The sequence below is a fragment of the Amblyomma maculatum genome, chromosome 11 (genome assembly GCF_055883805.1).
Source record: "Amblyomma maculatum isolate TAMU_Amacu chromosome 11, ASM5588380v1, whole genome shotgun sequence".
Classification (NCBI taxonomy): Eukaryota; Metazoa; Arthropoda; class Arachnida; order Ixodida; family Ixodidae; genus Amblyomma; species Amblyomma maculatum.
The window spans coordinates 74,751,166-74,895,344 of NC_139354.1; the positions used below are offsets into that span (position 1 = coordinate 74,751,166).

At 44.6% G+C, this 144,179-nt stretch overlaps 3 protein-coding genes across 4 annotated transcripts in view; all 3 read left to right on the plus strand.

The window, feature by feature from the left end:
* The first annotated feature begins 45,268 nt into the window (after nt 1–45,268).
* On the plus strand, nt 45,269–92,198 carry LOC146174181 (tenascin-X-like). Of its 2 annotated transcripts, none has more exons than XM_084584284.1 (6): nt 45,269–45,852; nt 75,922–75,937; nt 76,465–76,785; nt 82,479–82,790; nt 88,796–89,086; nt 90,874–92,198. In XM_084584284.1, the coding sequence occupies exons 1-6, from the start codon at nt 45,622–45,624 to the stop codon at nt 91,035–91,037; spliced, it is 1,335 nt and encodes a 444-aa protein (XP_084440410.1). In that variant the 5' UTR covers nt 45,269–45,621; the 3' UTR covers nt 91,038–92,198. The 2 variants fall into 2 exon arrangements, with proteins under 2 accessions (XP_084440410.1, XP_084440409.1); XM_084584283.1 differs by lacking the exon at nt 45,269–45,852 and adding an exon at nt 59,010–59,921.
* A 14,976-nt stretch (nt 92,199–107,174) lies between these two features.
* LOC146174182 (uncharacterized) lies at nt 107,175–115,630 on the plus strand. The gene is made up of 4 exons (XM_084584288.1): nt 107,175–107,472; nt 108,975–108,990; nt 109,868–110,158; nt 114,861–115,630. The coding sequence occupies exons 1-4, from the start codon at nt 107,386–107,388 to the stop codon at nt 115,001–115,003; spliced, it is 537 nt and encodes a 178-aa protein (XP_084440414.1). The 5' UTR covers nt 107,175–107,385; the 3' UTR covers nt 115,004–115,630.
* A 19,386-nt stretch (nt 115,631–135,016) lies between these two features.
* The window catches only part of LOC146174183 (uncharacterized), a 9,562-nt gene continuing 399 nt past the window's right edge, over nt 135,017–144,179 (plus strand). Inside the window, exons 1-4 of the mRNA XM_084584286.1 lie at nt 135,017–135,451; nt 137,602–137,617; nt 139,875–140,198; nt 144,122–144,179. The exon at nt 144,122–144,179 is cut by the window's right edge and continues 399 nt beyond it. Of these exons, the coding sequence (XP_084440412.1) occupies nt 135,323–135,451; nt 137,602–137,617; nt 139,875–140,198; nt 144,122–144,179 (527 nt within the window). The 5' untranslated portion in view covers nt 135,017–135,322. The remainder of the gene's footprint in view (nt 135,452–137,601; nt 137,618–139,874; nt 140,199–144,121) is intronic.

Sequence of the window (144,179 nt, forward strand, 5' to 3'; positions counted from 1 at the left end):
AGAAAAGGATTCGAATTGACGGAGCTGCGAAAACTACAGGATGCTCCGCGTTTTTTAATATTCCAAAAGTGATGACATAAAACACAATGCGTGCCAGATAAGAAATATTCTGGTCTATTTAGGGCAAGTATTTATAAACACTCTTTCATTTATCTTTCATCAAAATTCTTTTCAGCTATGTATCATGAACCACTACGCAGTATGTTTTCTGATGGTTATGGATAAAATATACTTTTAACGTTTCATTGCCTCCATGGCCCCTGGCATTATATCATGCTTCAGTGAACGTTCTACCTCAGTGTCTTCGCACATGGTAACAGTAAGTTCTTTTTGACACGATACAATAACCATCCTGTTTATTTTTAATTCAACTAGCAGCTTTTCTATTTGTGAACAGAATCGACTGGTTTGAACTTCAACTTGTTTGATTTTTTTTAATTGCGGTTAGAGCTGATTCAGTGCCTTCTCCCAGTTAGTTGAATTGCTCGTGCAACCTTATATGTACCCATAGATATTCCATAGTAAACAGAAGAATGGGCAAAGCAGTGCTAGGATACAACCCCAAAAACGACCGAATAATTTCACTTCGGATCCAAGATCACCCTTGAACATAACAGTTATCCAAGTATATGCACCAACCACTACTGCTGAAGAAGCTGACGTTGAGAGCTTTTATGCGGACCTGCAATGCCTTCTAGGCCGCACTCCATCATCAAACGTCGTTTTTCTCATAGGAGACTGGAATGCTAAGGTGGGGGGTGAACAAATATTCGGAATTACAGGCAAGTTCGGTCTTGGTGAGCCAAATGAAGCTGGGCAGAGGCTAGTAGAGTTTTGTCAAGAAAACAACCTAGCCATAGCGAATACTCATTTTCAACAGCACATGAGGCGCCTGTACACACGGACTTCGCCGGACGGTCTGTACATGAATCAGATCGATAATATTCTTTGCCGGCAGAGATGGAGAAGCGCTATACAAGCAATAAAAACAAGGCCTGGGGCCGATTGTGGCACCGATCATCAGCTTCTTGTTGCCAAATTTAAGCTTCGATTGAGGAAAACGCAGAAAACTAGAAGGCCTTTCAGGTATGATCTGGATCAAATTCCACCAGAATATACTGTGGAAGTGAGGAATCGATTTCAAGAATTAGATCTAGAAGACAGAGAGCCTGAAAAGATGTGGACTGATGTTAGTGATGTAATACAAGAAGTTGCTACTAAGGTAGCTCCAAAGCAAAAGAAATGCAAGAAAGCAAACTGGTTATCTGAAGAGGCTTTTCAAATAGCTGAGAAAAGGAGGATGGCAAACGTTATGGGGGAAAGAGAAAGATACAAGGTTCTCAATGCTGATGTTTAGAAAATAGCAAGGAGAGACAAGAATGCCTTCCTGAACATACAGTGCCAAGCAGTGGAGGACAACAGCCAAGTAAGGAAAAAAGAGCTCTGTATAAGACAATCAAAACTATCAAAGGAAGATTCTGTACTAAGCTGGGCGTGATAAAGGACAAACGAGGCAAGGACCTCACTGAAGCCTCAGAGATACAGAAGAGGTGGCAGGAATACAGAGCACTGTACAAGAAGGAGCCGGATGTGGAATCCCAACATAAGACGGTTGTGATTACAGATCTCGAGCAGGGCATCCTGAAGAGTGAAGTTGAATGGGCCTTAGTCAGCCTTGCTAAGAAGAAAGCTAGCGGAATTGATTGCATTCCAGCTGAGTTGCTTCCAAACCTCAACCATGACGCTGTTAACATTCTGCATACATTATGTCAGAAGATTTAGACAACCCTGCAGTGGCCACAGGATTTGAGGAGGTCAGTTTACATCCCCATTCCAAATAAAGCCAGTTTCAAAGATTGTTCCAACTACCGCTCGATCGCGCTTAAAGCCAGTTTCAAAGATTGTTCCAACTACCGCTCCATCGCGCTTATTTCACATGCTAGCAAGGTGATGTTGAAATTCCTCCAAGGTAGGCTGCAGCAGTATGTGGATCGGGAGCTTCCGGACGTGCAAGCTGGGTTTTACAAGGGCAGAGGAACTAGATATCAGATTTCCAACCTTCGCTGGATCATGGAAAAAGCAAGAGAGTTCCAGAAACCCATCTACTTCTGCTTTATTGATTATGCGTAAGCGTTTGACTGCATAGATCACAGCAGATTGTGGCAAGCTCTCAAGAGATGGGACTACCAATTCACCTCATCTGTCTCCTCAGGAACCTGCATGAAAGGCAAGAGGCCACAGTCAGAACAGGGCATGGTCTTACTGATCGCTTTCCGATTGAGAAATGAGTGAGACAAGGCTGCTCACTGTCGCCCTGCCTATTTAACCTATATGCAGAGTGCATCATGAGGAAGGCAGGTCTGGACGAGTCTTCAGCTGGAGTGGAGATTGCTGGAAAACGTATTAGCAACCTTATATATGCGGATGATACCACATCAATGGCAGAAAGTGAAGTGGAACTTAAGAGACTTCTGATGCGCGTACAAGAAGAGAGTGAGAAGTTTGAGCTTAAACTGAACATTAAAAAGACAAAGATCATGGCGCCTTGCCCTATCAAGTCCTGGAGCATCAAGGGACAAGAAGTGGAACCTGTGACAGATTTTCTCTTCTTGGGCTCCAACAGCACCCCGGAAGGAGACTGCGGCCATGAAATTAGGAGACACCTGCTTCTGGGAAAGAGAGACATGGTTAGCCTTGACCGCCTAGCAAAGAGCAGATACATTAGTCTGCCAACCAAGATCCATATAACTTATGCTATGGTCTTTCCAGCTCTGATGTATGGATGCGAGAGTTGGACTGTGAAGAAGGCTGACCGCCGAAGAATTGACGCGTTTGAATTTTGGTGCTGGCGGGGACTCTTGAGAGTTCCTTGGACTGCCAGAAGATCAAATCAGTCAATATGGTCGGCCATAAACCCTGACTGCTCATTGGAGGGTCAAATTCTAATGTTAAACCACAGCTACTTTGGTCATCTGATGAGAAGAGAGGAGTCGCTGGAGAAAGATTTGATGTTGGGAAAGGTTGAGGGTCGCCGGAGAAGGGGTAGGCAGCGAACGCGATGGTTAGATGGCATCCTCGAAGCGCTGCAGATGAAGTTACGTGATGTTAGGAAGATAGTGAGAGACCGGAAAGCGTGGCGTGACATGGTCCATAGGATCACGAAGAGTCGGACATGACTGAACGACTGAACTGAACTGAACTGAATTACGCTAGCTTAGAGAATAAATTCCTATATACCTCTGCCCCGCAAGCCAGCAGGTGTTTAACTGTGACCCTTGCACAGGAGCGGACCTGCGTATAGCTCATGTTTCAAAGGTCTCGTCATCATCGGGTAGTTTAGCATTTGCATCCAGTAACTTGCAGCTGCGCCGTCTGTGCCGGATACACTGCTAAACCTCCTCTCCCTCTTCGTCACTCTCTCACAGACGAAGTTTGTGCCACGTGAACAACTTTTATTGCAGCACTTACCTTCCAGTTAATGCAGCTAGTTCTGGACTATTCGAAAACATGTGTATTCAATTCAATTTCATTTTTTTGTGTGTGTGGTTGGCTTGAGCAGAGCTTCCGCTCCACGCGAGGTTCGCTGAGACTACTTATACTGCACTGACACTTGAGCGCGGAGGCACAACTCGCGAGGTGCCATCTGACAAGCGTGGTCTTTTATTCCATATGGGAGTAGGGCCTTGAGTGTTGTGCCCCAGCTGTGCAAATTCACCGGCGCTGGCGTTCGTTTGAAAACAAGGAAATTTCTTAATAAGCGTTTCTGTCTCAAAATCCTTGTGCAGTATTTAAAGCAAGTATTGGAAACAGAAAGAATATAAGCAGGTTGCGCATGGTAAAATCCAAAACAATTTGTCTACCGTGGTGCAACATCTAAGGAGAAGGTTTAAATTCGCTGGCATAGGCTTTAATCTTGTTATGAGTGCAGTTGCTTTCTACAGGGTTTGAGTGTTTTACAAGAAAAAATGTTCATTAGTTACATTAATCATTCGGAATGAGAACGTAATTGATTTTCTGCCATACAAACAGTTACACGCACGGAGTCGCGATCAGAATGAAGCTGGCCTTTCACCAGCAATACTCATTTTACCTTCTTGTTTTATTAACCTAACTTCAGAATGCGACAAACCAACTTGATGCGTGAGCTGAGGACTTTCTTCGACAGTTTTAGCAGTACTGACTGCCCAAGAGCGAAGGGCATTCGAGAGCGTTGGATCATCAAATGACTTTTTCGCCTTAGGCTTGTCTTTGCACATTGACATATCGTTGAGTCTATCAAACACAGCGAGATCTGCATCCGAACCGTTCGACAAATGGGCATTGCTGTCCTCAATAGTAAGACCTACGTATGTATTTGCAGGTAGCAAATATAACGCGCGGTCTTTCGTCCAAGCAGTAGTTTTCTGAAGGGGGAGCTTCCTCTCGAGAAGCCGTACCTCGTCACTACATCTACACTATCTTAAGCGTCGCTGCACCTCGGTTCTTTTCGATTTCCCAGAAACATTTTATCTCATAATCAGGAGTTCTAATCTATCTTTTTTTTTAAATATATCCTCTATACCCTCGTCATGTCCCGTCAGCCACCTTGAGCTGCATGTAAGTGGATGGGTTTCGCCGAGTAAAAAAAGCTGAGCAACCAGAAAGTAGGCAAGCAAAAAATGGTGCCGTCCGTAGTCTGCACAGTCAAAACACCACATATGACTCTTTATGATTGCTAAAGCGTTGTCTGGAAACCTGGTCTCGAAGAACCTAGCTGTAGCAATGTGCTTTTTTTTTCGAAAGCAATATTACGCCCATGAACGGCCTTTCGCGTAATCCCAGACCGTGCCACGTTTGACTTTTAAGCGTCAACCGTGGATGACTTAAGACGTCATACCAGCTGCGAGAGATGGACTACCAGGTCTAGCCGTCGGGCGATCCCGGATCGTGCCACGCCGGCTGGCGGTTTTCCCGCTAGAGGCGCTGTACTTCCACAGCTAGATCAGGGTGCCTTAGAACGCGCAGCTACAAAAAGAAATTTAACAATGGAGATGACGCATGTGCTGTATGTGGAAACTCCAGTGAAACAATTGACCATATTATACTCGAATGTAATGGTATCCCTCCGGAAGTTGATGCAGACGCAATCACTGTTCCTGAAGCTCTGGGGTTTAGAGATACCAGTGGCCGGGTGAATAAACCGGGGGTGGAAACTAGCAGAAAACGACTGGACGATTGGTGGCTTAAAAGCAGAGAAGTGACATAATGTTAGTAATGTAGGAACAAAAGTTTAATAAATAGGATGATGATTTAGTTAACCAATCTGAATCAATAATTAAGATATAGAGAGAAAAATGAGCATGATAGCTACTGCTACCACCCCGTTTCAAAGGGGGCGCTCCTATATTCCATCCATCTATCCATCCATCCAGTATACTGAGTGGCGGTATAAACGAGGCGCGCTGCTCCTCGTTAGACATACGTTATGGACAAGGAGAAAGAAATATTGAGCAATGTCGTAGCATCGGTTTCGCAACCTACCAGGCTTAACCAAAGCTACGCCCCAGCTAACTTTCTTATCACGAGAACTGATATCATTGTTCATCGAAATACAAATTATGCTGACATCGTTCTACTTTATTTTTCTTCGGTAGAAATACCGACCAAGACAATGCAATGCTGCGCCTTTTGTAACAGCTGGCAATTGAATAACCCTGGATCGACATGCGTGCAAAAAATTAGGACTAAAAAATTCCTTTTTTATAACACGCGTTCACCGAATGCTGACGACCTTTCCTGCCAAAGGGACTAAAACTTACGCTGGACACCATTTTTACTCTTTCCTTATCGCATATATTGAGTATTTATAATCGCATCGCAGCTGAAATAATCCTTTAAGATCCGTAATATAGATTGAGCAATTACCTTCGGTCAAAAAGCTACTACTTAATTCGATGCTTATTTCCCACTCCTGGAAGTCTAATTCGCATTACACATAGCCTACGCGGTCTTCTGGTCAGAATTCGAAATACAATTTGCTATCTTTCTCGCTTTTTTTAAAGCGCTTTAAAAACGCTACATGTTCATGCACTAACATTACAAATACCAGAATCCGAAGAGCCCTGTAAGTTGTGTTTTACTGCTGAATCAGGTATCCATAAATTTTATACGTCATCTGTGGAAGTAAGAACTTACTGGTTTTGTGGAGTACGTTTACTTCATGAACACCGCTGTTAAGGCACCAAGAATGCAAAACAATGATGTGAAGCGGTGCTGCCAATGCGTCACTAAATGGTAAGGGAAAGTAGATTTGGTAAGCAACAGTAAGAAATCAATCTAACAAGGTGACCTTTCGCTTGACGTTTGTTAGCGGCAAGCGCAGCTCCAATATAGAAGAAAATGATTAAGGTTAAGCAACAAGCAAATATATTTTTTTAAAACCTAGTGTTTGCCTTACTGAGGTCGATTCCTGCATAACGAAATTTTCAATCAGTGATGAATGAGCATATTGTTACGCTGAAAGCCTTCATGGAAACCGGGACGTCGGGAGCATCGTGTCAGCAGTCTCCTTCTTCTTCTTCTGCCTTGATATATGGCACATGCCCACGAAGGGGGATTGGCCAAGGTTCAGTGTGGACTGCCAAATGTCCTACACAAACTGAATTAATGCATTAAAGTAATTGTCAACTAAACAAACACATAAGATTTGCGACTGCGGCGAGGTCCGAGTGGTAGAGCCGTTGCTGACAAGGTCGGCGTACTCAGCAAGCCTTCACCGAAGTTGTTACGTTGAAAGCCTTCGTGGAAAACGGGACTTCGGGAACACCGTGTCATCTGTCGGTCGTCTCGGGCTCAGCGCACGCAGCACTTCCTCTTTTTCCCTAGCGCACCTTCCTCTTCTTTGCGGCCCGTTCCAATATTTAACTCCCATAAAAGGTAAAGCTCAAAGCTATAATGAAACAATTTCACTGCAACAATAGACGGAAACAAATAAGATTGAATACCATCATTATTTTGTCCCACATATTAAACCTGGCAGTTAGCATGGAGTTTTTTCGTTGTTTAATAAACGAACAGATGACAGAGGAAGTGGCAATTTATAGCCCCTTCCCATATTAATAATCGCTGCATGACACAACTGCTGTTAAAAATCACACATGGACATTTTGGATAAACCCCTCGCCTGTCATCCAATGCACCTTGTTTTAGGATCTTTCCAAAATGATTCGCGACATATTTCGCAAACTAAACCAAAGTGACAAGATGCACGATAACGACCTAAAGGAAATAAATTCCTTTGTTATGAGTCTGGCTTGACATAACCTGTTCAGTTCCCCCCAAAATTGCCTCTGCAGTGAGAAGTTTGATTTTCTGTAGAACAATTATGCTGCATATCTTGAGCAGCGGTAAGTTAACAAAATTCACATAAACTGATTCAATCCAGTGTCCAGAATCATTCAACGATGCCTACAGGAATGTAGCGTTGTAAAATTCTACATTTTCTGAGTGGCAAAAAATGTTTCCAGAAGGAGGATAGGACGTCAGCAGGTAAGAAACGCTTGAGAAAAGTTGGTTTATGGGGTTTAAAGTCCTATTATTTTGATTCTTCTTATACGCTGCTTGACGCAACGCCTTCGGAACCTCCATGGAAGCGACCACAGATGAGAAACAACCGTCCGCTACGAGAGAAACGCCGAGTTCAACATTCGGTGGAAGAAGCAGAGACCAATCATTACACAGACATTACAGGGACGCTTCAAGCTTACGTAAACGTAAGCACTGACTATGAGATTTTGCATACTACCCTCATTTGTCCAATTCTTCCTGAAATACGCCAGGTATGTTCATAAAGAACATAAGCAGCGCACCTTCCTTCTCTAATAGCAGAGCTCGTCGCTATTCGGGACGGTTTGTCTACATTAGCAAACAGCCTATATGCTGCACCGCCGACCATTTTGGTCTTACATAAAGAATCCAGCCAAGCAGTCCGAACATCACGGAGTATAGCTAATACCTTTGACATCATCAACGATATCTGCAATATTATGCAAACATTTCCTTGCCCTGTGCGCGTTGTGTGGGCTCGCCACACTACGCTCCGTCTCACAGAAACTGATGATACGTCTTGTTACCAAAGTGACATATCCTTTGCTTATATTAAAGCTGTCCGCAGGAGATGCCGTAGTGCCTGCAAAAGGATTTCGTCACCGCTCCACGCGTGCTTTAAGTCTACCGTGTGGATCAAACCCTTCCGGGGGTTTAACTCGCCGTGACGAGATGGCACTGAGAATAATCCGCGTGGGTGCTGCGTTAACGCCTGCTGTCAAATCTTCCTGGACCACTCAGACTGCTCCCCTGAACTACCCTTTCTGCTGAGCTCCTGATACGGAGGCTACACTAGACGACTTCCTAACAACTTGTCCTCGTATTCGCGTGACCCGCAAGGAACCCCTTAGAAGCCACTCTTACCACCCTACCAGAGCGCCCTATATATTTTTAGACCCTTATGCTGAAGGGTAAACTTGAGCAATAAAAGAAAAATAATAATGAGTCCTAAAGATACTCAGGCTATGACAGACGTCTATTTGAGAAAGCTGAAAAACGTTTTGAATGGGAGAGTGTGGAAGTGAAAATGAAGTTCGAATGATTTAGTTTACACTACTCAGTCTACTCTACCCTCTGTAGTTCTTAGTGCTTACTGCAGTCTTTAGTGCTAAAACAATGAGGTTTATTCACTGATTGAAAGATTTGCAAATACGTACTATCTCTATACATAATTAATAAATATTTTTTTTCAGCCGCAGTTTTATTAAAGACTGCAGGACATATTCGGGTATAAAGGCATTGAGTAGAATTTAAGCAAATTTCATCTTTGTGTATATCGTAGGTAAATGTTAATATCTGAATATTTTGAATAATGAGACGGATAGCTTTTTAATTGATTACAAAAATCATATAAGTTATATTCAATATCATTCGAAGCAAATCAAATATGCACTAAATATTTCTAACTTTTCAGATGTGGCAGAACTTCCAGTGTAGCTGTAACTTTTAGAGGCCTATTTCAAACAAACGGCCAACCCATATGTCACTTACACACCTGTCAAAATGCGTATGCATGGGAAAATACTTTCAGCGCTGATATGCAGACTAATGAAGTGGCAGGGGTCTAAAATACGATACTTCACCTGTGATACTAGACACCTTGGTGGTACTGAATGAATGCTCCTGCAAAGCTTGCTTGCATGATACTCCAGGAGCCCAGGGCACATGCATACAGTGGCTGTCGCTAATCTTACATTCAGAACTATGGCTCTCATTTATTTACATTTGTCAACAGCATGTTCGTAGCTGGATTGTCAATAACCTAATATTCTGCCTTTCGGCCAGGAAAATTAAGACAGCAGAGTGCCTTGGTGCGGAGGTTGTTGTTGTTGTGGCTGTAGGAAGAAGGAAAAGAAAATGCACGGGCCTGCTACTGGCTCTGTAGCTGAGCCACCCCCGCTGCCTCTTGCAGATAGAAGAGAATATACAGAAGATAGAAAAGGCAGAGGGAAAGAAAGACGCGCGCCGCAACAACAGCGTCGTCCACCACCAGCGGTGGCGTGTGCAACGACGGCCTACAACAGAAAAAAAAATTCGGTGCAAGGCTAGCCTCCTGCCGCAAGCGGCGGTGACCCACCTTTACCAGCCCCATCGGTGCGGAGGGCGAAAGGCGAAAACCGGCCAGACTGGACTCTGAGCGCCCCTCGAAAACAACAAGGAGCCTTTACATACGCCTACATAAAAAATATACAAAACACAATGAATATGTTTTGCGTCAGCCAGGTGGCGTCTAACGACCAGGCCACTCACACACTGGGACGCTACAACGCCATCCTCCGCCGACACTTTCCCCAGAGAGAGAAAGAGGAAAGAGAGAGAAAGGAAGAGAGAGGGATTGGAGCAAGAAGAGTGGCGACGGAGAGTCGAATGAGAGACACAGTAGCGAACAGACGCATCGGTGTGCCGAGACGCGTTGCAAGTGTTGCGCTGTTGACTTCAATATCCTTGAGACACTCAATAAATCAGTTTTACCTCGTCAGTAAGTGTCCGCTAACATGGCGCAGCCGACGACAGGATCTTAAGTGCAACATCCAAAGTCGCAATGCCCCACCGGCGCCCGTCGTCAGCGTACTCACTACACGCAACGATCGTCTACACGCTGTGTTTCGTCGACCACAACCTCCTGGACATCGCTACAAAAAAGCAGCTTGTGGATGAGTTGAAACTAAGAGAACCGCGCTCTGGCAGCAAGGGCAAACTGATATAGCGACTCCTCAAGGAGAACATTCTTCGCTTTTCGCTGATGATTGTGTGGTGTACAAAGCAATCAGATCCGCAAGTGACCAAGAAGAACTGAACACTAACCTACAAGAAACTGAAAACTGGTGCGCTAAATGGCAAATGGTACTCAACCCTGATAAATCTGTAATCATGTCTGTTACCAGGAAGAAAAATGTTATGATATTTCCTTACTACATTGCAGGTAAACAAGTTAATAGGGTACAAAAGCAAAAGCATCTTGGTTTGACCTTCAGTTATGACCTACCCTGGAATACGCACATAAATAATGTATGCTCTAAAGCATACAGGGTAATATGGGGGCTAGGTCGTAATATCCGCAGCGCAACTCCCGATATAAAAATAATCACTTATAGTACCCTGATAAGACCAGTACTTGAATACGGGAAAATTGTGTGGGACCCCTACACCGCATCAAACAAAACAAAAATTGAAAAAGTCCAAAGACTTGCTTCCAGTTTTATCTACAATAAATACCGAAGAACCAATTCACCAACCGAATTGTGCAAATCAGCCAACCTCGAAAAACTAGAACGCCGCACTAAGATAGAAAGGCTGAAGTATCTCTTTCTTCTAATCCATGGTCACTTTAAGATTAACACATCACATTATTTTGCAATACACCCCGATGAGTCATCAAGACATCGGCATAGTATGTATATTCCTGTGCCGCTTTCTCATAATGATTGTTTTAAATACAGCTTTTTTTCCTCGTGTGATTAAAGAGTGAAACATGCTGCCTGATTGCATTGTAAAAAGCAATTCTCTAGATGCCTTTCTTGAAAGCCTAAAAACATACTTTGAACAAAACGCGCCTATATAGAAGTTGTCCCTCTGCATAATCTGTTTCCCTTTGTTTCTTTTGCTGTATTATTTGACGTTCTGTTTTACGTCCACTGTATTTGCTTGTATTTTTGTGTCGGACTTTTGTATTTGTTGAAATGTTCTCCTTTTTTTGTGAATTTTGTTTATTTCCACTCCTGTAATAGCCTGCATAGGCTGACAGTATTAATAAATGAAATGAAATGAATGAACATTTGTGAACGTGTTTCCTCGGAAATAAATGCGCCAGCGACAAGCCAGGCTGCCAACGATTACAACAGGAAGGCGTACTTGGATGCGCTGTCTACCATCAATGAGCTCTGTGCCGAATTGAACAACATATGAGTGCACCTCTTCCAGGCGACCATGCATGGGAACGTCAATCCAGCTGTCCCATTATCAGCGAAAAACGCTACGAGCTCCGGATGCAGCCCGCCATCTTTCTCCCTTCCCGCCGAGTACATGAGAGCTGGAACTGCGGAAACATCGCCACAGCAAACGGCAAGTGACAGTCGCGATCTCCCTCGCTACGTCGCCGGGCTGAACGAGAGCTGTAACGTAAAGCCAACTTTCGCCACCAGCTTCGAGACGCCAAATATGGCAGCCACACTGGCCATGATCGCCACAACGCAAGCACAGCTAGCTACTGCATTGACGAGGACTCCGGTAGCGGCACCACCGGTGCAGATCCATTCGATGGTTGACACGTCAGCTGCAGTCCAGCTGTGTGACGGAAACCCTCAGCAAAGTGCAACGTGCTGGATTTCACAGGTGGAACACATTGCGACGTTGGCGCACTGCACAGAGACGCTGACGCTGGCCAGCGCGGTAACGCGTCTGACGGGAGCCGCATAGATTGTCACAGCTCCTACGGAGCAAGGTGTGACACGTGGCACGAGTGGAAGCAAGCCCTCGCCTCCCACTTCAAAATAAAGCTCCCAATGCAAGCGTTTCTCGACCTGCGCATAAAACGACACCTTGAAACATCGGAATTCATCGTCGAGTATATGTACTCGAAGAACGCTATACTCGTCATGGCATCGTACCCACTCGCAACCGAGGAAGTGGGTGAATCCACTCGCAGCACAGTGTTGTGCAACTGTGAACGCTCATTGAGCGCGCAGCTCAACTCTACTCGCGACCCCGCACGACTACCTCGCCCGATCTCGACGGCAAAGACGGATGTTCGAGAAGTCAACGAATCCAAGCCAGGCGTTCAAGCGATACGAGCAACGCTCTCCCGGACGAAGACTGACCGCGCGATATTCGAGTACCTCACCAGTTGAAATACTCTACCCCAAAGTAATGCTTTAACTGCGCGACATCAGCCACCTGTTCCGCGGATGCACCAAACCCAAGCTGAAGCCACCGTCAGGGCGGAGTAGCGACATTCGGGAACGGCACCAACGGGGACGCATCAGCCTCCAGACATGCGAACTGTTTCTTACGTTCAACTGGAGGAACGCTGCTGGTTGTTTCCTGCAACGTTAATGACCGACCGCTGAAGATTTGCATCGACAGTGAAGCAAACGCGGCCATAGTAAGCGAAGGTGCTCTTCGCCCGAACAATCGTACGCCTGCCCAGCAAACTACGGACTCGATTCAGGTGTTGAATCGGAACATCAACCCGTCACGCGCGGAGACAGTGCATGTTGAAGTTGGCCATATGAATGTGTTTTGAGTGACGTTTTGGTGACGCCACTGCCAGAATCCATCGACCTCATTCTTGGTTCGGACTGGCGCCGTGCCGCCAACGTAGACGTGACCTTTCATCCGACCAACGACGTCATCATAATCAGGCTGACTATACACACTGCAGGACGAAGGCATCTCCCATATCTCTCCAATTAACCCGGTTCTGTGCTAGTTGCATCCACTTGACCTTTGCGAACTTCTTAACCTCATCTGCCCACCTAACTTTCTGCCGCTCCCTGCTAGGCGTTCCGATCAATGACGTGACTCTTGTTCAAATGACAGACTTCGCTAATGTGTCGTCGAGTTCAACATGCAGCGCGTCAAAATCCGCAGAACAAACAGGAGAGGCCATGATAGCGATGTTTTGCCGGACGTCGACTGAACCTGAACTCCCCGACAGCGGCTATGTGCGGCTCAAACAAAAAAAACGTCTACCCCGACAAATACCACGAATTAATTGGCGTCTCCCCAAAACGCTTGCACCTGAGCATCTAAGGACAGACATAATATTGAGGAGGACCGTATCAACCAGATGGCGTCGAACGACAGGGCCATTCACACACCCGGCGGCTACAACGCAATCCATGCACCGCCGACACTTTCCCCAGAAAAGGATGGAGAGAGAGGGAGAGAGAGAGTCAATAGAGAGAGAGAAGGAGCAAGGCAAGTGGCTGCGGAGAGCCAGATGAGAGGCACAGTAGCAAAAGGACGCATCGGTGATCTGAGCCGCGTTCCAAGTGTTGTGCTGTTGACTTCAAAACTTTTGCGACCCTCAATAATTTAGTTTTACCTCATCAGTGAGTGTCCGCTGGCATGTTGTACAGAAGTTTTCAATTTAGGCAATTATTTTATCCTTAGTACACGGAAAACGCGCCGAAGACAATCACCAAATAGTGCAGTGCAATACAACATGCATATGAAGTATGTGTACATACACACATTTATAGTAAATATAGAAAAAAAAACGAAGGTTCAATTTCTTGGACGAAATACAAATAAAAGGAACACTTATGTATTCTCTGCAAAGTAACATTTCGCCAGCTTCCGAAAAGCAAAGAAAGAGGGAGATTTCTCCTTTGTGTCCAACTCGCGATGACAGATCAAAAGGTTTGGAATTTGCCAGTTCTTCGACTGCGTACCATAATTTTTCCTCTTTCTTGGTTTCTGTAGATTGGTGTAACTAAACTCATGTCGTGTTTGATAGGTCGTGTATTTAGAGAAAAAAAAAATCTGATTGGCTCTGAAATCAAAGAACGCTACCTTAGCCAATCGTGCGTAATATGTTGCGGTTGTGCCTGAAGTAGGAAGACGTGCCGTCATTTCTTGAAAACTTTCTATAAAGCGAATAGATTTCTTCTGCAATAACAAAAGACTCTTAAGGTTATTTGACCAGTCACTCCCAAGACAAGCATGCGCTACTGTAGCCTAGAATGAACTACACTATAATAAAAGGACGCCTTAGCTGGAGTGGTAAAACAGGTCAAAACCTCTTCAGCATTCCTATACATTGCGTTACGATACGCTTTGTTAGCTGAATATGTCGTGTCCAGCGGAGATTTCCGTGGAATTGAACGCCTAAGAATTTTATTTCCGTAACGCGCTCCAAGGGTCGAGACTGAAAATTTATCGGATTGGAAATATTAGCTGATCTGTTGCTAGAAGAAAATACCATGCATTTCGCTTTATTAATATTTCGAGTATGTTGGTTGGCTGCAAGTCAATGCGCCAGATTTTTCAGTTATTGGTCTATAGCAATGTCTAAAAATAATAAATTGAGAATATACAAGAATACGCTTGTGTAATCTGCATACAGAATGACCTTTGGAGTGTCTGGTATAGATACAAAGTCATTAATATAACGATGTAACAAATGACACAGTATGGAGCCTCGCGGCACGCCATATTTTATCTATTCTAATTCAAATTTAACAATGTTTACAATAACATACTAGGAACGATTCGAGAGATAACTTTCTTGTAGTGTAAGGGAAACAACTCTTATTCCATAGTACGGAGCTTTTCTATAAGCATTTTGTGTTCAATGGAATCAAACGCTTTGCGGAAGTCTTGTTCTGAAGTTTTTCTTCTATAGTAATCGAAGCAGTTTCGATTTGTTACCGAAAACATATTGGCTGCTACATATGAGTTTATGTTTCTGAATATCACTAGTAATACTAGAATTATTGTTTTTAAAATCTTAGATAATAAAGGCAGTACTGATATGGGCTAGTAATTTCCTAAATCCTTCATCGTGCCGTGTTTGTAAAGTGTAACCACTCTCGCTATTTTGATTTTATCTGAAAAACAGAGGTCGTTAATGTAAGATTTACTATGTGATAGAGCCCATCGCATATTAAATCAGAAATCGCTTTAATTGGTAGTGCTCTTATACTATCATAACACAAGGAGCAGTTGCTTTTTCAACTATGTATTAGGTTGCTGATTCCGGTGGGACTTGTTGGACACATGAACATTCAATTTATTAGCCTATTCGCTAGGTATTCCCAAATTGGCGGTGGTCAGCCCCATCACAATATACATGCGTTAAAAGGTTCTTATTGATTTTATTCGCACGAACTTCATCTCTTAGTACCTTTCCCGTGATGTCCATTTCAACCGGCATGTGTATTTGAGGTTTTTGAAGAAGTTCCTTAACAGTACGCCAGGTTTTCTAAGTCATTAAAAATTTCTGCGAACATTCCACTGTAGTAATATATTGCCGTTGTTTTTTTTTAAGTCACAGCTCAATTTAATCAGAACTATTTGTACTGCTGAACATTTTACATATTCTTAGTTTTTATAAATTTGCTGAACCAATGACTTCGGGCTCTTATGTGTTTTAGCAACTTTAAAGTAATCAAAGGTGTTCGATCTTCTTTGCATTTTGTTAAGGTTACTTTGGGGAAAGCACAATTATAAAACTGGATAATAATTTCTCTAAACATAATATATATATATATATATAAGTTTAGGGTTCATGCCGTAAAGACAGTCCTTCCAGCTTACAAATGAGACGATGTTTCGAAAGGGTTCAGTCTTTTTCTGTGTTATGGGTTCGACCGTAGTGTCCGACAATTTAAGTATAAAGACTTCTGCGCACCACTTTGAATGACACAAAAATTTCACAAAGGATCACTAAAATCGTTTAGCAACAGACCTCATATTTGGTACTCTTCGTTGCAATTAGCCAAGCATAAATCAATTAAGGTCTCAGCCGAGCTCGTACCACGTGTGGGTGCATTATTAATGTTAGAGGAGCCATATGAAAATATGGCGTCAAGAAAATCACTTGTTTCTGGTGATAGTTCCAAAAGGTTTATGTTAAAATCGCCCATTAAAATAACTGGTGTGTTATTTGAAGACAGTGTGTCTAATGTATTATCAGGAAAAGAGTGAAACAGACACACAGGGAGGCCGATAAACAACACCGAACACAAAAGCCCTTAATTTGATAAAAGGCGTTTCATAGTGTAGATACGAAAGACTATACGCTGGCATAGTCTGATATGAAAGATTATTTTTAACGTACAGTGTAGCTCCATCACTTTTCGTATTTCTATAGACATTGTTTCGCACATTTGACCATCGAAGTGGAGAGTGTCAGCAGGTCTGCATACCAAGTTTCACTGAATGCCAGTAGGTCGAAACTTTGGTTTGAAGCCAAAAACGAAATGTTCCCTTCCTCATCCTTATTATTTAAGCTACGTACATTCACGTCATATTAGAAAAATTTGGGCTGTATTTTTGCGGCTGATTTCAGAACCCCGAATGAATTAGCATTATGCTAAAACGTTTCCGCTTTTCGAATGCCATTTTTATGGAACCATCTACTCAAAGAGCGATGCAGCAAGGTTACCACTCTATTTTACTGAAATCATTTTCATATGGGATGAGAATGGCAGTCAGGCCCTGTTAACCGCGGCAGGTACCAATCAATTCTGAGCAGAGCTATCCTCTACAGTGATCACTTAGCCACATTCAAATACTTCTGAAACTCTTGCAGAAATAACACGGCCCGAAAGCTTCTTAGATAATTTATCCGTGTCGTCCTTTATCCCTGCCTCTTACTACATTGGTTTCTATGCGTTCATTGGTTTATCCTTACTTTCTGATTTTCTCTTTTATTGCTTAATAATTATTCGTTTCTCCCATTGTATCGTTGGCCCGCGACATTGGTTTTCATTTCCTCCTTTATGCACTGCTCACAACTGGTGTTCTAATTTTTGGTGTTTTATACCCAACACCAATTTGTACCACATAAAAAGTCATGCCGTTCTTTAAACCACCTTCTGGTATTCTTTTCAGGGAAACCGCACTTGAGTTAGAGTTTTACAGACGGCAATCAAGCTCTATTTGAGGAGTAGCCCTGCTGAAAAACCAAAAGTTCTACGAGCCAATAACCTCACACAATCTTATCAAACCCCAGTATAAGGTGCACATCATTATCATAACATATCTCCCATACTTTATCATAATGTGGAAGAAATTATGAGATCAGATGCAATTATATGCGACTTGTATGTGATTTCTTATGTGAATTGAGTGAGATTGTGCGAGAAAATGTGAGATTATTGCCTCATACAATTTTTTCAGTGGGGAGGTTACTCTGCTGCGCTTAAAGCGGCTTAAGATGCTCCCATGTCCGTGGGCACTAATGCGCAGAGGCAGCCAAGTCGACCGGTCTAGCTGGACAGACGGGAAGTACGCCAAACTTCTTAGATAAATACGCTGCACAGATACGCGCCGAAAGACACTATGGCTGCAACGAGTGGTGCCTATGCAGATGTGGGTATCAAACGCTATCTCTCGTGCTTCCTTGTCTGAGCGTCTCGTTACACTCGTGAAGGCCATGGCCACCGTCACGTCACAAATACAGGCAGCGTGGCCCTAGCGGCCCGAAGCGAACTCGCCATACGAGAGGGAACGGGAACTAACTCGCAGGGGAGCTATTTCTAGGCATTATCTTTTCTTGTTGCCCATTCGCACGGGACGCATATGTAGAACCCAGAGCCTAAGGTTGCATAACGCTGTTTCTGCCTCGCAGGCTCCGCAGAACATCAGCGGTGCGCTCTAGGCAGGGCTCCGCACCACTCTATGTTTAGATATCCTTCTAGCTGTGCAAGGTGCTACAAACAGCACCTTGCACAGCTATATATATCATAATATTATATTACAGCATATATTCTTACATTTTATAATAATATATATTATTATGTTGTGTGTGTGCGTGCGTGTGTGCACGGCGACCGGACATAGCGCTCTGTCCTGTCGTCACGTATCTTTCTTCCTAAATCGTTTGCGCAAACTCATTCCTTTTGCTAATATAAACCAACTTGGCTAGAGAAACGTACTTATTTAACTGATTTCTCCTACTATAGGCTCCATTCTATCAACAGAGAAGACCATCTACCCGGCAATTACAAGTGTCCGACTCATTTCCGGCGCCGTCTGCCAAGCAAGGTGCGTCACGTTCTGCCTCAGAAGGAAGCGCCACTGGAGGTTTGGCACTTGTTCGGGCACGTTAAACCTTCGTAGAGTCATTTAAGATGGATCTGCAAAATCCTCAAATTTGAGTATTGGCACCACGTTCGCCTGCTGGAAGAATTTGTAAATTGCGCTCTGTCCTGTCGTCACGTCTCTTCCTTCATCAACCTTTGGGCAAATTCATTCCTTTTACTCTTTTCGTGTTCGTAACTCACAGGCAGCGGTGCAGTACTTCCTAGAGACTAGGCGAGAAGCGTGTTTCGCGCTTAGTATTTATGTTGAGGACTTGCATTAGGGCTTTCCCAATGGACATGCTCTTGAACGCGGTGCAAGAATGTATCACCAAACAGAATGATGAAGCACAGTTCATTTGCAGAAGCGGCATCTCCGCGGTTAATTTTTATTTTTTTTTTTTTTAGAATTCTTATCATTCTATTTGAATGCGACCTTTGTAGAATCGAGTGACCACACCCTCTTTCAAAAGCACGGAGTGTGTATTGGTCCCGCTCACTCTGGTTCTACGCCGTATCTGTTGGGGCTGTTAGCGCTGTTTTTTTTTTCCTTTCGGGGCTGGTTGACGACACATCCGCGTCCCCGATCGCACACGGTTTCCACATGGTACTGCGACAATACAGAGATTTAGTGTACAGGGATCCGTCACCGTGCTCAGCCATCACGCGCTGAACTATACATGCCCAGACTATCTTGATGCCGATAGATGGCCTCAGATTTGGGATGTCTGAGTATGCACATAGACCTGCCACGTCAGGACCAATCAGCGCGTGCACACCACCCGCGCGCGGAAGAGAGTCACGGGGGCGGAGCACGATTTCAATGCCTGTGCGGAGCCGGAGACCTCATCAAGGTTGATGGTGTGCAGTTATGTGTGTTGACGAACAGGGTGTTCGCTATGGACGACGCCCAAATAGAGGACACTTAACTCGTGGCTCTTTCCCTGTCACTCTCTGTGCTCGTTCTCTAAAAAGGTGACACGCCCTTTATCTGCCCCTATGAGTATAAATAAATGCTTTTAAATTTCTTCTAACATTCTAATGAAGACTGGTCCCACAACAAAAAGTCAAAGTCAAGTCAAAGTCAATGTTTATTTCCCATCTAAAACTACAGATGGAGGAATCTTAGAAAAAAGCTTGACGAGTATACAATCCTAATTATTGGCATGGAGGCAACACAAGAGTTTATACAGTTTTAAAGACAAGCTCATCAAGCAAATACCAGAGAATACACGAAACAGCATTATGTATACATAATGAAACTTAAACCATGTTATTCAAAAACAAATTATGCAGTTCACGACGTGGAAAAGAAAACAAATCGAGGTTAATATGGATATACCTTTTTAGAAGAGATGGAAGAGTGTACTGAAGGCATTCCCTACCAAGATTTAGTCGAGGTGTTGGCACTGTCCATTCTTCGCCACGTCTTGTTGGATAGACTGATTCCGTTCCAATCGACCGGAGAGAAACGTGCGCGCGGAGGTGATCTCGGAGGCCATGCCCTACCAGCGGCAGCATGTGCCTAAAGCCCCTGGAAATTTATTCGAGGGGCTTTACATGGATGGATGGATGGATGGATGGATGGATGGATGGATGGATGGATGGATGGATGGATGGATGGATGGATGGATGGATGGATGGATGGATGGGTGGATGGATGGATGGATGGATGGATGGATGGATGGATGGATGGATGGATGGATGGATGGATGGATGGATGGATGGATGGATGGATGGATGGATGGATGGATGGATGGATGGATGGATGGATGGATGGATGGATGGATGGATGGATGGATGGATGGATGGATGGATGGATGGATGGATGGATGGATGGATGGATGGATGGATGGATGGATGGATGGATGGATGGATGGATGGATGGATGGATGGATGGAATATAGGAGCGTCCCCTTTGAAACGGGGTGGTAGCAGTAGCTATTATGCTCATTTTTTTTTCCTATATCTTAATTATTGATTTAGAATGGTTAACTAAACCATCATTCCATTTATTAAATTTTTGTTCCTACATTACTAACATTATGTCACTTCTCTGCTTTTAAGCCACCAATCTTCCAGTCATCTTTTGCTAGTTTCCACCGCCGATTTATTCACCCGGCCACTGTTATCTCTAAACCCCAGAGCTTCAGGAACAGTGATTGCGCCTGCATCAACTTCCGGATGGATACCATTACATTCGAGTATAATATGGTCAATTGTTTAACTGGAGTTTCCACATACAGCACATGCGTCATCTCCATTGTTAAATTTCTTTTTGTAGCTGCGTGTTCTAAGGCAGCCTGATCTAGCTTCAAAACGTAGGGCACTGCCTCTTGAGTTATCAAAGAAATCTTCCTTCCTGATCTGTATTTTCCACTTTCGGTATAATTCCACACTCTGTTTCTTTTCCATCGAATTTATCCAATTTTTACCTTCTGTGTTTTTCACCTGTTGCTTAATGCTCTTTATTTCTAAGTCCTTGTGACTAGCATACTTACTAGTTAGTTTCCTAGTTTTTTCCTCCATTGTGAGTCAACGCTTTTTAAGTACAGGTATTTAAATACCTTAGCTGCCCATCTGTTACTGTCCAATTTCCTCAGGCGTTTCTCATATAATATTGTCACGGACAACAGGGCTTCCCGCTGAGCTGAGCTGGGCTGAGCTTCCCGTACTTCGAAAGATGCCCAGCCCATATCTCCCTGTACCGCCTAATTTGTAGTTTTTGCCTTGGGCACCTAGTGCTAATCGTCCAACGGATCTCTGATTTACTTCTAATGTCGACTGTATCTCTGATTTTAGGCACAAAACCGCATTTCCGAAAGTAAGTACAGGCACTATAATTCCTTTCCAAATACCCCTCATAACCTCATACCTATTGTATCCCCATAATGCCTTATGCTTCATTATCCCGGCATTCCTTCGCCCTTTGGCATAAAGTGATTGCTCATGCTTTCCAATGTATGCCAATCCTTCGTTTACCCATACCCCCATATATTTATATTCTGCTACTCTAGGTATTTCATGGCCTTGTATTTTAAGACCCTGACCAGTTGAGCCGTTGAAAATCATCAGACCCGACTTAAGTGCGCTGCAACTGAAGCCTAGAGCGTCCCCTTCGTCTCCGCAATACTTAACTAGAGTTTGCGATTCTTCCAGACTCTCAGCTAGCAGCACAACATCGTCTGCGTACGTCAAACCGGGGAGCCGCTGCTCTACCACCTTTCCACCTAATCTATATGATAGGTTAAAACCTAGGTTACTGTCTTGTATCTTCCGTTCCAGGTTTATCATATAAAGCATGAACAGCACCGGTGATAGAGGACAGCCTTGTCTTAATCCTTAGTATACTTTGACATCCTCCGTACTTATTATCCCTTCCCACGTAATTTCTACTTTGTTATCCCGGTATATTTTCTGTAGGAACTCTATTATCTCATAACCGATACCTTCTTCTTTTAATATGTTCCACAGGAGTTCCCTGCTTACGTTGTCGTACGCCCCGTTTATGTCCAGGAAGGCCAAATACAAAGGTCTATATTCCACTCTAGATATTTCGATGCATTGGGTAAGCACGAACAAGCTATCATCTAAGCGCCTACCATTTCTAAAGCCGTTCTGAAGTTCTCCGAGTATCTTGTTACTTTCAACCCATGCTTGCACCTTTATTTTCACCGCCTGCATGGCCAACCTGTACATAACAGATGTTATGGTAATCGGCCTGTAGGATTTTATGTGCATCCTGTCTCCTTTCCCTTTATAAATCAAATTCATTTTACTCTGCCGCCAGCTGTCCGGAATTTGCTTATTCGTTATGTCTCTTTCCAGAGCTTTTAACAACGTTTCCTTACTTTTTGGACCGAGTTCATTAATCAGCTTGATCGGAATTCTATCTATTCCTGTAGATGTGTTTCTAGGAGTATTTTTACATGTGCCTCAATACCAGCGCCGCCGTACGGCGGCGCGCTACATCGAGGCACCCTACCAGCGGTGGCATGTTACCGCCATCTACACGACGCGGTCGTAACAAGCATTTAAAAGAAGATTTAGCTGCAAAGAGATGGCGCTTGCAGTAAAAAAACGCCCCCCTGGCCCTGACAGCGTCCCACATTTTAGGACCAAAGTGGAGTGTAGTGTAGCCTATGCCTAAACTACAAGGAACATTCTTCCGCATGGAAGCAAGGGAGATGTGGAAGGCGCTGTCATCTTTCTATAATTCTGAATTATATTCATTTTTTTTTTGTACGCACTACAGGAAAGTTCCACAGTTTGTTCTACCGTCTCAAGTCTCTTTTTAATATCCGAATGAAACGTATTTCTGTATTGCGAGGTATCTTTATATACTACACGCAATGAATAATCTTGCCGCAGATGCCACACAATGAAAGACTTGCCCTCTTGACAGTTCGAAAAAGCGAAAGATATTGACCAAATATTTTCACGTTTTCGCTTTCTTAATTCAAAGAGCCAGAACCGCTAATCGCGAGAACTCGATTTTAATGTAGATTGCCGGCTTTATGTAACAGAAAACTTAGTCCGCTACACTTGGTAAGTACAATAATACACCACCTTTCCAATGTGTCTAAGGTATACTGCTACTGCACAGCTATTTCGATCGAATTAGATGCAACCGAAATCAATTAAACTCAAACGAAATCAAAATTATTTGCTTGCCCTCAATTGTTTAGACCATGATTAATAGCTTTTGGAGATTACTACCCCCTTCTCTCTCACCCTCATACCGCTTTTTATAAGAATGGGGTTCAAAAAAAAAACGAGTTCCGCGGAAGACCTTGATGAAACATGCGTTGTATCTAATAGAAGTGCATAATTTGTTGTAATATATTTTGATTATAGTCGCCAGAATCTCTACAGGTGCCAACGTGAGCCCAGTCGCTGCTCCCGAGACCCTTGGAGTCAGGATAAAATGGCATTTTACATGTATTAAGTCAGGAGACTGAGAGATTGAGAGGTATGAAAAAACAAGCAGCGCCGACCGGAAAGAGAACTGGCATGACATTCAAGCTCCCATACGAAATACTTGTTCACAAGCAAGGCTTCATGATGTATCTGTTATAAAGAATTTGATCAGTTTATTACTTGGTGAGGTAGAAACGTCGGCTGGAAAGTTGAATATCAGGCCAGCTACTAAGCGCTGTCTAAGGCGAAGAGAAGAAAGAGGTTTGAAGTGGGTGACTATGCTGTTACACCACAAGTGAAACATTTCAGATAGTCCACTTGTGCAATTTATCATTGTGAACAAGGCTATGGTGCCTGCATGAGAACGTGTGCCGATCGCCGGGATGCAAAGCATAGTTAACTGTTTCTGCGCTTCATGACAACAAAGTGGCGCTATGGACAGTGCACCCTGTTGTGCCAGTGGGGTTATCACACAGTAGCCCACCGTCAACAGGGTTGTGCCAGTGGATCCTGCAACTGCCACCAATGTTGTGCCGGTGGGGTTATCACACAGTAGCCCACCGTCAACAGGGTTGTGCCAAGGATCCTGCAACTGCCACCAATGTTGTGCCGGTGGGGTTATCACACAGTAGCCCACCGTCAACAGGGTTGTGCCAAGGAGTTGGTAACGCAGCGCTCGTCACCCGTTTCGTGAACGAGGGCTGTCAGCTCCCTGGGCGGTAGCGATGAATCCGAGTCGGCGTTGGTGAGATGAAGAAAAGGCTTTATACACTATTTACATGCATTTACACAACAAGATCGGCTCTGGGGCCGAAAGCTAACATAGCCATACGCGACTGTTCTCGCGCAGCGACGGCCGGGGAGATTCCGCCGCGTCCGCACTGTCAGGGGGCGAACTGCTCCCGATGGACGCTCGTGACGAACTCACACTCGGAGTCTCGAACTGAAGCACTTGAGACTCCGTCGCCGAGAACCGTTGACGCTCAAAATGGTCCAATCCGACGGCAGCACTTTCGCAGGGCCAATGGGAGAGCTTGCTGCGCTCTCGCTTCAAATATGCCGCGGGGCGAGAAGGGGTTCACCGTCAGGGCCACGGCGCGCCGTGTTGTCTGGACGTTCAGCGCGTGTTGAAACACGTCGCTTCTGTCCCTTTGGTACGGCTCGCCTCCAGTGCACTGGTGCTTTGCAGAGAAGTATCCAGAGTTTGTGAAGGAGGCGTTCGCCGAAGAAGTTTGGCGTCCGGCTGAATTTCTGGGCGGCTTTGGCCAGGCACAACAGCACCCCCGCCATCAGACAATGCGCCGGGAAGACGAGCTGCTCGCATGTGGCTCGGATGCCGGGCGCGCTCGTTCGCCAGGTTCCTCCAAGCTCACGTCCAGTGTCCGGGCGCCAGGTAGCCTCACGTGCCTCGGGTTCCACTCGCCAGGTCAGGATCTCTGCCGACAGCCTTGTTGCCGGGGCACGCCGATCAACTTCGCCCGGGTCGCTCCGATGCCCTTGCCACTCGCCACTGGTAACGGTAGACTGTTCTGCGGCTTGCGAAACCGACCGACAACAGGCAACACCCAACACAAGCAAGTACCCTCGGTCACCCGTCAAACACCAGACAGAGTCAAAATTTCAAATTCAGTTAGCTAAATTGTTGTCCCCTTTTTGCTCCCACTACAACAAGAGACAAGTGTATACGATGCAGTACACAAGGTTCAAACAACAATTTTGCATATTAAAGATACATTAAGTAGCAAGGAAGATTAATAATCAGTAATAGAAAAGAGTCTCCTGGAAATCACTTAGACCGTAAACCACAACTGAGGAAGCAAGGAGGTCATTCAATTTTGCCCCGATCTGCCTAGAGCATTACCGTTAGCGGCGAAACGCTCGTCGAAGGTAGCTATGTTTTGAATGCATGACTCAAAGCATCCGAGTTCGCATTGTGCTGCTCTCTTCCGCAAGCGGCAGAACGCGAAGCATTATTCGGGCGGTTTGGCTCTCCTACCTCCGCTACAGCTTCGGCTGTCCATTTCTCTACGAGACCTTTCTTTCCACTTTGTGCGTGAAAGAACAGACGAGCAAAAGTTACTCGCTTTGTTGAACGATCTGTCTCGTTCTTTACGCTTTGAGCACCAATCGCGCATTTTCTCAGCACGGGTGCATTTGTGCCTCTGGGATCGCCGCTTTTCCTTTCGCGATCGTTTGCGTTTTCTCACCTTTCGATGAGAGCATTCTTTTATGCACCTGCCTTTCCGCTCTTTTCGGTGGCGGCACTTGAGTTTTTGCTTACTTTCTTTTTTGTGCCAGCTCTTTCAAGCTGCTGGTAACTGGAGCTAATATGGCGCCGACATCGTCGGAGTGCGGCGCCGCGCCTGCATCGCGGCCAGCAGCGCGTGACTCACTGCCAGTCGCGTCCGAACAAGGACAAGGCTCGCTCACGCCAGCCCCCGAGCTAGGCATATCGTTTGCAGGCTCGCCACTCAAGTTACACTGATCCGCCGGTGTGCCGCATCGCTCAGCGCTAACCGGCGCATGATCAAGGTCGTCTGATAGTTGGGGCGTTTCGAATCGCGTGAGGTCCATGTTCGCACCAGGGTTGTTTTCGCCAATACAATTGAGCGCGTCAGGACAGGAAGATGCCTGGCTCCAGTCTAGTCGCTCGCTGTCGACTTCACAGGTGTGGTTCTCGACAGCGTCCGCGTCATGGGTTTGCCTTCGCTGTTCACCACTCGTGGGCTGCGCAGTTTCCATGAACGGCACGTCTTTCTGTGTGTCATGATCTACGACAACGCTGATTTCGGAAATCATCCATTTGTCGTCTCCTAGCCTGACTACATCTCCGCCATGCTGTACAACTGCTGCTTCTGAGTTGTCAGGCGGTTGATTTACTGCCAATTCCCCACTCTCGATTGGTGCAATCGGATTGCTTACAGCTACGTGAGGCGGCGTGCAGGACGGTGTCACTGCGGATTTCTCGCCGATGGAGTCGGCTCCAACCGTCTCAGCTGCCAGTGGTTCGACCAAGGTAACCCGAGAAACTTCTGTTCGAGACTCGATCAGCTCGCTGCTGCGGTCGCTTTGCTCGGCCGCTTCCCCAAGTTGTGTCTCATTCTCTGGTGCAAGCACAATTTGCTCCGAGACTTCCTGACTTTCTAGCCATTCGTTTACAGCGGCTTTCAACTGATAGGCCAAATCAAAGTATGCCTTGTTACAATGTTTCTCGCTCTCATATCTCTTCCGAAGATCCTGAGGCGTTATCTGATATCGTATCAGCAATGCCTCTTTTAGTTCATCGTAATTTTTCAAGCGGTCGCCTACCAATCGCTTGATTTCTTCCGACGCTTCAGCGGAGAGAAGAGCTACCATATTCTGTGCCCAACTATCTCGCTCGAAACGTTTACTTCTGCAGACATTCTCGAAGTCTGCCAAATACACTGCCATATCCTCGGCGATGAGGAACGGTGGTGGGTCTTGCGGTATTGAACCGTTACAATGAATGGCATTAAAAGCTTTCATCTTTTCCACGCTCATTCTATGTGTTGAAACCTCCAGCTGCATCAGTTGCCATACGCGGGCGTCCTCTTTCTCGTGACGTTCCCTACGTTCACGTATCTCTTTCTCGTGACGTTCCCTGCGTTCACGCATCTCTTTCTCGTGACGTTCTCTACGTTCACGTTGCATTTTTTTGTAACGTTCTCTACGTTCACACATCTCTTTCTCGAAACGTTCCCTACGTTCACGTTGCATTTTCTCGCGACGTTCTTTCTCCTCCTCTTTTCTCTCTTGAATATCATCCCAGGCCTCTGCGGCTTCCTCAACCGTCACTTCTTCTGCCTGCATGATCTCAAGAATTTCCTTTTTTCTTTTCGTTGAGCCCAAATCGATGCCCAACTCATCACAAATTTGGAGAAGTTCTTTGACCTTGTAACTCTCCATCCTTTACACCGGCCTCTTGTTGATTGCCTTTTTAGAATAGTGTACTTTACGTTCGCTATCTCGCTCCTAGCAAGAGATGCGCAAGCCTTTCTCACACTGATTCCCTTCTCAGCATCCCCTGGGTTTCAAAACACTTCCTGTAGGCTTGAAACACGCAAGGTTAACACAATGCTACGCTCAGCCTTTCTCTAAGCTACCCTGTGTGTTAGAGAAGTCTGGCGTTTGAGGGAAACTTCAGGTACTCACCGCGCCGAGGTGCCTGACGCCGGTCAATCCCGCAGCTGCCATCCAATGTTGTGCCAGTGGGGTTATCACACAGTAGCCCACTGTCAACAGGGTTGTGCCAGTGGATCCTGCAACTGCCACCAATGTTGTGCCGGTGGGGTTATCACACAGTAGCCCACCGTCAACAGGGTTGTGCCAAGGATCCTGCAACTGCCACCAATGTTGTGCCGGTGGGGTTATCACACAGTAGCCCACCGTCAACAGGGTTGTGCCAAGGAGTTGGTAACGCAGCGCTCGTCACCCGTTTCGTGAACGAGGGCTGTCAGCTCCCTGGGCGGTAGCGATGAATCCGAGTCGGCGTTGGTGAGATGAAGAAAAGGCTTTATACACTATTTACATGCATTTACACAACAAGATCGGCTCTGGGGCCGAAAGCTAACATAGCCATACGCGACTGTTCTCGCGCAGCGACGGCCGGGGAGATTCCGCCGCGTCCGCACTGTCAGGGGGCGAACTGCTCCCGATGGACGCTCGTGACGAACTCACACTCGGAGTCTCGAACTGAAGCACTTGAGACTCCGTCGCCGAGAACCGTTGACGCTCAAAATGGTCCAACCCGACGGCAGCACTTTCGCAGGGCCAATGGGAGAGCTTGCTGCGCTCTCGCTTCAAATATGCCGCGGGGCGAGAAGGGGTTCACCGTCAGGGCCACGGCGCGCCGTGTTGTCTGGACGTTCAGCGCGTGTTGAAACACGTCGCTTCTGTCCCTTTGGTACGGCTCGCCTCCAGTGCACTGGTGCTTTGCAGAGAAGTATCCAGAGTTTGTGAAGGAGGCGTTCGCCGAAGAAGTTTGGCGTCCGGCTGAATTTCTGGGCGGCTTTGGCCAGGCACAACAACCCCTATCGCAAAACGGTGCGCGTCGTCTACTACTGATAGCAATTAATCCTTCGATGATGGGTCGAGTTTATAAGTACTTAAAATATATAAATCACAAGTAACGCAAAAATAAGCAGCGATAACTATTCCATGTACTATTGCTACTGTTTTTTGAAAGCCACAAATCAAAGGCTTCGTGTTGCCCTGTATCTTCCGGTCTGCAGGCGCCAGGAAAGAAAAAATTAAATACTCACATGTTTCAGGATATTACAGAGCTAAGAAAACATCATCGCGCCGTGAGGATATTAAGAATTCTCTGTCTGTGGAGAATTTCAATTGAAAACAGGTTCAAAGCGCCATTTCGGGGCAGCAATATGAAAGGCAGAGAAGGGCGTTTTTTTTATATTTTATTTTTGAGAACATAAAAACGTTGGCAGACAAACTGCTTTACAAAAGCGTAAAACATGATCACATAAAGCCCGGACTGTGTGCCTGTCAAGCTTTTTGCTTTTATTTATATTGCTGAGTGCTATTACTTAAGAAACAAACCGTAACCTTTAATCTATCTACAAATCAAACTGTTTTCTTTTTTTGGAGGAGTGAAATGTAAAGAAAATTACAGGGAGTGCTTGCATTTTATCACTTAAAGAACGACAGCAAATGGCATGACAAGTAGAAGTCTCTTTGACCGCAAAAACAAAAATTCCCGAATGTGGTATTCGGTACAGAACGTGGCAGAGCACATATGTAGCACATTAAAATAACTATTCGCAAACAAGACGTTATGAAGAGAATAAAACTGCAAATCAGCCACTTCACAGCGCACGCCGTTGCTTGAAGAGCCTTTTCTTTGTTATGTGCGCTTAGAAGGCAAGACTTGTTTTTAGAAGGAAGTGGAGGATTTCGACGGCGTAGACTTTCCCGATGCGGTTGGTAAGCTCGAAAATGTGCATTTTGCATCCCACAAGGCCTGGGGTCTCTTGCAAAAAATGATAAACATCTGCGAGGCTTTATTTTCACACCATGTTCGCACTGATGTAGTGAGTGGATGAGTTTTTGAGCGACGTCACAAGCTTGTTGAGGTCCGTCGCAGGGAAAAGATAACCCTTCCATGTTCACATGAGTTGTCAGTGATGACTCGGGGAGAAGGGGTTAAACCAACGAAGTTAATAAAAAAAAATGTACAGGTTTTCTCAATGCACTTTCTGGTGACGTACCCACATTTCCCACATTTCCCAGCAATCACTCGAACACAATGCCATACCTCATGACTAGAAAGTGGGAAAATTATTCCAGTGCATAAAAAAGGCTCACCATCGTCTCCTAAAAATTACCGCCCTATTTCTTTAACCAGTGTTCCCTCCAAGGTAATAGAGCATGTAATTTACTCACACATAATGAAATTCCGGCAGTCTGTCAATTTCTTCCATCCCAGTCAGCATAAATGTTTAAAAACCCTATCCTGCTCTATCCAACTAGCATTATTCACTAACGACATCAGCTCTAGCTTGGGCATTGACACACCAGTGAATGCGCTGTTTTTAGATTTTGAAAAGGCTTTTGACAAAGTTACCCACCGAAGGCTACTATATAAGCTTTCACGACTAAACTTAAACCCACTAGTGCTTGAATGTCTGCAAAAGTTTTTGACTAATCGCCAACAGTTCGTATGGGCTAATAACCGCGCATCTTCCTTGTCCCCAGTCACTTCTGGCGTACCGCAAGGTACTGTTTTAGGACCCTTACTATTTTTAATATACAATAATGATCTTCCTAATAACCTGTCTTCTACCATTCGTTTGTTCGCCGACGATAGCGTCATTTACAGAAAAATAACAAACAGCATGGACTCCTTTAAACTTCAGTGTGATTTGAAACTTGTTGAAACATGGTGCACTAATTGGTTAATGAAGCTAAACGTAAACAAAACCACTCTAGTCTCATTTCATTATCGTGCATCATATCACACCGAAAACTATACTTTATGTGGTGACAAAATATTGCATGCAACTACATATAAATACCTGGACATCTCACATAAATAACATCGCTAACGAAGCTAACCGTGTTCTAGGTTATCTTAGGCGAACGCTACGACTTGCTCCCACTCACGTAAAACTGTCCGCTTATTTAACCTTAGTCCGCCCCAAACTAGAATATGCTTGCTCGATCTAGTACCCACACCAATCTAACCTTACGAAAACACTCGAATCCGTCCAAAACAGAGCGGTAAGATTTGCCTTTTCAGACTATTCATATCACACAAGTGTTTCATCACTAAAAGACAAAGCTAACCTTGCAAACTTAGAATCCCGCCGTAAAACCACCAGGCTTTGTCTTTGCCACATAATTTATCACTCACCCCTGCGGAATGCCGTTATCACCCCTGCGCATCGCCACTCAGCCCGGATCAACCATCAACAAGTCGTCCAACTCCCTCATGCATCTACGTCATCTCTTCTCAAGTCATTTTTTTTTGTTTTAACAGCAAAAGATTGGAACTGTTTGCCTGCCGAAGCTGTGACTCATCTCGGCAACGCGCGCTTCAAATCATTCATTGCAATTATAACTTGATGAAAACCCTCCCCTCATGTAATGCCTCTCGTGGGCTTTTGAGGTACTAATAAATAAATAAATAAAATAATAAATAAATATGTAGAAGATAAGATTCCTGTCACTCGTTTCTGCTGCCATGGTACTGGGGTCGAATTCATATAGGACTCAACGCTTTGCGTGCTGGTTGTAGTTTCACAACATCCATTGGTTCGTCTGTCTGCTCTGCTGTTCTGAACATCTCTCCTCTACATCGCCAACAGGTTGTAAGGGGCTCAGTACTCCAGCAGGCACGTTGCGAGACCCGGGAGTCTTCCGATGCATGAATTCTATCGTATTGATAGGCAGCAGGAGCTGTAATGGCCTCCGATTATCATTGCTGATAAAAACCTCACGCAAGGCTCGAAGCAATTCCAAAACATCTTGAGGCACTCTCGTCGTCATAAGGAACCTGAATTGCACTTCAACATTCGGGTGGTCCAGGAGGGTTAGTGCACGTATAGCTGGACTTACAGTTTGGTGCGAAGTAAGTGATATTTCTTCCAGGTTTAGCTAGTTTTGGGGAAGTTCCACTTGGTCCAGAATCATCTGAGGCTTTTCGTCACCCTTAACGATCTCTAGAAGCTATTTCAAGCGAGATTCATAGTTATAAAACAAACAAACTAACAAGAAGTACCGCTGTTATGAGCGCAAAAGACCGTCGTGTCGTTCTGCTCGCTCAACAAACATATATAAGTTATAGTGCGTCGATTTCAAGAAAGAGCCGCTAATAAACTTGCTTTGAGCTTGAAGAACCGTCTCTGTAAGTATTTAGTATCATGTTATGACAGCGTCCATGTAGCAGATGACACGCGCCGCAGCAATAGGGGACTGATCACAGCGCCAATTTCGTCGTCATGAGGCGAAGAATCAGTGTACTCCAGTCGGCACATCTACTCGTCTAACCGCCATAACAAGACTCACGTGTAGGCGCCTCAATGTTGCCGTTCTTTCACCCCTCGGCGCAGTCATGCATTTTAACGCTCTATCATTAAAGGTACCGTCAAGCCGAAAATCCATCGTCGGAAGATAAAAGTCGCGGACATAGCGTTGGCAGATGGTATCTGGCAGCTGGCATACCTGCTCACTCAGTGCTCGATGGTTTTTGCGCTTAAAGAGGCCGCGTGGTATCATAACGTTTTGAAGTAATCCCAAATGGGGATGCGCATTTGAGCTGGAAAAGCAGAATAAGAATGAACCCTCCTATCATCTTGGATGTTGACTAAGACACGCCTCACCTAAGCTACGCACATACGTTCGTATCGACTTCGTTAAAGCGGGTTTTTTTATTTCGAGTGGTTGGCTACGCTATCGTGTCATGTGCAATTCTGAGTCAACCATGTTGACCTCCAAATCAGCCGTACGAAAAAAGTATTGGACATATTGTTGCATTCTCAAGTTGCATTCTAGTCCTTCGATGCCAGCGCCTCCTTGATGTTTTTGTAATTCAAAATTTATCACTATTTTATCTAATAATTCTTGCGACAAGAAACTTCTTGTTCTTTTTGCGTGCGTTCTTCTTAGTTTCTTGCAGTCAATAAAGGTTATCTGTTAATTATGTTGCTATTACTGTAAAGTTTTTTAGACAGCTTAAATTTATTCCCATTTTATATTGAATCAATGCGATGGCTTGGAGAGTTCGCAATGTTTTTGTGCTCACTTTTTTCTAGATTGTTCTAAGTTGTTCATGTTGTGTGCCACTTGTTTTTACTTCCTGGTTATTTGTATGCATTCAGATTCTATCAATAAAGGCATATTTAACATAACGGCGTTTCAAGATCAGAAAATAGGGACCGCGCTTTCTATATTTTTTTAATGTATGCTCCTTTTTAAAGTTATTCGAGGGAAGGATATGACGATAATTACTGTCCAGCTGCGAAATAAAAGGTTCTGCGAAATGGGAACATTTGCAATTTGTCCTGTGAACCCAAGTTTTTGCCTGTAGTACTGCCATGTTCTGCCATTGGCGAACTTGAGTTCCTTCTATAAGCGAAAACAATACATTTATTGTTGTCATACGTTAAACTTCAATCTGAACTATCGATTCTGTTTAAAAATCAATTTTTGCTTCATTATATGAGTGGTATTCTGCTACATGAGACTGATCACGTGTACAGTAAAGTGCCTAAACATTTACCCTGAAAATGTTGTTACGTTTTCCAATCTCATGTGAAAAATAAACAGCGAAAAACAACGTAGCCCAGATGTACTCTTATCTCCTACATTTCCACATGCGAAAAAAAAAAAAAACAGTGGGAAATAATTATGGACGAGATATCTTCATACCTCTAGCATGGCACGGAAATGCCTGTAAAGAGGAAAGCATGCAGCGTTGCGACCTACTGAACTGTTTCACTAGATTAATTAAGCATTTATGATGATTTCCAACCAAGTCTAAAAGCTTGTAGTAATGGGAAAGCAACGCTATGCTCTACGCGTACATGGCGGGTCTTTCCTTGTATAATGCTTGATGTTGCCTGGCGTGACGTTTTCATCATCTGAAGTATTTAAATATCTCAACTGCTGGGGAAAGCGTTGGAAAAATTTATAGAGCTATCTCGAGGAAATGCTCCGTAAATACCGTTTTGAATTCTTAAACTGCGTACATAGGGATAAGAAATTAAAACTTCTGTTCAGTGCGTTTCTATCCTTCACAGTAAAATTAGGAAGCATTTTTTTTTTGCAAGATATCTGCCTCTTCTGCTGCATTATTAACGTAAGTAGAGAAGAGTGTGTAGCTAGTCAAGTGGTACGGTGTGCTTCCTCTGCATAATCTCTATATCCTACGATATTTTCTCATTCGTGCATTATACACACAGCAGTCCCTATTTAATTGACATTCAGAATTCAACAAACAAATTCTGTGGAACATATCTACCCAATGGCAGATTACAAACAAATGGGGCTGACGGTGGCCGCAGAGCAGAATGGAGATGAAAAGTAGGCTTGATTAACGCCCATAAGAATGCTTGAAACCAAAAGTTTCCTAAGGAGTTACTGATTTCACAGGACACCTTCCGTACAATATTTTGGTGCCGAGCAACGACAAACTTCGTAATAAATTATGAAATAACTAAGCGTCATTTCAAAAGGGGAGTAATCAGCACCGCGAAAGGTGTCAGGATAGGAGTCGATACCAGTGCACAAAAGTTATAGTAAAACTTATTTATAGTAATATTTTTCTCGTTTTTCAGTGTAACAATGGACATGGCCTGTTTTTAAATGCTGGCCACTGCTATGAACAAACCTGTTCCAATGTATGCTACGTCATTCGGAATAAAATTTGTTGTTAAAATGAAGCAATAAATGTGTGTTGTGACGCACATACCGCCGAAAGGAGGGTGCTTCCAGCTGGGCATTTCTCCAAAACGCACAAGCTTTTCGTGTGACCTCATATCGTGCACAATGCCGTGTATTTGCTTACTAATACTGTCTTTCACTGTGTACACCCTAACTAAACTGTTTTCAAAAAGCAGTTCTGAAATGTCATAACAAGGGAAGGAAAGAATACGGCGCAGTCTAGCAGACGGAAGAACAGACGTAACTCCATTCCAGCGCAGACCTGCACCGGCGACCGCGACCTGTTTGTGCAAACAGGGGCTTTGCACGTCAGCAGCTGCGCGCTCTTTGTGCATCGTGCTGTGAGGAATGTCTTCAGTGTAAACGTTTATATCGCTTGAGGGCAGTGTTTAACAGAGAGTGTAGCTTACGTGACAGCATGCCTGACTGCGCGAGAGCTTGCGCGGCCTACTGGTGTTTCTCTCAGCCTACTGATGCTGACTGACTGTTGTCGGCCTGCCCACTGCTACTCACCCCCAGTGTTGCCAATTAAGCGGTATTGCGGCTAAAATTAGCGGGGTTTTACACTATTTAGGGGGTGAAGATCGTGTATTGCGGGAGGCGGAATTTTTAGCGGTTTTTAAGCCTTTCTGTCGTTTTTTTTTTTGGCGGTTTTTCGTCATTGTATATATTTTATTTCTCAACAGTAAACGTGTCTAAAATTCTAGTCTCTTCTGCGAGAAAACGCTGCCATGTCGCTGTGAGCTCACAGCGACATGACGTCGCTCAGATGCCGCTATGCTACTGTGAGCAAGATCGGAACACGCCTTGAATCGATTTCTGCGGCACGTACTTTTGAACCTAATCCTCGAACCTGCCGAGCGAAATGAGACCTGTGAAGTATGTACAAAAGTTCAGGAAAGAGTGGCTGCAGGACCCTAGGCTTAGAGACTGGTAGTAACCAGTCTCTAAGCCTAGAAGCCTACGCCTAGCCTAACTGGAAGTTCCAAATGATGCGAGTCGTGCGCGATGCGTTACTGCAGGACGGAGCTTTAAAGCATGTGGATTTGGTCGAGCACGCCACAACGAAGAAGCACCTCTCACTACAGCGCCTTTTTTTCCGGAAGGCGGACGACCCTAGAAGTTTTAAGTCGCAAGTGTGACAAATCACGCGCTGCCGAAGGGTTCCTTGCGTTATTTCTATGCGCGCACTCCGCAGTTATGGCTTCAGATCACCTTGGTGAGCTATGCCGTGGCTAGTTTCGCAACAGCGAAGGAGCTAAGCATCTCCAGCTTCACCGATCAAAGTGCAGTGTTTTGGTCAAGAATGTCTAATACCCTCACTTCATTCAATAAAATGTACAAAAATGAACTTTTTGGCTTAAAAAATACATTTAGCGGTTTTTAGCGGGTTTTGGGAGTTCCTGTTGTGGGTTTTTTGTTTTTGCGTTGGCAACACTGCTGACCAACCTTCGTACCCACTTTGTGGCTAATCGTCGAATGAGCATGAAAGTGCAGCCGCAAATAAACTTGGGACCAGCATTTTTGAAGTGTTTCAACACACTCCTACTTAACGCACAGGATTTGCACAAAGATAAAATGAATTTATGCACACTTGAAAAGGTAGCAAGTATAGAAATTTTAACAAAATTTATTTCCGTATGCTGCAACTAAATTTTGTAAGATATTTTTACGCCAAAGTTCATGCCTTACGAAGAAAAGTGAATATATCTAGATAATAGTCGCTCGCAAAAACATTGGCTGTGGTTTAGTTCTGGTTAAACCGGGTTGAATTGCGTTAGCAATACTTGGGTCTGTCATTTCACATGGGACGGTTATGTCCAAATCAGCCTGCCAGGACCCTGGCCTTCACGTTACCCATATAGGCCACTAAGGCACGTTCATACGGCTTGGTTAAAGCGGAGCTTCATATGTGGGCTGGCGGGAGCTGCTAACTTTGGTCTCTCGTTTCACATGGGACGGTTATGTCAGAATCAGCCTGCCAGGACCCTGGCATTTCGTTACTCCTATAGGCTACTGAGGCATGTTCATACGGCTTGGTTAAAGCCGTATTCGGCTTGGCTGGGGCTCAAGGTCAAACGTGGCCCTTTCCTGAACTACGCGACGGGCTGAAACCTGCCGCAGTATTGCTAACGAAATAAAAGTATTAGAGAAACATTTATTGTGATATCGCGCTACGTGCACTGTACGTCTCTGAATTCCTGCGCAAGGTGCTTTCGCACAGCTTTCATGCGTTCCACTGACTTTTCAGGGCGTGCAACCCTCGTGTAGCGGCGAGACAAATCTGTAAAAGGATACTGATCACAGTAATATTGAACCTGTTCTAGTTAACGCCATTGCGTGTTGAAGAAAACTGGGTCAGTTACCCTTAGCGTGAACACTTATCCGCGTGGCTGCATGCATTTGGAGAGCTATTGATGCAGATCGCAGGGCCACACTAAACACCATATCGAGGTTTGCCTGTCCACTTTCACCACTGTGAAATTATTCGTGGCCAGGTTATGTGCAATGGTGCTCCGCAGGTGCGTGGGCAAGCGAAGTTGTGTTCCCGCTAAGTGCAATTGACCCTTTACGACAAATATTTCCACAAATAACTCTGAAAATTGGATATAAAAGGATGGCTAGTGCAGTCAAGGACTGCATTTTCAATGGTTGCGTATTGGGCATGATTGCCAAATAAAACAAGAAATTTGTGACTGAACCAGTTCAAGCTCAAACACACCATCTGGTACGTTCCATACATTTGCATAGTAGCACATAGACTTTGGCAGCATACTTTTTACGCTCTGAAACTAACAAAACAGTGACCGCACAAATGCACCATATAGTTGTTTGCAAAATAAAACCTAAAGAAACGCAATGTTTCGATGCTTTTTATGGCCCGGAATAGGAGCTCCACCAAGATTTGTGAGGGCTTGAACCAATAGGGCCTCGGTCCAAACAACTACTTGTACAAAGAGTAAATAAATGTTTGTCACCATCACCACCCTTACTAAAGCATTGCAGGGGCCGTAATTATTGACCCGGGGGCAGTTCAGGCCCGGCTGCCATTTGCGTTACCCTATCGAGACCGGCCCGACTTCGATACAATCACGGGCCCGGCTCGAGTCCGAGGAAACTAATTCACGAGCTAAGCGCGTTTCAGTAACGCAGATGTTCTTCTTACTTCAAATTTCCCTGAAAAGAAGCCCTCGTCCTTAGAAGAGTAGCGTGAAACTCTTATTCCTGGTTCTAGGTACGTTGTTTATTGTTTCATTTATGTCCAAAGAAAGCACAGTGGCTTGTATTCCACGGATACGAATTTTACAACCGTAAAGCTATGAAAAATAAGACTGCTTTAGTTTTGATATTGGTAGCTACAAATATTTTAGGAGTATGTAAAACGCTTATGATTTCAAAATCGAATCGCTGCTAGAGGTCATGTGGTCACAGAAGCCTGCGTAGCTGTTCCTAAGAGGGTGCATTCCGGTGCGTTTGCGGGGGGTTTCGGGGGAGGAGGAGGGGAGGCTTTGTTAGAAGTTCTTGTTTTGTAGCGTAAGCTACACAACGCGGGTCAGAGCCGAGCTTCGCGTGAGTGTACGCCGCCCGTTACGCGCATGCGCTAAAGCGGCAAGACTTCACGAGAGGCGCAGGTGCGTCGCCTCCTCGCCACAGCCGGTGCGCGCTTCTCGCTGCCGCCGGCATGCGCTCCTCTCCGACGCGTGACGCTTAGCCGGAGCCCTGTTTACGACAGTTGCGCCGCGCGCTACTGCCCACGCTTTACTCTAGGTATATCCAGGCATAGCAGAGCTATAAGCCCCTGCCAATTTTTTTTTTTCACCATCTTACTGAAAAATTGACAAATTTTAAGCGTTACAAACGCATGCTGAAACCAAATCCACCCCACATTCCGATCAGTCCCAGGTGAGGTCTGGCGAAAATTCTAATAATAAAATGTGTTCCTGGCTTATTACCGTTCATAGTTTCTGCATAAGCTTCTATGAGTCAGCAACATGCGTCCAAAACCACAGCGTCGTCGATATCATCTGCTAATCGGTAGCCGCATGGGGCGACAATCCTTGCCGGTGCGTCGCGCAACGACGACGCCAAAGCCTGTCTTTGCCGTTGGTGCACACTGCACGAAGCGACGCGACAGTAGCGTTCCTGTGTTATCGTCGCCTCCTGGTTCTGTCAAACGGAGCACTGTTTTGCGCTATGTATACCGTTTGTAACCCAAAACAGCGTGAAGTACTATAAAACACTGATGAAGATTCTTGCAGTGCATTGCGTTGCTAAGGGGCATAGCGTAGTGGTTTGCTACTATGCTGCGATACCGGCCTGCATTGCAAGTAGTTACTTTCTGTAGCTCCTATCGAAAATTAGTAAATATGACCACACTAACCTTTCTTTTACTTTTGTTGCCTTACCATGTTTTTACTGAACTGTCTCGTATGCTCACATATATGCACGGAGGAGACAATATCGGCACCTGCAGCTTCTTTCGTTTTTCGCTCAAACCACGGAGAAGTGGAACAAACTTTTCTCGGAGAAAAGCCAAACGGAATTTTCCTACCCCAAAGCCTTATGCGGTTAGCTGCCTATGAGCTGATTGTGAGCGACAGGTGAAACTTTCTAAAATCCAGAAACTCAGCGTTGCGACGAACGGCAACGCTTTCCGCTGCACGCTTTATAGCGGTCTCCGATTTTTAAATATTAAATATTAGGCAGCTCAGTGTCACACGCCACATATGGGCACCTATTGTCATATTATTTATGTAGGCATCTCCGCTGATCATCAACCAAGCAGCAGTACCTATCAATACTAGATTCAAAAGGACAACTCTTATACTGTGGTAAGTGCTGCGGTTTCGAGCTCTGCATGTTGTTATGGCGCAGTTGTTTTTCCAAGGCTCCAGTGCACGGTTACTCCATATGTAGATCTGTATCTGTCACGGTGTCATCCTCCTAGGTGCTACTTCTCGCGCTTAGGAAATCTAGCGGTCTATCAGATGTTCTACGGTCAACGGATTAATGCAGATATTTCTTCAATTCACCTGCGGATGAACTCATACGCTTACTGTCTTCCCCGTCTCTTGCAGTGCTGAAAGGCAAAGTAGGTTGCGTATAGCAGTGTATTTTAGATCTTTTTGGAGTTCGATTTGGGTGTCCTGTTTGAACCACATTATTTCATGAACCCTTTCATTAACAACTTAGGTCAGAATCGTTTTCCTAGAGACTCTGGTCTCTTGGCTTCATAATGTGAAATGAATGTAAATGAAAGGAAGCAAACCAGCTTCAGGAGGAAACTTGAACTGCATGTAATTCAACTTACTCTTCAGGCGGCGATGAGAGCAAATATCTTGCTGATGATAAAATCGGGCGTAGGGATGCCTTGCTAGTAATAACTCGCGAACACTCACGTTTGTCGAGGAAATCCAATGTTAACTATTTATTTACGGCAATATGTAAAACAAAAAGAAACAAGTAAGGAGGAAAGTACTTGCACAATGACTAAACCGTTTATATGATGAATTTAGTCCTGGTTCCAACTAGGGTACTTACTTTTAAAACCCTGTCTCCAAAATTAGCGGGGCCAAAAAACAAATAGAGTAACAGCCTACACTCCTTATCAAATAATTTTTTGAAGAAGGAAAAATAATGTTTCTACCAGCTAGTCAAAGACTAGGGAAAAGATATCAGGTAACCAATGAGTCGGGTAAAAACATTCTCTGCAATTCTTTCGATCAATTGAACATTTGGAGAAGGAAAGGTCGGGACCTGTAGCAAATATAGACAACATTGCACACTACATTCCTAGTGTCTGCGTCTTTTATCTCACATCCTTCTTAATACCCATCTGCTTTTCCGCACACAAGCGCACGAGGCAAATGTATGCAATGGGAACAACCTCTTTAATACGTCCCGTTCACAAGTTGTCTGCAAAAAAAAAAAAAAAAAGACGGTTGTCACACGGAGGAAGCTCGCGCTTAATGACCACGCAAGCCTATACCCAGGAGCATCTTCCGTCGTCTACAGCCCAGACAACCTTCTAGCGCCGCACACACGTAGCCCGACGCAGATCTGCTTTTTCAAAATGGGTGGCACACGCGTGCGTTTTCGAACAAAGCGGTTACTGCAGAGAGCTGCGCAAAGAGAAGGCATCGGCGGCAGGAAGCAGAAAGGGGTGGAAACGGGTCCTTTGGCGCCGGCACCACCAACCAGGCGCCACCACTGGAGCGAACGGCGCTAGCGCTGACCTAGCGGAGCAAGTGGGGTCACGTGACTCTTCTTACTGCTGCTGGAGCAGACGCTCGGTTGAATTTGTGCATTTTATAAGCTAACAGTCGTGTTCTTTTCTGTAGGTTTGCTTGATAACAAGTGCCAGCATTGCACTTTTTGATTCTGCATCGTTGCTGTGGTTGCTGAACTTTATTTGAGCTCTAGCCACTGTCCTTTATTGCTCTGCACGCCGACGTGTACGCGACGCAACCCGGCGCAAGCTCCCATTGCTAGCCGAAAATATGAGCTAACAGAATCTTCCTTAATCTAGATTTGAATGAGCAAAAAAGCCAGTGGTCATTCTCATGCGTGTAGCAGACATGTCTACGAGCAAGAGTTCGTCCATGGCGTTGGCGCTAAACAGTTCGGTGAGCGGCAGAAGGAACGGTATGCGCATTTTAGTGTGAGAATATCCCTTGTGCAGCTAACCAAGACCAATTGCTGGCACGATGGAAAAGGTGCTGGCTTCTTCACGCAGCAGTATCCTCCCAGAACAAGGAAGGATAGTAAGTAAGAATAATGCATATTTTCGGCGAAAGAAAACAGAACGAAAAAAGAAGACAGACGCAGGACGTACGCGTCGTACCCGAACCAACTAGCCCGTCTTTGCACCTTAAGATAGTCCGAAAGCCAGAAAGTTTATAATTCTTCTGAATGAAGCAAGTTTTCCTCAAGAGCGGGAGTTGCACAGAAGTGAGGTAAAAGATTCTGCCGCCACGAGCAGCGGTGTGCATTATGAGTCATCTCAGGCAGCGTCTGCAGTAGTTCTGTAATTTCAAATAACAGAGTGCCTGAATTAACGAGAGATATAGGATTAAGGGAATGCTGTGATGCACTGAGGTATGCGTCAACAAAACTACTTTACGCGGAGAAAACAAGTATCCGCCCAAACCAAGAGTGCCATTGACGGCAGTCAGTGCGCAAGAATTTGCTGCATGGAACGCACGTCTTCACACTCGCTATAAAAATTAACCCGCACCTTCCCCACTGTCCAACTTGACGAATGGTGCCGCTTCCACCCGTGGATCTGTCATGCACCTGACAGCTCCGCTGCTCTTATTAGGGCATCTTATTAACTAGATTCAGTCACCGCTTACATCGGACTGTGTGTGGCACATTCAGTTTTTTTTTTTCCGCAACGGCCACGAGAGTGCTGCAGCCGGTGCGCGTCGTCGTCGCAGAGATCGGTGAAGGGCTTTATTTCCAAATTAGTGGGTCTAATACATATAATTAAGCTTTTACAGACCCAGACAGAGGTGTTTATTAAATGAATAACTGAACGTAATGATACCGCGCAACTAAACTGCCTAGAAAAGCATCCTACAGGAGCAGTTTAACGCGCGTTATCCCACTTAGTTCGTCACGTCGGCGGTTCCAATAGGTGCCGCAAGAGTATGTCCTTGCGTGCCAATACAGCCGCCGCTGACCCTTCACGATGTGGCCTATCCTTTCAGATGCTTTTCCAAAGAATCTCTGTTGACATCACCTGAATTCTCTTGCTGTAAGTTAAGCCGCATAGGGCTTGCAGGTATATCATTTTTTAACCTTTACGAGCTTATATACCAGCCGCTATCTTTGCAAAAGCCGTATTTGTCATTGCACTAGAAAATCCAACAATTTACACTAACTAGAGTCTATTCTCAGTACTTCGTTTGTCCTTATTAAGATAATTCTTTTAATGCTATATAAACAGATTGTAATATGAAGCTTTCCAATATGATCCATTATCTCGATAAGGTCTCTCTCATCGTCCTGTAATATAAATGCTTTTAGCATCTGGTACGCTAAATTTTTTTCTTAAATTGTGGTTCTGCTGATACACAACACCGTGAGCGAAGCTTCCTTCACGGGCGAGAAGTTCGGAAGTTCTTTGTTGCTTTTGCAATTCAATACGTCCTCTTGCTAATCTTGGAAAGCAGGAGGTCTGAGAATTCGCGTATTTCGTTTTGTTTAAGCTGCTTAGAGAAGAGCTGACAGCATTTAAGCAATACGCACGCCAGCTTTCGTGCATGCTTTCACGTAGTTGTGTCCTTCTGTCTAAACAGAGCGCAGTCGGACTGGTAACGCTGCTTATGTTTGCATTCTTAGAGTGCTGAAAGACGGAAGCAATGATGTGGCTGAGGTGAATGTACTGTTGCGCGGAGGAGGTGAAAAATGGAGGCGACCACAGTCGGAGCTACAAGTTAGCCGCCCACTCTCTGGTCTGTTTAGTCCGACCGCAGAATAAAGCAGCAGTTTGATATGGTTTTCGTCTTCAATCACGACGAACTCTGCCGTCATAGGGAGCATATAGATACGGTCAGCTTAAAGGATGCAAAAACATTCATGATTAAGAAACCCTCGAAGGGAACGAGAAGACGAACTGGAAATACGAAGACAAACGGTAACTCGCCACTATATTTCATGACGGTAAAAAGCGCAATTTTATTCATAAAAGTAGAAACAAAACGTGGCATCAGTGCAAAGCCACATCAGATTGTAAAAAGGCAGACTGCAAGCAACACGTGCCGCTCATCGCGTGCGATAAAATAAAGCACACATTTGCAGAAAGAACTTAAGGCTGAATCCAAAAAATCTAATTCACAATCTGTACTCGCGATGAATGGTTGGTTACCTCGTCTTGACAAGCTGCATTTCATGAAAACAAAGGCAACAAAAATCGCACAAACGCTATTGACATGAGCTGTTTACTTATGACACACTAAAATTCATGCATACACAACAAAGGTTCTAGTCTTGAGTGCCACTCGGGAGGTTCTGCAGTAGCTTTCTCGATTGCCAAAAACCTGTCCACGCTTTCCCAAAAATCAATTCGGGCAGGCCGTGCGCCTTTATCACATTGGTAACCAGCCATGCTTGAGCGCCATATACAGTGGAGGCCCGTGTATGAGCATAACAAATGGTACCCCATCCTCACTTTGTACGCATAATACCGGATGCCATCTTTCATTAGCGTTCTCTGCAATACATCCCAAAAATATACCCCTTCCAAAAAGTGTAAAAATACATGGTCTATTGTTTCTGGCTTCCTCATATTAAACATATGATCACCAGGCTATAAATAATCTCTTTGCGTCCGAAAATGATTTTACCGGCAAGGTTCCGGTGTGCAATTGAAAAAAGAATGTTTTTGATCCTGGCGTCACCTGCATTATTTCCGCCCTTTATAACACATCTGTACCTTGGCCTCCATTATACAAGGCCCTGTACAAAGGCACTGGGAACATAATGTCGCACAATGCAGCGTATACAACTTCTTTCGTTTTATTGCTGACAACTATTCCCTTGAAAACCTTGCTGAAAGAAACCGCACACTTGCTATGACTTCTCTATATAAAATCCCTTAATCCCTGCCGAAAAGTTTTCAGTTAAAAAACGTAACGTACTCCCCGAGCAGCTGCCTCAATATGACTTGGCATACGGTGCGTAGGAAAGGGTCAGTCGCGTCTCTAAATAACAAAAATAAAAACGACTGACCAGCTGTCGCAAAAACAAGTGGCTTCGGCTGCTTGAATCTCGAACCCCTGAATGCTATTATTTTATCAATATTTTTTAAACGAAGGGTATCTATATAGATATAAAATGCTGATGCATTTGTTTATAATTCTTTATAAGATAAGCCTGTATGGTTTACTGGAGAAACTGTTTGCTGTGTCTAAACAGTGTGGTGGTTCATGACAACACAGGTGAAAAATATTTAGTCTTTTCTTTTTCTCTTCTTCCTTTTTTTTTCTTCATTACAAGAGGTGGCAGTGCTCCGCTATATGACCATGCTGCTCTTTAAGTCAATTCTGATGCTTTCCTAGCAGAATAATAAGCCAACTAGCCGTTTTCCCTTTATATACTGCTCCGCATGTCACTGGTATATTGTACCCAGCCCCTAAAACAGCCGGGAACAATCTCGGAGGAGTGCTTGACGGAACACCCACGTTCATATTGCCTACAGTTACCTATCTCCTGCTGGCCGTGAACTCGTGCACCTATATATCTTTTTAGGTTCACCGGACAGGGAAAAAAAAAAACGCGGAGACGCATTGGTGGCCTGCAACATTCCACGTAGTTGTTGACTGGAAAGTTCAGGGTTTTCGCTAGGCTTCTAATCATGAACCTTCGCCAACATTCCCAACTATGAGTATTGTTAAACGGGATAGAAAAACCTAAAATTTTGGGCTGCATATAAATTACGTACTGCAAGAAATATTAGTGAAATGTTTACACCTCTTATTCATTGCAAACTGAGGCCTTATTGTCCATACCTTGGCATTTCACATTTCCGTTCATGGTATTAGGTCTCGCGTGCACACACACACACAAAAAAGGAATATGCTCTTTCGATTATATTCATAGTTCCTTAAATTTCTCTTTTCTAGTTTCAATCCACCTTTCTATTTTTATCGCGCATTTAAAGGGGGAAAACATGCGCCGATAATACTTTAAAACCTTCATAGATGAGCATAAAAATTCTTCGCCGTCACTTCCTTAATGGTTTACTAAACGCACCTTCCTTAACGAAGCGACGGAGAAGAACAGTGATAATTACTGCTTCCGCGGGCCTTAGCCCAGAACCGTGCTCTATTTCAGAAGTTAGCCGCGTAGGTATAGACGCTGCATGATTTCCCTGACTGGAGTGCGAAAGCGGAGTGTCAAACCTACATGCCTTCATGGTTTGCAGCGCTTCGTACTCTCTCTTCCTCTTCATCGCCGCACTCGCCCCTCTCTGCAACCGGTGCTCGCCCTCTGAGCGGATCGTCAGCTGACGGGCGGAGAACGTTGTTTTGCAAGTTCCTGTTTTCTTGCCGTTGTCGAAAGAGGCCGCAGTGAAGCACGTCAATTCGCCTTCCAAAGCGCGCAGGGAGACGAGACGTGACCAAGGGAAGCGCGGTTCCCAATTTCGTTGACCCCAGAGGCTCAACATATTGTTGCCGAGCCTGTCTTCCGAAATGCTTATTGAACTTCTCGGGTTAACGTAAGCTTTATAGATTTCTGCCTCAAGGTGTGGTGTGTCGTGCATAGTTTCGCATTGCCCAAACTGTTTGTCTCTCGGCTCAGTGCGTGTCTAACTTCAGCGGATCGTTCGTTTATAGTGCGGCTTAATTTTCCTACGGTCAGGCGCTCACCGCCGCCTGTTGCAACCTGCGTAGCAGAATATTCTCTAGGCGTAGAAACTTCTAAAACCTTACGCACCGCCATGGAAAAGAACCGCCCTCCGCCGTATGTTGAGTACGTTCCAGTGGACGCCTCGATCAATATGTTTGACGACTTGGACCTGAACGGAGCGCCATCTCAGATGAAGCAGCCGCCATCGCGAGCGGACACTCGACGTAGGATTTTCACAAAGGTCCTCGCGGTTGTTCTACCCCTTTGCGTGCTCATTGGGGGCACTGTAGCGACATTGCTTCTGGTGCTGCCCGTCTTCAAGGTATACTTGCTTTTTTTTTATTAAGGAGCTCTTTTACATAATGCTACTTGTATTCTGTATATTTTAAGTACATACAATCGGTACGCTGCGTATAGTCGCAATATCATAAGAAGTTAGGAGTATTTTTCGCATTTCCTATTCTTGCTTCGAGCTGTGATGCCAGCAACGGCGCACCATTTTCGTGGATTTGATTCTAGGAACTTCATAATTGCTGTGTTTCTAGAATTAGATGCTTGATTATGAGTCATACCTTAAGTGACGTATAATGGCGAGCAGTTTTACTTGTATCAAGTGTTTCGTTCAGAGCTGATTCATAGTAGCTTGTGAAATTCGATGAGCTTTCCGAGAAATGGTGATCGATATGTTTCCAGATGATCAGAAAAAAAAGTGCAGATGAAGAAGCAGCGAAAAGCCTAACGAGAATGTGTAATTTCTGGGCCGAGATCGAGATTTTGATCAGTGTGCAATAAGGATGTCGGGGAAATCTAATTGTCATAAACCAGCCAAAATAAGTGAGAACGTTGGTTCTATGCGCAAATGAGCTTTTGCCGAACTCAATTCTTTCACTGATGTAGACAGTAGAAAAGGATTTGTGTAAGCAAAGTACCACCTAACTTACTCTTTCTTGAAGGGATCTAATAAAAACAGTGCTGGATGCCAAGCTCCACAAGAATGTATAAGATGGCAAGCAGAATGAACCACTTTTGTACTCGATAGATAAATGGAAAATGTAATTATTTGAAATCTACTTTGTTGTGGGCATTCGGTAATATGAGAGCCCATTGCTAGTAAAACAATCAAGCGGATTGGATGTACGTTGACAACGCTATCGCCCGCTTACTCAATGCGTCATTTGCAGGACAATATTTTTATCAGACTGCCTCAGCTGATAGATAACGAAGTAGAATATCTCATAGAATATATTTGGACAATGCACGCAAAGAGATACCTTGCTGAATGTGCGTGTAATAGATAATAATTCTGCTTGGATCCGAAAAAATGAAAACAATGGTAGTAATAATCCGGGCTGTTATTGTGCGCATCATATCCACATAGGGAAAGCACTTTCTGTCAGAGTGTAAGGAATTTGTAACTTTTCTTTTCCGGGCATGGACTCTGCGAGCACAAGCATAAGCACAAGTCCGCTAAGCGTAGATGAGCATTGTGGTAGCAATTTAGGGAAGACAGGTAAACAAGTGAACTTAACAATTATTTACGGGGAATGCCAAGAGTTTTGCGAACCAGAATATCTTTCTGTGTATCTCGCAGTATCTCTTCAAATATGTGTATTGTATCATCTAGCATCACAATTACTGCGTATAATTTCTTCCTCATTAAACTTAATGAAGGTTTTTTTTGCCTGCCACGTATCATATAGCATGCCTGTAAAGAAAAATCCATTCGATCTGAAACGCGTCTGCTTGCAAGCGTTTCTGTCTTTGAGTCTACTAAAAAGGGATGCCTATAGAGCTACTTTCTGTGTATAAAACATCGGGTGTAGGTGCAGGCGCTTGAATTATGAGCAGCGACGCCATACCTGGAACGCTGCATGAAAGCCACCCATGCGTGTTTAAAATCGAGTTCAGAGTTCAACTTGCTACCGTTTCATGTAGAAACCCGATTCTTACAGCGGCTGTTTACTAACAGTTTCTAACTTTGTAGTTACACACTGAATTAGTTATCGTACAATATCATTTCAATCCAGAACGTATCCTTTGTGCGTCGCTTAGATATGACGCTTGATTTAGAGGGGTGATATGTCAATTTGTTTCTTTGTTGTTTTCTGACGAGCAGCCTGTGTAATTCAAATGAAGGGGTTAGAATCTGACACGCTGCCGACCTCATAAAAGCGTCATTGAAAGTGCTAATTAAACCAAAACACTATCAGACAAGGTTTCGGCGTTTTTTTTAAATGTGATATAGCATTTTTACCTCGCGTTCGCCGTTCTCACTTGGATTGTTGTGAGATATTAACTTTAATAAAACTCGCGCAATCGTTGCACTATGACCTTCCTCCTATATCTTGCGTGGCTTTGGGATGTTATACCTTGTAAACAAAGCTTAATCAAGGAACCAAGATGAAAAAAAAAAGAAGTGGATCCTGATATGCCGTAATGACAGTAGTGAGCTCTTTTTGGGTGAAGTCAGAAACAGCTCGGCCGCCAACCGGGAGCTCCATAATCTTGCAATGGAGTCGAGAAAGTGATAAATAAGGAGGCAGCTAGGGAGCGTCAGTAACTAGAATCAGTGTTTTGCTCACATTCATTTATGCGCTTTATATACGAATAATAGTTCCTCAGTATCCACAACAAGTGCAAAATTGACTTGTTTTCTTCAGCATTTGAAACTTGACCCTCGTGACGGCTTGTGTGCGGCAGCATGCCTCTCTAAGATAAACTTTGTACAGCACTGCAACAAAACCTTCCTTACCCTGCAATCCTTGAAGCATGCAGGTATTCTGTCTTGAAAAATTTCCACCTTAGCACGTGCTGCTTATATGAGCAAAGCTTTATGGACATCTGAGCAGAACACGTCTGCTGTACCGTATGGCAGTTTATTAGGTACTATGCTGAGGTGCTACTTGAGTGGGAGAGCTAGGGGCGCAGGCCGGTAAAGGCGGGGGGAGGATGTGTCGATGTCAGAGCCTCCCTCCCTCCCCCCGTAGTTTGCTGAGATGATGGATCGCCTCATCTAGCGCTTTTTTTTTTCATCAATTTTTTTCGACCGGCTACGTTACCCCCCCCCCCCCCCCCAAAAAAAAAAAAAGAAAGAAAAAAAAAGAAAACAAAATGTGTCTACACCCCTGGTAACTAATAAAAAAGGCCTGACTGGTAACGGCACTTTTCAGCACTCACTCTATTCTAGAAACAAAGTGAAAAGCTCTATATTGGAAAAAAGTATTATGATTGTGTTCCCACATTAACATGCTGCGCCTTCCAGACCTGTCTTGGTTTCCATGTGTTCCTGCCCAACTCAAAAAACATTTCCCCGTTCTTCATGCGATGTATTTTGTACTGCACCCATCGCCATGTCTTCCTGTTTCCGATATTGCATCCGTGCCAGGCAGATATCTCTACGCTGCAGGAAGGCGTTCCTTATTTAATACTGAGTCACGCCACCAAGCATTGGTTGCATCACTCGCGAGCCTATGCCGGCGACGCTATCGCTGTTCGGAAAACGAAGCAACGCGAGCTAACCGGCACGTCCACAGTCGCGGAGCCCTGTGTTGGCGACGTATACGGCTCGCCGCGTCCGCGACGAAACTAGATCTGTCGTCACGCGCCAACGCCGGCTAGGCCGAAGAAGAGGGGGGAAGATGAGATAAATCTCGAAAAGTGCGCGGAGCCCTCTAAGCCTTATTGTGCTGCACGTTTCTCTTCATGCGAAAAAAAAAATATGGAGCCAGGACCGCGTTTCTTAAAAACACTTGGGCCGTTCGTTACTAAAACATAGTTCTTATGCTGTTGTTGCAGTTGCTTTGAAATATGGCGGGTAAAATAGGCGGGATATTATTCTATCGGAAGTTCGGGTAAACCCCAGCCTTTGAGCACAAAGTTAAGGAATTGGGAGTTTTTCAGTAATTCATTACAACAAAAAACCAACTCACTGCAAGCGCTAATTTTTGTTCTGAATATGGAATTCTGTATTTCTGAAATTTTGTACAATCACATTACGGTGTGAAATACAATGTACAGCCCTACACATTCAGTCATTGAAGGGACTGCAACCCTTTCTTTGCAGACTGCGAAGAAATTCAGTCCAAACCATTTTAATTGCATAGCACTCTTGGAACCTGGGCTTCTTTGCGTACGTAGCGCATCGCACAGCGACATCTTGAATTCTAGTAGGTGCCAATCATTTGGTCTCCTGTCCTGCTCGCCGAACTAGCTTCCAAACAACGCCGCCTAAATATAAAGGTGTCCAGTAACTCATTGACTGATTACTTGGTATATAAGGTTTAACACATAAAAGTGACCCAGGCAGTGAGGCGGCTAAAGTGAATAGTTTCGACTAATTTCTGCTGCATGGGGTTTTCAGACTTCCGCTGACCTTGCGCAATTCGTGAATTCACACCCTGCATTTCACTTTGCGCCAAGAAGCGTCGGCCGCGGCCGGGACAGAACACGCATCATGGAATCAAGTTTCAAGCGCTTTAACCACCCACTCGCCCACAGTGGCGCAGAACAGTTAAGAGGAAACACTACGTTTTATCTGACCCTTACACACTTTGGTCCTAGAATATCATTGTCTAAAAAGATGTGTTTTAGTCTATATCTTGTTGAAGCGGATATTGAAAAAAGTATAAACGACAACTGTTTTTGATTTAGCAGAGTATGCTTAATCATTATTTTGTCATAGCCCACAGCCACCCCTCTCACCGGATAAAGCAGAGCAGATGACTTGAGACCGAGCGAGTGTGTACCGCCATTCAGTCCGTCGATCACCGTAAGACAAACAGTCTCCCCCTACCAGTAATTTCAGCAGCTGGTGTCTAACCGTCACCAAATCAGCTTTGACAATGCTAACGTACCCCAGCATTTCTCTACGTCGTAACTATGGGACGAGACACGAATTGTCATCAAATGACGCCGCTGGGGCTGGTTGCTGTCGAGTTACGAGTTGTCCCATCGCCACTTCACTGATCTTGCCGTCGTGATGCAGCCTGCCTTGAAAGAGATTAGCGCACCGGCCTTGTTGAAATCAAGGTGACATACCGTAACCTCTCTCTCCATTCTATCACCAGTCGCCTTCTCTTCGTCTTCCGCATTCCGCTTTCCCAATCCCCGATCACACATAGAATTGGAGACCTAAACGTAAGGAAGGGCATTTTCACCTCCCATTTTTCTACCTGCCAGACGAGGATTCAGACCGACAAAGAGAAATTTTTTTTCAACTTGGCTCTCTAATACTAAACAATGGAAATCCTCCTATGGCTGAAAAGAAACTGAAATCGTGTTTTACCTGACAATCAGGGATCAACGCCATGATACTGTGTCTCATCTCATACAGAACAATCAGGGTATGTGTCCCATCATTTCCTTTTCACTGCATTTGCGTTTTTTTTTTTCGCCCTATCAGCATTTCGTATATAGTGACATGGCGCCAACAACCCTTCCTTATAGATATAGATCCGACTGGATTTGTTTCCAGGAAAGGCATACGTCTCGTAGGCTTCCTGGACGTCCAAAGCGCAGGTACTGAGGTCAAAAACCACAGTTACCCTCTCCTTGGGTGGACCTGAAGCGATGGGGACGCAATTGTTTTGCAAGCTACCCCGGTCACAGTTTGCTATATAACGTTGCTTAGCGGAGGCGAGGTGAAGGTATACTACATGGTGGTCCATTTAAATAGTATTGGTTGGTCGATATCGGCTGGTTACCTCCTTATATTGGTCATAACTCCCTCTCTCCCTTTTCCTCACAACGGCATTTTTCTAAGCGAGGAAATGTCAGAAGACAAAAAATACGTGACCGCTCTCTTCAGGATCAGAGCGCTATATGCCTTTAGGGCACGTCGTCGCGTGTAGACGGACGCCCCTAGGCTAGTCGACTGCTCAGTCCCAAAAAGTGCTACCGGTGCTTGGCTTGATTTTATGGCTTGATTTTAAAAAATGCAATTCTGTAGACAATAAATGCGCTTGCTCCAGAAAAAAACTACAATATAAAAATACGTGAAAATACGTCTATTTTATAGACCTTAACAACTAGATTGATTCGTTCAAAACTGCCTAAGAAGAGTAAGACGTTTGGCGTGTTGGTTTGCACATCGGTAGAAGGACGCGCTCAGGAATACAGCCACAATACAGCCCTCGTATCAAACCCATATTATTCGTAGCACCCCTGCTCCCAATTAACACTCAGCCATAACATAATGAATTATAACTAAACCAACAGGCGTTGACCCTTACAAAAATGCATGTTGGGTGTCTATAGAAACTCGGATCAGATCTGTCAACATACGCTGTTGCAAACTCTATTGATAATCATCGACATCTTTGAAGGTGCCGTGTTGACCACATGTCGAGCTCTTTTGGAATAGTGGCCCATGTGTTTCTTAAGAGCGCTTTTCGAATTCGCACCACTGAAATTCTGTTGATTTCAGGCTCAACTGCTTCAGAAACTCTGCAAGTGACGCTTTTTGATTTTCTGCTACCTTTCCACTCCTGAACAACAGAAAATAGTACACGACCATCGGTTTCCCAGGAGCAGACACGAGGTGATTTTCATAAATGCAAAAGTAGTACAGTACATCTCCTAGCTGCGATAACTTACCACATTACATGTTCTGCTCGACCAATCAACCATCCTGTCAGATCAGTGCTCGGTAATGATAAGTATAGTGAGGCTTAAAAGAACAATAAAAGAGATCTTGTTATTTTAAGCCCGATTATACATGCTCACCTAATAACGTATACTCTGACCTGGCTAGATTGTTGATTGGTCGAGCAGAACATAAAATGTGTTGACTGATCGCAGCAAGGATATGTGCTGTATTACTTTTGCATTAATGAAAACCAGCTCGTGTCTGCCCCTGGCTAACCGTTGATCATACATCATTTTCTGTCGTTCCGCAGTGGAAAAGGAACAAAAATAAAATGCGCGTTAATAAGAAACGAAATAAGGATTGCATCGTTGCTGAACCCATACCATGAGCTGGGTTGTTTATTCGCTTTATTTCAATTCATGCGCAAGGTATGACGCCAGGCAGTTCTTTGTGTAAGATGCTGATACATCCGGGAACTCCTCGCATGCGTAAACTGAAATAAACAATGGAAATCATAATTAAGGTGTGGTATATACTAACCAAAAAAATAAAGCGAAGCGATCTGTACGCTGCCCCACATCATAGGTCAAGAAATTGCATTTCTTGTCTAAAATGAGTAGACACTCTTTTTTCACTGCTTAGTTAGCATCGCCGCTGCCTCCAGAACTCGCCAGCATTACCCTACGGCGCAGGTGCCATATCGAAATAGTACAACACTGTGCCGAACAACCCGTCAAGAACGGTCACCATTTAAAAGAAAGAAAATGTCGCGTCCGCGTAGTGATAAACCTCGTTCTCTTTATCTCTCTCCCTCCCCCCCCCCCCCCCCCCCCTCTTTTTTTTTTCGACGAGGCTGGCTTGCCTGCCGGAAATATGTACATACGCGCTTCATTATCTTGTAGCACGTACTTTACAAGACTGGCATCAACACGAAAAGGAAAAGCAAAACACTCACCGAAACGCAGACGCTCAGTCCGCCCCGCTTTTCGCCTTGAATCCAAAATGCCTGCGACTGTTCAACTTCTTAAACACGTTCTCTTCGCGCAGAAGCTCTATACCAACAACGGACTCCTCCGAAGAGTTCAGTGCGTACGGGTCTCACTTCACTTCGCGCTCCGATGTGAACAAAACCAACTTCGTGATAATCGCATCCAAAGAACCTCCACACGATGCTTCGCTCACAGTGCAACATACGACCACGGTGGCGGGAAAGCGCCAACTGACCCACCGCCGCACTCACGCATACCCGCGTCGCCGTGCAAAGAAAACACATGCAGAAACGGGGCGCAGAACAACGGTTTCACTTCGGGGAAAAGGGGAAGCCGCGGCCACGGCGCGAATCCGGCCATGCCAAGGCCGCCTCGGTGAGGAGAAACGGCCGAGAAGGCAGAGCAGCAGAGACACCGCGGGGAGCCCCCTCCGAGCAACAGGAAGCAACCCCGACCCTCCCGTCTGGATGGTGCCCGTCCGCGGGGCACGGGGAGTGTGCGTACGAAGGGGACTGGCCGAAGCAGGCGGCCGAATGCGTGTTTGAAAAAGAGTCACCGGAAGAAAACGCGCTTTATCCTTATTTTTTTTTTTAATACAGCGAATGTTTTTGTTATTCTTGTTCACTAGTATCCGTGTGATCAAACCGTGATTATTAGAACACCCCAATACTTAAAGTGACTTAATTTTAGCGTGGTGGCCACTTCAAAAAAGGAAATAAAAAAAAAAACTTTCGAAAGACACGCAGAGCGGTGGAGGATTCCACTGCAGACTGCACCTCATTTTGCGGCAATAAGCTATGGGCAAAAACATCTAGGCTTCTGCAGAATGTCAGACAGTGAAGCATATACTGAACTTTGCAACTGGTTTAATGAAGCTCTGCCCTGCCCTACATAGTAGGTTAAATCTAGGATCGTGTTCGTTAGTGCGATGGCTCACTGAACTTATTTTTTATATAAAATATATACGTATATCCTAGCATTACAGTTACCTTGTGTGGCATACAAAATATGATCTATTAAGAGGTTTGAGTATATAGCATTCAGTGATGTGGTTCCATTAATAGTGAGGGGAGCCTTTGCCATCATAAAGTTTTCAGGGCCATATTTTCGCTACTTTGTTGCGAACCATGAGCTAGGTGTGCACCGTTAATGTTAAAAACTGTCCATATGCACTTTAATAAACATGAACGTGCACGCAATTGGGCGCTGCTCTTATATTACGTTGCAGAATTTGGCCAATCGTTAATTTCAAGTGAGATCAAAGAAGCATAACGAAATCGCTACATGTTCTCAACATTGACGCCTAAAACCACTTAAAAACATGGGTCAGCACTACAGTATCCGCTATTTTCTTCGGGAATGTTGAAAGCTGACCACAAAAAGCATATAGAAACAATAGTACAGAAAGTCTATTGGGTAGAACACAATGAAAATTTTGTTGGCCGTCTGAAGACTATACTCAACTGGGGCCGAAAGTCTATCGATATTCAATGAATTCAAAAGGCGGTCAATAGTCCGACAATGAAGTTTCAAAACCCATTTTTGTAAGGGGAAGCGTTGGCAATAAAATGAATTTCAGTAAAACGATTTTTTAATTGTTTGAGAATTAGATACCGAGTTAATAGCGAATAGGATAAGAATGCGTGATTCGTTGAGAGCGTAGCCTTGCTACCTAAATCACGAAACGAGATTTGAAGTAAGATTAGGTACCTGCAGAGGCGGAGCGGAACAGCGGGCCTACAAACAACGACGCACTGTTGAGAGCGGCGAACTCGGGCCTGGCAAGACTGTCTGGCAGGTTCGTCACCATGAGGAACGCGGATGAATCATCAAAGGGCAATGGCATGGCAGCAGCGTCGGCGACGGTGGTGACATCAATTGACTACGTCTGCCCTCGGTTCGCGGTCGGGCTGCTGCTGGAAGATGGAGCGGTGATGTTAACTGAAAGGCGGCAGCGGTCTCGGCAGAGATCCCTTGTCATCAGCATTCCAAGGAGGAGGACAAGGTGTCTTATTCCCCTGCTGGAAGAAGGCTTGAAACTCCATTCGCGCGGGGACTCCGAAGCGAGGCCATGCTGCAGTAGTGAAATCGACACAGATATATTCGGTCAGTCAGTCCCCCTTTCCATCGACCGAGCTGAGTTGGGCACAATAAGTGTCATACCTTGGGCCGGTACGCTACGTGTATAATGTTCCCATCGAATCGGGCCCCGTTCATAGAACTTTAATTCGCAGACTGGAATTCAGGAATTCTACAGTACATTACAAGCTCTTGGTCTGATACGCAGGAGCTCCTGTCTCAACTAAAATGTAAACTAAATATAATTTACAGCACTGCTATGTGCAGTACGACCTCATAGTTTCGATGAGAAATCTACAGGCCCGAATCTAGACAGCGTAAGGGTGATTGATATCAAATAGCACAAATCAAGAAGTACATTCAATAGTCTCGGAAATAACAGGAAGTTTACTATTGGCTGCGAACTTAATGAGGGAATGTATAGTTGCTTAGGGCAGTTACTGGCCCCCACCCTTACCTGGGGAATGAAAGAACTGTTAGAATACAAATAGAAGGGAACGCGTTAGGCAGCTATATTACAATTATTGATGGCCGTTTCCCCGCTGCGTAGCAAAAGGTAAATGCTTAACAGCTATGTACCTCACCCGTACTCAGCAATTGGCGAAGTGAAAGGAAAGGAAAAGGTTGAACTTAAAACGATGAAAAGACAGTGATAAGTGTAACGTTAAATGCAGGAGAATAGGTGAGGCAGTAAAGGTGGGTTATCGAGTGTATAGTAGAAATGAAAGAAATATTCATTTAGAGGGTTTGCAAAGTGTTGGCAACAAAAATAATGACCGTTAAGTAAACGGAATTGATTCCTGTAGAAAAAGGAAGCATTGCAGATGGCGACGAAATGTCTGATAAGCGGCTGAGATTAGAAACTTTCAGGAAATGGGTATCCTCTGCAGGAACAATAAAGGTATAATTTTCGAGCTGTGGGAAAGGTTCTTGTTGTAGAAGGGAAGATTCATATGGTGATTTTCTTTATGACCGCAGAGAATGCGACTCCGCATTAAAGAAGATTGAGGCAGAAAATACGTACATTAAACCAAAAATGCTATAACGCAAATTAAAGTCGTCTAAAAATTGTTGACAGCAGTATAAAAAATAGCCATCGCAAAAGTGAACAACGCAGTAGAAAGTTAAAATTATATTTACATGCGCAAACGTTTGTTACCGCAAAGTCCAGACACAAAAGAAAGCTCAGACAGTTCATACACAGGCAGCGCCATTTCAGCTTGTCAACAATGTCGCTTCGCGAGCAGATGAATGAAACTCTGAGACGATCACGGAAGAAATAAATTCAAAAACGTCTGCAGTTTTAGTTTCGTATTCTGGTTGATGCGCATATTAAACAAATATTTTGGAAGAAAAGAATACGGGATGTTTATTGGGAAGAACAAAACATCATACTGTTTTTCTGGCTCAAAAATACGGAACGATCACAAAACAAAGGAGGTAAACTGCACGCATGAAATCTGCAATAGGATTAACACAGGTACTGGGGGGATTGGGGGGGGGGGGGGGGGGTATGTAATCCTGTTAGAAGGCAAGGCCCCGCAACCCTCTTGTACTTGCACAGACGCACGCGCGGAAGCAAACGACGAGCATTTTTTCTCTCCCACTTCATGTCACGCACGGATGACAGCCCCGAAGAAACAATAGAAACGCTGCGGTCGGGACGTTGTGCCAGTCCTGGCTTCCGGCAGCTATCTTTAAAAGGGCGGCAGTATATGCTAATGAGTTGCGGACTGTCACTGCTGCACAGAGGGTCAACACGCGTTTCCTGCTCGTCGAAGGCACACTTTTCCAGTGAATCGCATTTGTTTGCTTATGGAAAGGATTCACTTGGAGGGTATAAAATTGAATGTTCTCTATCTTGAAATGAATTCAGCTACGGTGGCCGAATATGCGTCCTTTACTGAATAAGACAATAAGCCTGTTGCACACAGGGTACAAGGCAGCAGTCTCCAGGATGGCAAACACTGCGATGTCAGTTTGGGTTGCATATTTCTCATCCAGTAGCGACGAAATGAAAACAGATAGATAGAGAGAGAGGGGGAAACATTTTTGCTAGGAGGCTACTAGATTTTGCCAAAAAAAAAAAAAAAAAAACAGGCCTATGATTTCAGTTTAAAGAAACGTGACCGGACGCTGCTATGAATTAGGGCGGCATATATAAAGAGCCCACATTATCCCTAAAGTAGAAGCAAATATAAAACGGAAAATATTAACTGAATTCAAGTATCGTCTCCAGTGAATGATTCCTCAAGCAAACCGTCACGACGTGCGCACATACTTTGCAAGCGTATCTCTGAGCTTGGCCGGACCACTGTTCACAAATAGCACGGTGGTCAGCAGTGCCGTCTCGACATCGCGTCATTGGATTTAATTCTGAGGCAAAAAAAAAAAAAAGTAAGTTATTCTTCTTTGTCTAATTTCCTCAGCGGTCGCATCTTGGGTTTAGCAGCCTAATCAGCGCATCAAAATATCCGGATAATTAATTTCTTTCAAAACAAAATAAATAAATTTCTAGGTATTGCCTTCATCATAGCGGTAATGAACGCATATCCATCAACAGAGATGTATTTGGATAGCTGCAGTACATGGAAGAAATGATGAGGTCAACACCAGCAGGCGCATTAATTATGAGGACCAGGATGCATTTGCTAAGAAATCTGGCTACCTGACTCCTCTGGTATGTTCGACCCTCGAGTTAAGAGATCAAATATTGTTCGGAGATTCGAAGTAACGACTTGATAACGCGAAAAATTTACCCGCCCACAGGAGCCTACAGGTGACAAGAAGGCGTAAGCACTAGACAATGATTTGTGGTCAAGACTGCAAGGTGAGAGGAACATGGTGGCTGTATCATTTATGCTGCTCATGTGCGGGCTAGTAGCGTTCCCCGAAATGGTTGTTAATTCAGAATGAAACTGCATCTTGCGCAAAATATCGTCAATACTCAATCACTTCATTTGAAAAAATGGGCTTCATGAAAATCCAGGATAGTAACTTTGTCCAGGGATTCAACTGCTCTCATGTGAAATTTCAACTCGTACATCTTGTTATGCAAAAACACTGCATTCTGTAGTTATCGTTCTAATTCAACTTTGTGTATCGCCATTATCGCTTCCGCCGATCGCCTACTAAGCATGCATGTTCTGTGTTATGATACATATGTGTGACTACTGCCTCGACACCAACGCAAACGATCAGGGACCCCACTTCGGAGCTTTCAGTACAAGACTGCATTAACTGCTGCATAATAATTCGTCCACACGCATTCGACGCCCTCCCGGTCCAATTAGTACCGTGCAGTGCCAACAAACCTACATCGTGTCAAGGCTGTTTTGCTCATACAAGCGTGAAGGCAGCGCTCTCGAAAGGAGAGCAGCGGGCAGCTTAGTGCGCGTCAAGTCAGGCGTGAATATTTATAAAAGTGGTGATTCCTCGTTTCCGCATGCGACCTGAAAAACTTCGAAATAAAACGGATACAACCACACTACGCTACCGAGTAACAAGTCCAAGCTCGCGGTCTCTCTACGATCGTGGTGTCACATGACTGCCGAAGCAGTGTTCGCGACACTGCACGCAAACACGGAGGTGATCGGAAAGCAGGTTAGCAGCGGAGCAGCGGGCGCCTCGTTTTCCCGCCAAAGCACTGCCATCGCCGCCGCCGCCGTGACGCAATGACCCCTGCTTTCGCCACAGAGTTGGCGGCGCGCGCCGTCAACGGTGTTTCGCGTTCGCTGCAGCAACGCCAGCGGTGCCCTATCTATCGCTAACCTCCTCTCCCTCCTTCCCACACGCTGCGCCTCTCCCTCATCCCACACCGGAATTCGCTCACCCGGCGAGGCGCAACGGCTGGCGACCGGCACGGACGCAGACGCAACAAGCGGCGTGTTTGGAGTGGCGCTCGTCCGGTCTAGTTCTGTTGCACTGTGCCGAGGCTGAAGCGTTTGTGCTTACGCGCGGCGTGTCGTTAAAGCTCAGTGATCACGACCCGGGACTTCAGCACCGAGCTTTCATGAAGGGGACCTAGAAGACGTCTCGATAGCTTGTATATCTAGGTGTGCGAACATTGTTTCCGTGCGTTAAACTTTGCATCGTCGAACTTCGCTGAAGTTACTTCGTTCTAACGACCTTCGAAGAAGCCAGCAGTACTGCGGATAGCACCTTTCCGAACTTGGTCGTCCGATTGCCAAGCTCGATTTAGCGTCGTCCGTGGCCGCAACGTTCAGTGGGCGAAGTAGCTGTCGTATAGTTTCGCATTCATCACGTCTAGTGCGAAAAGCAGCTCGGACCCTGAAGTAGCTGTCCTAAAGTTTAGCTTTAATCGGAAGTAGTGCGAAAGGCAGGTCGGATCTCTCTTGAACGTGACTGATTGTGACCTGACGTTCCGTGTGTTCCGCTTTGAAGCTGCGTCTGTAGTGACGTATCATGGCTACTGCGAAGGATGAAATTTTCACCACTGACAAGGAAATGCCACCGCCGTATCTCGAACCTGCCGAAATGCCGCCACCGTACCCAGACCTGAAGGAAATACCACCGCCGTACGTTCTCCATGCCTCCGCGGGTGCTTCAAACGGCAGGTTTGGTGCCGTCTCAACGTCAACGTCCCAGCAACAAGGGGCTTACAAACCCGACGAGAGGCGCTGGACACCGTTTGGAGTTGTGAAGGTTGTTTTGCCCGCTTGCTTAGTTATCGCTGGCATTATCGTGGCTGTTCTCTTCCTGCTGCGTGTTGTGAAGGTGAGTGTGCCTGAACCTTGTGGATGTACGTTTTTGTTGAAGTCTTGTGGAATATCAACGGCATTTATATTTTGACCTCCCTATGAACAGTTTCTCAACTAGGAAGCCAGAACTGGTGATTTTCATTGGTAACGCTATTTTATGGGCACGATAATGGCGCCAGTAATTTGTTTGTTACAAGAGCGGCGGAGACATATTGCGGACTGCTTTCAGATTGCTGTCGGCCGACTGCGTTCTGCACACACTACGCCTTAAACAAGGATCCATTACGTAAAACACAGGCACAAAAGAGCGTTCATCTAGTTTCCGTAAATTGGTACTCATCAGTGTTAATTAGGCAGCCTCTATATCGTAGCCACCCTGAACGACCTCCGTGCTGAACGTCGTTCGGAACCTACGTCTGTGTGATGTTACATGGATGTTACATACCGGCTTGCATGTGCTTAATATGACGTCATCAGAAACGTTACATGTATGCTGCTTTATATTCAAGCAACTGCATGCAACCAGAGACCGACAATTTTCGTTGCGACTTAAGAATAGGGCAACGCGATTGCGTATAGCACTGAGATTGCTGAGTGAGCAGACCATTAGCTAACTAATGATAGCAATAAAGCGAAACACAAAACACACGGACATCGCCAACTACGCGGAGAATGAGCGGGTGCAGTAGCGAGTGCAATAGTTAGAAAACGCATCGCGCGGTTTGTGCACCTTTACTCACTGCAATTGACGCACACTGTTTTTCACTCTTTCCCTCACATGCTCTGCAAGACGGTCGTATTGATATTTCTCAGCTTTTGCACACCGAAGTCCTAGGCAGCCGAGATGCATCACATAAACAGCGAATTAATGCGATTTCAATCAGTTCCATGTAGCCGATCAGCGGACGGGGCTGAGTCGTACCTAATTCCTTCGGCTGTGGCCAAAATGAATATTACTAGAGGAATCGGGACAGCTACAAGAGAAAAAGAATACCTGTGTTATTATCACAACGCCTTAAGCGAATAGTCTAGGATTCTGGGACAGCTATTTATTGTGGCGCAATTTCTAAGGAACTTTGTGATATATATTGTTACGACCGTGCATCCGCATTTGCGCGCTCTATTGTTCGCCTGTGGGCATGGAAAAGTATTGTGAATATGTGGTGATGGTCCAATGGCTCTAAGTGAGCCTGTTTCCAGGAATCCTGTTTTGTAAGCCTGTTTTGCTTTGTGGACAACCTGCAAATGCCAAATTGACCCTGTCAAGAGAACGTCTGGAAAAACACAAAGAAACGTCCCCCTGCGGGAAATGCAGGAAGTGCTTTCTTTCTTTTGTTCACCCTTCCAGTCGATAAGCCCTATCGTCCAGTGAGGAATGTCTACTTTCCAAAGGAGACGACAGAGTGACATGTCCGCTGACGTGCAGGACAAGAAAGGAGCATGACGCATACAGCCATTAAGTGATTTCCCAGGAATGCAGGAAAGATTTGCAATTGTCGAAAACGGACAATGCTGGGAGCGGATGCGGCGCCACGTGCACTCGGGTTTCTGAGAAGTAAAACCACTTGTCAGAACCAGCCTGTGGTTTCTTTGCTGAAGAATAGAAATGTACCTCCTCTCCTCGCCGTTCCCAAGCTTTTCCCGCCAACAAGTGATCACGCCCAACGAATGAATGCCGGACCAGTCAGTGCTTCAGACCATCAGTGCAGTGATGTGTTCGATTGGATGCCGATACCTGAGGGGCGTGCCCTGGACTTGGTTGGTCAGCATCTTCAGAGAGGGGCTGGACATAGGGGGTTTTAAGGACGCTGCAGAGCACGAAATGTCGCTCTGGGCCCTGGGTAAACGGCTCATCCAGTCGCTTCTCGCTATGAACTCTTAACGCTTGTCATTTTGCTGATGTACCCTTCTTTTTCATGTAAATATTCTTGTAAATACGTTTTCTCAAAGTGCCAGTAAACCTGCTTGTACATATTTTACCAACTTCGAAGATTCAGTCCTTCTTCAACCCCGAGTCTCTGCACGCTACCAAGTGAAGGCCGGGTCGACATAGCCCCAGCGTCACGACAACTGGTGGCAGCGGTGGGGTCTGAATCTACAAGCCACAACATCTGATGACTGGAGGTGGGATCTGAATCTACAAGCACAACGACTGGTGACCAGCGTTGGGATCTGAATCTACAAGCCACAACATCTGATGACTGGAGGTGGGATCTGGATCTACAAGCTACAACATCTGGTGATTCGAGGTGGATCAGAATCTACAAGCCACATCTTGTGATCGGAGGTGGCATCTCAAGCAACAAGCAGGCGCAACAATCGGCCAACAAGACAGCAGCTCGGAACATCGATCGCATGTGTGGGTGAGTGCTTGGCTTTTCTTCTGATGTGGACCAGGTTCTAGAACAGGGTTAGATTTTAAGAACTGGTAAAAAGTGTTGAAACGCCTTTAGGTTTGGTAGTTTGCACTGTTGTTTTGGAAGTAGCCGACACTCGGAGCGATCATGGACCTACAAAAGCTGCAGAAACCGGAACTGTTGCTATTGTGTGAGGAATTGGGAATTAATACAAGTGGTTTGGCACGAAAACCCTTGATTATAAAGGCAATCACTGATCTGGGAACCGATGATGAGGAGCTCAGTGAAGCATGGAACCTCATCGGGCAAAAAAAGGAACAGCTCAGACAGCAGAAAGAGGAAAGGGAGCGTGAACTTGAGAGGGAAAAAGAGGAAAGGGAGCACGAACGTGAGAAGCTTGAAAGAGAAGCAAAAAAGCTGGACCAAGAAATTGAGCTCCGGAAATTAGAGCTAGAGTTGAGCAAGAGGTCGGGCGATTGTCCCCAGCTAGCGGTACCTCGTCTCAACAAGGAGGCAGATTTCAAGATGTCAAAGTACATGCAGCCATATGTGATATCAGGGGATATCGGTCTGTATCTGGCTAACTTTGAGCGAACCTGCGAAAAACTGTCCTTCCAGCGAGACACTTGGTCACAGAGATTATTGACGGTTCTGCCCTGCGAGGCAGCGGAGGTTGTCGCGCGGCTAAGCAAGGAGGACGCGGACAACTACGAGAAGGTCAAAGCTTGCCTTCTGAGAAAGTATAGGCTTAGCGCCGAGGCGTTCAGACAACGTTTTCGGAACGCTACTAAGTCCAGGGACGAGAGTTACCCTGAATTCCTGTACAATTTAAGAGTAAATTTGGGCGAGTGGCTAAAGAGCACAGATTCCTACAGTGATAGGGACGCTGTAGTCGAGCGAATTCTTTTGGAGCAGTTTTATAGCTGCCTCCCAGAAAAAGAAAGAAATTGGTTACAGGACCGAGGCGACATTAAGTCGGCAACTGAAGCTGCCGAAGTCATTGAGGAGTACGCTTCGCGCCGACAATTCAGCAACCCAGCAGTGGATAGGCTCCGCAATCCCAAGTTGAGTGTAAATAACCGTCAGAAAAGGCACTTTGCTAGATTTGCAAACGAAGAAAGGAAGGCTTCTTCAGGCAAACGCCCTAGAAAGGACGGCAGTGAGAAAAGTGGGGAAGTGACCAACGCGCAGAACACAAAGATCAAGCTTGGGGCTAGGAAGCCGCTCACATGCTTTAGGTGTAATGAGCAGGGTCACATTGCCGTCAACTGCCGGAAAGAAAAGTTTGTTTTCTCGTATGTCAGTGACTGCGATGAAAATATGCAGCTTTTGGAACCTTACATGCATGCCCTAGTAGTCAACGGGAAGCCTTGCAAGGTACTGCGCGATTCGGCCGCAACGATGGATGTTGTCCATCCGGTGTATGTGTCGCCTTCCGACTATACAGGACAGTGTGCGTGGATCCGCCAGGTAGTGGAGGAACAGAGTGTGTGCTTGCCAATCGCGAACGTGGTCATCGAGGGCCCTTTCGGCAAGTTGACAACCGAGGCTGCCGTTTCAGGAAAGCTTCCTAAGTGCTATCCGTATTTGTTCTCCAACAAATCGGATATGCTACTGCGAAAGAGGGGCATCCTTTTCGGAGACAGAGTTGTGCCAGCCTTAACACGTTCAAAGGCGCGAGAACTAGCTACACTGCTAATTCCAGAAAAATCCACCGTGGAGGAAACGACAGCTAAAACAGTGGTCGATGCGGAAGACAGTGGGTCAGAAAACTTTGAGAGCAAGGCATCTCAAATAAGTCAACTTGAAAGTGAGCTTGATGAGACACGGAATGAGGACGTTCTTGAGAGTAACCTCTTGCCGCCAGCGTCTAGTAATCTAACGAGACTTTTAAGTGAAAACCGAGAGGACTTAGCTATGGAACAAACCGTGGTAAATCTAACGTTAAACCTTCCCGAGGAGATGGGGGACAACTTGATTTGCCTCAGCGGAAAAGGAAGCAACGCTCAGGAGCTTCTCAAAAAGACGGAGCAGAGAGGAGAACTAAAGAAATCCCAGCTGTCCGATCTGGGCGAGATAATAACAGAGTTTGAGGCCTGCTTCGTGGACAGGCCAGGCAGAACTGATTTGACTGAGCACGATATTGAGCTGACTTCAGACGTGCCAGTGCGATCAAGGTGCTACCGATTTTCTCCAAGGCAAAGAGAAATTCTGGATAGGGAAGTAACTCGCATGCTAGAATTGGGAGTAATAAAACCCTCGGAAAGCGATTATGCTTCGCCTATGATCTTAGTAGAAGCTCCAGGTAAAGACCCTAGGCCTGTGGTAGACTACCGAAAGCTAAATTCTCTCACCAGGGATCAAGTGTATCCTATTCCGAATATTGAGGAGAGAGTAGAACAGGTCAGTAGAGCGGCATATGTGACTACGCTGGACCTTACTCGAGGATACTGGCAAGTACCGCTCACTGAACGCGCCAGCAGATACGCGGCTTTCGTCACTCCGACGGGCAGCTACCAGCCAACAATGATGAGTTTCGGGCTCAAAAATGCTCCATTTTGTTTTTCCCGACTCATGGATAGGGTTTTAAAGGGGTGTGAAACATTCGCAGTGCCTTACTTAGATGACATTGCGGTTTTTTCCGACTCATGGGCGGACCATATGGTACATCTGAGAGCTGTACTGAGCCTTTTGCGTCAAGCTGGACTAACTGTAAAGGCCGAGAAATGTTGCCTGGCAAGGGCGACCGTGGACTACTTGGGTCACAATGTAGGTCAAGGTTTCAGGAAACCCAGCGAGATTAAGATTTCTGCGGTAGCAGACTACCCGCGGCCGAGCACGAAGACGGAAATTCGGGCATTCCTGGGTCTGACTGGGTACTACAATCACTACATCCCTAACTATTCAGCTTTGGCTAGCCCTCTGACCGACGCTCTCCGCAAGACAGAACCGACAAATGTAGTCTGGGACGAACAAAAGGAAGCCTCCTTCGTAAACCTGAAGGCTGTGCTGATTAGCCGTCCGGTATTGCGAGCTCCAGACTATGGCCGAGAATTCACGGTCCAGTGTGATGCCAGTGATCGAGGGTTAGGTGCTGTTCTCTGCCAGAGAGATGACGACGGTAATGAGCACCCCGTGCTCTACTTGAGCAGAAAACTGAGTACTAGAGAGAGGGCTTATTGCGCGTCAGAGAAAGAATGCGCTTGCATTGTATGGGCCATTCAAAAATTGCAGTGCTATCTTGGAGGGGCCAAATTCACCGTAGAGACGGACCATTGTCCCCTGGCTTGGCTGCAAACTGCGACATCGAAGAACAGTCGCCTTCTTAGGTGGAGCTTGATTTTACAGCAGTACAATTTTGAAATAAGATACAAAAAGGGGAAGTTAAATGGGAATGCGGACGCGCTTAGCCGCTCTTTCTAAGCGGTCCGAGATGTTCCTCACCATGTATCGAAATTGATAATCAGGTTTTTTTTTTTTTTCGTGCGCTTGTATATGTGTGACTATGTAAAGCAGCACGTTTGGTTTTCTAGGAATACGTGGGTCCTGAACGTCTTGAGAGTGGGCTTTTCTCGAACAACAATGGCAGTTTTCTTTTGACCTGGTCTCTTCAGACGGGAGCCGAGTGCTTGTTTAGACATGTGGTTGAGTTTCAGACAGCTCGAGCAATTTGGCCTACAACAATCAAGACGACGCGACAAGCAACAGCGAGCTTCAAGCGTTCACGTGCAGGCCATTAAGTCGTCTCTTCATGCAGCAGCTGCGACTGCTGCCCTCCGTGACTCTTCTGGCGGGGGAGGAGGCTGTTACGACCGTGCATCCGCATTTGCGCGCTCTATTGTTCGCCTGTGGGCATGGAAAAGTATTGTGAATATGTGGTGATGGTCCAATGGCTCTAAGTGAGCCTGTTTCCAGGAATCCTGTTTTGTAAGCCTGTTTTGCTTTGTGGACAACCTGCAAATGCCAAATTGACCCTGTCAAGAGGACGTCTGGAAAAACACAAAGAAACGTCCCCCTGCGGGAAATGCAGGAAGTGCTTTCTTTCTTTTGTTCACCCTTCCAGTCGATAAGCCCTATCGTCCAGTGAGGAATGTCTACTTTCCAAAGGAGACGACAGAGTGACATGTCCGCTGACGTGCAGGACAAGAAAGGAGCATGACGCATACAGCCATTAAGTGATTTCCCAGGAATGCAGGAAAGATTTGCAATTGTCGAAAACGGACAATGCTGGGAGCGGATGCGGCGCCACGTGCACTCGGGTTTCTGAGAAGTAAAACCACTTGTCAGAACCAGCCTGTGGTTTCTTTGCTGAAGAATAGAAATGTACCTCCTCTCCTTGCCGTTCCCAAGCTTTTCCCGCCAACAAGTGATCACGCCCAACGAATGAATGCCGGACCAGTCAGTGCTTCAGACCATCAGTGCAGTGATGTGTTCGATTGGATGCCGATACCTGAGGGGCGTGCCCTGGACTTGGTTGGTCAGCATCTTCAGAGAGGGGCTGGACATAGGGGGTTTTAAGGACGCTGCAGAGCACGAAATGTCGCTCTGGGCCCTGGGTAAACGGCTCATCCAGTCGCTTCTCGCTATGAACTCTTAACGCTTGTCATTTTGCTGATGTACCCTTCTTTTTCATGTAAATATTCTTGTAAATACGTTTTCTCAAAGTGCCAGTAAACCTGCTTGTACATATTTTACCAACTTCGAAGATTCAGTCCTTCTTCAACCCCGAGTCTCTGCACGCTACCAAGTGAAGGCCGGGTCGACATAGCCCCAGCGTCACGACAATATGTATATAGCCTAAACCTATATATAAGTATGTATGCAAATGTAACTTGCAATAGTAGCGACATTTTGCTTCATTCTGTCCTGCGTTCACAAAAAAGTCAGACTGCCATTAAGAACCAATCGCGCGGTTTTTTTTAAATCAATTTCAATAACTTGCAAGCCCGCCGACGAAGTAATGTGGATGCATTGGTTCTCATGGAAATGCTAAACAGTATGCGGACAAAGTGCGTTCAAGAATGCTTTCTAAAAAGATATTCCGACTTTCTGAGCATGAGTAGCTATCCAGAGGCGAGTTACATAGAAGTTAACCGAATTAATGTACTGGCGGTCGGTAAAATAAGTGTTCTATAACTTCTCAGTACCTGTCGCGATGAAATAAAATTATTCAGTCCAGTTGTCATTCGTGCATTAATTCGAAGTATGACAAGGGTAGATGCTTAAAGAGATGTGAGTGGCGGAGCCCTTCTCATCTGTACTTTGTCGTCAGATATGTGTACGCCAGCCAGACAACACGGGTCGAGTGCTCATGAAAGGTGCGGTGAAAATGGTTTTAATCAGCGTTAAGGAAATAATAAAACTAACTCCATGCTCATGTTTCACTCTGAGAGCACACGCGGTAGTTAGTGCCTTTACACGACCTTTTCATTACGCGACTTTTATAAATTAATTTTATGAAAGTTATTTTTCGGGGAAAGAAAGGCTCAATATCTTCATTATTTGTATATTGTCATCTTATCAAAAGTGCCAGCATGCAACTGAAGGTATACGTATATTTCGTCTGTTAGAATCCCTAACCTAATCTAGCCACAAACTTCACTAGCACATGAATGCTAAATGGGAAGCAAAATGTTATGGCGTCACCCTGAACACAGCAAAAGAACTGCTCTGTCATAATTGTTTTTAAATGACTTGCATGTATTTTTCCGCCGCGTATATTAAGTGGTATATTAATTCTGACGTACGCGACGCCTTTCGGCTGAAGTGGACCAATGAGCTATTACTTATAAAAAGAATACAGCAAGACTCCCGGCGAGTACGAGGGCTTGGTGGAACGTCCTGCGTTAGACCGTAAAAAGATCTATAAATTCTAAATTTGCTCTTGTGGAGAATGGTCAGTACAGAATGTTTATCCATAACGTCTGGCTCCCGTCTGGGTGGAACTTTGCTTGATAAATTAGAGCCTTCTCTGATCTGTGACCGTTGCGCACTCTTTAAAGTATTCTCAAAAACCTTGAAAAGAGTATTCAGAGGGCAATGCTGTTCTTGAGAATGCATAGTTTATTTTGTGGGCCTAACAGCTTTAATTTTATAGGCAGTCTCAAGAACGGTTTTCAGACTCAGACGTACATGCTTTCAAGAATGTCTCGGTGCCATGCAATGGTCAGCCGACAATGGAAATGACACGCAGTCGTGTATGTTTTGACCAGCACATGCTAAATCCGTCGCGTTAGCACAGCAATCGTGAGCTGCTTGGCGAGTCGTCTTCAAAGTTTGTAGTGTTTCAGAGAAACGTACAAAACAATAAAAAAAAAACTGTTCGAAAGCAAACTGCAAAATTCAGAAACAAAAGCTCAATATCTACGAACACAAAACTCCTCTAATTGCCTAACAATTATCCAAAATATCCAACTTTTTAACTAACACTATTCGTTAGAGGGGTGAATTCCAAGCCGCAATCAGGTCAGTGCAATATCACGTTTTGAGACGAAGAGGTAATTTCGAAATCTCGCCGGGCGAAGAAATCCGACGCTTTTTTCCGCACGAAGCCCAGTCAGAGAGCATTGGACGGACCGGAAGCTTCGTGCATGCTAGAATTCCGTGGCTGAACCGCTCCGGTAGTTGTAGTGACTGCGGCAGAATATTGGAACTACGTTTCATAATGTACCGTATCATGCATTTTGATTTCTTTTGTCGCTCCGAAAAATGGCGACTTCGCCTTTTGTAAGCTGCGAGGAGAGATATCGCACATAACTTTACATAAACCACTTGGAGTTGTAATTAGGCGCCGCATTGACTGCAATCTATTATCAACGAATGTCACGTCTGCACAAAGCTCTCTGCACCTCTTTCCGTCAGCACCGAGATATTCACAACGCCAGCGCACCACACTGCATCAGCTGACGTCACGACAGCAGATGGGAGATGAAGTGCCAGCATATTAAGCTGAGAGCGCAGATCTAAGTCGAGTCACGTGCTGTCCCCTTGCTAATTTACCCAAGCCAGTTCGCATAATTTATTTTGCTAGCCGTTATCGCCCATCCGCTACCATGACGTGCCTGCTGGGAAAGAAGGTCATGTACCGGCCTGTTACAATCTTGGTGGTGACACCCACTGCGCTCGGTTTGGGTGTGGTGCGGGAAAAAAAAAGCGCGTAATTCTTTACATCACGGGCATTAGAAAATTGCGTTTCCTTGTTGTGAAAATTTATGTAATATACGGCTTCAAAGTTTCCATTGGCGTTAGCAACCGAAATGTTTTAATAAATATATTAATTACTGAGTTTCACTTCATTAGGTGTAGGATTAGAAGAGATTTCCAGTAAAGTGTGCCCGCCAAGGCTGGAAGTTTGTTCCTGCAAATATGTTTAATTTAATTCGTATTTGCAACTGCTTTTATGGCCCGTCCACTGCCGTGACGCACCTGCTGGGAAAGACGTTCATGTACCGGCCTTGTTACAATCTTGGGGGTGACACCCACTGCGCTCTGTTTGGGTGTGGTGCGGAAAAAAAGCGCGTAATTCTTTACACCACGGGTATTAGAAAATTACTTTTCATTGTTCTGAAAATTTATGTAATATACTGCTTCAAAGTTTCCATTGGCACTAGCAACCGAATTGCTTTAATAAATATATTAATTACTGAGTTCCCCTTCATTAGGTGTAGGATTAGAAGAGATTTCCAGTAAAGTGGTGCCCGCGAAAGCAGGAAGTTTGTTCCTGCAAATATGTTTAACTCAATTCGTATTTGCAACTGCTTACTTTCCGGAATTTTTTAATGTGTTCACAGAAACACCAGATACATAGCCACTATTTGTTGTAGTCTATTGTTTGCGGTACACTGCTTCCTATATGTACCAGCAAACAACACTCACTGATCCCTGTGGGCGCGCATGGGACGATTGCCCTCACATTGTGGTCGAGGTAGCGAAACGTTTAATATATGAAAAAAAGGGGGATGCCGTGGAAAAAGCTATAAGGTTAAATAGTTTCTACAGTTGAACAATCCAAAGCAACTCAGCCTGTGAGCGATGCAAAAGAGCTGAAAGGATTTAGTGAGAAAAAAAAATTCAATTTTCACGACGTTTTATGCTTATACAATGTAGAATGCCCTCCTTTTCAAATGAGCAATTCTGTTTTTATTTCCGGTGACCCTCGATAGACTTCTCCCTCTTGACAACTGGCATCAACAAGCTGCTCCATTAAATCAGCAAGGATCCGATAAAGATGATAATGTTCCACTGCTCGAATGACGCACGGCATCGATGATCTGTCAGTTGCACGCGACAGGTGTCGCCTTCGAGAGCTTCTTGATCTTGGAAAATAGCCAGAAGGCGGATAGCGTGACGTCCGGCCGCAATGTGGCTGAAGGTTAACAGTCGCTGCAGTTTGTCGAATACGATATACAGACACAACAACTGAAAAGAATTCAGCTCTTCGTATGAATAAGCAATGCGAGAGCATGGCTCGAAGGAGGGAGAGTGAAGCAACCCTTATCCCTTAAATCAGCCCTCTTTATCCTGGCGTTAACATTCCACCTTGTTACACTCAAGCATTATCAATCAAGAGTGCTTTCTTGTTATTGATTCGCAAATATTACACTGAAAATAATAGCATTAATAGACTTGACGATTGCTCGTATTTTTCTTTGAAGGAAACAACGAAGAAATCACTTCAACGATTTGATAAATGTTGAAGTGCTTTCGTACAGCGGAAATGAAATGTTTGAAGGACGAAAATACAGCTTGTTGTCCAGAGCGATTCGCTGCCTGAAACCTAACGGCAGTTGTAGGTGCACGCGCGTGCTTTCCACTTTGCGGTCACGTGTCTATGCGTATAAGCGGACCATATGCAATTGTCCAAACTGACTGATGTAACAGCTGCTCCTACAGAAAACGTCTGCTTTAAAACGCAGCTGGTTTCTTTAGCCCATGTTGTCATGCATTCCAGCAATATCAATATGAACATCGCGTGAGTATGCTGTGTTTATATGGCTGATATCGACTGCGCAGTGACAAAGATAAATTTAATTACAAAAAAATGGGAGTTTGGCCACACGAATGCTGTTAGGAGCGACGTGGTAAGAGGCTTCGATTAAAATGTTACGCTGCGTTGTTTTTTTTTTTTTTTGCTTGACAATCAAATTTTAGCTTACGCACGTTGTCTACGGAAACTCCAGTACCAGCGTCTTGGGGATCACTGAGCGAACGCATTAGGCACAAAGCCGCGACGGCCAGTAAATCTGCTGTTTTAGTTAGCCAACAGATGAAGCGGTCTAGTCATCGTACGAGACCATGTCAGCCAATTTTTCCATCATGATTGCATAACGATATTAAACACGGACAAACACAAACAGCAAAATATAACATGCTTTCAGCCTACTCTTCGCCCATTCCAATAGCTCAGTGCGTCTTTTGCTCTTGCTCGGCTTGAGGTCGTCAGTTTGAACCTGACCCTGGCGGCCGCGTTTCAACACTGGCAAAACGGAGGAGCACTTGGGCATTGACATCAGAAGACTACTTTTAGCCCACAGATGGTCCGATTTCAACGAGAACATTCGCCACAACGAGATTTACAATCGGAAGCCCGACTCTTATTTCCTTCTGAATACCATCGAGCCTGTTTCCCTCTTTACGATATCAGCATCTGCCCGAGTCCGTTGAGATCTAAGCTAATCTGGCACAGCCTCTGTAAATGCGTCTGTGGATCGGAATCGCGCGCGTCGTTTCACCGTTTAACACTCGTACTATCTGCATCAGCGGCCTTTTCCAGCGCCACTATCGCAAAAAAGCGCTTATGCTGCGGCTAGATAAGGCGGCCATCTTACGTGGACAGAATTTTATCATCTTATCACAAACGCACATTCCTCTATTATGCTATGGGTGCTGTAGTCTCGCTCGCTTGTCGTGGCTGAGGTGTTTTGCGCCCGCGGGTGCGTTGTGCTGCATCTATTCCTGGCTGCGGCGAACGCTGTCAAAGGAAGCAACTGAAAAAACAATAAGAAGACAGTGTAAACACGTTGATTGAAACGCAAACCACACAGCCTGCTCGAGGTTAATTGAACGCAGGAACGGCGGGCGAACTCGATCAACGTTCGCCCTCGCGCAGCCGGCCGGATGTGACGCGCTTTGAGCTTGGCCCTGTGCTGCGTGTGGACCTTGACGCAGCGTGTGTTGCGAGGAGGACTGGTGGCTTGAATTAGCCTTGCGTGCTTGCATTGTGGGTTGCTAGCTTACTGCGCACGTGGTTACTAAAGGCAGAATCGCTGGTATAGACGGCGCTATCGATAATAATATTCAAGGTATTAAGAACAGGCTGACGGCTTTATGCAATTTCGGCGTTCAACTCGGAGCTTGTGCTGTCGGGTGGAGACGCAGTTTAGATAAAACGGAAAGTTTCTTTCTTAAAAATAATTGCATGTTTAATTGTTTCTCTAATTAAATCAGCGAAATCAGCTTTTTAGAACTGGCAGTTGATATGAATGCCTGATTTTTTTTTAATCATACTAGGTTTGCAGAAAATATCCAAGATCTTTAATCGTCACCTTCGCGTGCAGAGGCGGAAAATGAACGCTGTACACAGCAAAGTCAATAGCGCGCATTGTGTCGGTCTGCTGGCGTAGTCCTTTTATAAATTTGCTGAGTGGTTTTTGTGTTTCCGTATTCAAGACCTGAAGAGTACGCTCGCTTGTAATTTTTGCACGAGTAGGGTGCATTCAATGTCGATGTGAAGCAAGGGGCTTTGTAGCGCAGCTGCTTTCCTAGACGCTGAGCACTGTGGCCTTGAGTAGCTGAGAATAAATTGAGAGAGTTCAAAAGAGGTCACATTTAATGCACCAGTTTTCACGTCTCCGTCTGCAGAGACTAGGTAGTTAGTACCCGATTAGAAGTGATAGTAGTGGTGGGATGGTTGCCCCAAGCCCGCTTTATATAAAGGATCACTGGCCAGCATCATAGTTGTGGAAGCGGTTGCTGTCTCGCGCTTGGATGGGTCAAAGAACCGTACTGTTCGCTGCTTTAATTGAATTAACGGCGCGCATGAACTGAGAGGTTACATACCTGAGAACATAAAAATGCGAAGTGGACTCTATACGCGAAATTACATTGCTGTATGTCTTATTCTGAAAGAATGTACAAGTAAAACGAATAGGCCGACAGGCAGTGGTGAGCCGTTCATGGTCGCCGAGATGCTATCTGTCCCATGGGATCAACTAGAGTTCTTCGCTTATTATGGGTGACCGGGATGCATATAATTCGCGGACGGCATTGAAGTCGTGCCAACGAGCGACTGCTTAGAAAAGTGGGAAACATTTGGCCCAGTCGGCTCTGCTCCAGTTCTGCGTGCCGTTCAGATATTAGCTGAAGCGTTCGCAAGCTACATTTCCAGTTTCGCTTTTGAAGGGGAAAGCTGGAGAGCAGTGTGTACGCTTGAATGGCCAAATGGGTTTCTCAGGCATCTAAAAAGAAGTCAGTATGACGCGTGTGTTTTTACTTGTCCAGTTATTGCGCACGGTCGCTGAATGGTGTTGGCATTGGACTCTCTGAAATCTCTCTTCCCATTAATTTCATGCCCGGGTATGTTAGGGGCGCAATCTTTGCTGCTCTTCAGCTGTTCGCAGGTAGTTTGCCTCGCACGGGAAAACCATTTAATTAGAATAGAATAACTACGCCGCTAATACCGATTGGTTACGATAAGATCACACATTTTACATCGATGTAGTAGGTCTTCACCCAACCTGCTTCCAATCTCTTCTACTATACTAGTTTTTTTTTTGTTTTATTTTAACTGCCTCTGAGTCCTATCACATTGTGCATCTACGTATTTGTATATCATGCACCACATCTATAGTTTACACAGCGCACCCTGCCAATGACTTCCACGGCGGCGTTCTCAACTGCGTCTTTGTTGACTGGTCACTGCGGTCGACGGTGAGCGTTCGGCGTGTCTTCGCTCTCTTTGACCTTTTTCTTTGCCGTCGAGGTTGAGTTCGATGTGAACTGCGCGTGTAGCGATAACGAAGCGGCCGTCGGAGACGGTGTGCGATTAGCATCAACGCCGACGCTGAGCAGCGAGTCTGTGCGGTTCCGCACAGTAGAGCAGCAGCCCCACGCTTCGTATCGCTTAGGTTATCTCCCTGACTTTGAAGGAGGTTTCGGTTTTCGGTTTTTTGTTTTTCAGTAACATGTTTTCTTTTTTTTTTTTTTGCTTGTTTGTTTTGCCTACTTGAATAGGTGCTACCAAGGGACGCTAGGAATCCATATCCGTGTGCTAGAGGGAGACAAGTAACCTTGTCGTTATTTCAGCACCGTCGCCTTGGCAGCGACGCGGATCCACTCACGTCGCCAGCCTACTATGCCCTACTCATGTCCTTCTCAGACTAACACTCTAAACTTAGTTTTGTATCATCACAGACTATTTTCCTCTGCCAGAATAAAGATTTGTATGCCGGGGCTTGTGGTGAAACACTGCTATTGTACAGGCGCCGACCAATGCCCTGTTTACGTTCTGGCTAGAGTTCAGTAGATGGTCAAATCCGACGCATTTACCTTTTTTTTTTTTGTTTACGGTGCGCGCAGCCTTCAAAATGAGCAAGTTTTTTTTATGCGGGATGCATCTTGGAAGCCGATACTTTTTGTGACCTTTCACGGAATCCCCATATGTATACCTGGGAGAGGTTAACTATTTTTGCCTTTAATGACTCATGCTATCGTGCACAAAATGTGTCCCGCTTATGCGGCGGCTCTGATTAGCCGAGGAGGGAGGACGTCATGGAGGTCTCGACCAATCATAGAGCAACACCACAGTATGCGCGAATGCGGGTCTAATATGGCCATATGTCAATCAATGATGAATTACTAATTACTGACCAAGTACTGACTTAAATAATTAATTTATAGTTAATGCATAATTATATAAATAATCACTTACATACTTAGTGATGAAATAATCACTAACTGGTGCCAGTTTCGTAGCAGAATGCGGCACTCAGGCTTTCGTCTTTCATTACTTTAGTCGCTAAGTCCCTCGTAATTTTTTGCCATATATGTCCTACATGATTTGGTATATCTCTGTTCACCGAATCATATATAACTGCTCGCCACACTATGCAGGATATAAAAGCGAATAACTGTGTTTCGTAGCTGTTACATTTCTTATGAGTTAGCTAAGAATCCCAGCACGTTGCCGCTTACGGCTACATATTCGTAACGCGTGCACCGACATTATTTCTTTTTTGTGCTGGATTATCTCATTTCAAGATGTTTTGTACTCAGATATTTTAAGAGGTGCATTCATTTCATCAGTATATGGGGTAAATATATCTCCTTGCGGCGCCCCTCAAATCTTGTGGCTCGCCGGCGTGAACATAACGCGTTGCCTCGAAACCTCGAAACATTTCACTCACGTCTGGAATAATGTCGATTGCTGCAGCGTTCATTGGTGTTGCCCTATTATGAAAATGCTTTATAACCAAAAAAGGTGGTGAAAATGGGCACGCTGCAGATAACGAAAATGTTTTTCTCATGGTAAACACCTCTCGATTTAGCCGCAGTGCACAAATATTTATTTTAAACTGCAACATTAGGTTTGACAGCTTATGCAATTTTTTTTATGATGCATGCACTAATTTGCTTTTCTTTTTTCCTTTTTTTTTGTTCCAGGAAAAAGAGTACCCACGTGAGTATTTACATTTACTTTCTTGTCCTTAACGTAACGAACTTAGCTGGTGTCCTTAACGTAACAAACCTAGCTGGACTCGTGTGTATCCCTCAGTTTGTTCTTGTTTTCTTTGCGCTACCTTTCCTAAAATGCATCTAGCTTGACTAGTCTGACGCTGCGAACAGAGTATATCTGTTTCTCGAAATTATTCAGACATTTGTTTCCGGGGATTTCTAATCAAAATTAGAGAATTCAGCGTCATACTTAGTGAAGTTCATATCAATCAGCCCTTTATAAATTTATATCAGATACTGGAGTGGTTGGACCTGAAAAAAAAATATAAGTAGTAGTGGTAAACCACTTCAGTTCAGACCTGAAATGAACTGCTGAAAGCCAGCTTCGCCTTCCACACTAGGCCGAGCTGCTTCTCTACTATATCTCCATTTTCTTTTGCACAATGCCTAAATCTCTATGCTATTAAACATGGCAGCTAAGGTCTCTGTAGTGTGTAGTCCATCAGCAATCCGTGGTGTTCGCGTTCGCAGCTCCTCCTGAGGTGGCCAATTTGACCCTGGTAGCAGTCGCGGGCGACTCCATAACTGTGACCTGGGAACGACCTGAGGGCCGCTTCGACTACTACTGGATCGAGATCACCGACGCAGATGGCGGCAACGGCGGGGATGAGGCACACCGGGTGGGCTCCTGTGCTAATGGCACCATCATTCATCCTGACCAGACGCGAGTCACCTGTGGTCACCTCAAGGCTTGCACCAACGTGAGCATCAGCGTGCGAACTCATGTGACAGGGCCGCCAGAGCGTACGTCGACTGCAGTCATGCTTCCAGGCATCTTCGTCTCCGGGAAAGGTGAATTTATATCACAACAATTTTTTTTATTTTACTGGCTTTATTTTAATGTTAGATGGACTAACGGATCAAAGAGTGCCATGAATAATACGTTCTAACCTGAACGACGCAGAGTAAAAGACAACGCGTAAATTCGAGAATTTTACTCTAAGAATACTACTTTCCGGCAATAATAAATGAAGAAGCCGAGGTATACCAGCTAACTACTAGCAACTGACCCCCATTCAACACTAATTTCCTTTTCGCCAATACGAGGCACACAAAAATGAGCACACTATAACAAACCAGACGGTTGCGGGGATTGCGTTCCCTCTAACAAAGGTTCGGAGAGGTACACTTTCCTATTACAGTGAAACATGCGAAGTCAGACAAAAGTGATTTTTCTGTCATCAGTTACGTTGTCATATTCAACCTAAGAGTCGTTACGGGACCTTCCCCGGGACGTTTGCTGCTAACAACCACGCTTAAAACACACGATATTACATAACTCGCGGGAAGAGTATTCATAGGAGCTGGTGTTTCGGTCGGCCTCAGCGTGTCCCATCATTGAGCAACTTTTAAGGCGACATTGACGAAAGCGCAACTTAATAGTGCGCGAATGCAGTATCATTTGCACTGCTTGTTCTACACTCGCTGTCTCCGCACCGCATGAGCGAATGAACGGATTGGGCAGGCAACGCGCCCTACGTATGGGTGGCCTAAATCTCTATGCATACCACGTGGCCAGCACTCAGTATTCTCAGATCTTTGCCATCATTTCACCACTCAGCGCATGCAGTATTTTAACTTTAAAACTTTCACCTATCTCATGCTCATCGCACTTCTATTGCAACTCGACGCCGGCTAGACAGTGTGTGTTTACCGACTAACACAGCTGGACAAACGGTGCACGTTTTTCTTGCGTTTTTTTTTTTTTTGCAGAGGTTGCGTGATTATCGCAGAAGCTGCAAGGCGCTGTTCAGTCCACATTGCTGTTGACAAGCGCGCGGTTCTAGTTTCTGGGTTCGAATTAACGGCACTGCGCCTCTCGTCGGCTGTACTCGAGGCTCGTGGTCACGGTCGTTCCGTTACACATGAAATGCAGTGCCATTGCTCTGACATTTTAGTGGTAGCACCATCGTCGTTCGTAGGGAGCGAGCCTTCGCTGTTTCTGTAGATGTTATAATTTGGCGCGATTGCGAACTCTGCTTGGTAACTTACAACTATGGCTTTGCTATTATTTGGCAAAAGTGGAGAGACTGCGCTGTTTGATGAAAACAAAAGGGCTTATATTACGCACGGTTATTTTTGGTACGTCTTTAAGGGCAGGAATACATAGCCGTCTGCTTTGAACAGAGGACTTCACGCTTACAAGCCCTCTGCCTCAATTTCGTGCTCCCGCCGACGCGCCAGCCCCTACCGTCTGGCGCCGAAGCCACGGCCTCACATTTTGCGAACGTGCCTTTTACGGCCGAGTGGCGTCGATGTGTAGTCTTTAAGGAGGTCGTTTCCGCTCCTTCACGTAACGCGATATGCTTGTTTGTGCTTGAGGCCCTACGTTGGCTCCGAGAGTTGTCTGAACGCTATAGATCTGCTGTGAAATCGAAAAAAAAAAGATATAGCCGTGCTATACGGCACCGTCTTGGGCTTTCCCGCGTTGCTGCGCTGCAGATTCGTAGGACGCAGCTGCGGCGAAATTTATTGGTTTTGTGCAAGCTAATTTTTCCGCGTTAGTGATTGAAACGGTGGTCAGTTCCGAAGCGCCGTATGTTGTACCTGATTCACTTCGTTTAGGCTGTTGTCGTTTTAAGTAACTTCGTTTATTTACAACAAACCATTAATGAACCAAATACAACTTCTTTAAGAGGGGAGCAAGAGCTTGGAAAGAGGCATGCTCATAGATGGGGCTCCGCGTTCGTTCTGGCCGCATTCCTTTTCCATCCGGTCGGAGGGGGTCCGCGTTCCGCTTATCCCGGCGTTGGCCCCTCTCCCATGACATCCCGCAGAGGGTGGCCCGGGGAGGAGCTGTCGCCGGCCATAAATTGCTGAAAGGCGCCTGTTTAGTGTCAGGCGAACACTTTTACACAAAGGGAGAGAACACATTTCGAGGGAGCAAAAAAAGGAGAAAAAAGCAAATTTCAACACCGTATTGAAGTGTTCCAGCGCGATTGAGTGCTAGGTCCCGTTCTGCAGTAGCTCCGACACTGTTCGCGTTGTGAAAGAAAAATAATGGCCTTGGCCCTGGCTCGGGGTAGCTGGCAGATTACATGGCCGAGCGCTGATTATTTGATGGGTTATGCAACCTAATACGACAATGTCAAGCTGGAAGGAGCTGCCACCTCGGTTTGCTCATTTCAGACAGAAAGTGAGATAAGAAAAAGAAAATTACGAGGGACTTAAGCGACTAAAATAGTGAAAGGCGAAAGTCTGAATGCCGCATTCTGCTACGCAACTGGCGCTAACTAGTAATTTATTGAATAAATAAGTAAGTAATTATATTTATTAGCCAGACAGGAAATAGGTAAGCAGTTAATCAATTACCTAAATAAATAGACATTAATGAGGTAAATAATTACCTATTTATGTAATAAATAGTAATTGACCATTGATTCACACATAAGGCATGCATTCGCGCATACTGTGGTGGTGCTCTGTGATTAGTCGATACCTCTATAAGTCATCCCGACTAGGCCAATCAGAGCTGCCGCAAAAGCAGGACACATTTTGTCCACGGTACATGGCCGGGTTTTCAGATGCAAGACTAGGAACCCCGCTCATAGGCAGCGCATGCTCGTTTGCATGACGTACTTGAAGCGGCGTTTTATATCTATGTCGGATGGTCGTCTACTGCCGGCAGCTATATAGATAGTGCCGTATCTTAGGATTGTATGTTAATTAGAATGGATAAGGTATTACAGGCATAATTTTAGTGCTTATAATTATGAAAGCGGAGACTACATGTATGCAAAAAAGGAAGCGCAAGGGGAGGCGCTGACGGGACCTTTTATAGCTATCGCGTCAGGCCCTTGAAGGGGAAGCTTAAGAGCCACCCATAATTTTTAACTGCTGGCTTGCCTAATTCTGTGAAGGCCGGCGTTAGACTCGCACAGCGAGTGTGCTCTGCCGCAGTCTTCAGAGAAGGTACCATTGGCAGCTATCCAGAAAATTGCTGCTCAATTTGCGTCACGATGCCTAGAAGCAGCTATTTGTTGCATATATTTCCTCTCGCAATTTGCTGCAGTTTATTTTGCTGCCCACTGTTCGATAGTTTCATGATCTATAGCTGTGATGGATAACTAAACTGATACGTACCATTACTAAGCGAGATTTTTAGCGGCAATAATATTCCTGAGTTATTTTCGTTCTTCTTTATACAAGTCGTAAGGTCGGAAATGCGCCGCTTGTCGTCTATCCGTCACTGGCCCTGTAAGCAAGAATCGAGGAAGATTGTCGGAAAAAATACGCTCGTGATTTCTGTTCAAAATTGCGACAAAACGGTTCGCTGTGCATCGTCCAGGGAGTTATACCATTTCGCTTCCAACTTGGTAACTGTCTTCTGGTCAAGTTATAGGCTAGTTTGCGACAGGGATTAGAATAAACGACGTACGGCCAGTTATATGCCGTTCACAACAAGTGTAGGTGTCCACCAGAAAGTGAGACAAACACTGCACCTTCATCCGCTCTCCGCCAAAAAAGTAAAAAAAATATCGCAAATTGTTTTATATGAATGGGGATGGCGCTGTAATTGTCGCATTTCTCGGTGGACATCTGGACCACTTCGGAAAGGAAGGGGAGAAGGTGGGATCGAAAGGAGAACGCAAGAAAGGTGCTGCAGGGAAGAGCTACGGTAGAATTCCGACCACCGGCGGATCTTTAAGGTGCACTGGCATCGCACAACACACGGCCGCATTTTGGTTGCGCATCCGCCGAAACGTGCTCACCACTGTTCGGTACGAACACGGGTAATCCGATTAAGTAGCCGAGCCTCTTAACCACGGAGACACCTTGGCGGATGAAAACCCGAACTGTAGACGCTTCTTTGCGGAACTGTGCGCAACTCTCTCAATGCCAAAAATTTGCGGAACGCAAAGGAGGTGATAATAATTCGATATGCCTTACGAAAAATATTGCAAAAAATGACAAGGGTTGAACACTGCTGAACCGAATGTGGAGCGAAAGCATTCGCTGCGGGTGACCGAGAGTTCTTCTTCCTCTTCGCCTTCTTTTTTCTTCTTCGACTTCTTCCCTTTCTTCTTCGTCTTCCTCTTCTTCTTCCTCCTGCTCTTCCTCCTCCTCCTTCTCCTCCAACTCTTCTTTTTCTTCTTTGTCTTTTTTCTTCCCCTTCTCCTTTTTCTTCTTTTTTATCTTCTCCGACTTCTTCCTCTTCCTCTTCGTTTTCTTCAACTTATCCTTTCTCTTCTTCTTTTTTTTTCGATTCGTTCTTCCTCTTTTTCTTCTTCTCGTAGCGACGCCTCTTCACGACGCAGTAGCGGCCATCGGAGGTCTTGAATACCTACCGTAGTGTAGCTTTCTCCCACATCGTCACCCATCATGACCTTCTTTCTTCTCTCCTTCCCCTTCCCCAGTGCAGAGTAGCAGGCCAGATTTGAATTATTCGGGCCAACCTCTCTGCCTTTTCCTTTCAATAAATCCATCTATCTATCTATCTTCGCTACAAAAGGCAAACTAAATTCTTTACTACATTTAAGGCTGCCTAAAAGCTTTTTCTTTTACAAAATATGCGCTAATATGGAGGCCAGTTTGGCAGCTTGTGTTTGGAGCTATCTGGTATCTTTGTTTCAGTCGTTAGCTGACGAAATGGCGGCATCTGTGGATGTACGATTGTATCGTCCCCATAGCGCGAATATCGCACGCGCTGGCGCGATGGTGGAGGAGCGAAGGAAAGGGCAATTCTGCCATACTGGACTGGACATCAGTGCTGTGCCGTCGCAAATTAAGCTGCGGTCAGCCGATTACCGCGTCGCTTCGTTTGCGTAACCGAAGCGATCTTTATTGTAGCAGCAAAGAATTATGGCTCGTGGTTCAGCAGTGGGGAAACGCGTTTCGCCATAAGCTCAGTTAAGATAGATAATAAAAGCGGGATTAAGCTTTCTCTGTGAGCAGGATATAGCTTCATCATTCGAGAGGTTTAATATATGGTTTATCAGGGGTATGATAGCGATGTCAGGTTCTTTTCAGTGCTTAATCATTTTGGTCCCAGCACTGATATCCTGCTTCCCTGTGCTGCTTCCTTATCATCCAGATTTAACGAAAAGATTCGCAGACTATAATGGCAGGAAGATTAGGGGTTTACATTTTAATGATTTTGCAATAGCGCTGAGTAGCTGCTTGTTCATTATTCCGGTTGCAAATGCTTGCTTGTCATGCCGACAAAGGGCTCTTCTTAATGTTTTGAATTTCCTTGCCTTGAACGTAAGATTTCAGTTTGAAATTACGTACCCTTGGTCAAAAGTACGCATGAAGAATGACTTCGCGTTGAACCGCTAGTAACTCCATTTCCTACTCTATTCGGAGCATGTTACTTTAGGTGTACTCAAGGATGTTCTATCTTACGTAGTCTAAGTTACACATGTCGAAAATGTGGGCACACCAGCTGTGCATAAACATGTCCATGCCGAAATTATTAATAAAAAAATATGAAACAACGAATGCAGGTGTGTGCTAATGGTGACAACCATTGTTTTGTTCCCCAGATCCGGAACCACCGACAAACATCACGCTGCTGGAGGCCTCACCTTCACGATCCAAGATAGTTTGGGAGCCACCATTTGCCGTGTCTGGCTCACTGGCTGGCTACACAGTCAAGATCTGTGATGTGTCCGACTCATGTGACGCTGAAGCAGGCCTGAGTGGCTGTAAAGAGTTCGACACGGAGGTTCCGTCGCTTGAATTCGACAGCACTGTTGACACGTCGTACTGCATTCTAGTTGCAGCCAACGCCAACTGCGGCGCTGATGTCCTCTCTGGTCGCCCAGCTTCTGCAGAAATCAGAACGCCCTCTTTTGGTGAGTGGTATAGTAATAGTCAGATTTGTTTGAGTCAAATGGTGAGTGGGCAAATTCGGTACTTGCTGCCATTCGGCGTATTTATCAATCTGCGATTGTACAATCTTCTTAAAGCATAACGCTTCCTCGTCTGCTCGAGTAAGGGGCCTTTGTCTTCGTCAAGAACCTGGATTACAGAAGAGCATGTGTAAAAAATATGTGAAATGCTTTGTGCAGATTAATCCACCTTTTCTCAAATGATTGCAAGCTTAGTAATGAGAAGAAACAACTTACAAAGTGTTTTTCAAGACTGAAGTTCTCGACCACCATCACCAAAACAATTCGAACCTCATTATGACACAATTTGAAGGTGATCACTTCAGAGCTAACCTCTGATTAAACTGCTCGAACACGGTGCATTGTTTGGTATCCAACACTGAGTTAATCGGCTTAGCTAGCTTAAAGAGATCTCTATTTTGCACCGTCATGTTTGTGGAGGTGTATGTGACAGTCATGCCAAGAAAACATTCCTGGTCCATTTCGCTGGAACAAACGTGGTAACCTTCAAATCGTGCCAGACTTGGACGCCTATTTAAAGAAGGAGAAAGATCTCGTTCAGCTGCTCTAGATGTGTTGGCCGTCATCGCCCGATGGCAATAAAGACAAGGAAGTGACACCATCTGAGTGACCTGCCCGGCCAGATCATAACCGCAATCTCAAGTGCTTGTGGCTCACCCAAGCCATTCAAGAAGAAAAAGAATAAAAGGCAGCCCACGACTTTACTCAGCGTCGCTATATACGCATGACTTACTGCGTGTTTGAAGCAGCCTACTGCAGCGGTGGTATTGGGCACGTTACAAATCTCTAATCGTGATATCAGGCATGATGCTGTCCTTATATCACATCGCGGCATACAGCGAATTATGGTGCCCCTACTATTTATGGCTATTGGGTGCTAGCTGGAATCCTGCATTGTACTTCCATTGTGAACATTCGATTATCTCGTGATCTGGCACAAACGTGCTAACAAATGTTTTCGGACCATGTCGATAGAGGTTATGTGTCTGTTTTTACGGGGGCGGTGTCTTTGCTAGTGACATAGATCTGCAGTGCCATGCCGAATAACTGATTCCAGACTTCTGTGCTGCCCAAGAAGCAAAGAAGTCAACTGGTTTTGCGTATAGCATGTTGAAGCCTGTGTTTACACTGTACCATCAGTTGACCTTTGTCTGCCTACAGCACAAATAAAGCGTTAAGTTTTTCTACCCTTTTCGTTTTCACTTTGTTGGCTACTTATTACATCAGAGACCCTGTGACTCAGTGTCTTTCCCGGTTAAACACAATGGCAAGGGGTCCCCTTTGGAAGGCTTCGTATTAGAGACTAAATGAGATCGCGAATACCTGTGGCCAGATATCGGTTCAACAAACTCGCCCCAGCTTTCAGCCTCAGTTAAGGAAAAAATTACACAAACGTTACGCAACGTTCTGAGATATGGGTAGTAGATCACCTCTACCTCATGTTATGCTCTCTGAAAGCAAATGAGCAAGCCATCAGCTTGGTTTAGTGAAAACGCCACCATGTGGTTTAGGGGGTAAATGCAGGTCTACCTCTTTAATTTGTAACTTCTAATGTTGATTATTTGCTGCATTGGCAGTTATTCAAAGTATTCAACGTTTCGAAAATATTCGCTCCTGCATGACAAGGCAACTATCTGCAAACACATTAGAAAAAGAAGAAATGAATTCAGGCCATCTGAGACTATGTGACATTGTTGTGGCATAACTGATCCTGTATATGTATATATTTGTTGAGAATACCAACAGGTCTAAATCTGCAGTTAGCATTTCATACAATTTCTCCCGAAGAGAAAGATTCTCCTGTTATTAATTTTCTGGTTACCGAAAAAGAGGTAATCTTCAGGAAAATTCGAATAATTTTGTGCCTCTCACGTGCTTTTTACTGTAAATATTAAAGCCTGATTCTGTTTACCGATGTGTTGATCTGTGGATTAATACACAAACTGTATACCATTTTCTATATTTAGCAACTGCTACTTTTTAAAGTTCTATTTTGCTTAGTAATATGTCAGGAAGAGGGAATTTGAATCATGGAGCAAGCAAATGAAACAAAAAGTGGTGGTGTTTTAACATTGTAACCAAATAGACTTGCAAAACAAAGCGTTCTCTAAACAGCGTGACTGCTGACGTCAGTCAGCTGCTAATCCAGGGAGGACATCTAATAGATGGAATTGATACTAAATTGTCAAAATGGAAATGTGTCATTCTGGGTTGATATAGGTGCAGTGTGATATAGCTATAAGGCTTAGCTAAGACTAGACTGTTATGAATGGTTGATCAGTGCCAACCTCAAAATCATGCAAACGCAGGGTTCTTGTTTTGGTTTGACCAAGTGAGCTAGGTTTCGCATAAAAAAGACACCTCGTGTTTAATTACGCACCAGATTGTGGACTGCGATGACAACAAAATCTTGCACTTCGGGTCTATATGTTGTCGTTGCTGTTCCTTTTTCAGTAGTACTTGCGAGCGGGCTAGTTGCGCCGGAGCGCCGGAGGTCTTCGGAGTTCCTTTTTGTAGCGCCAATGCTAACCTTCTTATTTACAAGTGGGTTATTTTTGGGGCATTTGAGTTTTACGGTAAACGGCTCGTTGGTAAGTGTGTGCTGTTTAACGTCTTGGAGCGAACCCATGCTTTGATGGAAGTCAAGTGCATAAAGTCGGGTTAATTTCGACCATCTGAGGATCCATAACATCCACTGGCATCGCAGAGATCACAGGCGCCTTTTGCGTTTCGCGCCCATCGAAATAAAGCCGAATTCGAACATGGATACTCTGACTCAGTTACCCACTACCTAGCTACTGAGAAACCGCGATTGGCTCATATAAGGGTTTAAGCTTCAGGGAGCAAAGAGACCGGCCTACGCGCATTTTTATTTGCATTATTCTTTGAATGGCTGCTAGTGAGAGAGAAGTTCCTCATGAAGTTTCTGCTATGATGAAAACCACGGTTGCTAACTCTCGGCAGCCTGAGAGCAGATGTGTACCAGCATTTTCTGCGGAATGCGCAGTCCTGGCATAGAGAGTAATAAGGCTCGTAGGCGTCTGCCTGGTGGCCCTCCTTAATCTTCTCTTTTGCGGGAGAGGGGGAGGAGGGGGGGGGGGGGGGCGACCGTATCGCATCTAGATCGAGCACTGAATTCGCCTGTAAGTTTTTATAACAGAGGCATCTACATGGTGCATCTCCTGCAACACTTGGGGTTTCGAAGTCAACACCACATGAACTCCTGAGCGCTGACACCCTCATGTCGGAGAACTGTGCGGCGGCATCGTTGTGAACTGACTGGAGCCTCGAAAAACTAAGAAGCGTGACTTTTTCAGACTACTTTACCGGGAATTGATCGATTTGCGGTCTGTATGACGTCAGAAAACGGGGTGGCATGGTTGAGTTAGAGAAATTTGTTACCTTCGGCAGGTATTTTTTGTACGGTAAGATGAGACTGTAATCGAGAGCCAGAGGACTCTTACAGCCTCCATGGAACCTTCATGGCCTCATAAAATGGCGAGAAGGCCTGTGGTAGGTCGCATTTGGCAAATGTCATCGCCAGGAAATGATTCGTCAACACATGGTTTTTGACTTTGTGAGACCACGTGATATAGCCGACGTGGCAGGAGCTGTCATGTTGACTACTGCGTTATTACAGGAATTGAACCTTACAAAGTCCCAGAATTGGATTGATTAGGAAAGGATGATTGGTGCTTGCGGAAACAATGCTCGCGCGTACATGCTACATGATTCTCCCTGCTCATCTATCGATTGTTTCACTAAGCTTTTTAGGTGAAACATATTTTTCCTGGTTCGGCGTTCAGACTCGTGGCTATCACCTGTCCGGCGCCGTCTGTCTACCGGCTCAGCTGACTATAGGACAACTGGCAGCCCAGATGTTAGAGCGAAAGCGAATTTTCAAGAAAACGGTGCTGATCTGCTGCAGCGCTGGTGAGTTAAATTGGTAGAGCAATGACCCCGGGCAATTGGAACACCAGATAAGAAAAGATTTAACTACAGTTTCTGAGAAATCAATAGAGCATTTGTTTCTAGGAGAATGGCTGCGCTTTGGTCAAAGCTAATGAGTTGTTACTATATTGTGAACCGACGTGACATTCACGGATTGCTCTACACTTTAGACCGACTCCCTTTGATTGAACCAAATTGCTTGCCTGTACGCAACAACGCCGGTCAGCACATCTTTATTCCTGCATCTTGTTTATGGAAACATGGCGTTATTTTCCTTCATGGTTCATATTATAAACGACTTGGTTTATGGACACTCTTCATTGGGCCCGGAATCATGATATTGATGAGGCGTATCAGAATAGGTTGATTTTTGATTTATCATCCGAAGCAAAGCTGCCCAGCTGCCAAAAAAGGTGCAGATGCTTAAGGTGACCGTGATAGAATGGACAGTAGCGGCATTTTAAGTAATATATCCAAATAGAATATCTAGGAATGTCGGAAGCTCGGAAATATAATGGTTTTTGTTTCGGACATGAATCTGAGAAGTCCGAAGTGGTGTGCACTAGCTCGACGTAACATAATTATTGAAACCATTACTGATCAAATAATTTTAGTAATATGAAACATGGACCAATTATGCTTGTGTGGACGAGGGTAATAACTGTTGGCGTTCAAAACATAATGCCAGGCATAGTGTATAACACAACGTTTCATAGGAAAGCATGCATTGAGCATGATTATGTGTATTTTTTATTGCTGAACTCTTCGCCGGTGAGGAAAAAAAAAGTATGTTTTGATACAAGCCCTGCCGACTTGGTTTCTTTTCTCAATCTGCCAGTATGGACTTCAGAACATTGTTTACGCATTCTGACGCCGCGAAACACAAAAGTGTCAGTACATTTCTAGCTGTTATCTGTGCAACGCGGTCCTTTTCTTCTGTCAGCTGTGAAATGTTTCCATTTCACGCTGTTCAAATCCGTCATAAATCTCTTTGGTGGGCAGTTAGGAAAATAGAGCCGCTCATCTTTCTGTTACTGCCAGAAGATGGAATCCTAAGAAGAACATTACTGTCGTGTGCGATCATGTCAGCACCCAAGTGGTTCCACTATTTCTTAACTCGCATGTATTTTACTCTTAAAAGTGACGTCACCTGAAATGCATTTTGACATATGTCAGGCCGGACCGGAATGTCTTCTGAGGTGCTTATGCGAAAGACGTTAGCGACATTGGGCCTGCCTAAATATTCTAGACTAAGGTTTGTGAAAAATGTTTTATGAAAATTAAAAAGTATTCAGCTCAGTAGCAGATTTTGGCATATCACAGCGGTGCTTTCTATAGAATTTGTTTCAAGTGATGTGTCTTCCCAAGAAATACTTACATAGCGTGCCGGCTAACAGGAACACACTTTCTAAGGTGGTAAACATGAATTAGTAAATTCTTTGTTTCGCTGCACGCTCCCAGTAGGAAAAAACTCGGAAACTTTTCTGTTGTCATGACGGAATTTCTGTGCTGTTTTTTGACGGGAAACCTGTTTGACAAAACATTCTGTAATAACCTCAGAAATTTCTGTAGTTACAACAAAAAGGGCTACAGAACTACAGACAATAGGAATATACTACAGAAATGCTACAGAATTACAGAAAAATATGATGGTTACGACAGAACTACAGAATATTTTGTCGCATTTTTGACACGGTTGTGTAGTTTTTTTCGACTTGGCCTAAACAGTGATTTTCGGCCTTGATTGCATCTAATGTCTTTGCAGCTGACATGACATTTATTTCACCACCGTTAAGAAGCTGGCCAATGCATCTGCCACCTACTCTCCAACTTAAAGGTGTCTGGAATATCGGTGAAGTAGCAGAATAACCTTGATGTGCATTAGCCAAGATTTATTATATCCTCTAAACACGTGCTTCCGTGATTTTACGGGCTCGTACGTAGTCAATGTTCACCGTTTCTTTTGTTTTTTTTTTTTTTTTTGCTTTGTCACCTAGCTCCTGGGGACTTCGAACTGTGGGGCACAGCAACTGGGCCCCGGTCGTTGGAAATAGCAGTGTCCGTGCCGGAGATCACGAACGGCGCTCTGGACCGGTGCTACGGCACGGTTCGTGGTGCCGGAAGAGAGCGAACGTTCACATGCGACGACCATGGCGGGAAGTCGTCTACGATCACGATTAGGCGACTGCTACCGGGAACCGAGTACGAGTGCACCGTCACATTCGCCAATGTGTTTGACGGTCGAGAAATGTCAACTTCGAAATCGATCTCCGTGACAACGCCGGACGGTAAGTGTGCCTTCAGGTTTCTTATTTGTAAAAAGTGACGTGGCATGATTACGGCGCTAGCAGTGTTCTGCAAATTGTGAGAGGTAAATTTTAGTATCACTGTAGTGAGGCATACAAGGCCTATGCACGCAGCTGTTTTTCTGATATTGGTGCATTACTGAAATAGGAAAATTTCGAAATGAATGCTAATATATGTAGAAGATTGTGAAAGTGTACGGACATCGCACAGTACACGGGCGCCTTGCTTTTCGCCTCCATCAAAAAGCGGCCCCTGAGCCCGGGATTCGATTCCGCCTCCTCGGGAACAGTAGTCGAGCGCCGTAACCACTGCGCCATCCCGTCGGAGGTTAAAGCAATGCTCTAGAATTTCTGGAGATAAACATATATCTCATCTGGTAAAAGGCTCTTATATGCTCTTAAATAGATGTGCTTGTCTTATGTGGCCAGCAGCGCTTCTGTAAGCTTTTTATATAAGTGTTACAAAGCTGTGAATATGGATGTAAAAACCCGGCATAGAGTAAAATCTTGTTTATTCGGCCTTGATGAAACTACGAGAATGTTCGAACTTGTTGAAAGATTGAGATCTTAAGTATCTCTAAAAAGTGTTGGAAACAGTTCGGGTCAGAGTAATTTTATCTAATCGATGCCTGCGGTGCGATTTATAGATTAGCAATAACCACTGTTTTATGCATTTGATTTTTCTTCTGTGCTTTGCTTGGCATACAGCATCAAAATGTTGCTCCAAAATCGTCCGTACGTGTGCAGAACTTTTCGCACAGCAGTGCAGTGCAGTAGGAGTCGTAACTCTTAACGAGCGGGTCCTTCACGTCTTGGGGATGTTTGACAGCAGAACTACGCCGTGAAGCATCGCGAACGCGATCGTGCAGCTCACTCCTAGAGCGGAAGAATCACGTGATTATAATAGGTTTTTATAGGTAGGCGTTGGGACTCAGCGGCGCGACCCCAATACATAAGTTAAAAGCCCACACTCAAAACACGGTCTGAAAAAGTGCGACTGGCCGATGCGCTGCCCTATGGCAAACCCCCTTAAACTGGGCTAGTTACTCGTGCGTCGTAACGTACGGGCGCGATAAGAAAAGGCAAAAACGATGAAAGAAGTGCATCTCATCTGGTGTAGTCTCTTCTGTTTCATTAGCGAAGCCCTAAGTTATGATGAGCTGGAGAAAGATTTGATGTTGGGAAAGGTTGAGGGTCACCGGAGAAAGGGTAGGCAGCGAACGGGATGGTTAGATGGCATCCTCGAGGCGCTGCAGATGAAGTTATGTGATGTTAGGAAGATAGTGAGAGACCGGAAAGCGGGGCGTGATATGGTCCATAGGGTCACGAAGAGTCGGACACGACTGAACGACTAAACTGAACTGAAGTTATGATGCCTAATGGCAGCGGCGAGATGACGGGAATTTAGAAGCAAAACTGAAACTATGCTGCGGAGGAGCTTATTTGGATGGTCATTGTCTTCACGCGTCGTACCTCGATGTGACCCCTCCCTTCCAAATTAACCGGTGCGATCTCGTTCACGTGCGAAGCGTCATAGACGCACATGGGCGTTGGTTGAGACCGTGCTTTATAACTTTAGAGAGGGGATTTACGGTGATTTTATTTATTATATTCAGTTCTGTATTTGATCGCTAACAGCATGTGCCCTTCTAGTTAGCACTTCAGCTCTTCCTTCTTCTCTTTCTGGTCAAACTAACCGATCCTTGGGCTTTGCCCTTCAAATAGGAATCAGCTAACGTTCTTGAGCCCCACCCTCTGTTCTTTTGCAGAACCCGTGGAACGAGACTGGTCCCGTGACACCTGGCAGCCGACTTCTCATGACCAGCGGTACCACTCTGCTGCTACCATGATTTCTCTCCCTACTCCAACAGTACTTTTTCTTTGGGCAGCCTCTGTTCTCACTCTTTGGAGGCTACACTGGGTAGAAAAGTGAATTTATGTACGTACAGGAAAGGGGATAAATCAGGTCCAAGATTAGTAGTGCAAAGTTTTGCATGACTCTGAGATGCAGAAATGACACTTAGTCGGGTATGCTTTGCCTTTAGTACTGTGCAGTGGACAGTTTTCACAACAAGAGGCTGTTATTGGCAGTTGCGATAGTTTGAGTACCACAATTCATTAGTAGTATCAGAATTGTAGATTTCGAAGGGCAAAGAAAAAAAACGCGTAATTCTATTGCAGAATTCAGCTTGGACAACGACGCAACCAAACTCAGTACTATGCTTGATCTCTGCATTTGGGTTTTACTTTTTTAGGTTAAAGCTAGCCTTCCCATAGGAAAAAGGTTATCATCTTTTTATCAATGCAGGCAACCACTGTACTTTTTGTTTAGAGTAAAGGAGTGTTCTCCAAATGTTGTCACATAAATTTGGCACTAGGACGGAGACAACAAAGAATGTTTTAGACTGCAGGTCAGTCTCTAAGCATTCATTTTAAGTTACTCATAAATAATAATACCGTCCACCAGCTGATCTGAGGCATCTGTCCTGAGCCAACGACCAACGTGAATCCCTGGGACCAATTTTTGATACTTAATTGCCTTTGACGCAATGTATGAGCCAATCTGACGGCTGTGGCAATGCAACTCGCGGGTACACTATTTTGATCGCTTCCTCGTTTTCTCTCTGCCAGTAAAGAGCCACATGTACCGTTTGTCTTGCTTATACACAATTCTTAGTGCATGTTGAATATATAGGGCCTGTTAATTGTTTTGCTGCGCGGCAATTGCTTTTATTTTGTACACTATGAAGCTGACCGTGATATAGACAGCTACATATATCATAGCCATGTTTATTAATCATTGCTAATTCAGTGGCGCGTGTTTCCTTAAATCGATGTGAATTCATCTCTTCATTTGAGGGTGAAAGTGCTGTGCTAAGCACTCATATGTTCAGTTTTCATGAATGAATTTTATGTTTATCTGTGAACGCGCACATATTGTTCAATTAATGTAAGTTCAAGACTTTAGTCTACCATGTGCGGTATAATATTTAAGCCTTCCAGCTCCTTTGAAATCACTCAAATGTATTAACTTTCTATGGCATGTACAGTTCTAGAATGCAATAAAACTACAGAGATGGGTGGTATTTCCTCACATGTATTAGTTGTAATCGGTGCTCTGCCCTTCGGTTACGGCAATTATTTATGCTTGGTTAAAAATAACTGAACTGTGGAGTAGACTTGATACTTATTTGCGGGGTTTGCCACCCTTGCAATGTCCGAATATTTTCTTGTGAGATACAACCCCGTTTTTCTCTCGGAGTAGGGGTTTTGATTCTATAAGCAAGCCACACTACGCAATCAAGAATTAAACACACTAGCCTGTGCGTGAGAGGTTTCATGCATTATTCTTACTCAAGACTGGATTTGGCAGTTTTTGTGCAATTAGGGCTACAGATGCGCTCTATATAAACTGCTGAAGATCGCGAAATATACGTCTGAATAAATGCGGTCTCGTGTCTTCTCAATTTCTGAATTGTTTACACATTCCATGTAATGTCGTATAACAAAAATATTCCTCTTTTACTTCCCACTGTATCCACTGATTTTTCTCCGAGCCATCGGATATGAAAAGCTTCTAAATTATCAAATCAATGAAAACAGTGGGACGATTTTGTTTCAAACATTTCTGATCCCACAGCAGTTGCATGGTGGGCGAGGCACTCGACTACTGATCGGGCGGCCGGGATTCGATTCCGACCGCGGCACCGCGTTTCGGCGGGTGAGGAATGTCAGGTGGCTATGTATTAGTCATGTCAGTGAAAGTTAACGAACACGACGTGGTCGAAATATCCATATATCCTTACACTACGGCATCGCTTATAGCCCGAGTCGCTATAGTATGCTAAAGCCTTCCCTCTTCAATGCAAACGACTGCACGGGATGTAGTCCCCAATCCTTAATGTCCTCAGTGATATTTATATAAAGGGGTCCTATTCTGTATTTATTCTTTCACAGTATTTGTCATTAGAAATATGTTCTCCGTGTTTTGTTTGTGTTTCATTACATGCTGCCTTTTCTGCAGCACGAAGCACTCTAGGCCGCAATCAAGGATTTCGCTTGTGGCGATCCCACGTCTGCATTTTCTCTCTCTACCGCTCGCTCTCGCCAGTTTTGTCACGTGAATCACCCAGCGATACGGTATGTACTTGCCGCTCGTTGCTGAAGAGGACAGGAGGGTAGCGGCATCCCAGCAAATGCGCGCGCTCCTGTGAAGATGAGAACGGTAACTTCCGGTAGATCCTCTTACATTCTGTGAGTGCAGAGTTGTGTTAGAGATTCACACGGGGCGGCACCTCCAGATAGCTGTATTAGGGTATTTCCGCCGCTGTAACATGAACCGAATTTTCACCTTTCCCTAGTTAGGTTTATTCAGTGACCCTGAAAAGAAGTGACATAATGTGCAGCTATCGTTGTTAAAACCCGAAATGACATGGTGGTATTCCGTGATATAATTCTGACCCGGCTTTCCGTTATCAATGCATGTCCGTGGTGCCGCCGTAGCATGAACCGAATTTTCACCTTTCCCTAGTTAGGTTCATTCACTTACCCTGAAAACAAAAACAAGTGAGGTCGAACACACATGCATAGCATGTGTCTACAGAATGGGCAGCTATCATTGTGTAAAACCCGAAATGACATAGTGGCATTCCATGATATAATTCTGACCTGGCTCTCCGTTATCAATAGATGTCAGCGGTACGTCTTTGGAAATCAACAGGGCTGCCATGGCTGCGGTTCATTTCGCTTTTGGTCAGGTATTTCCCAATGGTAAAAGAACATCAGGTAAGAAGATGCAACAAAGACATGCAACAAAAAATGAACATCTCTGGAACTACGCCTGCCGTCGAGCACTCTGCAATCAGCGAAGAGTACTTAAAGACATAAAAATCTCGAAAAGCAGTTGGTTTACGTGGCTAACACTCAATTGCAACTCTCGATCCTCCACAATCCAGTGCGTTCAAATGCAATAACTAAGCCTAGAAAGAAAACACTTCTTAGCCTGTGCCCCAAACACACGTGACGCATATGATTGGATGCACTGTGAATCCGTTCAGCACAGGCCTATTACTGCGCGTCTATAGTTCCCGATGATACGGGTGCGCCACCAGGCGCCACCACGACGTGCCACCTCCGGTCGTGGCGCGTGACCTCTGGTCCAGAATGTGCACGATAGGCCAGTGATCGAGAGTGTACAATATATATATATATTGCTGTTGTTTCTACACTTCCCTTACAAAACCCCAATGAAATGGGTTGTTATTTACCTTCAACATCATGCATCATCATCAACATCAAGCAAGCATCAACAGGCCGGCTTGGGCAGTTTGGGACCGTGGATGCCTACCTGTGTCAGTACTCGAAGGGTAAGGAAGATCGTAGACACATCTTGTTGCAAACTGATGTGAAGGATGAGCGATGACGATGAAGCGCGCCGTAAGGTAACGTGCTATGTTTTGTTATGCAGAGCTTGTTGACCGGCAGATCCTAGCAATAAGTGAATTCAAATTCCAATACCTAGAAATATCGACGGTACTTTTAAAGCCTATTTGTCGTATAAGTACAGAAATGTTGCAAAAAATAACAAACTTATCTTCAATAAGCCCAAGCGGGGAGTTCCCCGCTGAACCTGAACATTAGAATCGAGGATATCTGCAACGGCTGACATGTTGTAATGGAGATATTGTGGTTAGTACAGGATATCCTCTGGACACTAGTTTGATGCTCTGGACACTGTGTTGTCACTGTGGACAGCGCCCACAAGATAAGGGTCTTTTTTATACATAGTTTAATGCTTCTGCTGATTTTCGTGGCATATTGACTGATGTTGGATATTCATCCCAAGGATAATATGCCTCTTTTATAATGAATGCAGGAGAAATCACCCCTTTTCCGGCATAGTTCAAAAATGAGCGCGAAAATGAGCATACTACATAAAACTAGGCGATATACACAGAAAGAACCGCATTTATGGTGCATTTATGCAAGAGAAATGCCACTAGATGACCGTGTGGAGCGGTGGGTAGCTGTCATAGAGCTGGGCTCTGATTTTCCAACAGATAACTGCGTGCTACGCGTGGAATGTGTCGCTTCGGTTTTCTCCTGTCGATTGTGTCACTCAGCACGCATGTAGTCACGTTCTACCCTCGCGGCGTAACAATAGCCTATTGCATTTCCAGAGGCAGGCATAAGCGCTTCGCGTTACACCACCAGTGCGTATCAAGCATTCTTTAGTAGCGCGAGGAGATTGACATCACGTGTGTTTGCCGCATACTCGTTTAAGACGTGAATTTTGTTTCGTGAGGGCTAAGGGCTGCTTTTTTTAACGCGACATCCTTTCTTGTCTCATGGAACGAAATCCCGTGCGCGAGAGTTGTGTGCGAGAGCTGTACACTGATGTGTACCTTGTCAGTTATCCCAATGACGGCATCGGAAGAATAAAAATCCTGTCCACCGGGAATCGAACCTTATCCCTCGGATACGCAGCCACGCCCGTATTTTTTTTTCTTTATTGCCTAATTTATTACCAGATTTTACACACACACACACACACACACACACACACACACACACACACACACACACACACACACACACACACACACACACACACACACACACACACACACACACACACACACACACACACACACACACACACACACACACACACACACACACACACACACACACACACACACACACACACACACACACACACACACACACACACACACACACACACACACACACACACACACACACACACACACACACACACACACACACACACACACACACACACACACACACACACACACACACACACACAGATAATATTACGCGACGAATACACAACATGGGTTAAAACCACGCGATTTGGGCTGCGTGATCCATTACAAATCAGGCATTTGCAGCAACACTTCAATTCTCGGAAGCCACTTGGGCACTTCGTCTTGTGTCTTGAGAACTTCAATAACACTCGCAACGGCTTCGCGAAAATACTGCCCTATTTTTCGCGCATCAGCATCTGCATGCCTGAAAGGCATATGTCCAGCGGTAGCCCATCATCATCTTCAATTGGTAAAAATCGAATTCCGAATGCATGCACAGGCAGGTCTTTTTTAATGGTTCATTGCAAGAATGTCCCAGAAGAAAAAGGGTTCCCAACAGTCTAAGAAAATGTGTTCGATAGTTTCCGGTTTGCTGCATATGAAACAGGGATTTCCCCAAGGTACAAAAACACCTTTCATTCCTAAGTAAGTTTTAACTTGAAGTGTATTGCTATGGAGCTTGAAAAAGAAAGTTTTTGCTCCCCCTGGTACAGCCATATTTTTTACTCGTCTAAGGACTGACTTCCATCGACCTGCACAGTACAACGATCTGTACAATGGGATCGGGAGAAAGACATGGCACAAGTCCTTGTAAAGTTTCTTTCGCGTCACAGTTGATAAATATTCAAACAAAAAATGGGCTTGCAATGATCGTAGAACGCACATAATAATTCTCCTCGTCTACCGTGAGGATGATGGTAGCGATGACAATGACATTGCAATTATTGATAATAACATTGATGACAAGAGCAACGATAATGACGGTGCATTTGGTTGATAATGATGAGATCAAAAATAGTGCATCATGTGCAGCAGCAGGTGGTGCTGCTCCTGCTTTCACAATTCTGCAGTTTAGATGCCACAGCGCTCTCGTAATTTTTTTTTACTGGTTTTTCCAAGTCTCTAGCCTCCCAGGTCTTGTGAGAATGGAGCCTTTGGATGACCGGTGTTGCGCTGAAGCTGAAAAGAAAGAGCTATTTTACTATGCTTTGTTAAGGCTACCGCGTGTTTATTCCGAATTCTGTAGTGCGCAATCGTGTAGTAAATATTTGGTTGAATTGTCCGGACAATGTGAAAGAAATAGCGCTTCCTGTGAAATGGCGCAATGCAAGCAGCACCTGTCAAGTTTCAGTGCTCTAGGTGGAATAGTCTCGCATACTGAAATCATCATTGTAATCAAGAAATGTTTGCGTAAAACTGCGTTGCCTGTTAAAGAAAAATGACGTGTACACTCTTGTTCAAAAGTACTTTCATCCACAGGATTTGGTCTCTGGTGCAAAAAAGAGCTGTCCCAGCACCGTAAGTGTAAAGAGCTTCTCGAGTGCTTTTAGGTGGTTTCGTTCTGTGATGAGAATTCGTGTAGATTTTCACGTCTTTAATGGTGCCCTGATGGTCTATTTGAAAAAAAAAAAAGTAAACTTTTTGTATTGGCTCGGTTTTGCGACTTCATACACGACATGTACGCCGACTCGAATTAGCTTTAGACAATACCGGGATTTCATCGGCAAATTTTATTCCACCGTTCTTAGACCATTTAAAGGTGGCGCTTATGTGTCGCCTCAAATTTTGAAATCACTTGCCTACAGAAATTGTTGCTGCTTATTGTTCAGTGATGTTACTGTGGTCGCATTATATAAGGGGAGAGGGAACAAGAAAAAATGGGAGAGGGGTTGACAGGTATAAAGAGCTGCTTTGCAGGTGTTGCATTTGGTGAGAGGGAGGGAGGGAGAGAGATGAAGGTTGCATGGTACACCTTGACCGCCTATGTTCGCCGCGACTACTGTCCTACGTGTGTCGCCGTAAGCCGACGGGCGTCAAGATGCTCTAGCGTACGGCATAGAGAGTTTTATGTCGACAATTTTGCCTGCACTTGTCTTAGAGTCGTCACTTGGTAGAATGGCCAATATTTAGGTGGTGCCTCGTCGCATGTATTTCCTGATCATGAAACTGATAATAATATACGAAGAGTATTTAGTATACATGCTTGGTACACAATGAAATAGGAATGGTCTGATTTTGTGAAACTTATAGAGTGAAAGAAGGAAGCAATAAACGCAGGATACCTTTCTTGACATTTATTTATCTCAGTATACAGACTGATAATTACACGACGATAAAAATAGCTAGTAACACGAAGAATATCTATACACATCGGAATTTGTCATTCAATATTTTTAGAAATATTTTATTTCAAATCGCGAAAAGTGAAGTGCAAGTGCATTTTCACCTTAACATTTCAAGAGAAGCGTCTCAACGCCCTTCCTCACTCCTCTCTACCTTAATCCGTGCTGCTGCTACATGGAGAGCTTCCGGTGCGGTCTGCTAAGCACTTTAGCGGAGCTATTGCATTGTATCGTGTATCCAATAAAGGTCAAACGAGTCTCTAATCATCTAGTCGTCTGAGAATGGAGCGTGCAGTTCAAGCGCCAAAGGATGCTTGCCTAGGATGTTCGCCTTTCGTGGACTTAATGCAAGAAGGATCACTAAAGGTAAGTCGACAAGCTGGAATTGTTCTCCGCCTACGACAAGATTCCGGTAGGGCATCTTCAGCCGGTATTTTCTGTAAAATGTTGAAGGCAGGTTCGCTTTCTACATTAAATCGAATGAATAGGACATTACGTAGACCGTTCCAGACTACCCGTTTCATAGGACAAATAATGTCTTCGAAAGGTCAAATAAAGACAAATAAAGGTTTAATAAGGGCTTCAAAATTGTAGCGCCACCAGAAAGACATTTTGGGAGCCTTCGCACGTCCTGGGCATTTTCGTCTGTATAGTACTCATACATATATAGGCTCGGGATCATCTGCTAGCATAACCATAACTAAGCACTCTCCTCCTCGTGTTTAATTATTTCAGGATCTGCGTGAAATTTAAAGCAGCACTGAAAACTAATTCACTCAACCCGGTTGAGTGGATTCATGATGATATGACATTCCTTCCCAACTCATATCTTATTGCCAAATAACTACAGATTTAAGCTGGATGCTAACGTTTCTTCAGAGGGCTTAAATATTTCCATCTGATTCCATTTTCTGCTTCTATATCTGAAATCGACATACGGAAGATATCGCATGCATATGTGTATATTTTAGGGCACTATTATATCAAAATCTGCCCTTTCAAAATGCTGTGTATATAATTATATCAAAATCTGCCTTCAACTCACTCGCATCGAACAAACAATACCGATGTAAATAGCTATTAGGCTGGGGTTTAAGAATAAATTGAAGAAAACTGCAAGAATGCCAAAACAAAATCTGGGAATCGAATAATTGTTATGTGCATTACTATTAGAGTATGCTAAATATTACGTTTACAAACATATATTAGTTGAAAAAAAGCGCTTGCCCAGGATTCAAAGGTATTATTGAGAAAACGGTTGCTCTTAAAGAAAACGGACCCTTTATGAGCGCGAAAAGGACGCATCTTTAAATATAGGTGTCGCCGCACTCAGCCAATTTAAAAATTAAACTCTGAGTCAGGGCTAGTGTTTGTTTTGTTGTATATGCGCAAATTTCCGATACGACTTTACATCGCTATCTTGAGACACTGATTGAAATGCCCTTACGGCCTTTAGCTATGAGCCGGGGTTGACCGGTGGAGCACAAGTATGAAGTTTTATATCCAAATACTTTCAACAATAGGCCCGTCGATTGACCGAGGAGAAGTAGCACCGTAGCCGCGATAAAAAAAAAAGTTTTTATTACCCGGAACCGAAGTTGTTGCACCTCTCTAAGAGGGACACAGGTGGGGCAAATACACACAAGGAAACGCCCCGATTGTGGTGGAACTCGCTTAGTCTCGCCACATTGTGCGACCAGTCGTAAGACGAGGAGAAATCTGTTAGGATACGACGTACTGGCTTGGTATAGTCGCGGACATTCTGTGTAAACCACATGGTACGAGCCTCTCGATCTGGATCCCTGGCTAAACGTTAGTTGGAATCCTTGCCAGGGATTTCCTGTAGTGTGCAGGCACGAGATATTATCTACATAAAAGTTTCGCATAAAGATCTGCGTAATAAAACTACACCTTTAAGACATTCGTTCCATGAGACAGTTATATATTTCATAACAATATACACACAAAATGACAACAATGCACAATTCAGGACGCCCTGTCATGATGATACAGTGGTTAGAGCGAGTCACTGCTGTGTCGAAGAATGTGGGATCAAATTCCGGCAGAGGCGGTCGCTTTTCAATGGAGGCGAAAAGCAAGGGGCCCGTGTGCTATGTGATGTCAGTGCACGTTAAAGAACCACAGGTGGTCGAAATTTCCTCAGCCCTCTACTACAGTGTCTCTCATAGCCTTAGTCGCTTTGGGACGTTAAATGCCATACACCAGCGAAACCGGCCAACAAATTCAGAACACCGTAGTGCTTTCTAAGCAACCATAAATAAACGACCCTATAGATTACAGTAAGAAGAAATGCATTCTAAATACTATTGCTTAAAATGTTTCTTAAGCAATAGAGCAAAGGCATTACTTTGCTAAATTTATTGTATTTGCTGCGTTGTTCTAAAGATTGGTCTACACATGAGCTCTAATGCTTCCACCATATACAACCTTTGGGAGATGTAAATTTTCATTCATAACGCTAACAGAGTTTCTTAAAAGCGTAGTGAACATCGGCCGATTAACAAGGCAAAAAGGCTTTGCCAAATGAATAAAAAGAGCATGTGCTATTTCTAATGTCCCTTCCTGACGAAAGGAGTCCAATTACCATAGTTACAACTTCGTAGCCAAGCTCACTTTCAAGGTGGCATGAACGTCTCTTTGAAAGGTGTTTACAATTAAGGAAAAAAGCGTTACCAACGACCACTGCGACTCGTGCGGCGCTATATACATTAGCTTTACAATTTGTTTATAGTTTGCGTCACTTGTAGACAGCATCAGCCCCTGATATTGAACGACCCATTTGCGCTTTATCTTTGTTTTCAGCGGGAGTTCACTCTACTGGGATGCTTCTGCAGCTGCCTTGGTAGGTGGTCGTTGTAATGCCTAGAGGTAATATTGCGTTGATTGTCAGCGGTTGAAGACCCTAGGCTGCCATATGGATCGTTGCGGATGGATGCTTGTAGGTGGGTGTGAATGATGACTCCGGGCCCAGTTGGTGCCCGCAAGTTGGATGCTTCACTCGCCAGTTTTAAGGCCGGACAGCTTTGGCTGTGTTGGACGTTCAAATGCTAACGCATTATAATAATTCCCATTTGCCTCAATCTTAATTTGGAAACGCTAGCCTTCACCAATTCAACAAGCTGGTAGACGTACTCACAGGCGCTCTGTAATAACTATTTTTTATCTTTATAGCTTGACTGGAGACGTTGCCCTATGCTGAATAGAAGAAAACAAAATCTTGAAACACTCTGAATTAGGTTAGGAAATAGATGCCTTCTTTATTTGCCTTCGGGGCAAATAGAGAAAGGAAAATGTTCATTGCTCGGCTAAATTCATGATTGATGTCGAATGGTGTGGGGACAACAACCACTGCTCCAATAACTTCCATCGGTCTGTTATTAGGCTACCCCGGCGTTACCGCGTCACTTTGCGTAAAAAGAAATTATTGCTCTTATTCATTTTTAAACGGACCTATATTAGCGTTTGTATGAGTGCTAGGCAATCCCTCTTGCTGCTAAGACCAAAGAGATAAAAGATGCACAACTTGCTCATGCATAAGAAACTAAAACCAAACCGCAAGGGCAAAGGCTGTATTTGTATACAGATCTTGAATGTATAAACCATGTCTACTAGAAAAAAAGCGAAAATACGTAATGGTGTTATAGATTGGACTAGTCGAAGTATAGGCAGCTACATCGCAACACATGTCGATGCTACAGCCAACTTAAGCGTTTTGTAGAACGTTGTGTTTGTGTTTTTGACTATGCATAGAGAGAAAGAAGGCTACAACCGAGCTTCTATTAGAAAATCTTTGCTAGTTATAACTAGCAATAAATATAGAAAACATGGCAGGACGACTTGCGCTATAATGTTACCTGTGCTAATATGATTGTAGCAGTAAAGAATATAGGTTATCTTCCCAATAAAATACTCATTAGAGAGATCGTAGCATTTCGTCGCTAGGAATGTCAATATTAACGGCACTTTGTACAACTCTTTTTACATGCTTACTAACCAGTTAGCAGTGATGTATCAGTAAAAAAGGTAGACTGTTTTGAGGCCTGCATAAATTATGTAGAGAGTTAAAATTATATACCTGAGAAGAACGTACAAGAAAGCAGCTATTATAATAAATTGAAACGGTTATGCTCCTTCTCACAAGTGAATTGAGCACTGTGAAACCTGCGGTGCTCTGGCCCAATAAGCACGGCGTGTCGCGTAGATGTGTTCCTCCGCGCACGTCCTATAGCAACTAGTCGTTTCGTCACTAGGAAAGAAAAATAAAATTGGGCAGCTTGTGCATATGATCGACATCAGCTGATAAAGAGGACGCTATTTATGTGATTGACGCGGCGTACACTTTCTCGGCAGCCATCACTGGCGCTGTTTGCTTGTCGACATTCTCGGCTAATTAGACTAGTGTATGAAGCACTAATTGTGCTTTGAAAAGAACGAGATAAAACTGCCTTTTGAATCATTGCAATAATTATTTGATAAATATCTCAGCACTTCGCAAGAATTTGCTACGCTGTTGCACCCTTGATTAAAATACACAGCTGAAGGTGTGGCACCGTTCCAGACAATGTTTCGGGTTCTTTAAGGTGACTAAGTGAAAGTAGAGGCGGCCATCAACTGAATCGAACGGAACGCTTTTAATTATTAATTTCACAGAAAACAAAAAAAACTTAATCACTTGTACAGTCATAACTGCAATGCGGCAGTGGTGCTTAACCTTGCCGATTCAAAGGCCGGGAAGCAATCAATGTTAAACGGTAATCAAAATATTCAATGCAACGTACGTTTGACAAGAGTGCCCAGAAGCCACTGAAGGATCGGTAACGGTTATCTCGTGCAACCGCACACAAAGTTAACAAGGTAGCCAAGGTAGCTTTATCGAAGGGAAAAAATATCACGCAAGCACCGTGACAAACACGTACATAGGTTCATATGTATTAAGGGCCTCCAGCTCGCAGCTCGCAGCCCGTACAACCAGTACAAGAATTCTATTCCCAGCTCCAACGAAGAAATGAGTGCTGGCGCGTACTGTTCGCAGTGAGACAGGCAAACGATAACCAAATCAATTTTTTCTTAATGTTCGTAGGGCAAGAATGCTCTAAAAATAATATCAAAATCCTAAATTACCTTGTCAATTGCCTACACAGCACACATAATTTTGTATCCTAGAATTGCTTGGTTCAGTACTACGATGTGTAGCCGCACGGGCGCATATACGAATCAATATTGCTTTGTTCCTTATTGCCTATTAATATGTTGATTATTTCGTGTAGCCGTCGCCACGAAGATTCCTGTACACTAATATTAAAATACGTATTTGACCGTGACGCTTTTGTGAAGAGCACTGACGCGAGTTTTGCGAGAGACCTGGTCTAAAACAACGACTGATATAAAGATCTGCCCTGTACAGATTCCAATCTCACATATTATTGTTCTACTCGGAGCCCATATTTGAAGCGATAACGATGAGCAAACATTCTTGGCGTATGCAGGCTTGAATGGGCGCCATACTTGAGTCATGGTTGTCCGATATGTCTTTCACGTGCACATAATCTCTTAATGCCGGTAATGTCAGCTGGTTCTACAGCACGTGCCACTAACCATGCACTGCAGGAACTCTTCAACAGTAATTAAACTCTAAAACCTCAGTAGGACAACCAACAGGTAAAGTAGATGAAAGACGAGGCACAATACTAAGCACATATCAGTGTCGGGCTTACAGATGACGGTATAAGTAATGGTGCATGCTATTCCTTTCTAATCAGTAAAGAGCTTTGCCGGGCTAGTTGGTTTAGCAATTTGTATAATTAAAAAAAAAAAAAAACACTGGCGGAAAAACATTTGCACGCACAAATGACAGACAAGGAGACGAGGCGCCTGTCCGTTCTCGCCTCGTCTTTAATTTGTGTGGATACTTCCTAATCGCAAAACACGTTGACTGCTGGGCACGAAAAAAGTACTTTGGTTAATTGTGCGAATTTTTCATTTTCCATTATAAAATGAGCGAGGCGTGAAAAATGTTTCAATGGAATGGTGCGTTTTGGTTACACCTGACAGCACATTATAATGAAGAAGAAAGGGCACTGGAATGTCAAGAGGGACATCATCAGTGCACCGATCGGTCTGCAGAACTGATGCTTTTTATTATCCAACGTTAAAGAATTTAACACTCTTTGAAGTGCTGCTATATCAGCCCTTACATACTCCGTCAATTTGATCTATGTTTTTTTGAACATTCTGAGTCTAATCACTTGTTGAATTGGTTTTAAACTTGACAAAATAGTATTGCTCGCGCCTTATATAAGAAAGGAGCTACCAGTGGCACTAAGAAATGCATAGGGAATCTTTTTGTGCATATCAACGCGAATAACATAACCGTGGAAATTATTAATGAGAGAGAAGAAGATCGTCGTAGGAGTTGTTTTCAGTTTCTGTGTCGTAATTATTAATTCCGACAATTATTTATTCACATCTATTTCGTTATTAGGTTTAAAAGATAAAGGTGGTTGTTTTTTATTCTACTTTCTAGTTATCTCTATAAATATCTCGTTCACATCGGTCAACAACAAAATCGAATATGTTTTTTTCTGTCCATAGTTGTAGGCTGCCATCTCTGTATCCATAATGAAGCCGCTAGGTTTGCCTCTTTTTTTCTTGGGTCTTATATGTGGCACATGCTGAATTTCGTTTGGCGCATGGAGTGATAGTATTATCGCGACTTCTTTAACCTATTTTTGACATGTCACTTCCGCCTCTTTAGAGCAAAGTCTCGATCTCGTAAATTTAGTCGCTGTTTTGCATTTTCCTTCCGAAGATAATCACAACGAAGAAACAGGCGACGCAGCGATATCAGAAGCTTTATTTAAATTGCGAAACAGACCTTAAGTGGCCCTGCCATGTAAAATACTCTGCCGTAGCGTTTTGCTGCCAACTTTATTAGTGAATGCGGCCGCATAGAGCTACAAAAAAAAAAAAATAGCGAGTTTGTTCCAAATTTCCGCAGGGTCTAGGTTCTTTCTTTTACTAGAATATTCACAACTCATTTCATAGCGGCAGCTGTCCTGAATGCAAAATTCAAGTATCGCTGGACTGCATCCCAATGACATTCAGCGCAGCCTCAGTATTAAACCTCGAGTCTAGCCATAGCAACTCAACTCTCATAACGTTCTGTGGCTCGGTTTAGGTACATAAGCCACACAAGTTATATGTCTTTATGCAGTTTATATTAGTATAATTGCGCACTCCTAACTGTACATCTTAACTGTAGTTAATTAGCTATAGTGACAAAAAATGTAAATTTACACTACATGATCAACTCAATATCGTTGTAGAGCTTAGGCCGAGTTTGTTGCACTGTACTAATTGATTGTCCTAATTATTGTTAATTACTTGATAGAGATAAAATTGACTTTATGCCGCAGCGTCAAGTTTCATATCGCGGAAAAGTTCTTGATGAGAAGAATCCAAAAGCAAATGCTAAACCATCAGAAAACCGTACGAGAACACGCTATTGTCCGTCTACCTCATTACCGCACCGAATAAACTGCATATGCTTTTACTTTTCAACAAAGAGCGAGAATCGTTTCTTGCCTTTTAGCGGATAAAGTAACTGGTAGCCACTGGGTTAGCTCCGCTGCCTCACACAACTCTTTAGATTCAAATGTTAAGAGGTGAAAGAGGCCCTTTTCAACCAATGACGGTTACTAGAGAGGGCACATGGAGACTAGAGTGCTTTATCTCGAACACTTTACAGGTTACTTTCTCCTATACGCTGAATTTATTCTGCAGAGAGCGATTCTACAGAGAGCGTGCTTAAGCAAGCTTCCAAGCGTTTACTACACCAGTTTGTTTTATGCAGGTTCCACTTCACTAGCTTAACGCTCGAGTGGCATTATCGCCAGGCATTTTAGTGCCAATGCCGTCACAGGTCGTAAACGTAGCTCGCTGAAGAAGGTGAGCAAGGGCGATTGATTGCGACAAACATTGGAGTTCGTATAAGTATAGCGCTATTCCCGCTTTCTCAAAAGAAATAATAATTAACCAGGATATGTTTCCAGATCACGGAAAAGCGCTTTCTGAACACATCTCTTCAGTCTCTCCGCTGTTAATACGCTCAGAGCAAACGCTATTTTGCAGTGTCCGATCCGAAGACGCTACTTAGTGATGTTTGGTTCGGCTTATGGGTTTAGTGTCCCAAAGCTCTATGGCTATGAGAGACGCCGTACCGTACGGCTCCGAAAATTTCGACAACTTGGTGTTCTTTACCGGGCACTGACAGCGCACACAACATGGGCGCCTTGCTTTTCGCCTCCATCGAAAAGCGGCCACTGCTGCCTGTATTCGATCCCGTATGCTTGGACCTAGTAGTCGAGCGCCGTAACCACTGCACTACCTGCGCGGGTTATACTTACGAAGGACAACTGGGCTGGAGGGATTATGTAATTGTTCTTGCTATCCTTAAATGTTGACCTGAACATAAAAAGCAGTATAGTAAGATGTGTTCTTAGCTGCACTTAAGTGATATTATTCATTTTCGGTAATGGATTTCCACTCATACCAAGTAATAAGGCAAGCCGAGCTAGACTTTCCGATATACTACGCTTGTTTGGCTATGTACCGTGTTTATGAACATTTCTTCCTACGCACGGCTTTATTTGAGCGGTATAGTTGGAGACTTGCGGAATGTTTGGAGCTTGGAAAGTCCGTAGTTTTCAGGGAAGAGACTGTCTTCCTCTTAAGACACTGGAAATGGTGTTTGAGTGCTCATTACCCACGGTTGAAAACAAAACTTGGGTGATGAACGCACTAGACGAGACGGGCTATTTTGTCTTCCATACAGGAAACACTATGCAATGGTTGAGCAACGCAGTGCATTGAAGTGTCTTACATTGAAATGTCGCCCACGCGTCTTAAAACCTAGCGAAGTTGAAGAGTCTTATGGTAGGATGTACACCTGTTCCCGCAAACAAAATTCACCTACGGCAATATCTGTCAGCAGATTTGATATCCAGACGGGTCGCTTGTACCCGAGCGCGCCACGACGAGATATGCAAAGCGAATGCGTCAGTGTCGACGCCGGCTGGGCTTCCCAGAGGGCGGGTTGCAAGCCACGCATAGTGCTCTCGTCACCAACACGTACCTTCTCTGGTACTAAAAGAAGTCAGCGTGCACACTCTTGGCGCTTTCAGTCGAGTTTGCGACTTGTAGAACACTTCGCTCGTCCGGAAGTTGAGAGAGTGGATCACCGAGAAGCAGTTGGGCGGTTCTGGTGCCTTTGCGAGTCTACTATTTGCAGACTAACTTCTCAGCCATGACCACGCGGAAACAACGGATTGGGAGGCCAGTGTTGACGGCGACCGCAATCATTGTCGTGACTTTGTTTGTGGGTGCTAGCAAGGTGAGTTTTAACCTTATACTTGGGTTTCATTTCTGCATAGGCTGATAGATGTATCGCACAGAGGGCCAGAGGCAAAACTAAGTGTTACCCAGAAGCTGAGTCTGCACATGCTTTGATGCACCGTGGCTGTTCTTTTCAATTGTTACGAAGGCTCAAGCAAGAATAATCTCAGGAATCAACAGAACAATCCCCATTTTAGCGGGTATAAGCCCTAAAAATGAGTCACAGAGGGCTCCCATATAAGCAGGCTAGGAATTCATGCATCAATTTAGGATCTTCCGAGACAATGATTGATGGAATGGTGCCATTGATTGCTAGGGTAGCGATTTTGAAATAATTACAAAAAACGTACGGAGCATAGTTGTATTGAACTCAGTGAGTAGTGCACAGTCTGATTCATGGTTGACTCAGTGCATTGATAATAGTGCGCTGCCGCAATTTAAGGACATGCACAGATCAGCGTGCGTTTCCGACTTTTACTTTCAAGCGAGTTCTTTGCTACAATATGAGGCTTGGAGACTCACTCCAGGGCGGGGGGGGGGGGGGGGGGGGGCAATGTGACTATATGCCTTCACGAGACGCTGGTGCTAAATATGAATCTTTTGTGTTTCCTTAGCACTTTCATCCTGGCCGATTAAAATGTGCTGATCGCATCCACTTCAAATTAGACAGAAAAAATCGAAAAATAGTTTGTCTTCGGTGCTTTCTATTCTTCACTAGAAATAAAGTATGTAAGAAAGTAGGAATTTTAATTAAATGTTGTGCGCGAGAAATTTTTCAAGACATCATAACTTACCTAGATTTAATTGTGCATGTAGTAATTGTCTCTACATGGACATAAAAGGAGACGTTGGAGCTGGAAATTCGCACCGGCTGCACCTTTTTGACTAAGGGAAGAAATCGCAATGAAAATGCATGTATATAACTCAAGAAGGAACAGGCAGTTAGCAACAGTGAAATAAACCAATCCAATACCCAGAGATGCAAATATGAAAGAATATACATAGAGGCAGCAATCGGTAGTTCTAATATCACTAATATACACAGTTCCAAAAATGTAAGAATTGAATATATGCTGACGAATATATAACAATGTAATGGTCACGCATAGAGTGACGCCTACTTTAAGTAAACATATATTTCTTAAGATTGTAAATTTTATGCAGAAGTTAAATATATTAAATGAATAAACATAAGTTATTAGAAACAGTGAGAGCATATTCTCTAAGACACATGAAAATAAAACACAAATTGGTTGTGAAACTGGTTGTTTAGTATGACCTAGTTGAGGAGCACAGCAGCGGAGAAATGACGCAGGCGGCTCGGAATGAGAGGAATACGCTTGGTAATAAATTATATGCCATCGAGGGGGCGAAAATATATTTGTACAGTTTTCGCTAACGACCCGTTGTAGTCAGTGCTACGTACTTTTGAGGTTTGAACGTTTTCTTTCTAATGCGTTCCCGCTTGACCTTATTTCATTTCCTTTTGCTTCTTTCCAGGGTGACGCACCGGCAGGTATGTTTCATTCTGTGTTCCCTCACCATACCATTTATAACAAATTGGTTTCCACTCAGCATAAAAAATAATAAAAAAAAACTCCGAAAATAAACATGCATGTCTTGCCAAGACGCATCGCCTAAATGTGCAGAAACTCCAGCTTATTGTAATTTAGTATTGAATGCCTTGCAGTTCAGCAGGCGGCAAAAAACTAAGCAAATGCTCTCAAAACTCTAAATAGGCGGGATTTAGTACGCTCTAATTTTACGAATTAGCACTCCTATAGGAGGCAAAGGTTACTTCGTCTGAGAAATTATCGAAAACAAAAGCTAATGTGCATATCTGTTATGCCATGTATGGAGACGAGGTGCGGTACATGCAAATGAGCATGCCGAACTCAAATGGAGTGGAAATCATAATTTCTTCATGCAAAAGAAAAATTGACACAGTTGTTTATAAGCTTATTACTTTCACAGTTAAATTTATATGCTTTTCGTTCAATGCTTTTCGATGACCTTCTTCGCATTCGCTACACTCATCGTTCTGAACTATCAAATTTATAAAAAATTCTCTGTTCAGTGATTAACTGATTGTGTCAGATAGGAAGAGTGCGGAAAATCCTTTTATATGAACAACCTTTGTGGATAATTCATAGACCGTAAATTCATTTGTACTATTCATGCTGCATTTTTACTCCATAATGCCAGCATTTTAAGTCCATTAAGAATGAGCAGCTCTATTACTCACCTTTGCTATCACTTGTACTACCACGGATGGAGCAAGATTCTGTGTACATGAGTTTGACATGAACCCAAGGCTCTCTTAGGTTTTTATGCTGTTTACAGAAAGATAAACTGCATAATAATACCTGTTTTTTATTTCTTCGAATGCTCAGCACCAGGAGACTTCGAGCTCTGGGGCGTTGCGACTGGTGCCAGGTCGGTGGAAGTCGTGGCGTTCGTGCCGACTGTCACAAACGGTGCTCTTGACCTCTGCTACGGAACTCTTCGGGGTCCCGGCACTGAGCGAAACTTCACCTGCGACGACCACGGCGGGAGGTCGTCTACCGTCACTCTGAAAGGACTGCAGCCGATGACAGAATACAACTGCACTGTCACGTTTGCGAATCTGCTGGACGGACAAGAATTGGCGACAACGAAGTCGATACTGATCACAACGCAAGGAGGTACGTGTACTTCCTGTGTGTCTGCTTCAGCAGTAATAGTCATGGGAACTATTTGGTTGCTGATAGCGTCGCTACAACTTACATGCATATAGTATGTCTTAAGAAAGTTTCTTAGAACCCATTCAATTGCATATTCATTGACCATATTTTCTATGAGGGTACACGGTGAGCCCAGATAGTGCACAATCACGTCAGCAATGTCGAAATAGGCGTCATTTTGTCTACTGCGAGTACGCGCAGAGAAAGGTTGCTCGAAAAATCTGCGTATGGGAGCAACTTTCTGTGTCATTGCAGTGAAGGCCATGAAAGCAACGCAAAAGTAACACGTAAAAATGTTCTTCTCTTGAGCGCAACAGCTAACCACAGAGACCTAAGAAGTGAGGCCTTGTCGTCGTATTTATTCTCCATCGTGCCATAATGGTCGTCGTGTATCGCACGCACATACATTTATATACTATAATATGCATGTATGCAGGCACACACGCATACACGTGTGTGTGTGTGTGTGTGTGCGTGCGTGCGCGTGCGTGTGTGTGTGTGTTTGTGTGTGTGTGTGTGTGTGTGTGTGTGTGTGTGTGTGTGTGTGTGTGTGTGTGTGTGTGTGTGTGTGTGTGTGTGTGTGTGTGTGTGTGTGTGTGTGTGTGTGTGTGTGTGTGTGTGTGTGTGTGTGTGTGTGTGTGTGTGTGTGTGTGTGTGTGTGTGTGTGTGTGTGTGTGTGTGTGTGTGTGTGTGTGTGTGTGTGTGTGTGTGTGTGTGTGTGTGTGTGTGTGTGTGTGTCAGCCCACGTACTCGCACGTGCATGAAAAACAGACATGAAAGGGTCCTTCGTTTACTGTTTTTTTCATTGGTGAGAGGTTTGAGGCCATTTGGGATCGCAGGAGTGGTACCCAGAAGCAGAAAATAAAATTACGACTGAAAGCTCTCCGGCAAGAAACTTCTCCCAACATCAGCGCTTTCCTAATGGATCCTACGAGTTTAGGCGTGCACCGGCGAAAACTATTCTATGCGTTCCTAGTAAAGGCGACCTCACGCATGCCGATAATTCATTGGATAGCGTTGTTGTATTAGGATTGGTGTTTTAGCGGCTTGTTGCTTCCTCGCAGCCTAACTGCAAAATGTGTATTTCTGACGTAGAAAAAGTAGTCATTTCGACGCGGCTATAATGCTCTCATGCTTGAGCAAGCTGCGTGAGCAGTTTCTGTAGTCATGTTGGTTGAGAGCAAGACGTAGTCAAAAGCAAACTTTAGTTAATGAAAAAATTCAGCAGAATCGTTTATAGAACGGAACGTGCTAATATAAACACCCCAAATCCTCCAAAGAAGAAACAAAAAAGCAAAAAGGATCAAAGTGCACTCCCAAACAGCAACATATGCATATTCTGACCCTTTTTTTCGCTAGTGAAGGATCGGCTTAACCAATGTTAGACTTTAATCAAACTGAACTGGAAAGACAAACTTTTAGTGCTGTTTAGTGCAACCATTATGGCAGAGTTCTTCACGACAGTGTAGCTGAAGTCAAATGCTTCAATTCCTTCTTTGGATCGCTGTTTTGAAGGTCTATTCATGGCAAAGAAACCACTGTTTATTTAAAAAAAATGTACTCGGTGTGCGCCTGTTATATTCATTGACATTAAAGGGAATGCCGTTAGTGCTATAACGAATGAAGGCTGATGGATCTGGTGACTTGGCTTCTGTAATTCACCCTGTATGCGCTTCCTCTTCGTCTGGATATGCGAGCGTTATTTGTACCAAGTGCTAAACACCAAAAAAACTGGTATGATGACTGAGAAATGGCGTGGTTTAGCCGTACATTGGTATCTCATGCTCTGTATCCAAGTACCGACTTGCTCCCTTAACAACGTGCGCCTGTACATGTTTCCAGCACATCCATTTTACTAGAATTGTGAACCACGTGGGTACTTACGCATTGCTAATACCTAACCAGTATAGTAACACATAATTGAGCGTGTGCATTAGACATGGGGTACTTCGTTGGTGCCATTTTCTTAAATTTCTTAAGCCCTTAGACATTCGATTTCACTACACATTATTTGAAAACTTTGAGGGAATAATAATAACCTAAAATATCTGGGATTAAACTATACTGAGTGTTTAGAAGTCAGCCTGTAGTTGCTGACAATACAATATCGCATTAAGTCGATTCGACTTCAGGAATGCCACAATGGTCTGTTCGGAGCCCATTTCTCATTTTATTTTCTGTGTATGATATAGGCATGGGCATCCATTCGGATGTGCATCTATTCCAATACGAATGTGTGATTGATCGTAATAATGATAATCAATAGCACTGTGCAGTTTTACAACATATTTGTATTCAGTATGTGATTGGCCTAGCGCTGGGGTTATGCATGTAAATTCTGTAAAAATTAAACAGTGATGTCATTTACAAAGAACCAATCCGCAACAATACTTTATAAAAACGTGTGCCCCAATTCCTGTTTCCTACCGAGTAGTAATGACAGTGCCATTAAACAAATAACAGGCAAAGCATGAAGGACATTAGGTTTCCTGAGCCGTAATACTGAACGATTTCCGTCAGGATTTAAACTATTGTAAGCAGCATCCATTCAGTCAGTTCTTGATTATTTATTACCCTGTGTGATCGGCGACTGGAAAATGTGATTCAGGGAATAGACTGAGCGCTAAAATTATCGATTCGATATGAATACGGAATATTCAAAAAGTCCGTTCAATGTTCCACTTGCTTAGAGCATTTTTGTCTCAATTTCATTAACGCCACGTGGAAAGACGCTGAGGCTGAATTTGTTTTATTATGTTTCATCCTGGGACATATATGTAGCACGATAACCCCTTAATTTTCTCCGAATATATTTCTCTACTTAACTCTTATTTACACTGAACTGTCCTGCCATGCGCACTTCTTTTCAGTTCAATACATACTTTCCTGACATCGCTTCGCCCTTTGGCAGGTGTTTACGATACAAAGGTTGTTTTCTATTCCCATACATTTTCCTTTTTAGAAAGCGCGTTTTGGTGTTATCAGATATTACAAGTTCACGCGAAAATCACCTGTACCATTTTCTTTTGTCATCTTTGATTTTAATATCCCCCTCACGGCAAAGCCATCGCTGGTGCTGCCTAAAGGACTAAAATATGAATTCCAGTATGCATTTTCAAATTTATTTCGGCAGCTTATGTGGCATGGGAGTAATCAATATTTTCCTCTACGCGTTTCATATACACACAGAGATTGGTTAAAGATGTACCTTTGATGTATTTGCGTTATCTTCTCTGTGCACCTAACATGGAACAAAGATATAGAGTATTTTTGTTCTAAAGTAGCCTCAGCTGTTTGTGTCATGTGTTGATTAAGATTTATTCTACCAGAAAAAATTAACATTATGCCAAACAATTCAATGGTGTCTTCACTGCCATACTGCGTCTTCTTCTGGGCACAGCAGGGCCCGCTTGCACAAAACAGTCTTAAGACTGTCTTAGCTAAGTCCAGACTTAACTGGAGTCTAAAGAATAGGCCACTACTAGCATGGCCGCTTAAGACTGGAGTCAAGACTGGGCTTCAGTCCTCACTTGAATAAGTTGCTTGTATGATTACGACTCTAGTGCTGTCTTGGTTAAGACACAAGGACGCCAGGTGTCTAAGTAGAGAAATTAGGGAAATACAGGGATGCGCTGGTACTGTCCCTGCTGTAAGATGTACACATTCCGTCAATTTTGCGTTGTGTAAAATCCGTGCCATTGCTTTTTGCGGCTTAAGATTGTGTTACGAGGAAAAATGCCCCAAGTGGTTGCTGAGGCCGTTCTGGGAAGCCACTCTGGTGAACATGAACCCGAAGCGTTCGACGTTCGGAATACGAGCCGTCTTAAATAAGCTTGGTCTTTCTAAAGACACCATTTAAGTCTGGACTTAGCTCGGACTTTATCGTGCAAGCCGGCCCAGGTGTCACTTATCTAACATATCTGCACTTGCTCCAGAAAAGAGCCTTGCGATGTATAGCTAATGTTCCATACCGCTCTCTTTCTAAGCATTATTTTCACGCTATGACATTAGTCCTATATTCGAAATGTATAATAACAGTCTGCTGCTGTACTAGAGAGCTTTTTAAAATCTGGTCATAACTTCCTCGAACACTTCGCTAATCTGAGAATGGATGATCTCATCCGTCATACCCGACAGTCTGAAAGTTGGACGGTTCCAACACCACGGGCGAACTATTTTATCCAATCCAACCTTTACCCTACACTCTCCCTGTTTTCTTAAATCGATTGGAAGTAGCATCTTTTGATCTGTCTGGTAAATCCACTGCTGAAATTAAATTGTTTTTGTCATATAGCGTACGTGACGTAGGTAATATTCTTTATTATCCATGTGTTGTTTACTGTCGTTCGAATGCTTGTTTTTGTTTCTGTATTCTTTTTTTGCTATAGTTAAATCTGTAAGTGATGTATACTCTGTGAATTTGCATATTTTTGTAATACTTGTGTTTTTTAAATCGTGATAACTATAAGAGGACCATACCTTTTAGACGTCAATTTGTAAGAAGCCTGGCCCACGTCAAGCCGTTCTCATGGCGTTTAGTCCAGCCTCCTCATTTGTAAGGAAATAAAAGAATTGAATTGAACTGAATTAATTTGATGCTGAATATTCCAAGACACATAATAGTAATTATAGTCAGTTGATATTCTGGTGCTTCCCTTTGCAGAACCGGTGGATCCGGATGACATCACTGGATCCAGTGGTACCTACACCGGCGCTGGCACGATTTTCTTGTCAACCCCGACTATGCCTGTTGTGTGCGCCGTGTTTCTTTCAACCACGTGGCATATGACCTCTAAATTGAAGTAAAGACTAGACGAAGCGCAGAAGACCAACAAAACTTCACCAACGAGAGCCAAGCATATTTCGTTTATATAAGACTGTTCTAATCGAAGCATAAACATTTTCTTCCGAGTTCACTAATTTTCATGTAAATGGTCAAATAAACGTTCCTCCTGACCAGTATATGATGTCCGGAAGAGTTCGAAATAAATGGGGCTTTGCACAGTGAGTTACCAGAGGCTGAAATCTATATTGCGATAGTCGAGAATTAAAAGGTTATTCATTACATTTATTTTTATGGGTTTTGGATTGCAAGCCGTCGTTCTACTGCTTTATATAGTCCTTTGCATCGCTGCTGACCGCAAAACCAGCATCATCGGGGAAGGAAAATAAACCTTCACCTCATTGTCGAGGGATAACAATACCTAGAGCATATCAAGGATTTTACCATGCAACACGGGCTTGCACCACTACTGCCACTATGGGGCCGTGTTACGTGCGCTTGTGTGGGCTCCTTTATGTAAATTATGTGGTTTCGATCGCATTCTATATAAAATATATTTTCATCTTCAACGCGTGGACGTGTGTATTTTGTTCGAGTGCGTTTGTTTTGACGAGATGACGCCCTGTGTCAAATCTCAATTTCTCTTGTGTCGTGTTACAATAAACTCGCACGAAAAATTTCATTTGTGCCAGATAAGATGCCGCCCTTCATTTCCTTAGCTATGTATGTAAAAATCTTGATGAGGACTTGGCTCGATAGTCTTATGCACTAGGCTGCATAAAAAGTTTCACGTAGAGCTGCTATCCACGCAGTTTGGCCTCAGTGGTAATAATTTTTATCATGAAATGGGGTATATAGCCCGCCTGGTCGGAAAGATGTCACTGTCGCCGTAACCCTGCATTAAAAAAAGAACGTTTTTGAAAAACTTCAGTGGCGCTGACGTGCGGTGACCATAGTAACTCCATCAACACCAGATACGACTGATACGTCGTTGGGAAGACAGATGGCGCCTTCTCGTCGTAAGTTCGAAAGAAGCTTTCGCAGTGAAAATTGCTTGCCTTCTTTGGTTTCTCAATGTGGAAGCACAGCAGAGGACTGCAAACTGCTATGGCGCCATACCTTCTAGCGGAGCTAAAGTGTCCACCTAATTTTTTATTTATGCACTTGCGTTATACTGTCAATCACACTGAGAGATTTACAGGCATATCTGATACGTGCTATCGTTACCATAAATCTACGGGACGTGATATTGTGGTTTCATCTTGAAGTGCATTAGCTTGGTATTGCAAGCAGCTTATTCCTTACATAAGTCCGATCGTACCTTCACCTATTAGCGAGTGCGCAAAAATATATATTCTGCAGACCCTCATCCCGTAATCTTTCGTTCAATAGTATGGACTATTTGTAATGGACTAAACGTCCTTAATGTCTAGTGTAAAAATAGTTTCGAATGACATTAATGTTGCTGCACCACGTGGCACACCCGCAGCTAAATCTTTAGTTTGCGCTGGTGGAGACTCTAAAGACCTAAAAACGGCTGTTAAAGAATCGAGAGCATATCATCATCATCAGCCTGATTATACCCACTGCAGGGCGAAGGCCTCTCTCATATTTCTCCACTTAACCCGGGTCTGTGCTTGCTGCATCCACTTGACCCCTGCGAACTTCTTAATCTCATTCGCCCACCTAACTTTCTGCCGCCCCCTGCAACGCTTTCCTTCCCTTGGAATCCAGATTGTTACCCTCAGCGACCATCGGTTATCGTCTCTTCGCACTACATGTCCTGCCCATGTCCATTTCTTCTTCTTAATTTCTACTAGAATGTCGGTAACTTGAGTTATTTCTCTGACCCACTCTGCACGCTTTCTATCTCTTAATGTTACCCCTACCATTTTTCGTTCCGTAGCCCTCCGGGTTGTCCTCAATTTAAGTAGAACTCTCTTGGTTAGCCTCCACATTTCAGCCCCATAGGTGAGTACAGGCAAAATGCAACTGTTGTATACTTTCCTCTTGAGCGATACCGGTAAGCTGCTAGTCATAATGTGCTAGTGCATGCCAAATGCGCTCCATCCCAATCTTATTCTTCTTGTTATTTCCTTTTCATGGTCCGGATCTGCGGTTACTACCTGTCCTAAGTAGACATATTCGCCCACTACTTCCAGTATTTCGCTACCTAGTGCAAACAGCGAGAGCATAACAGGTTCATTAATTCAATGAAGCAAATAATCTGGACCTGCAGAAAAAATTGAGATATCTAATGAAGAACGAATAGTTCTCTGATAGTTCAAGAGTCAATACTTTGCATCTTCAGGCGGAGTCGTGGCGTCTTAAGATACAAAGCCGTAGAATAAATTCAACAAGAATCATGGAGTATATTCTATTTATTGGGAATCTCTATAGACAAGCTCTGTATGCTTCTTATTATACGCCAATATTGATCCAGATATTCATACAAGTACCGCTGCTCCCGTACACGTGTTTGGGCTCAAATATTTCAGGTAACAGGAAATTACCTGTGTTAGTTTCAATAAAAAAATTAGGAGGGCGTTTAGGTTTCGCCTTTAGAGTACACGTCAAAGAGCGGCCTAAGCGGCTACCATAAGCTAAAACAAAGTGGGTGTACGCGTGCGAGAAACCGCAAGAGCTGCCTGTCAAAGGTATCTAATAACGCTATCTCAGCAGAGGCTTCAAGGCCATCCTGAAGTATCCGCCGTATTTTTTTATAACAGCCGTCTGGTGCGGCGGACGCTTTCCACCGGATGAGCTAAGTGCACTGTCGCGCAAAATGATTGTAAGACTGTCTTAAAACCATCGCAGAGATGTGAAGATCATCATCATCATCATCACCGCCGTCATCGGCATAAATATACCCGCCGCAGAGAACATTCCTATCCCATATTCCTAAAATTATCCTTGTCTTGTGCCAGGTCCGACCCCCGAATCCCACTAAACTGCCCGTTCTATGCGCCCACTCTTTCTTTCGCCTCCTGCTAAGTTTGCTTGTTTCGAAAACTAATTGGTTGATCTTAGGACTAAATATAAACTTACCATTGATGTGCATGCCCTGCCCATGTACATTCCTTCTCGAGGTTGGGGCTAGAATGTTTTTAATGCGCGTTTGCTCCGCCAGTCAGCTCGCTGTCTTTAAACTTCACATCTATCATCTTGCTTTCCTTGTAAAGAATGGAAATCATAATCAAAAGTTGAATTGCGTAAAAGTCACAGGAATCTGTTTCTTTCTTGAGCAAGTAGGTTATATATAGTATCGTCTTTGCCAAAAGTAACCAGGCTGCAAGTTCTGCTTCTCATTCGGGTAGCAGAGGAGGAGGAGAAAGATGAGAAGGAAGGGCAGGAAGATTAACCCGTAAAAGAAACTGGTTTGCTGCCCCGCACAGGGGGAAAGGGATGAGTATATAAATGTTCTGAGAGAGGGATGTGTGAAGTTGGTGCAGTCACATCACAGACATGTCACATCACATCACGTCACACCCAGTCGAAAAAGCTACAGAAACTTGTCAAAAATACGACAAAAATGATGTAGTTTTTTGTAGTATATTTCGGTTGTCTGTATTTCTCTAGCACTTTCCTGTTGTCACTACAGAAATTTCTGTTGTTACTACAGAACATTCTGTTGTCACAACAGGTTTGCCGTCAAAAACCGCACAGAAATTCTGTCGTAACAACCGAAAATGTTCCGTACTTTTTTCGGACTGGGCCTATGACTGTGACTATGACTATGACTATGACTGATACTGCAGTCACAGTCATAGTCTTTTGAGTAGGCTTGTGCTTTTCATAAAGCGGAGCATTGACTGGGAGGCCTTCACCGCAGACGATCGTCGTGGCCATGCAGGGAACTAAAATCTTAATTTCAGTCAATGGGCGTCATTCTAGATGCTCCATCGTATGGCACAGACACTTTCTTTCCGCACTGTATATGGGGCACTCCCAAGAATGTGGCCTAAAGACTCGTCGCACCCACAGTTTGTACATGCAGGGCTGTTTGCCATATCTATCATAAAAGAATACGAGTTTGTGAATGCTACACCAACCCACAGGCGGCACAGCAAAGCTGCTTCGCGTCGGGGTAGGCCAGGTGGAAGCCGCAGCTTCGGGTCAAGGTCCAGGTATTTTAAGCAGCAGTTCGCAAACTGGCCAGAATTGCACAAGGAGAGCGTGTGTTCCCGCGCAAGTGCGCGAAGCCTGCCCGCTGCATCTGCCCTGAAAAAGGGAATAAACACACAATCGCCGTCTTGGTGGGCTGTTCGTGCGACCTCGTCCGCCCGGAGATTACCCGCTATGCCGCTGTGTTCTGGAAGCCATTGGCAGATGATATGTCCTCCATTAATTGCATAGTGATGAACTGAAATCATAAACCTTATGAAGCTGTAAATCGGTGAAAAGGAAATGAGAGCTCCTGTCATCACATACCAAAAAGTTTCGATTATTGGGTATCCATGTTAACTTTAGAATACAAGCGAGAAGCAAAACATGCAGCCTGATTACTTTTGGCAAATACGGTACATATAAATTGGAGTGATGCGTTGTATTGATACAAAGAAAGAAAACAAACATGGTGTCGTCACCAGCACTCTGCTTTGGGGCGCTTACGAATGCGAATATATGTTCACACACACACACACACACACACACACACACACACACACACACACACACACACACACACACACACACACACACACACACACACACACACACACACACACACACACACACACACACACACACACACACACACACACACACACACACACACACACACACACACACACACACACACACACACACACACACACACACACACACACACACACACACACACACACACACACACACACACACACACACACACACACACACACACACACACACACACACACACACACACACACACACACACACACACACACACACACACACACACACACACACGTATAAGCATATACAAGTTTAAAGTTATTGGGTTGTTTTAAAGTTATTGGGTTGTAAGGGCAGAACCTCAAGAACGCCTAAACGAGTCACCACTGTACCTTGAGGAGGGCGAGGGAAGAGGCACCCCGAAAGCGGACCCCACAGTGTTTGTAGGGGAAATACTTGCCCTCTCGGCTCTAAGGTGGGAGAGCCTTTAATAATGCTAGAGCATTACTTCGCTATGTTCGCAGATTTCTGTCCGCAGAAGTTGTGAGTAATTGAGTAGTGGTAGAGGTTAAAGAGCGGTGCCAATCGATAGAAAGTGGCGTAATGTTGTGCACGAAAAATAATTAGACCAAAAAGTTAATTAGGTAATAATTAGAGGCGCAAAAACGGTGAAAGTAAAGACGAAAATGATCTCATTAGCCAATGGTTTGGCGCCACATTTGAATGTATCGAATACAAAAATAAAAAATTATATCAGTCAATTAAGGTGACGTCAAGGATGCGACGTCATGCAACCTGAAGTCGCGCCAAAAAAAAAGCGCATAGGAAAGGATTAGTGCGCAATTTGAAAGTACCAAAGACCAAGTACGAAGTAGTTATTTAGCCAGTCAATTAGGGTGACGTCAGGGATGTGACGTCAAGCAACCGGAAGTAGAGCCTAAAAAGGGCATAAGAAGGAATTGGCGCGCAATTTGAAAGTACCAAAGACGTAAAATGGGTAAACAAGAAGTAAATTAAGCAACTAAAAGTAAACACAGCAGCATCCGTGCTTTCGCATTACTCCAATGCAGATTCTGCAGTGCTCTTTAATTTTTCACCTCTTTCCATTCCCCCTTCTTCCCCACGCAGATGGGTAAGGGAGCCGTCGAGCAGACGCTTTTGGGAACCAACTGCGACGCTGCTCTGTGCAAGCGTTTTCGTTTCTTCACAAAATACGGTTCCGTGGACTTGTATGCAAAATATATTAAATTCGGCCCGGCCCTTCAGTTGGTATAGATCCTCATGCGTAAAGCAGAGGTCGCGGGTCTTGATCGCACCTTCGGTGTGTGGTTGTATTTTCTCCTAATTTCAGACGAATTATCTAATACGCGACCGATAGGTACACTACTAATTGTGCATAGATCAACATCTTCAATGAAAATAGAAACATTTAGGCAAGTAGTACTAGGCTACAATGGTTCAGAATTTCTTCTTTGATATGTGTGTGTTAAGGGCCCCTCATTGCCTTACCTTCAGATCTGGTAGGTGTGACGCCATAGGGAGCACAAAAATAGTAGAGGGTCTCTGAAATATCTGTTAAGAGGAGAATGGCGAAGGCCTGTCTTTCCTATCCTATAATTTTCCTCTCATCGTTTGCCTCTTATCGGCGTTCGCGGCAGTGACACATATATAGCGTTGCACATTTAGCGGCACGCTACAGAATGTTTCTCCCAGCTGAACCGCGGTATCCTCGCAGCTCAAACTTCGCCCAGATATGACGTTTTGTCGTTAATAATTTTTTATATAACATATTTTTGGGGTATTTGCCTGATTCGATCAGAAGTCGGATGTTACCATGGTGTGCGGAGGCGGCGATGGCTGTGTTATTGCTTGGGCAGCTGCTCGTCTTTCAGTGCCGCCGCATTTGTAGTCTGTAAGGCTAAGCCTTTTAGACTACAAATATTTAGTGAAAGTTTGCTACCATATTAAATAAGAAGAATGTGGCTACAAATGAATCAAATACGAATCGAGTAACGTACGGCATTTCGCGGTGATTTTGAATATTGGCAGAAGGTCAACCGTACGAAACCGCTAAGCGCTATCGGTGGCTGTTCGGTAATCTAGAACGCTTTAGAGTTATATCTCTAAATAACAGGCGAAGCAAGGCTCCCCTATATCACGAAAGGGCATAGAATGGTATTAAGCATACGCAAATAAACTGGTCTGCAGTCACACCTACAGCGAAGGAAGCCTCCACAAAAGGGTGACACGAAATCGTCCTGACAAATTCCGATTTCACCAATATCTCATTGGAAAAAGCCTTCCTTACATTATGATGGCTTCTTGCAAAAAAAAAAAAGAAAAAAAAATGTCTTTGAGCGAAGCGTTCAATCGCGCGTGTGTGCATGTTCCGAATTGAATTACGTCTCTAGCGTTGTAATTATGCCAAAATATTCGATCCAACTGGCGCAAAAGTTCGTCTTTCTAAGGCAAACGCAATCATCGTCATACCACAAGTATTTGGAAGCTATCTTGTACGGTACATGTCAGCGTCAAATGAGCTAACAAAAAATAAGCTGGTGAAATCAACAAGAGCTATTTATTAACCATGGTCTTTGAGGCAGGTAATCGAGGCATGCTTTCTTAAGCCTGGCACGCTACGCATGAACATTATGAACGCCTCTATATTAATGTACCGCGTCGCTGAGTTGGTCTTAATTCAGCGCAGACTGATCGAAGTACCTTACAATGTACCGTTCCGCTGGCCCTACATATACCAGGCCTCCAAAGAAAACTGCTGATCCATTTGCTTGTGCCTCGCGCCAGTCATTCGAAAACTAATCAGGAATGTGAGAAAAAATGCGATTCGTTCAGATTTTTTCATGGAGTGTTTAACTCGTGGACAGATGGAAAAGGAAAATATTTGATTTTCGTTCAAAAGGTTTCCAGTATGATTTGCACACTTGTACTCCATATTACAACTTTTCTGAAACAATACCCAAGAAGAGCATCAATTATTTAAATATTTTTTGGGGATACGTGGTTCCTCTCGCCTTCAACTGATCAAGTAAACACGGTTCTGTCGTTTCTAAACACGCTTTGGTGATAAAAAGAAAACAGTGAGAACCGAAGAGCTTTCGGCACCAGCAGAAGTGTGTTTAAAAAGTGCGGTTGATACAGGGGGCGGGGGGGGGGGGAGGGGAAATGTTGCATTTTGCTTAGAGACTGAATACAGTTTGATAGGGCATTTCACACTTTGTTTGATAAGACATCGGTACAGCTGATGCATAGGATTTCGATGTAGTTTTTAAAAACTGTCCTCACAAGTTTTCAAATCGCAAATCATTTCTGGCTTAATCGCAGCACTGCCAAAACAAAAAGCGTTTGCCAGAAATGTCTCCAGGGCTTTTCGTTCCTAGTACGATGCACCTTACCCCCAAAGGCGCCAGGATAAGACTCCCTTCCGGCTCCTGCCGACCTATAGCTGTGAGGAAGTGTAAAAGAAAATGTAAGCATCAGAAGAGAATTTCAAAGTAACCGGTTGTCACCTGTTAATAATTATAATTTATTAACGATAGGCCACTATTGATAGGCACACTCCCTGACAACTTTAGAGTGTGTGGGGTGCGGTAGCTGTTCCAAACTCAAAGGAGATGCCCTCGACTTGCGTGGAAGTCAACTCAGCTGGAAGTCAACTACCAGCTGTAGTGACAGAAGAGGGTGGCCGTTTGGTGCCCAACTTCCGCTGGGTCAAGCCAAAGCAATGGTCAGGGTCAGAAGTAAGAAGCAAAGCAAACTTTATAGAGGAAGAGACCATGCAAAGGAATTCACACTAATACATACAACACACAGTACGAAGTTCACAGAAAGGCAATGCAGATAGATGATGCGACCTGAGAGGCTCTAATAACAAACATAGGCTTCAGAACAATAAAGAATACACGACAGAGTCAGAACAAACAAACAAAAAATTGTTCGCCCTGGCACTGTCTCAGACCAACGTCTGGAGATCCACGATGTGACCGCCCTATAGGCGTGTGCCGCTGCCTCGCAGATCAGTAGGCTCGCCGAACAGCGGGTTGACCCCTGGAGCCGATCAGTAGCACTTACTAACTCGCAGCAACACTGGCTCTAACACTGGTTGGCTGGTTGAAACGACGCGACCTCAATAAAGATCTACTTTTAGTTTTGCGCTACCGCTTACCGCTACCGTCTACCGCTACCGCGTGGGCGTCAGTAAGCATGCGGAAATCCCCTCGCGGGCGATAGATTGCGCACGCGCTCCTGCCAAATTCGAAATATCCAGAGTGGAAAAAGACCTTTGTATTTGGCCTTTCTGGACATAAACGGGGTGTACGACAACGTAAACAGGGAACTCCTGTGGAACATATTAAAAGAAGAAGGTATCGCTTAGGAGGTAACAGAGTTCCTACAGGAAATATACCGGGATAACAAAGTAGAAATTACATGGGAAGTGATAAGAAGTACGGAAGCTGTCAACGTATGCAAAGGATTAAGACAAGGTTGTCCTCTATCACAGCTGTTGTTCATGCTTTGCATGATAAACCTCGAATGGAGGATACAAGAAAGTAACCAAGGTTTTAACCTGTCTTATAGATTAGATGGAAAGGCGCTAGAGCAGCGCCTCCCCGGTTTGATGTATGCAGACGATATTGCGCTGCTAGCTGAGAGCCTGGAAGAATTGCAGACTCTAGTTAAGTACTGCGGAGACGAAGGAGACGGTCTAGGCTTCAGTTTCAGAGCAGTTAAGTCGGGTCTGATGATTTTCAACGGCTCAACTGATCAGGGTCTTAAAATACAAGGCCTTGAAATACCTAGAGTAGCAGAATATAAATATCTGGGGGTATGGGTAAACGAAGGATTGGCAGACATTGGAAAGCATGAGCAATCAATAAGGCCAAAGGGCGAAGAAATGCCGGGATAATGAAGCATAGGGCATTGTGGGGATATAACAGGTATGAGGTTTTGAGGGGTATTTGGAAAGGAATTATGGAACCCGGAGTTATCTTCGGAAATGCGATTTTGTGCCTAAAATCAGAGGTACAGTCGACATTAAAAATAAATCAGAGAGCCGTCGGGCGATTCGCACTAGGCGCCCACGGCAAAAATGAGGTGGTACAGGGAGATATGAGCTTGGCATCTTTCCAAGTACTGTAAGCTCAGAGTAAAACATTATATGAGGAACGCCTTAGGAAATTGAAGAGTAACAGATGGGCAGCTAAAGTATTTAAATACCTATGCCTAAAAAGCGTTGACTCACAGTGGAGGAAAATAACTCGGAAACTAACCAGTATGCTGGTCACAAGGACGAAGATATAAAAAGCGTTAAGCAACAGGTGAAAAACACGGAAGGTAAAAAGTGGATAAATTCGATGGAAAAGAAACAGAGTGTGGAATTATACCGAAAGTGGAAATGCAGATCATCAAGGAAGATTTCTTTGATAACGGAAGAGGCAGTGCCCTACTTTTTGAAGCTAGATCAGGGTGCCTTAGAACACGCAGCTACAAACAGAAATTTAACAATGGAGATGACGCATGTGCTGTATGTGGTAACTCCAGTGGAACAATTGACCATATTATTCTCGAATGTAATGGTATCCATCCGGAAGTTGATGCAGGCGCAATCACTGTTCCTGAAGCTGTGGGGTTTAGAGATAACAGTGGCCGGGTGAATAAACCAGCGGTGTAAGCTAGCAAAAAACGACTTGAAGATTGGTGGCCTAAAAGTAGAAAAGTGACATAATGTTAGTAATGTAGAAACAAAAATTTAATAAATAGAACGATGGTATAGTTAACCAATCTAATACAATAATTAAAATATAGGAAGAAAATGAGCATGATAGCTACTGCTACCACCCCGTTTCAAATTAGATGCTGCTATATTCCGTCCATCCATTCATTCCGGCGGACTCCGCACGCAGGAATCAATCAGCACGTGTTGTGCTGACGGCACGTGGTAGCGGGAGATGGCGGCAGTACAGGCAATGTAGCCGGGGTAAGCCGCAGAGGTAAACTAAATATATGTAATCTATAGAGCGCGCCGCGTCTCTCTGTTACAACGCACCAAGGCAGGCGCACACATACACATAATTTTCAGTCTACAAGCATCATAGCTTTCTCCCGCCGTGAAGCACGTATTGATTGGTCAGCTTCGACCGAATCTGTTGGAGAAATCTGGTTACTTCTGCGACCGGGTGAGTCATCGTCGCCGCCGAGTGATTGGTTGCACAACTTTTATTTCTAAAGGAAATAGGCGTCCTCTTCCTCGCCCCCGGCACGCGTGGCGGGGAAGAGAATCAGTTACACCACAGCCTACCTGGACATCAAAGCCGGCGAAAAAGAGAAGTTAGACTGCCTGATCCCAAGATGCGTTAAGAAGGCGCTAGGACTTCCCATGGGTACTTCGAGCGAACGACTGCTCGAACTAGGGGTGCATAACACGTGGGCAGAATTGGCGGAGGCAGTGCGAGTCTCCCAATGAGAGAGACTAAGCACGACCGAGACAGGCAGGGTATTCCTTGCAAAAGTAAGCCTCAACCAAGAAAGAGGAGTTCAAAAAAAGGTCACAATTATTAGGGAAAGCAGGAACGCCTTGGTAGTCCCCCCTTCCCTAGAAACATGCATCCAGAATTTAATGTCGAAAGAAGGGCCAAACGAGGCGAAGCTCTAGAGCGACGGTTCAAGAACATGGGAGCGAAGGAAGTAGTGTGTGTTGATGCCATCGAGTGATGAGGAAGGGGTGACGTCGATGCGTGCAAGGCTACAAGTTCTCCTCGCGTGGAAAAGGAGACGTTTCTCCAATCTTCTGTAACCCTCGACGCAACGCCACGCACGCGCTTCCTTTGCGCCGTGCTGACTCAACGGAAATGTGCGCCGATTTCGTGACGCCGGTGTAGGTTCCTCATAGGCCGCACGAGTTCTGTTGTTTTGTAGATGGTGGTGTCGGAGATGAAGCTTCGTGAAAAACGGTTTGAAGTTTTTCTCGACCCAACCGATAAAAAAAAAAAAAATATTTCTTTGCGCACGCATTGTCTAAAGAGCGTGTTGGCGGGTCCGAAGAAAAATGAATTTGATAGTTCAATGACAACATGAGAAACAAGAATTATTTCCCCTTTTAACGAAATCGGATAGACACATCGATGCAACTAGCCAGCGTAAACTATTTTGCACGGAAAAAATGTCTATTTTTCGGTTATGGTTTGCGCGGGTTGATGAGCGGGTGTATGGGCGTGCTGAACCTGGCAGCTGATGTCCATCGCACAAGCATTGTATATAAACATCCTTAGAATGTACATATATACAAATACAGTGAATAGGGTGCATAGATATGTGCACAATATACTTATACTGAGGACGCGCAGTACATTTCAAGAAGCTAGCAAAAGACAAATGAAGCTTTCCGAATTGGTTGGTTACTTATACTAAATCGGCAAAGCATACGTCACACTTTTTCTATTGAATGTCCATTTTTCATTTGTGATTTGAGACAGTTCGCAATATCACCTCTAAAATGTGGCTTAGCTGAGGTAGAGACAAGAAAGCTGTATCCCGTGTCAATCATAATACTTCGTTTCACTTACCGCTCTCTAAGCATGACTCTCGTAAGGAAACTAATAAGTAGAATCTTTATCCTCGGTGTGCGTTGTTGAATCTTGAATATTGCGAAATTATAGTTAACAGCTCAATGCAAAGAATATTTACCGGCCCGTTTACAGTTTGTGAAATTCCGCGCCTCTGAAGATTGCACGCGCACATCGTTCGGTTTTGAACAGCTCTATAGGGCTTATGTCCCAAAGCAATTCCAATATGAGGGACGCCATAATAGAGAGAGCTTTAAAATGTCGACTATGCTGGGTTGTTTATTGCGCACTGACATCACACAGTGCTTAAGTGCCTAGAGTTTCACCGTAGATAAACAGCCACTGTGCCAGGGTTGAACCCGGCTCCAGTGACGAAACCGTTGCGATACCGTGGTAGGGCAACATCCATAGTCTATACTATAGGCACCTGTGCGAGCGCGCGCGCGCGCACGCACGCACACACACACACACACACACACACACACACACACACACACACACACACACACACACACACACACACACACACACACACACACACACACACACACACACACACACACACACACACACACACACACACACACACACACACACACACACACACACACACACGCACGCACGCACACACACACAGAAAAGTAGGGACAAGGCGCAAAGCCAGCTGCGCTCTCTTCATCTCGCACCTGCTTCCTCTTGGCACACTTGAGAACACTCATTCGGCACGGTACATATCTCTTCAGATATGCAATATTGCCCGACATAGTGCCGCACAGCCTTCTAGTGCCCTGCCTATCCTTTCCCTTCACTGCCACCGCTGCCCCTGTCGCTCACCTCTTCTCCCTTGCAAATGCCCTCGACCCCTTGGTGTCGTCTAGACCCGGCAGCGGTGTTCCTGAGATTCGCAGATTTTCATGGAGGAGTCGCGCGCTTTCGCGTTGTGGTTCTTATTCTTAGATATGCAAAATTTTCTCAAACTTTTAGAGCGAAAGCTTCCATATCCTAGCATGAGACAAGTTCATCGGTGGGCCACACTTGACCTTCAAGCGGATGTTGTTGTTGCTGTGGCTGTAGGAAGAAAGAAAAGAAAATGCACGGGCCTGCTACTGGCTCTGTAGCAAAGGTACCTCCGCTGCCTCTTGCGGATAGAAGAGAAAAAGTAGAAATGAAAGAAAAAGAAAATGGAGAGAAAGACACGCGCCGCAACAGCCGTCGTCCACCACCTAAGCGGCGGTGGGCGCGATGACGGCCTACAACAGATAAATATTCGGTGGCTGGCTAGCCCCCGCCGCAAGCGGCGTTGACCTGCCGTCCCAGGTCCGTACGGCCAGGAACAGCCACCCTTCACCTTCTCTTCTGTCCGCACGAGACAGCAGAGGTCGTGGCTGTAGGAAGAAGGAAAGAGAAAATGCACGGGCCTGCTACTGGCTCTGAAGCTGAGCCACCTTCGCTGCCTCGTGCGGACAGAAGAGAAAATAGAGAAGAAAGAAAAGGAAGAGGGAGAGAAAGACGCGCGCCGCAACAAGAGCCGTCGACCACCACCAAAACGGTGGCGGATGCAATGACGGCCTACAACAGATAAAAATTTTTTGGCAGGCTAGCCCCCGCCGCAAGCGGCGGTGACCCACCTGTCCCAGCTCCATCACAGTAGTACCATGACAACCCGCATTGGCATCGGAAGTACCTCAGCTACAGAGCCAGTAGTAGGTCCGCGCATTTTTTTCCATCTTCCTAGAGCCACAACAACTTAGCACAGCACACGGACGCCGCTTCGTTTCGCCTCCATCGATACGAAGTAGCCAGTGTTTCGATGGAAGCGAGACGTTAACTGGTAACATGTGAGTTTATGACGGTGTGTATTTATGGAGATAATTCATGCCCCAAAGCAAATAGTCCAGGTAGGCGATCGCGTGGCATTCATACGCCGCAGCACGAAAAACGACTTGAATAGCGATCAATCGTTTCAGGAGTGTATAAAGCATGAAATAAAACCGATTCCTCTCAAAGCGACGGAGACGAAAGGTCTGCTTAAAGCCGACGGCAGAGTTTGTAATTGCAGAATCATAGAAGAGGCCGGTTTGCATGGCTGTAAGTAAAAACTTCCCCGGAAGATTCGAGCACGGAAAAATACCTACCCAGTAGAAAAAGGTCCCTGAGGAAGCGGCTACCTAGAGGAAAAATTTTGCAATGAAAATTTAACGTTCCAAAATTCACTTGGCAATAAAAATAAACATTTTATTGCTTTTTATGTTGACGTTGATAACGTATGTAAGCATTCTATAGGTTATGGTCCTTTGAATGCCTGATTAGTAGCCTTGTCAGGTATGCTTATAGTAGCCTTGGCCCCTCCGGGATGACGCAGTGGTTATGCGGCGCTCGGCTAGTGTTACCAAGGGCGCGGGATCGAATCTCGGCCTCGGGGGCCGCTTTTCGGTGGACGTGAAAAGCAAGGCGCCCGTGTGCTGTGCGATGTCAGTGCACGTTAAAGAATCCCAGGTGGTCGAAATTTCTGGCGTCCTCCACTACGGCGTCTCTCATAGCCTGAGTTGCTTTGGGACAATAAACTCCGCAAACCAACCAAACCAGTGGACTTGAGTAGTTGCCAAAAGAGAACGCGCTTGAAACACTCTCGCAGATCTTTTAGTGACGAGGGTCAACCGTTCCGGTAACCACCGTGCAAAATTCTAGCGGCGTTACCACTGGTGCGGAACTTCTGTATAAGATAAATAAGGATAGCCACCCTGAAGCAGCATTCCGAGCATCCTCTGCCAAAGCCGGCGGTCAACGCGCAAAAACAAATACGAAGCCCCTCTCGTAGAAACCGCACTACCAGTACCAGACACTTCGATGAGTGACGTCGTTGACACGCAGAATGATCCACATATGCACACGTCCTCGATCACTCTTTTTCGTTGCCATCATCTTCTTTTCTTTCTTTTTTTTTTTTTTGGGGGGGGGGGGGGAGGGGGGAACGCTCCGTATCATCATACATGATTGCAACTCGCCGTGCAGAATCATAGCCTACGTGTTTTAGCACAATAAAAGAAGCTACAGCACCTGGAACGAGAAAACACGTCGAGAAACACGCAAAAAAATGTAAAGCAGTTTCGAGTAAAAACCTAAAAGTAGATGCAAGGTCAAATAAGCAGACGGGAGCTACACTAATGTCATCTTGTTCATTCATCTGGTAAAAGCTAACTGATGGCGGTTTTTCAGACTATGTTGGGCCAAACAATAATTTTCCGAGCCATTCAGTCCTGCGAAGCTGAGCCCCAGGCCAGGCGAAAGATCTACGTTACAAGAATGCACCCGTTTCGTGACATTTTCCTCTCCTTCGCAAAAAGGAACTTTTTCTCCGTGGACGTTTCTTCCGGGGACATTTTTGTCTGGTTGAATGTACTACGGGAACTATTTTCCGGGGATGATTTTACCGGAAACCGTTATGCACGGCGTAGCAGTTATAGAGACCATCAGATATGAATAGTGCGGTGTTCTTGCGGTCTGTATTGCTCGCAGCGCTCTTTGTAGAGCGCTGCGAAAAAGCAAGTGTGGTTCGGTTTGGTTTTAGGGTTTAACGTCCCAAAGTGACTCAGTCTATGAGAAACGCCGTAGTTGAGGATTCTGAAAATTTCGACCACCTGGAGTTCTTTAACGTGAACTGACATCGCACAGCACACGGATGCCTAGATTTTCACCTCTAAGGAAAAGCGGCCGCCGAGGCTGGGATTCGATCCTGCGTCCTTTGGTCGAGCGCCCTAACCACTGCGCCACCCCAGCGGGGTAAAACAGGAGTGGTGATGTTATAACAGGAGCGGTGATGATTCAGTGAAATTGCAAGCTATAATAGAGACAACATTTAAATGCTTATCTCGAACTAAATATTGAAAAGCAAAAGCTTGATAATTTTTAATGTACGTGATGTCAAAGTGAAAATGTGAGGGTTTTCTTTTGAGGAAGAAGCATGCACTGCGTAGAAGTCACAGAGACAATCATATATAAATGCGGTGTTCTTGCGGTCTGTATTGCTCACAGCGCTCTTTGTAGAACGCTGCGAGAAAAGAGGAGCAATGATGTTATAACAGGAGCGGTGATGACTTAGTGAAATTGCAAGCTATAATAGTGACATTTAAATGCTTATTTTGAACTAAAAATTGAAAAGCAATCCCTTTATACTTTTTAACTGTAAGTGATGCCAAAGTGAAAATGTTAGCTTTTTCGTTTTTAGGAAGAAACATAGTATATTTGCAACCTGATGGCAAAGAGATAGAATATAATAAACCAATTTAAAGATCACATGAAACTGAGGAAAAATTATACTATAGGTTTGCTGCAAGCGAGAGGGCAGAAAAACTAATTTCAGCTGTGTGAGGTAATCTAGTTCAGCATCTTTTTTTAATGGGCAAAGGTATACGATGGAACGCGTACGCTTTATTGTTTGTAACATGACGTGGGGGCGACGCAGAGAAGAATATATATTAATCCAAGGATAGGCACCCCATTAACGTTCGCAGCCGAATACAGGTATCGAATTTTCTAGGAATGGTTAGGAAAGTTATTGAATATTGCTGAAAAACAAAGAGGCTCAGGAACCGGCTTTTATCCCCGCATCCTTCGTCATCTGAAATACACAAGCTTAGTGAGAAGAAATTAGGGGCGGTTTTCACTACAATAGCCTTTTATACTTTTGGAACAGCATCGTCGACTTTCAAATTTCACAGGACGAAAAGAGTGTGAAACTCTTCGGCTGACCAACCGTCAATATTTTACCCTGCCTTTTCTATGTCCAGGATTTCGTTGTATAAGCACGAGGTTGTCTCTGTAGGAGGGGGCTGCAATCCTCGTCGTTACGGTTCATCGGTTCATCGGTGGCCCTCCTCGGTAGCCGTCAACTTTTTTGCGCCGCTTGAACTGAGGGGCTGAACGCACTGCAGGCTCTTTGCGTTTCCGCAGTTTTTCATGGATATTTTGTGCAGTTTGGAAACAAACGCGGCACGACGTCATCTTTTAAGGCCCATTCGTCGTGTTGAATGACGACAGTGCATCCAGTAATATTGTGCACGAAGTTTTTATCATGTCCGCACCTTGAAAGTGCGGGTTGCACGCAACGGAGGAACTTAAAGCTGGCTGTCTTGACGGGAAATGACGTGCTGCCATTCCAGAAAGCTTGAAGCATCACTGGAAGCCGAAAAAAAGATGCCGTTTTTTGGGCGCACCCGCGAATCTTACCCACTTTTACAGCCAGGCAAAACGCAACGCGGCATGTTCCTTGCTTACAGAAATGGCATAACAAACCGGTACTAGTCGCTACGCGACTCGGCTAAATTATCCACACATCTGTAACACGACACTCGACGCGTCGAGCATGCAGCGTCGGTGGCGATAAGCCGGGCCGGACGGGCTGGATCGATGGATGGAATATAGGAGCGTCCCTTTTGAAACGGGGAGGTAGCAGCTGCTATCATGCTATCAGTTGGTATCGATGAATGGATGGATGGATGGATGGATGGATGGATGGATGGATGGATGGATGGATGGATGGATGGATGGATGGATGGATGGACGGACGGACGGATGGATGGATGGATGGATGGATGGATGGATGGATGGATGGATGGATGGATGGATGGATGGATGGATGGAAGGAAGGAAGGAAGGATGGATGGATGGATGGATGGATGGATGGATGGATGGATGGATGGATGGATGGATGGATGGATGGATGGATGGATGGATGGATGGATGGATGGATGGAATATAGGAGCGTTCCCTTTGAAACGGGGTGGCAGCAGTTGCTGTCATGCTCATTTTCCCCCCTATATCTTAATTATTGTTTTAGATTCGTTAACTATACCTTCATTCTATTTATTGATATTTTTCCTATATTATTAAGATTATGCCACTTTTATGCTTTAAAGCCACCAATCTTGCAATCGTTTTCTGCTAGCTTCTACCGCATGTTCAATTCAACCGGCCACTGGTATCTCTAAACCCTAGAGCTTCACGAAGAATGACTGCTCCTGCATCGACTTACGGATGGATACCATTTCGTTACTTGTTCTTGTGGATGTACCACACACTGCACATGTGTAGTCTTCATTGTTAAATGTTTTTGTATTGGGGTGTTCTAAGGCACCCTGACCAGCTCAAAAAGTATAGCACTGCCTCTTGAGTTATCAAAGAAAGCTTCCTTCCTGATCTGCCTTTTCCACTTTCGGTATAATTCCAAACTCTGTTTTTTTTTTTCATAGAATTTATCCAATTTTAACCTTCCGTTTTTTTTTACCTGTTGCTCAACGGTCTTTATTCCCTCGTCCTTGTGACCAGCATACTTAATGGTTAGTTTTCTAGTTCTTTTCCTCCATTGTGAGTCAACGCTTTTTAGGTATAGGTATTTCAATACTTTAGCTGCCCATCTGTTACTGTCCAATTTTTTCAGGCGTTCCCCATATAATATTTTACTATGAGCTTCCTGTACTTCGAAAGATGCCCAGCCCATATCCCCCTCTACCGCCTCATTTGTGGTTTTGCCGTGGGCACCCAGTGCTAATCGTCCGACGGACCTCTGACTTATTTCTAATGTCGACTGTACCTCTGATTTTAGGCACAAAACCGTATTTCCGAAACTCAACCCGGGCACCATAATTGTTTTCCAAATACCCCTCAATACCTCATACCTGTTGTATCCCCACAATGCCCTATGTTGCATTATCCCGGCATCTCTTCGCCCTTTTGCCGTAAGTGATTGCTCATGCTTTTCAATGTATATGCCAATCCTTCGTTTACCCACACCCCGAGATATTTATATTCTGCCACTCTGGGTATTTCATGTTCTTGTATTTAGTCGCTGGAGCTCTCGATAAAACAAAACAGCGATAGCCAGTGGACACTTGGGCACTTTTATAAACCGTGTGGTCTAAAGATCAACCCAGGCCGTGTCTATACATTTAGATCACAGTATTCGGCCTCAGAGCACGCGCTAGAGACCCCTGTATTCCTTGCATACTCCTCCTGTAGACCGGCTATGGATACGCGAAACCCCAGCCGCTACTCGAAACCCCAGCCGCTGATAAATGCGGCGGAGTGAGTCAAGGGCACCAATGCCTACTGCGCACATCGGGTGAGACTACGGCGTTTGAGCTGTACACGCCAAAGTATAAACGAAAACAGGAGGGAGTTGCCTCCGGCTGGCATTTTGCCTACGAAGGCCTCCGACGACGCATCGGCGCGTGCAGTGCGCCCCTCTCCACCCGTCTGCTCCGCAGCGCGACCGCCGAGCGGCGACGGCGTCCGTCCAGCTTCGCTGCGGCGGAAGACAGCCGGCGACAATGACACCGGTATCGTCGGCTACACACATAGACCCCTCGAGTCAGTTCCCGTTTCCGCCCCCTACCTCCGGTTTCTAATCAGCGCACATCCACCACGTGCTTGAAAAAGTCTAGCGCATTTTTACCACCTATGGTATTGTTTTTTTTTCTACCGCTTGCTCTGCGCGCGTTAAACTAATAAAAAGCTCGAGGTTAACGCTAGCCCCTTACACACGCCATACAACCCGACTCTAAACATTTTCAGCTCAATATTGATCTCATGGAGTGCAACGTGTGTCGTTCACGAACAGTACTGATTAAGGTTTACAGAAAAAAAGACGCGCCTCGCCTCCCACTGCGTGCCCGAGTGATAACTGCTCAAACCTACGGGTGCAACGGTCTCATGGAGGAAGGACCTCCTCTCCCCGCGGCACAGCCACGCCGGAAGTGACGTAAGGCCCCTTCGCTGTGCTAGTACTTGGGCAACGTCGCAGTGGAAAAGGTGGTCTTCGGGCTTCGCAGATGAGGTAGGCCGTGCGACGTTTGCCCACGCTGCTGTGTTTTCCGGGGCGTGAGCAACCTGCAAGATCCGCGCATGTTTCCTTTGATAACACGTGTTAACGTTCCGGCTGCCGCCGCATCGGCTACTAAAGCGTTCGCGAGGACGCACCGCGTTCATTTGTCCGGTGGCGGCCCGCCATTTGAGAGGCACTTTCGGACATTGTGAGTGTGCGACATACCGCAAAGCAACCATCGCCAAACCGTCATCCAGGCATTTGGAGGTTGCTTGTTCTGCGACATGATGCAGCAGCAACAAGGATACGCCAAGAGGCGGTGGACGCCAATGCAGGTTGCGATGAAGATCGGTCTCCCACTCTGTGTCATCGTTATCATCATCATCGTGGTAATTTTCGCCGGAGTATCCTCGGTGAGCTTTTTCCAAACATAATAATGCGTTTTATTTTGTGATGACTCTTTAGGAAAAGCAATGGCTTGCTCAAACATTACGTTGCATATAATGAACAAAGCAGTGCTTCATTTCATGCAATTTACGTACTGAAAATACGCTCAGAGGGTGTAACCTGTTAGGTGTAACCCCATAGGCTACACTCTGAAAAAAAAAATTGATAATAGCATAGTTAAACTGATACAAAACAAGCGAGACATCTGCGATGACGATATTAATTCAATAAAAATTCGACTGGAAGTTTTCATAAAATTCCACTTATAACTAAAATTTATGGCAACCACCCTGGGGATGTAGATTGGGCATGAACCTGCCGAGAGAGATAGGCTGATAGATAAGAGACATGTTTACCAGATGTGATGTGAGTACCACTTTAGCAACGTGCCAGTACGTCCTGCCGTATAAGCGAGCACCTACGCTGACCATAAAAACGGGCAGATCATAGATGGTAGAAGCTGTAGGGGACGCTTTTAAGTATCTTCTTATTAATGCGAAAGTGATTCAAAGAGGTAAATTATTTAGTATTCTTTATCAATATCCATATTTCAGTTCTGCCAATAACGATTTCAGGTATATACATGTCATGACAGATAGTTTCGAAGAAGAAAAAGTATATTATCATAGGTAAAAGCAGAAACAAATGATTCCTTTATGCATTCCTTGCACATTTTAAGTCAGGAGCACAATTGTTAGCCTTGTTGATGGCGTAATATTGGCATGTCCTCTAGTAGTATTATGCACAGCAGATTTCGAGCAGGTGTAGGAGATGCACTTTGAGGAAATTTCATTTCAAGGGAGATGCACCAGCGCATATAATGCGTGGAGAGGGAAGTATTTTTTTTTTTTTACCATGATACTGATGATCCAATGCAACAAATAGCGCGAGAGATCAATTAATACAATGGCGTACACAGTTTCAATAGTCGATTGTGGGAAAATTTAAAAATATGGTTACCTTGAGTGTAATTTATACTATAAGCGCACTCCATGTAAATAGCGGCAGCGATTTACGGTGTACTGGCGTCTTTTATTCACCCAATTAGGGTTCTGTATGCAACAAAATTTGAGCTTGTCACTAACATTGTAACGCCCATTTCTAAGAGGTATATTTCTGGGAACTTATCAGTGGCACTTAACATAGAGATTTCCGTCCAATAGACCGATAGAGACCTAAGGAGATTTGAGCGTCTAGGGCATCCCTACTGAAAACCCAAAAGTTCTGCCGGGCAATACCCTCACAAAATCTCACCAAATCGCATAGACTCTATACGGTGGGCATCATTATCATAAAATATTTCGCATAATTTATGATAGTGTACAAGAAACTGTGAGATCTTATGCAATTATATGCGATTTGTATGTGATTTCCTATGCGAAGTGTGTGAGAAAATGTGAGGTTATTGCATCATACAATTTTTTCAGTAGCGATGCTACATGAATTTGTTACCATGTATGGGAAGAAAAGGCAGTGTTTAATGCTCGTTTCTATATAACCTATTGTGCTGCGCCATGTGACCTATTACCTGCCATAGGCAGGATAGTGATTGAAGCGGTAATGGCTGTAAACGCGGGTGCAATGGTCACGCACATAACTTCTACCTACCACTGGCATATACATGATTTTTTGTGGCTTTAAGAAGTCGCCGCTGGCGCGGATTCCACCAGACAATTTTGCCGACATGGTAATACTAAGCTCCCGCTTTAACACACAGGGCAACAAACATCACTTACTTTAATGCACAAAGCAACTATATAGCAAGCGCATGATTTCAGAACAACAAGCGCCCATTCACACACCCTGTCCTTCAAATCGTGTTGAAAGGAATTAGCGGGTCTTTGTTTAACCCCGTGTCGCAGATAGGGAGCCGTGCAGTAGACGTCAATCTTGTGCTCCTGCAAACCATACATAAGAAGAGTCTTTGGCAGCTTCGTCTTAGTTACTGCTTGTTGCTTGCCTACCAGCAAAGAAAATGGCTCCGGGTCATAGCGCCGTTCAAGCTTTGTGTAATGAAATGTCGTCAGCTTGGCGTAGTGTGGATTGCCTGGACAGTGAGTTAAAATGTTTTATACCTGCAAAAATTGTTCTAATTACGTTTTCCTATTTTTTTCAGGGCAAGGGACAAGAAGGTAAGCTTGATTTTCGCTTGATAATGATGTTAGCCAGTAAGTTAAATATACGTGGACATAAGAGCGTAGTGCTCTCACTGTATAGTGCGTCGGGCTATTAAATATGAAAAACCGCTTAGCAATACTCTTATGTATTGAAAGTTTTATTGCACATATACTGTAGTGATCATCAGATCAGTTTCGATGTCTTAGAGGTCCCTGCTGGGCTCATTAGCTGAGAGGTTGTTGCTCTGGGGCTTTAGTAGTGGTCAAAGATGAATAACATTCTTAGTATTTATGGCCTGTATTAATGAACTGAAGCCAATATACCCAAAGCGGACTGTCAACGTTGATACACATGACTTGTACACGATGGTTACAGAAAAGGTGTGTAATGTATGCAGAATAAAAACCACAATGAGCAGAATAGGAAATGATAATTGATACGCTCCGCTTAGGAGGTGACCGTATAGGGCGCAAAACAAGGTGGTCTATGCATTTGCGAATGTAAATTGTCGGCGAGTATTGATGGGAAGCGTGGTGATTGAAGCGGTCTCCAACGCGCACCGGTGACGCATACGTTTTCCAGCAGCCCCCAAAACAAGCCGGCCACCTATACCCTCAACTAGGAAAGATAGTTAATTTTCCCTGCCACCATATGGGGCAACGTGCGTATATATAGTTACACCAAAGGAGCTAGCTGAGAACTGGCTGCGAGGACACAAGTGCATACAATGAACGGTGTCCTCGGATGCTACCTGGTCATTAATTGTAACTGCAAGCAGCCCGGGATGACGCAACTGGTAACAAAGCAAAGCTTCTCTGCGCGCTCAAGGCAGTCACGTCCGCGTTCGAACTAGTTATCGGAGCATGGGGCTAATGTGCGTTGCGTTCGAGACTGCTTTTATGAATCGCTCGCTAGGACACATTGTTAAAGCACTTTGCTGCACATATTCTATTTATGGCCATGCTTTCAAGTTGCTCTGCATTAAGCTAGCAAGAGGTGCGACATTGGCGAGAGGGTAGGTTCACTTCGACGTAATTGGGGGATCAAATCAGTGCATCTATTATCTCACACCATCTATTAGCATTCAGTACTAAATACTAGGTTATTCAACTGCCGGACGTTTGCGACCATCTGTCATGGATATGAACTCCTGCTTTAGCCATTGGGTGAAAACGCGCCTCTCTTGCCTTAAGGAAAGCGTAAGCGACCGGGCATCTAAGATGCGTGGAAGGATTATTAATATCTCAAAACTCCAACTCAAATGAGGAGTTCGAGTTGGTAGCTCGTTCCAGCTTGTTATCTCGGGACCTGGTTACGTTACTCAGCCCATTCACGAACCAGCGCTCGGTCAGATAACCTGCCAACTACAAACTGTCAGGACTATGCCCCTGGATTTCAGTTCACGTCGTGGACGGAGGTCGATTAGACGCAGAACGAGGAATTTAACGCTCCCGCGTTGCACTGTTGGGGGTGAAATGGAGAAAAACAAATCACGTCACGTCACTTCCTACCCTTGAAAGCGAAGCCTCAATGTCCCCTTTATGTGTTATGTTCTAATATCCGAGCTAGATCATATGATATGCTAAAATGCTGCGTTAGAAATAACTTACCTAAAATACAGATGGATCCGACGAATTTCAGAGGTTTCTTCGAATTATTTAAAAATGTAGATAAAGGGAAAATTTAAGTAATTGTCAGCAATAATGTCATCGCAGATTTTGCAGAACAAGTATAATTGTATCTCATCCTGGTGAGGGATGTGTAATCCTTTCGAATAAAACTAATTTTGATTTTGTAGTAACGGTGTTGGAATAGCGTGAACGCCAATTCATCTAAACACAGAGCAATTCTAAAAATTATGGAGGTAAGGGTATTACGCAAAAGCTAATGCATCAATCCCACATATAAAGCCCCGCTTTAACAAAGCCGTATAAATCTACCTATGGGGCCTAGGGTTAACGTGAATGCGAGGGTCCTGGCAGGCCGCTTCTGACATCAGCCTCCCCTATGAAAGGCGATGCCCTAATCGAAGCTCCTGCCAAACATAGGTTCACGCAATCTTATCTCCAACCACCTACCGCCTGCTAACATCATGTACGTGATTTTTTTGTCTCAACGCTGACAGCGGATTTTAAGGCCATGAAGGTAATATGGGTCGTCCTGCAGTAAAGAATTAATCGCTGGCAGGTGGGAAAGGGGTTTTGATATTAGTCGAATGATGGTCGGGATCTGTGTGCTATTCTAATCACCATTGACCTCCTCTTTACTCAGCACCATCTGATGTGGCCAACTTCAGTCTAATCTCTGTCGACAACGATTCCTTCAGTCTTGCCTGGCAGGCTCCGAAATCAAGGGTTGACCAGTACTGGATACAAGTAAGCGGCAGTGCCGCTGGTGGCGATGATAATACTTCTGCAGTCCGCCGGGCAGGACCCTGCGGCAATGGCACGATTTTAGATGGCCGTGCAGCGCATCTTACCTGTGGCAATGTCGAGGCCTGTACCAACATCACGGTCACACTGCGCGTCCTGAATTTCGGCCGCCCCCCCAAGGCCTCCAGGGGAATGAGTCTACAGGTCTTCCTACCCGGATCAGGTTCGTAGCGCTTTATATAAAAACGCGCTGTGTTGTTTCAAGGGAATAGAACAGATTGGCCAAATATAGCTTTGGTTGGCACGTGCTGGTATGGCACAAAAAGTTGTAGAGAACATTTTCATGGCTTTCAAATTCGAGTCTGAAGGATAGTCAAGGATTCTTATCCTTAAAGGAAAGGTTGTTCCAAGCGAGAAGCGGCAACTTTCTCTATAAAGACTGACATCGCACGCAAGGCACCGCACCAAGAATGTCACTATCATTGTAAACTGAAAGTAGCCATTGTATTTTTGCAGGGCAGAGGGTAAAAAGTATTTGTGTGAAGCACGACCGAAAAGAGGCGATTTTAGTTATTACAGAAGTCGTTGGGCAGCAATGTCTTCACAGCGATGAAAACATTACAAGAGTTCAACGCTACTGAACCAAATATTGAGCGAAAGCATTAGCTGCGGGTGTCCAGCGTTCTTCTTCTCTTTTTCTTCTTCCTCACCCACATATAAAGCCCCGCTTTAACCAAGCCGTATGAACGTGCCTTAGTGGCTTATAGGGGTAACGTGAAGGCCAGGGTCCTAGCAGGCTGATTCTGACATAACCGTCCCTTGTGAAATGAGAGACGCAAGTTGGCAGCTCCTGTCAACAGAGCCGCGTCTCCGACCACGCCATGCCGACCGCTTGGGTTGGGAGCCAATCTCTCGCTTTTGTGTCAGGTGGGGTGTGGCGTCACAGCGTCACGTGAATAAGACGTGGCTACCGGTGCGCTACGCCAACCGCTTGAGTTGGTAGCCCAGCTCTCACCCTAGTTTCACGTGGCGTGTGACGCCACAGCGTCCGCGGGTAAGACGTACGTGGCTATCGCCGCTCTACGCTTAAGGCTTGAAACATAGAGTAGCATTGCTCTCGCAATAAAAAGCAACTCTCCGCACGACAACATGTCAGTTCCCTCTGACAGCGCGCCGGTACGGTGCGCTTACCTCATCTTTCTGTCCCGTTCTCTTATATCTGTCAGCCATTGTCCAGGCGAGTTTGTGGCTCGGGTTAAAATCGCGTACAATTTCTTTAGTGTGGGGAAAACGCGAACCCTGACTGCAAAATAGGGCGAACTGGAATATGCCAATCCAGAGCGCTGTGGTTAGACGCCTGGCTGCCATACGGTTGCTACAGCCCGACAGTGCTGTGCTGGGGACACTTCGCTATGCGCGCTCCCCTTCGCTGGGACCATCATCGGCCTTGTAGCCGAATGTATAATTAGATATTTATAATGCCTGATATGCACCCGCGCGAGAGTCAGAGAGAATTGCTTCGTCACTCTGGGTAGTATTGGCAGCGAGCGTGGTGTAGCATGCAGCCACTCCTGTCACCGAAGTACAGGTGTGTCTTTTAGCTCACGCCTATGCATGCGTTTTGCAGGGTCGGGGAGCTTTCGCCCTTATAGGTTTTTCGAACTGACGTATATTTGTGTCTAGTCCGCGATTGCGAATATCTTCCCGTTATGCTTATCCGTAGCACATAATCTAAGGCAAACCAGGCGTTTACCGCAGGTCGACCCGGCGGTGTGGCTTAGTACTGGCAATTTTCATGAATTGGAGGGAGAGCATCAAATAAACCAATATGCCATCAATAAAATGAACGGCTTAAAAATCAGCGTTCATAGATTATTATTTGCTTGAGAATTTTATGAGACCCTACCACTTACTTGTCAATGACTACTGTAATGTGCGTAACAAATCGCAACTTTTTCGAGGGTGTGCAACAAATTACTGTCATATTAGTAAGAAATCGCATTCTGGAATTTGAAATAGCGCGCTACTGAGAGCGCATAAAATTCACGTCTTACCCGTGCGAGACAACAGTACTAGTTGCGAATGAAAAGAGCAGGAAATCAGCTGAGCGGAACCCAGCTTATTAATCTGCCATCCGCTTCGCGGGATTAAAGCGCGAGCAGTGTGCAGGCTACTATTGCTAAACTTTCAAGTAAATAACTTGCGCTGTCCATTCATGCTCTTGCTAATTTTGGTTTGCTGGTGTGCGATGGCATGCAAGAGGTGGGGAGAGCGCAAAAATAGACGGAATGAAATATTGTTTTCAAATTTAATTACAATATTTTAATCTCTGTAACAAACAAGTAACCATATTACTCTACTCGCATCGTGGAATAAGACGAGCGGAATTGAAGACAGTCGCACAAAGTAATCCTCACGGCTAACCCTCTGTGCCCTCAGTGTGTAGTTTTATAAACAGCGCTACGGATTCAAACAAGCGCTTCGGGTACCCGGTAATCTGTCACGGTAAGAGCTGTTACCAGTCACGGGAGATGCTTTTGTCTACCGCTAAAATTGTCTTTGCGTCTGAATACGAGGAATAAAAATGCATGTGTTACAAACGGTCATTGAATGACCACACCATTCCAAATTATTGCTAAACTGTACGGCAAGGCGTAACCAACTACCCGAGTATAGTTCTTGAATGTAAGCATATTTTCGGGGTTACATAAACAAACCTTTTACTCCAATGCTTCCAAAACCTAACAAGACGAATTACAGTTTTTTTTTAAATTAGATGCTCGGACTCGGCTATGAAAAGTGAGCGAGGACATCGGGCAAGCTAGTGAATTTTTAAGGGTCCTGAAATGTTTCGAAGCCCTTTCTTGCTTAATATTAAAGGAGTAATGAAAAACATATCAAATATACTAAATAATCTTATTGATATAGCCATGTGCAACTGCAGTTGGAGGCTTTGAATATTCAACTTGAACGAAGATGATACTGCCATGGCTGATGTTACCGGTGTTCTCAGGCATTGCCTGAACAACGAGACGAGGCTCCTTCTGCAGAAGGTTATTATCTAACACCGTTTGCGGCTCCTTGAGCGCCTTCTTTGTTCTCTGTTGTCGACGACGTCTTCCTCGGAAATATGAAATGTGACATTGCACGTTGCCGCCATGTGGCACGCACCACCGCTATTGTAGATTTGCAAATAAACTTCCTTGTTTGGTTTGGTTTATGATGTTTCACGCCTCAAAGCGACTTAGACTATGACAGACGATGTATAATTATACATCGCCTTCGAAAATTCAGGGCTCCGAAAATTTAGACCAATTGGGTCCTTTAACGTGTACACGGGCACCTTGTTTTTAATCTTCACCGAGAAGCTGCCGCCGCTCTCAGGATTCGATCCCGCATCCCTGTACGCAGTAGTCGAGTGCCCTAATCACTGACAAATTACGACGGGGCGAAACTCCATTGTGAAAAAGAATACTTTCTCAGCGAAGAAAAAATATTTTTAAGCATTAGCAGTTGGCCCTAACTGCGAAGCTTAGTAGAACAATACAAATACTAAACAATACAATACAAAAACAGAAGCAGCATTCAGTGTCAATGGGTTACACAGGGGTGGGCCACTAATACTTCATGTAAACTAAAAGAGTTAAAAGCTGTTGTGACTGGAAACATCCTCACGCCACCATAGCCAGAACAGATTTGACTTGTTGGTGATTCATTATAGGTTGACAGCGCGAACAACGGGACGGGGACACAGGAGAAGAGGAAGACACAACCAGCGCTCGTTGTGTCCTCTTCTCCTGGTTCCCGTCATGTTGTCTGAGCGGTTAACTTATAATGAGTCACCTTAGCATGGAGCTGTGGTTACTGCGTTTTTTAGTCAGCCACATATATGGGCAGGCAAACTCAGAATAATATTCGACAGGGGTTTTAGGTAGAAACAACCGAGGTGTAGCAGTGAATCCTAAGGGTATAGTTTGTGAACAGAGCTAATTTGAGTGTCATTCGCACCGTAATAATATTGAATGGTCCAGCACCGATTTATCACTCTTCGTGTTTGTGGCCTGATTCTCATTATCAATGCTATGTTTGGGTAAATTGCTTTCGAAAAAATCACGGGAACATAAAAATACTTTTGTTCTCGTACAGCACCTGACCCACCGACTGACGTGACCGTGAACACCACCTCACTCACCGTGACTCGCGT

What these genes read in the sequence shown, in the direction of transcription:
- LOC146174181 (XM_084584283.1), top strand. Translation starts at nt 59,610, where the DNA reads ATGGCTACTGCGAAGGATGAAATTTTCACCACTGACAAGGAAATGCCA. An exon ending in CATCTTCGTCTCCGGGAAAG is followed by an intron (nt 76,786 to 82,478) that starts GTGAATTTATAT and finishes TTTGTTCCCCAG; the next exon opens with ATCCGGAACCACCGACAAAC. An exon ending in CTCCGTGACAACGCCGGACG is followed by an intron (nt 89,087 to 90,873) that starts GTAAGTGTGCCT and finishes GTTCTTTTGCAG; the next exon opens with AACCCGTGGAACGAGACTGG.
- LOC146174182 (XM_084584288.1), top strand. Translation starts at nt 107,386, where the DNA reads ATGACCACGCGGAAACAACGGATTGGGAGGCCAGTGTTGACGGCGACC. An exon ending in ACTGATCACAACGCAAGGAG is followed by an intron (nt 110,159 to 114,860) that starts GTACGTGTACTT and finishes TTCCCTTTGCAG; the next exon opens with AACCGGTGGATCCGGATGAC.